Here is a 144,179-nt window from a genome sequence, read left to right on the forward strand (position 1 = left end):
ATCCATAATATTGCAGCAGGCTGATTCTGAAGTCCCGGATGGGAGGCAAACCGAGTGTGCACCTCTAAGCTTGTGGGCGTTTTTGTGGAATCATTTACACTCGGCAGCCCTGCCGAGAGAGGAGGCACCATCTCGAGAACTAAGGAGAGGCTGTAATCGGGAACTTTTCCTAGTTATTTCAGCACGGCGAGCCACCGTTTTAACCTGCTCAAGGACATTAAACTAAAATGTGCAACCAGAAACTAAGGCGCTTGGGACCCACTAAGGGGAAGAACGAAATGCTCGAGGACTAGAAGTCCCAGAATGCTGTTGGTATGTTAATCAGCTGGAATCACCAATGGACCAGCCACCAATAAAAGCAAGGAAACGAAGAGAGCAATCTTTGCGCCTTTTTCTTTCACATGAAGCAGCCTCTGAAAGAGAGACATATAAAAAGCAGCCTTTGAAAAAGAGGTTTTCCTCGAAACGCGTCAGGCTTTATAATCCATAATATTGCAGCAGGCTGATTCTGAAGTCCCGGATGGGAGGCAAACCGAGTGTGCTCCTCTAAGCTTGTGGGCGTTTTTGTGGAATCATTTACACTCGGCAGCCCTGCCGAGAGAGGAGGCACCATCTCGTGAACTAAAGAGAGGCTGTAATGGGGAACTTTTCCTAGTTATTTCAGCACGGCGAGCCACCGTTTTAACCTGCTCAAGGACATTAAACTAAAATGTGCCACCAGAAACTAAGGCGCTTGGGACCCACTAAGGGGAAGAACGAAATGCTCGAGGACTAGAAGTCCCAGAATGCTGTTGGTATGTTAATCAGCTAGAATCACCAATGGACCAGCCACCAATAAAAGCAAGGAAACGAAGAGAGCAATCTTTGCGCCTTTTTCTTTCACATGAAGCAGCCTCTGAAAGAGAGACATATAAAAAGCAGCCTTTGAAAAAGAGGTTTTCCTCGATACGCGTCAGGCTTTATAATCCATAATATTGCAGCAGGCTGATTCTGAAGTCCCGGATGGGAGGCAAACCGAGTGTGCTCCTCTAAGCTTGTGGGCGTTTTTGTGGAATCATTTACACTCGGCAGCCCTGCCGAGAGAGGAGGCACCATCTCGTGAACTAAGGAGAGGCTGTAATCGGGAACTTTTCCTAGTTATTTCAGCACGGCGAGCCACCGTTCTAACCTGCTCAAGGACATTAAACTAAAATGTGCAACCAGAAACTAAGGCGCTTGGGACCCACTAAGGGGAAGAACGAAATGCTCGAGGACTAGAAGTCCCAGAATGCTGTTGGTATGTTAATCAGCTGGAATCACCAATGGACCAGCCACCAATAAAAGCAAGGAAACGAAGAGAGCAATCTTTGCGCCTTTTTCTTTCACATGAAGCAGCCTCTTAAAGAGAGACATATAAAAAGCAGCCTTTGAAAAAGAGGTTTTCCTCGAAACGCGTCAGGCTTTATAATCCATAATATTGCAGCAGGCTGATTCTGAAGTCCCGGATGGGAGGCAAACCGAGTGTGCTCCTCTAAGCTTGTGGGCGTTTTTGTGGAATCATTTACACTCGGCAGCCCTGCCGAGAGAGGAGGCACCATCTCGTGAACTAAGGAGAGGCTGTAATCGGGAACTTTTCCTAGTTATTTCAGCACGGCGAGCCACCGTTCTAACCTGCTCAAGGACATTAAACTAAAATGTGCAACCAGAAACTAAGGCGCTTGGGACCCACTAAGGGGAAGAACGAAATGCTCGAGGACTAGAAGTCCCAGAATGCTGTTGGTATGTTAATCAGCTGGAATCACCAATGGACCAGCCACCAATAAAAGCAAGGAAACGAAGAGAGCAATCTTTGCGCCTTTTTCTTTCACATGAAGCAGCCTCTGAAAGAGAGACATATAAAAAGCAGCCTTTGAAAAAGAGGTTTTCCTCGAAACGCGTCAGGCTTTATAATCCATAATATTGCAGCAGGCTGATTCTGAAGTCCCGGATGGGAGGCAAACCGAGTGTGCTCCTCTAAGCTTGTGGGCGTTTTTGTGGAATCATATATATATATATATATATACATTAAAAGAAGAGTCCTGACCGCCAAACGTAGCGGTTTTCAGCAGGCGTAGACCTCCACTCCAGAATTCGATGTTTAGTACAATATCAAACACCAAAGAAGCCACATCACTAGTTCCAGTGCCAGCAATCCATATTTATTTCGACAAAGTGCAAGAGCGAGTGCCCTCCCTACATATACACCAATCTTCTGCATTGTATACTCAACACTTGGAGACTACTACTTGACACTGGTTTAGAATTTCCTTTATGACACAAAGGAAAGTTTCAATTCTATTAAGAAAGCGGAGGCGAGGATCATGCTCTACTCTCTTTATTTCCAATCACCAGCAGTATACAAATTTAACAGAAAAAACTTGCTTTCCCATGGAACACCGCGAAAGGTCAATCATAGAGGTCAATCAATAGGCAGCTGCACACGTCCTGAAGGGTCTGGGGCTGCTGGGATACCTCCTCTTTCTTGAATGTGATCATCCGGCCTTCGTCGAAATCAGATAGTCCGTTTTAGCAGGCTCGGATCCTACAAGAAGCCAAAGGATACAGGGATGAATCGTAACTTAACACCAAAGCTTACAGAAGGAACATAGCACATAAGGAAGATTATAATATTAGGAAACAACCACATGCCAAGTTGAAGTGCAAACTACTGTCTGATTAAATACAACACTTTACGAGAGGATAAACACTGACTCATACTTATACCATACGGAGTGCTGATCTATGGCCGAGGGTGGGTGAGGATTGAATCCTCTGGAAACTCTGGGTGGGAATAATCCTTGCCTCCGTGCCCTTCATAGAATTGGAACTTTGAATTGTGTCTACTAGGACATTTTTCATTCTATGGCAGGACCGGAGGTGAGGATTATGCCCATTAAAGCTTGTCCACCACCAGGGAAACAATGTTCTCGACTGGTATGAAATAGAAGCTTTTAAACATGGAGTCTGAGGACCAATCTGTGGCATTGATAATATCTTCAAGGCGTGCCCCAAGAAAAAAGGCCTTGAAGTCCATTGCTCCTCTGACCAAGTGAGCACTGAAGTGCGAAATGCCAATGCCTGCTTCCTGCATAACCCATCTGATCCATCTTACTATGGTGGGAGAAGAGACAGTCTTGAAAAGGTTTCCTAAGAGATATCAGTAACTGGTTCTCTCCAATGGGGCGATGTTCGTCCGTCATACTCTCATGAGCCTTCAGGCAATGCACAACACACAGTTTAGGGTGCCTATCAAAAGCTGGGCATGTGATCACCCTGGAGTCCGACTTCGTGCGCCGGGAAATATGGAAGGTGACCCCTGGAGGAGTAAAAACACGACCGGGAAGGTCCAGGGCTCTCACATCAGTGACTCTCCGACAAGAGACCAGGCATAGAAGCATGGCCAACTTCACCGATAGCTCCTTGCGGGATAGGTACTTATACGGTTGCCAGGACTTAAAAAGAGATAACACTTTGTTGACATCCCACAACTTAGAATATTTAGTCAGAGGAGGCAGGGATAAGCAAATGCCTCTCATCAGTTTGCAGACAAACGGATGTTTGCCTATCGTGTTACCCTTACCGGGTCATGGCCCGCTGAGATTGACTATAAGAATTAATCATGCAGTATGCCAAACCCTCTGAAGCCAGAGAGGCTAGGAAGTTCAAAATGTGGACCACCTCGCACCCCACGGGATCCTCATTCCCCCCAAGGCACCAACCCACCCATCTGGACCAAGCTGATCTGTATCGATTGTTTGTGCCATCTGCCCATGCTGCTGCCAGGATGTTTGAGTTTCTCCTGATATGCCCCAGAGTCTGCAACGTTTCTGGAAATCTGCCGGGCCATCTGACTCTGCAGGATCAGGGGATGAGGCTCCCCCTGGGGATCGTGGAGAATCATCCGATCTCGGGGTAGAAGAATCGGAGAATCCCAGGAAAGGTCCGGAAGAACTGGAAACCATACTTGCGATCTCCAATAAGGCGTGATCAACTCCACCTTAACTTGCTGCCTGCGGACCTGAGCTGGGAGGTGCACCATCATGGCGAATGGAGGAAAGGCGTAACCCACCTTCGTCAACCAGTCCTGAAGGAAGGCGTCCGTGGCGGCCGCCAGAGGGTCCGGCTTCCAACTGAAAAACATGGGAAGCTGGTGATCCATGCAAGAGGTGAAAAGATCCACTGGGAGGGGCCCAAAAGGGTGTGCAACCTCTGGAAAATCCAGGTTCCAGTTGCCAGGGTGCCAAAAAGTCGACGGGAGTCCTGTTGTTTCCAAGGGAGATCTCTGAGTCGAAAGAAATGCTGCAGGCTCAGTCAAGGCGGTTTCCTGAGGGTGACCACCGGCAAGAGAGGTAAGTTGGTTTGCTGGGGGATCCCTGGACACCATTGGTTGGGCCACCCATGCCATGGGGTGTCGGGGGGTCTTTGGGCATCGGGTTTCCTTACCAGCTCCAGTCGCGGAGTGGGGGGCCCCTCAGGTTGAGGCTGCAGACGTCGGGTAGAAGGTCGAGGCAGGCCGAGATCACCTGATCCCAGGTCAGGCTCGCTGGGGAGACCTCCTTATGGTGTTGGGCCACTCGAACTCGGGCCGTGGGCGTCGGGTGCAGAGTGGTGCAGAACAATAGATTCGGCCGAATCCGCTGTCTGTGTTGGAGTTTTTGGTTGGACCAAATCCACTGCTCATAGGAGACAGAGTCTGTTTGGTGAAGACAGGGCAGGTCCTCCGGGTTCTGGATGGCTGTTGGCTGCTGGACACCCCAGGGATTCGCTTGTAGCAGGTCAAAGTTGGGACAGGCCAGTAGGGCAGGGGCCAAAGCAGTTGTCGTCCTCTTCTTTCTCTTTCATCACAGCTCTTCGGTCCTTTATAGGTCTCGCCTACATAGCGTGCATGCGCTGCATAGGAGACCTTTAGCCGTTGTTTGCTCTTTTTGGAAGCACATACTCGTGCTTGTGGCGGCATACACCTTGCGGGAGCGCGCAGGAGCGCGCCACAAGCACAAGTATGTGCTTCCAAAAAGAGCAAACACAGCTGCTGCTTCGCGTGCGCATAACGCCGATTTTTTTCTACAACTGGCTGTCTTTTAGTTTGGGAAAGATATAGGCTTCCGACAATGCCTGCGTAGGTATCCCTTAATAACGAATTGAGGATATAAATGGAAGACAGTATAGTTATTGAGCCTTTTAATCAACGTCTGTTTTCATGCACATTTTCTTTCATTATTGAATACATTTCCTTTTAAAGCTATTGGATGTGATTGTGTTGCGATTTTTTGTTTCTCCTTTTCCTTCATATGTACTTCAAAATATTTAACTTTCTCAGTTGAGTTCTTTGTTGTTCAATTCGAAAAACCTCGAAATAAAACAAAGTATGTGGTCACGTAAACCACACTACACTTCAGTCAACTGTCATATTCATTATTGTGTTGACTGCTGATCTCCTACTGTGGTCCCGCGTAACACCTACATTTTTCTCCTATGTACAGTTTAATTCAAATCGAACTTTTTGGTACCTTTGCAGCGGTTGAGTTTGAGGGGAAAACAAAAACAGTTTTCACAAAGCCAGTGTTCACAAGCGCGAATGGGTACATCCAGGCTACGCCACAACATGCCCGGACCTTCTTTTTTTAAAGAGACTCACCTTTTGCTGTGATTGGCTGATGCTTTTGGTTACATTGCAAGAAAGTCGGAGGAACAAAGACAACATCTACTTTGAAGTCGGAGAAAGAAGAGTAAACACCAAGCTCCCTAGAAGACAGAGCTTTACATTTGACGTCCCCACGGAATGCATAGCAAGTGTGACAAGATAAGAACACAATTTAAAGGCCTGTTTACAGAAATCATGTACTGGTTGAAAAATACAGTAAATAGAGTTTGGGCAACGATAGGGCCAAACTCAAGCTGGACAGCCTAAAACAAATCGAGCCAGCAAATAGAAACCAAGCAAACGCGAGTTACAAACCACAAAGCCAATGGTAAGCAATGGTCGGAATGCATAACCAGGAAAGCTTTCTGAATGTCCCCAAGATGTTGTTAGCGCAACTGTCTAGTAAGCTTTGACCTAAAAGGGAGGCAAAATAAGCAGCCAAGAACAAGAGATCAAGAATATGTCTTAAAAGCAAAAGAAATAAGCATCTAAATATCAACCGATCTCAACTTGTAGACTATTCAACATGCCAATGATTTTTGCTGATGCTGTGCAGCATCAGCAAAACAAATGCACAATGACCTGGCTGCTGCTGCCAGTCATTTCATCCTGTTGGAGCATGCATGCGTTATGGCCTTTGTGGGCATGTGCCACCAGTCATGCATGTCACACAATTGTCAACATCCCATATGGAGAATATCGACGAGCTAGAACCAACTGTAGCTCAGAAGCAGAATATACCAAAAATTCGGGGGAAATAACTGAGAGATTACTGCAGAGAGGAAATAAACCACAACAACTCCGGAAAGCACAGAACCGACTAGCACAAACAGACCGCAAAACTGTGCTTCAGTCTAACCGTCTAACAAACCAGAAACCAATCATTCGGTTCCTAACTGAATACAATAAAGGACAACAATATGTATGTAAAATACTCAAAAAACACTGGAATCTCCTAACAGAAAACCCAACCGTAAAAGATGCACTGCAAGAATACCCTCAAATTAGTTTCTCCAGGAGCAAGAATCTCAAGGAGACCCTTTGCCCATCTTTATTTGAACCAAGACAACAACCCTCGACTTTTCTGCAAAAACCACTTGGGTTCTACACATGTTCCCATTGCTCCATACAATCAATGGTCATTTCCTCAAAATACGAGACTTCATCAATTGTGAAAGCTCTAACGTGATCTACCTTATCACCTGTCCTTCTGATAAACACTATATAGGCAGCACAACCAGGCCACTCAAGGTTCGCATTCAAGAACACTACCGTAATATTCACAAAACGGACATCATGATAAGACAACCCCTGGTTGAACACTTTGAAACTCATCATCAACACCAACGAAGATTCACTTTCATCGGCCTCAGAAAATTGAAACAACACAAAAGAGGTGGAAATCCGGACACAGACTACGTATGGAAGAAAGTGCCCTCATCTTTCGTCTCAAAACCGAGGCGAAGGGACTTAACAAAGAACATGAGGCATCACTGGCTTTGAGACTTTAAAATGCTGTGAATTAATGAATGTCCTTAATATATCAATCATGATAATGAAGGATAGGTCTTATACCTATACAAACTAACATATCACTCAATTTATAGGTTAGGTAACATTATTGGCCCATAAATATAAAGTTATCTTCTGTCCTTCTCTGATACTCTTAAAAATATTCTATGCAGGTGGACGATTCAGACTAGGGAATTCAAGCTGACATATATCATCAGGGCTTGATTATATAAGCATTATCTCTTAATTCCCCTCTTCTGAGTTAATCGGACGATTTCTTTACTTAACAGTCTACTCACCAACCGAGTTATCTCTCTTGGCTTGGGTAAACAATTACCCTCTGAATAGCCATACACCGATTGTCTGGGAGTACTTCCAAGTCAGGTTATCTCTCCTGCATCAGGAGCATTACATACCGTGCACCCTGTAGATCCGGGTCTCTTGTCTCTGCCGTAATAGACAAACTCTTGTCTTTTAATCAAACTCATAGGGATCACAAACAATGCCAGGCTGAGCCCTAGCTGTTCTCTATTTTGCAACAAAGGTTGAATATCTCTGTAGATAATGAAATCCCTAATCACAATATCTGCATGACATTTTTCCCTGACTACGATCGGCGAATGTTAGTATATAAAGTCTTCTGCATATATATGCAATTATACCCGTTCAAAAATGGCGGCTGCCTAGTTCGCTATTGCTTGTGTACTACACCTCCAACATAGATAGTCAGGACAGATAGATGATCCCCTGGGCCAGAAGTGGCCTGGGAGGCAGGCCATGCTGCCCCCCTCCCATGTGAAAAATATATATATATTTAAAGTAAAGGCCGCCCCAGGGGGTGGGGTCCCAGGGGCCAGAAGTGGCCTGAGGAGGGGGGCCCTGCGGCCCCCCTTCAAAGAAATACTTTTTTTTAAAGAAGAAACGACTGGTCCCCGGGGCGAAATTAGGCTCGGGAGGGTGGCCACTCGGCCCCCTTCCCAATTTTTTTGAAAAATAATTAAACAAGCATTGGCATAGCCAATAGGTTTGGCTTTTTGGGCCCTTATAAGTGTTTAGCCATGCAACAGTTGATGTTGTTGCACCGAAGGTATGCGGCAGCCCGAGGCCTCGCAGGGGCCATCAAGAGGGCGGCACCCTAGACACAGAGGGCGTACCCCGCCCCTCGCTGGTATCTTTTCCTCCCCCGGGCAGGAGGTGTCCCGAGGGGAGTGAGGAGGAGCTAAGTGGGCACGTCCGGTGCGGCAGGCAGGGCGAGGGGTACTTAAGCCCCCCTCGCCATCTTTTCTGCCTCTTTGCCGCACCGGACTCCTCGTGGTGACTTTGTCGTGGGTACACACATTTTGCTCCACGGGTCTCCTTTGTGGTGCCGCGTCGCGCCGTTTGTCGAGCTGTGTCGGTGTTTGTACGGTGAGTCCAGGTTACTGGGGCGCTCCCAGCGTCAATTGGTGGCTCACGGGTTACGGTGGTGCACAGCGAGGTAAGGTGTTGAGCCTTGGATACTTGCCCCGCCGGACACGCCTCGTGTCCTGGGTCTGGCGTCGGTGTTTTAATGAGTCCCGGGGCATGGCTGTGGGGGCATAGTAACCTTTGTTGCAGACTTGTGTATCCCTGTGGGTTATGGAATTTGCCTTGTGGTAGGTCAGCAAAGCGTCTGAGCATGATCGTCCTCGTTGCTCTCCTTGTGTGCTTCGAAGGTGGAGGACAAAGCACGTATTGCCGTCGCGCCTTCAGATTTAGGGCATTGTGTTTTAGGGCTGACATGATTCCTTTTGTATCCGTCTGTTCCAGAAGATAAGTCGTTAATTTGTTCTTGCCGGGCTACCTGTGGATTTGTCGTGGGTAGGAGCTTTGGTAGTAGTTGTGTCCCGGCAGGAGTTACATTGGGGCTTATCAGTCATGTTGAGGTTTAAGCTAGGAGCGAAGTTTTCACCACCCCTGAGTTAAGTGGACCGGTTCATTTAGGGCCGGGACCAAGAGAGATTTTGATGACGCCCGAGTTTATGGAATCCGGGCCGTGTTCGAAGCAGCATTTATCGCATTTATAGGCTGAGGTGCCCACTAATGCATAGCATTAATTAGTAGTTTAGGTGGGGCGCTCGTACCTGGCGGTCGCTGGTTTCCCTTGCCCAACCCCCTCTGTAGGCCTCCTTCCGTGGCCGGCCGCTCGTGTCATGGACCTGGTCTATTCCAGTTGCTCAAATACCGGCAGAGGCACGATGCCGGTGTCACTGGGCATACACCTTTTGTCCGTGTTCGACAGTATAGTGAATTGCGCGGGTCTGTCGGTTCTACAATGGTCACCTTATAGGTACTCCAAGATCAGCGTCCAAATCCATTGGTCAAGTTACGCCTTTTAGTCTAACCGCCGTGACCCTAGCTCGCCCTGGCAGTAGGGGTTAGGCAAGTTTCAGGGGGCTTTATTCGCAGCCTTCTTGTGTGCAGCTTTTCGGGGTCCCCGCTCAACCGCCGTGACCCTAGCTCGCCCTGGCAGTAGGGGTTAGGCAAGTTTCAGGGGGCTTTATTCGCAGCCTGCCTGTGTGCAGCTTTTCGGGGTCCCCGCTCCCCCCCCTTCCTGGGGTCTGAGACGGTGCCGTCGGGTCGGGACAGCTTCCCCCCCCCTCTCAGCCGGGTCTCGTGGGCAGGCCTTGGGTCCCTGGCACCCCCCTTGCTGGGACCGGTTTTGCGGAGAGCTGGGGGCGGGGTTTTGCGGAGGGGTGGCATCTCGCCTGCGCTGATGTCTCCCGGAGCCAGGGAGCAACTCGGATGTCCCCGGCGCTTTCCTCGGTGCGCCTTCTGCCCCTGCACTTTGTCCCGGGCCGTCGAGCAGGCCTGGCAGTGTGGCCCAGCGAGGGGTGGAGGCCGGAGGAAGGGTCTCCCTGAGCGGTGTGGTCATCCGTGCGGCAAGGTTTTTCGATTAGGCTCTCCGCTTTTCGCTACGGCTTGGTGCTCCCTCGGCTGGAAGCACAGACATTGCATTCTATTGTGGTGCCTCCGGTTAACATCACTAGCTACCCCTCAGCCGTTTATTTATAGTTTTATGTATGCCTTTATATAGCGCGGACTTTACCTGAAGGCGTCAGAGCGCTTTACAATAGGAACAGTAACGTCACAGGAGGAGAAATTTACAATGGAATAAATTGCAAAGCTGTGTCACAAGTGAAGAGTGGCGTGTGTATGTTACACAAGAGTACCAAGCACAGGCGGGTGTTAGAGCGCTGCATAGGAGAACCAGTTCATTTAATACAAGCCATGTTTACTGCTTCCCTCTTGCTGCCGGGCAGGAGCTGCAGCCACGTTTATTTAATTGTGTTTTATATAGCGCAAACATTGCCCGTAGGTGTCAAAGCGCATCACATAGAACCAGTTGCATTCAGTGACTTTGGTCTACATAATTCGAGAATAGATAGAAACAGCCAGACTTGCTTAGGAACAGGAGGCGAGTGGAAGCGTTTCTACTTACACAAACTATGCCCTGCTATTGTGGTTTGTGTACACCTTACATAGCTAACCTAGTTGCAGGTAGATAAGTGACATACGTGGGCAAATGTTTCAGGGTATAGCTAACTTGCCATTACAAGTGGATATGTGACTTATGGGCAAGTTACATATGCTTCTTTGTACATGTAGAGGTATAAGTGCATTACATGTCAGAAAGTTTCCACTAGAACTAATTTCGTAAGCTGTGGTGGACGCAAGCACTATGTGTTTCAAAATAGCAGTTGAAAAGTCGTCGTAGTTGCATGACACGTTCCACACTATTGACCATGGCGCTGGAGGTAGGCATGTGTTTGCCTCACCCTACCCTTACGAGTAGGTACTTTGCACATTCTAGTTTTCGTACCTGACAAGCAGTTTTGGCCTTGGTGGCGTGGGGGGCATTGCTGGCCCCACCGCATTGCTGAGAATTTGTATTGGCATCAAGGGGGGCAGGGCGCTGGGGTACCTCCCGAACTCACCATTCAATATTTGCGCAGCGCATGGTTGCGGCTGAGTGATCTTTTATCAGCACACTGCCACTCATTAAGCCATTAGTCGGGACTTATAGGTATGACACTTGTGCAGCAATTCTGGCGGGGTGTCCTCTGGGCGTCTATGCTAGCGTTTTCAATATTACCAGCCCATGTTTGCGGCTGTAATGTCAGAGATTCCACAAGCATGCGGCACGCTAGGCTAGCCCCCAGTTTTGTCATTATTGTCGCTGCATCTTCTTGTATTTTAGTCGTTGCCGCAGCAGTTAACGACAGGCGTCAGGCGCGTTCTTTGAACAGAACGGTTATTTGGGAGCACCATTGAACACCTTCTTATAGCATACGCTACGTTACATGGAACATAGTGACATGCACGACCAAATATTACAAGCAGGAGGTAAAGTGCTTTTCAGAAGGAGATAGTGACATGTGGGCAGGTTCTAGAGTCAAAGTACAAATAGAGGTACGAGGCTGCATTACAGGCAGACTGTCTTTCACAGCACTAGCAGTGGTCGCATTTGTGCAAGTCCGGGAAGCATACAGTGTAAGAGACAGCAAACTGGTTCCCAAGTTTAGCAGGCTCCTTGCTATACTATCTCAGGCATGTGTATGTAGGGCATGGTATAGCATAAGCACTGCAAATTCATGCCTGCCAGTCTTCACCAGATTCAGGCATGCCCATGCCACACTCGCTGGCGGAGGGCTAGCTATTTTGCGGCTGCAAGCGATCCGGGGAATAGTTGGTTTCACACCTAGGGTCACTTGGGCAGCAGGTCCTGGGAGCCTCTAACTAGGGCAAGATAAGAGATGACCGCCCGGCAGTTCTTGGGGCATGTCCTTTTGACAGGTACTAGAGGGTAGTACGTGTATACAGTTGGCTATTTTCCTTAGCATAGGTACTAGCGGGCTATGGGTTGCAGCCCTGTTAGGGCTTGTAGGAGTGCTATGCCACGATGTACTGCCTGTCTATTTGTGTTCAAGCTTTGCATGGCTAGGCTCTGCTATTGTCTTCCCCGTCATGTTGCTGGGGTTTAATGCCGGGGCACAATAAATTGCACAAGTACACCATTCATGAATAGAAGCCCACCTGTGCCATTTAGGGGGAGGGGGCCCTTCCTTTTCCCCGCCTAGCGTTGCGGGGTACCCACTTGTCTCTTGATAACTTTTAACCTCACTGGGTGAGAAAGCCTGCCCGAACTTACTTATGTGCGGCAGGGCCCGTCACTGCTATTCCAGCAGTAAGTGCACCGGCACTCTAGTTTCAGGTTGGTGGCTCCTGGTGCGTGGAACAGTCTTTCAATTTCAGGCATAACACTGTCTGGCTTGTAGGACAGGGGGTCCCCCTTGCCAGCCGTTGGCTTTATTTGGCTAGATATGTCTGTGCAGTCTTGTTGCCACCCTCTGAGCGCATGGGAGCGTTCGAGGAACTTTTTAGGTATGGAGTACTGACCGGTAATCGAGCCTCTGTCGTGTGGGGGGCAGTGATGGCCCTGCCTGTTGCCCTTCATGAATAGTAGTCAGGGTGGCCCGTACTCAGCTGCACCCTTTCCTGGGCTTTGAGATCTCCTCCCTGACCGAATTTGTCAGCTGGTCTACATAGGCTTGCACAGCGTAGGAGCCCTTGAATCCACGGCATCTTTGAGGCAGCTAAATTACAAAGAGACTAACGAGATAAGCGGCATCCCTGTACTCCAGGTATCACGCTCTGCATTGTTTTAACATGTCTTTCTCTCTGTTATGTTAGTTGGAGAGGCCGGCTAACGGCAGCTAACATGCTGGTGTGGGCTTCCGCTGCCGGGTCCCCCTGGGGATCGACAAGGCTCCCTAGGGTAATTCCCATGTAAATACTACCTAGGGCGGACAGGCTCCCTAGAAATTTAGAAGTTGCGTTCATTCTTAAGCTGATTGTGATGGGCACAATTCGGTCCTCTAAGCTGTGGTATGGCGGAGGCTAGAATTGCGAGGTGAATAGTGTGCAATTTTAAGCCTAATTTTCCTATAGACTACGAAGTAAGAAAGCAATGGCATCCGAACGACAAAGACCAGCATCAGCCTGTCAACTGCCATTCTGTAATGTGCTGCAAAATATGAAAAATCTTTCATATAGTTATGTAATTTCCTTCGTTTTCCAACCATAACTTATTTAGTTATCAGAGAGATGGACAGGTCTGGGTGGAGGCTCGTTCCTGATGATGGTGATCTGACAGTTAATCCATGGAGTAGCTGGGACAGCGAGCCCTGTAGCTTACCCCACAGCTTTTCCTTCTTTCATTTCGTTCTGAAGTGCTCTGACAGTTGTGTTTATGTGTATTCAGGACATAAATAGCACTAGGATGATGATGCTTTGGGAGAGGTGTCTCTGTACCTGCCGGAAATGTCATATTTTGGCAGAGTTGTGCGCGTGTGGCGGATGTCCCGTCTAGGGCGCATGGGCAGAGCTCAGTTTATGGGCGCCTCAACTGAGGTTCAGTCAGCGGTTAGCAATCCGTGTAGTGCCCGTACTGTACAAGTAGCCTGACCTCTGGCGTGTGGGGAGCGTACGAGCTCTTGAAACCACGGCACATTATGCAATAAGGTACAAAGAGTTTAATGTGGAAAGCGGCACTCAGTACTCCAGGATACACGCTCTGCATTGTCTTCATATTTCAGAAGATGTGTTCATTCTTAAACTTTAGTGATGGGCACAATTCGGTTCGCCATGCAGTGGTAAGGCTGAAGGCCAGAAGTGCGAGGTGAACAGTGTGCAAGTGAGCCTATTATCTCATGGACTAAGGAGTATGAAAGCAATGTCATCCTAACGATAAAGACCAGCTCCAGTCTGTCAACTTGCCTTTTTGAATGTGCTGCAGAAATAAGAATATTTTCTTTCTGAAAGTCAGGTTATTTACCTCTTTTTCCATCTTTATACTTATGAGAGATGGAGTGTCATGTATTCCTATAGGTTCTGAACCGATCCCCCTATTCCTGACCCTATTCTGGTTAAACTAACCAACAAGTTAACTAGCAGTCAGCCCATGAGGCAAGGAAAACCCCCATGATGCAGATACCGTTATCTGACGCAGTCACACTACGGCACAGGAACGTGTTATCTGATTAGGTCATAACGCTTGCGATCTAATTAGACAAGCGATATTCCTCCAGCCCCTGATAAGGCATACGGAGTTCTCATAACAAATCAAACCTATGACAACCTGCAAAACCGTGCGGCCATTGTTTTGATTTCACCGAGAACTTCAGCAAAAGAATGTGCTAACGAGCAAGTCGTATGACATCTTTATTGACGTATCTATGTCCATCCTTACGTCAATCTCGGCACCTTAAAGGTATAAATATTACCGATCTTGCCCTATGCAAACACACGCGTGGTGACGAGACGGAGCAGCCATACTTGCCGAAGCCCAGAGCAGAGCAGAGCAGACCCCGCTGGCAACAGCCCCGCCTTTCTGACGCGCTGAGAACGAGACGCGCTGCTTTCTCCTGCCGAGAATCCAGCACCGGCGCTTCCGGGTAGCCCTCGCAGGCAGCCTGGAATATCGAGAGCAGAGAAAGAGATACCATTCCTCATTCATCCTAACTTCCAGGTACAGAACTGAATAACCCCTCACAGAGAATTCTTTAGTTATTCACTTGGCAAAAACAAACTTAACTTAAACTGTAACTTTCTATTCCCGCCCACGTATTAGGCTTAGGTCAGGTACACGGGGTAGGCGTATTTAGAAACACCAGTTGAGTACGTTTAGTCAAATGTATATATGTATGTAAATCTATTTTAATCATTTTAAACATCATATGGCTTAGAAACCATATCAATGTTTTTACAGTATTATTTTATACTATTGCTTTTAATGTATGCACTTTACTTAACTATAAGTATTGCAATAATATCGATCCATTTCTCTTGTATGAGAAAAGAGACTGATCAATAAATAACACCTTTTTATTGAACACGCCCGTCTCTTCCTTTTCTCTACATTCTGATGAGACTAAGAATGCACGTATTGACTGAGTAAAATAAATTGCCTTTTGTTCACACGACTCTCGAGATTTACTCTTGATTAGGGGAGAGCAAAGTTGTCATGTTCTATGGTTGTCAGAAACTAAATCCCTTCTTGTCTAATCAGGGAAGTTAAGTCCTACCTGAACATTCGAGAAAGTTTCTAGTGAACTCTGAGCTAAGCTGGCAAACCCAAAACTTTAAGTCTAGTATCGACAGTAGTAGACCTAGTTAACGTCTGGTCTAGGCCATTACTGCTGTAGGTATTATTCCAATGCGCAGAGCCTATTGGGATGATAGGAACTACACTACATGGCGCCCAACGCGTTTGGAAAGGGCGATAAAACTAACGTAAGACATTTAGAGTAACTCAGTCGTGCTTTCTCACTCAGACCCCTTTTCCCATAATACTCCAAAGACGTCTGGAGTGGGTGAAAGGTAATATCCGCCAGACCTCGCAGGAGGGAACTCCTATGTATGGTTCTCGGTATAGTCAACGTTGAAGGATACACTGTTCCAAAATATTGTGCATCTAATCTTTGTTTCCATACGAAACCTGATCTGCAAACAAACATAATAACCTTCAGGACAGTAAAATGTCAGACAATGAAGAAGAAAGAGAGGCAGTTAGATTAGCAGCTGAACTCGCAGCAGCTGATGCTGCAGCACTAGATGCAGACCAGGATATAATACTCATCCCGGTCATCAAAAGGAGATATATAACCCTAAAACTTATAGAAAATGGACTGACACCAAGAGGTGGCACAGTCATATTCGTAATTGAGGCACACGAATATCGGCAGACAGAGGTATACTATTCATGGATAAACTTTCCAGCAGCAAATGCTGTAACAAAGTACTTCCACTATTACAAAATAGAGGAACCTCCTAATGAGTACACTCCTTTCGAGGAGGTGGAAGTACCACTCAAATTTCAAGAGCATTTGCTCTTATTTGATGGCGCCCTAAAACATAATAATCACATCACCAGGCTCGGTCCTTTAGGAAGACCAGGAGCAACGTGGCCGGTCCTAGCCGGATACACACCACATCCAGACATCAATGGGATGTCACAATGTCACAACCTGCTGCACAAAGGCAGTACCCAATTAAGCAAGAAGCTAAAAAATAGGTAAACGAAATACTAGATCAGCTAGAATACCAGGGGGTGATTGAAACTTGCACCTCACAAATGAACAACCCTTTGTTTCCGGTCTCCAAACCAGACAATTCATATCGTCTAGTTTTGGATTACCGACACCTTAACACATGTTGCAAAACTTTTGCAGTGCAAAACTCACATAGTGCTGCACTAATGAATAACATAGTGCGCAAAAGATACAAAACAACCTTAGACATCTCTAATGGATTATTTTGTCAAAACCTAGCACCAGAGAGCAGATATTTAACTGCATTCTCAATAAATGGCACTCAAAAACAATTCTGTCGGTTAGCCCAGGGGTACAAGAACAGCCCGGGGGTATTCTCAGCAAGAGTAACAGAATTACTACAACTATATGATGATGAAGCATTATCTTATGTCGATGACATTTACTTAACAGATGATGACTTGGAGACTCACTTGAAGAGAGTGAACACCATAATACTTGGGTTCGCTGCAGAGGGTTACAAATTCAACTTTAAAAAATCCAGAATTGCCCATCTGACAGTCCTGTTCCTAGGATATGAATTATCAAGTGAAGGCAAAAGCCTGGCAGACAATTTCCTAGAGAAATGTGCCGTACTCCAAGCGCCTAGAACACTAAAAAACCTACAGTCAATTCTAGGCTTCCTAAATTTCGGAAGAACATACATTGCAAATTACGCAGAAAGGGTTAAACCCCTTTATGATCTGATAAAACCAGATTTTAAAAAATCCAATTGGACTCAAATACACACAGAAATTTTGAGATCCTTACAAACAGACATGCTAATTAAAACAAAATTAGAAACACGTGACAATACACGCAATCTTGTGATTCGAGTTATCCCAGGAAGATGCGGATTCACATACCTGACCTCTAATGAGGGAGAAAAGGTACCAATTGCATTCAAATCACACTTGTACACAGAAGCTGAACAGAAATTCAGCAACAAAGAAAAAATTGTTCATGCAGTTCAAACCGCGATAGCTAGAGAAAAAGATCAAGCTGACGGTAGACATATCATAGTCAGAACAGCAGAACCAGCATTTGAGGCATTAATAACACCATGTAATTTGCCAACAACACCATTGAATCCAAAGTGGATACAATGGGTGAATTCAATCACAACGGACAAAGTAGACTACTACTTTGATCCAGAACTAGAGGAATTAAAAAATCTAGATTATGAAAAGACATATCCTCTGCCAATCGACATTCTGCCTCTACGACATTACGCCTGTGTAATTTATACAGACGGACATGCTCAACCCCCCGTTTGGGGAGAACAAGCATACAACCCCACATGTGGGATTACAAAAGAAGTGTGGCGCGGAGGTAAACTAAGACCTCTATTAACAAAAACACACTCAGTTGAAACTAATTCAGAACAACAGACTGAAATAATGGCATTGAAAATGGCGCTAGATAATGCGGATCGCGAATTCCCGACACTTATAGTGTCAGATTCATATTACTGCGTCAAATCATATAACAAGGATTTGCAGACATGGATTCAAAACGGTTACAAAGATGACACATTTGCACCAATAAAGCAGAAACTGCTATGGGAACAAATAGCTCTTTTACAAAAAGAACTACCAAAGACTCACGTGACACACTCACTGAGTCATCAGCGTGATGGCGTTCACGTTGCAGGGAATTCATTGGCTGAGACAGCCACAGCGGCAGCCACTAAATCGGCTCCCGTAGTTCGAAAAAAGCGTACATTAAAATACATTGACGGTGAAACAGTGCTGGCGGTGAAAACGTCATCAAAAGGCGACTGCTCAGCGTTACCGATCAACTATCCACTCAATTATACATACATAATCGATGCAAACTCCGTCCCTTTTGCTCGAATCCCTGGAGTGGGGGATAGAGTGATTCCAAACATGGACAGGAGAAACCTGTTAATCGCAGACGCACATATGGGCGAGGGTCTCAGACACCTCAAACTGAAAGATTCTCTGGAAGAATTACAATCACGGTACTGGTGGCCAGGCATGAGCCTGCGTCACACCATGTTTGTAAAAAACTGCCCAAACTGCAACAGAGATCGCAGTGGGGAGAGAAACAGTTTAATACCTCGTCGTTTTACTCCAGAAAAAATCAAGAATAAAAAGGAAGGCTTGCGATTAACATATACAGGCTAGTTTCCACTTATAATGTAGATTACCAGCACTCGGCTGACGTCCGGACTGTTATACAGAGATTTGCGAGTCTAAATGGCATATACGCTAAGAGCATGCTACGTTTGACCATTGTTTTCACTCTAGCCCTCCAGCCTGAGGGGAAACATGGCCAAATGAGCATAGCCCAGCGGGAATCTTCTCACTTCCTTCCTGAGGGATACGGGATGGTGTAAAGAAAAAACCAAGGCATAAAGCAATCTATAATGGAAAGGATATTAGGTTCGGGAGCTGGGTGGGTCAAACATCTAATAAGTGTCCAACGTAGTCTCAATAACTTGCCAAGAAATTCTCTGAAGGGATTCAGTCCATACGAATTATTATTCGGAACTAGGATGATTATCTCTGACCTTGACAGTCAGACTTCAGTGGTAAAAGAAAAAAGCTTTGATATCAAAGACCGTTTGGCAATTTTGCAGGACTTAAACAAAACAAGAAAAGACCTGAGCAACATAAAGTTGAAACAACAGCCAACAACCACTGAAGAACCACCACCTGTCCCAGCAAGATCTGTCTGGATTCCAAAAGTCGGGGATCTAGTCAGAGAAAAGATCGTGGTAAAGAAGGAATTTGGGCCTTCTTACAGAAAAGCAGTTCCTGTCTTGTCTGTCAACGGGACAAGATCAGTTGTACTACCGCCACTTGCTGGTAAAAAGGAGAACCGAGTTGTATCCATCGACCTGGTAAAACCACAATCATGTGGCCAATAACAAACAGTAGGCCAAGTGGACTCCCAACAAGTAGCAGAACACCAAGGTTTGCTACCAGTACAGAGGTCCTAACAAAGAGGCTCTTCACATTCGAAACGCCTACAGAAGAACAACAAGGACTATACAACAATGCAATAGAACTTAGACCTCTGAAAACCCAAATAAAAACATTTAGCAGAGACACACCAATCTACAATGAAGTACCAATTGAAAATGCAAGAAACAAAAATCCTGAACCAATTGGGACAATTGATAGAACTGCATCAGGCTACTTCATAAACTTCGACGATTCCTCTGAAAGCCTCAGTGAATCAAAGACACAGCCATCATCAAAAACCTTTCAAGATAAAGCTAAAGAACTTTTGAAACAACTAAAAGAAACATATCTGATTTCTCCATGGATTGAATTTTGGGTGGGTTTTGGTGCATTTATCCTCATACTTTGGCTCATCATGATACTAACTTTGGGACGCTTCATTGAGGGAAAATATGCTAAAATGGACACAGCAAGTCAGAAAATCAACTTGATCCTCAAACCACACACATCTTCACACGTCGAGAAAAGAGAACTTTCTTCAGCCAATTTCACAGCCAATCCTATACCTGGTGGGGTAGCATGGGACAACACTGACTATGAAATTTATGGTCCGGTCGAGATCCTGAAATATCCACACCAAATTAAGATCTCCTTGAGTGACTTTGCAAAACCAAACTCATTTGCTGATGATTGGGACTTCGAAAGCATTAATAATATGATGTCTGACTTAGTAATGTCTGCTAAATTTACCAAACATGATTATTTGCAGGGTTCTACAAATTATGATAGTATGTATTGCTATAACCACTATGGTAACCATTTTCTACATAGATCGGCACAGCCTAGAAATGTTTTTAATTATAATCAATGGGAACATTGTGCAACACCTCCAAAAGGGAGCTCAAGAACCGTTTATGACAAATATTCATACTTTTCAGGTTTTAACATAAGCAATGCTGAAACATTTTATTTTAAATTGTCAAACAAGACAGGGATGAAAACCATGATAACCAACACAAAATTGATATATTCAGATTCCTTTTTCGAACAAATGAATACTTTTGGATTTGATTATTGGGACAAAAATGTTGAATTGAAAAGTGTTTGGGGTACAAAAGATTGGCAAGTACAGGGTATAGAAGCTTTGTTTAGAGCCTGCATGATCCCAGAACAAATGATATTTTTAAATGACACTGTTCAACAAACCACCTGTCTTGGCCTAGCCAAAATCAAAGATTTAAATAAACCGTCTATTCCAAAGCCAGCAATGTTTAGCAACACTTCTACAGATGAAGAGATAGACGTAAACCATATATTAAACCAAAACCGAACACATCCTGATTGGAAACAGTGGTTGATCTGGCCCACAGATACTAATAACTGTCAAGACAGATTCCTGAATAGAACACAGGGGTTAAAAATGACCAGGCCAGACCCTAGATATCCTCAAAGACATCACCCAGGCATAATAACAACCTACAGTGTGGGCAAATTATGCCTTCAATGGCTACAAACTTCCACACTGCCTGAAATTAAGCAACACCTTACTTTACTTACTGATGGTGCTGACTTGCGTGATTTCATTATGGGACCACGCAAACAGCGTCAAAAGCGTTTCATAGCAGCCTCTGTATATGCAGCATACAATGAGGCCTGGAAGGTTACTCAAATTGAAACAGCAGAGAGAATACGGGAAATTGACCGTATTAATTTGGAAAAATCACTTTCTGTAGTGGACAATGGGTTAATGACTCTGTCCTCCAGAATTTTTTCTTTGGACAGCATTGTGTCTTCAGCAATCGACATATTATCGCAGGACTTACTGTTATTACAACACGGTCAGTCTCAATTGCGTTCTATTGTACAGCTTGGCTGGACGTTACAAAATCTGCGTTCAGGCTATGTGCCTTGGCGTTTAATCAACACAACGTCACTATTCCAAATCTTTAACCTTACTGATAGACAAATCAGTATGGCACAAAAGGGTGCTGATTATACAATCTTGAGCATTGAAAAACTAGAAAGATTACCAGTGACAATGTCAGAACGACCTGTCAGTGAATGGATAATACATGGGATAATTAATATTCCAATCTCAACCTTCAGGTTTCAATACTGCCAAAAATATATACAGGCTGACATGTACGAGAAATTGGGAAAGGGGTACCTTAAAACAACATGGAACCTGCCCTATTCACATGCATGTGTCAGTAATAAAGGACAGAAAGTGTTTCTTAGTGGCAATAATTGTGCGATGTCACTAAGCGGCACACTTCTGTGTAACGGAATTAGTTTGCATGGAGCCTGTGAAGGGAATTCATACAACCTTTCATGTCACCAGCAAGGCGCACCTGCAACTGAGATAGAACCATTCTTTCAAAGACTCTATAATGGAGTTACATTCTAATTGTAGATCGCAGATGTTGTAGTCTTATGCCCGGGACTCCTTATCTAGTAACTACGACTGCGAAGGTCAAGTGCTGTGGACGCTCATTGTTCCCCAGCTCCTTTCCAGACAGGGAGGCAAGGGCATGGCCCGATTTGAAAATTACTTCTATTCGAATAGATACTTTAAGCAGAATGAAAACAGTGCTTCTTCAGACGCCTACAAGGCTCACGTCATCAAAAGAAACGTATGATCTACAAGTCGCAAGGACGACTGCAGAGATACATACATTATTATCAACTAATTCCCCCGTACATTTCGCGGAAATCCTGAACGAAATCTTAAATATTTCTGATACCAATGGGATCTCAGGGGTATTTAAGACAGTATTTTCAAAGGCATTAACACCATTCAAAGCCATACTGGGTATTTTTCCAGATTTCGTCCATTCGATTTTTGGCGGACTTCCCCTGATCTTGGGACTAATTGCAGGAATCCTATTCTTAGTCCTTATTTTTCGTTTATGGCAACCCATGTCACAGACCAAACTCTCGCGACAATGGAAGAAACAATCCTAGCCATTGGATACCGGGACCGGATATCAAAAATCCTGGGACTCTCCCGGCTTAGAGACCTGAACATGACTTGGTTTCTATCATTTCGACCAATGTGGCAAAGATGTGTTTTACCTGTACTAAGGTGTCTGCTATGCGGAGAAGAATGCGTGTTAGACACCTGTCTGACGCTACAATCAGATGCGCCAATGGATGCAGAAACATTGTTGAGCCCGATAAAGGTTCATGCTTTGTGCTGCCCTCAAAGGCTACCAATCCTGATGACGGCATTCGTGGAAGCTTCACCACTACGACTGAGGGGTAGTGAAGTTCAAGATGAAAGCAGCATCGATCAGGTACGACCTTCTGTCAGCAATGCGAATCAGAATGTCAAAGGAGACAATCATGCGCACGAATGCATGGTTACACCTATTTCCGAGTTAGTGGAACTTTCCCATGAAGCTGTTGACAGTTTTTTCGAAAGCCTAAATGATATGATGTTCTCACCAGAGCAGAAATAGAAACTTTTGAACAAACTCGCACACGGCGTTCCCTGAATTCGGCCTTCAACTTTAAAAATAAAATCACATGAACAATTTCCTCCAGTTCACGGACAGCAATTTTCTAGCAGCCCCAAATTGATTTTTGCATATTTTTCGGGACACTATCTTCTGCTTAAAGTAAGAAACTATTCCTAGAGAACTAATATTTCTATTTTTAGATACTTTATAGACCTTAGCTGCCCGCTGGTATGTTCACATATATTTTATTCTGTGATGAAATGGTCTCGAAACTTTTTTCTGTATTTAAGAAGCCATTTCATGTGTAATTTCTCATATACCAAATAAGCAATAATGTATACAAATGCGTGATTACTTTGGCATTATTATACAGCTTGAGTGCATACAATTTATGTGACTGCAATTTTTCCGTATATTTGAAAATTTCAAAATGCATTTATGTATTTTGGGGTGGTAAGGTATACACACTACTCTATAGTATGTTGTACTATGTTATACTATGCCTAGATTAGTAAATATGTCCATACTTAGCGTGGAGTGGGTGTCATGTATTCCTATAGGTTCTGAACCGATCCCCCTATTCCTGACCCTATTCTGGTTAAACTAACCCAAAAGTTAACTAGCAGTCAGCCCATGAGGCAAGGAAAACCCCCATGATGCAGATACCGTTATCTGACGCAGTCACACTACGGCACAGGAACGTGTTATCTGATTAGGTCATAACGCTTGCGATCTAATTAGACAAGCGATATTCCTCCAGCCCCTGATAAGGCATACGGAGTTCTCATAACAAATCAAACCTATGACAACCTGCAAAACCGTGCGGCCATTGTTTTGATTTCACCGAGAACTTCAGCAAAAGAATGTGCTAAGGAGCAAGTCGTATGACATCTTTATTGACGTATCTATGTCCATCCTTACGTCAATCTCGGCACCTTAAAGGTATAAATATTACCGATCTTGCCCTATGCAAACACACGCGTGGTGACGAGACGGAGCAGCCATACTTGCCGAAGCCCAGAGCAGAGCAGACCCCGCTGGCAACAGCCCCGCCTTTCTGACGCGCTGAGAACGAGACGCGCTGCTTTCTCCTGCCGAGAATCCAGCACCGGCGCTTCCGGGTAGCCCTCGCAGGCAGCCTGGAATATCGAGAGCAGAGAAAGAGATACCATTCCTCATTCATCCTAACTTCCAGGTACAGAACTGAATAACCCCTCACAGAGAATTCTTTAGTTATTCACTTGGCAAAAACAAACTTAACTTAAACTGTAACTTTCTATTCCCGCCCACGTATTAGGCTTAGGTCAGGTACACGGGGTAGGCGTATTTAGAAACACCAGTTGAGTACGTTTAGTCAAATGTATATATGTATGTAAATCTATTTTAATCATTTTAAACATCACATGGCTTAGAAACCATATCAATGTTTTTACAGTATTATTTTATACTATTGCTTTTAATGTATGCACTTTACTTAACTATAAGTATTGCAATAATATCGATCCATTTCTCTTGTATGAGAAAAGAGACTGATCAATAAATAACACCTTTTTATTGAACACGCCCGTCTCTTCCTTTTCTCTACATTCTGATGAGACTAAGAATGCACGTACTGACTGAGTAAAATAAATTGCCTTTTGTTCACACGACTCTCGAGATTTACTCTTGATTAGGGGAGAGCAAAGTTGTCATGTTCTATGGTTGTCAGAAACTAAATCCCTTCTTGTCTAATCAGGGAAGTTAAGTCCTACCTGAACATTCGAGAAAGTTTCTAGTGAACTCTGAGCTAAGCTGGCAAACCCAAAACTTTAAGTCTAGTATCGACAGTAGTAGACCTAGTTAACGTCTGGTCTAGGCCATTACTGCTGTAGGTATTATTCCAATGCGCAGAGCCTATTGGGATGATAGGAACTACACTACAGGAGCAGCTGGGACAGCGGGTCTTTAGCTTACCCTACATGTTTTCTTTCAGTAATATCAAAGTGCTTTCTCTGATAATAGAACTTCCAACAGTATCCCCCTTTTATTGGATGCTCACAATGCACTAATAATCAGTTAGACTTTAAAGTCAAGTACTGGTCTAAGGCTGTACCTCTTGGTTGCTATTGGGATGGCTGTGCGTAAGCAAGTTTTAGCTACAATAGTATAAAAACGTGTTAGTATCCCGTATTAGGGACACTGCTAACTGAGAAAAAGTTAATTGCAAGACTTAAGGACAAAGGTTGCAGGTAGGAAGGAAGCTAAGAAGTGGGGGGCCCGGGCGGCGACGGTTGCCGCCGGCCGGGCTGTGGCGGAGTTACAGGGCGATCCGGAAGCAGAGAGGTGCAGCACGGTACCTCAGCGGGCACATAGGGGTGCCAGAGCCTAAGACCTGGGGCCTCATGGGAGGTTCCGGGAACACGTGTCGGCACCCCAGTAGTCCTTCGGGCGGTTGTGGGCCTGTGCAACCGGGGGTTTGCCTAGCTACGCCCAGCAGGGGGCGTGAGTATAATGTTTACCATAAGGGGCAGCACATGGTGGTTCGCCACGGTGCTGCCTGGCTCATCAGGCGGGCAGGTGGCGAGAATGCGGCCTGCCCTTGGATCGCCCGTAAGATAACCCACTATGATTACATAACGTTGTATGTAATAAACCTGCAGCAGTTTCTTCCCAAATCTAACACTGGTGTCTAGTGTGTTATTTGCGGGATGCATGCGATGTTGTGGGGTGGGGGGTCCTGTCGCCATGATGTGTCTATGCGGCTGCCCGAGGCCACGCAGGGGCCATCAAGAGGGCGGCACCCTAGACACAGAGGGCATCCCCCGCCCTTCGCTGGTATCTTTTCCTCCCCCGGGCAGGAGGTGTCCCGAGGGGAGTGAGGAGGAGCTAAGTGGGCACGTCCGGTGCGGCAGGCAGGGCGAGGGGTACTTAAGCCCCCCTCGCCATCTTTTCTGCCTCTTTGCCGCACCGGACGTGTCGTGGTGACCTCGTCGCGGGGACACACATTTTCCCTCCCGACCTCTCACCCTGTGTGTCAGCTTGAGGGCGACAGTTTGAACGTTTTAACGTTTTCATTTTCGTTGCAGGCGGAGTTACAGGGCGATCCGGAAGCAGAGAGGTGCAGCACGGTACCTCAGCGGGCACATAGGGGTGCCAGAGCCTAAGACCTGGGGCCTCATGGGAGGTTCCGGGAACACGTGTCGGCGCCCCAGTAGTCCTTCGGGCGGTTGTGGGCTTGTGCAACCGGGGGTTTGCCTAGCTACGCCCAGCAAGGGGCGTGAGTATAATGTTTACCATAAGGGGCAGCACATGGTGGTTCGCCACGGTGCTGCCTGGCTCATCAGGCGGGCAGGTGGCGAGAATGCAGCCTGCCCTTGGATCGCCCGTAAGATAACCCACTATGATTACATAACGTTGTATGTAATTAACCTGCAGCAGTTTCTTCCCAAATCTAACACTGGTGTCTAGTGTGTTATTTGCGGGATGCATGCAATGTTGTGGGGTGGGGGGTCCTGTCGCCATGATGTGTCTATTATGCTGGATAACTAAACACTTATAAGGTCCCAAATGCGAGACATATTGGCTATGCCAATGCTTTTTTTTAATGAAAAGGCAACCGCCTGGGGCGGTTAATTCCACGAGTTGAACTGCTTCAGCTGCAGTCTAAGGCATGGAGGGGGTCTCCTGTGGGAGGCGCAGACAGAGCCTTCTTGCCTGGGTGCCGCTGCCTGATCAAACTGTGAACGTGCGCAACTGGTTAATCTGCAAACGTAAAGGGCCCTTGGAAGCCCTATTGGCTTTAATTGATGGCGTCCCTTGAAGCTTTCTGATGACGCATTTATTTTTTGAGAGGTATTATAAGGGAACCACCGGCTAAGCTGTGAAGCATGTGCTTTTAAAATACAATAATTAAAAAGATGCACTATTTACAGTCTAGGTATTACTTAAATCTGCATTTTCGAACCACTTTATCTTAAACCTTTTTGCCCATTTTGTGCTTGCCTATCTTATACTGTGTGTCTGTGCGTGAGGCAAGTTTAAAATAATGATGTACATGTTCACTGTGCTTTCTGTCACAGTCTGCGACCTCTTAGCACAAACAACTGGCACGGGCAATATTTATTTTGATGCCTGATGCATATTAATGTGTAAAATAGCGGAACAGATGTGTGAAACAAGGACAGCTTTCAGAAGGTACAACACTCCTTCCCAAACGTTTCAGAAACACAACCAATTTTTTTGAACGACGAACATTCACAGCCCACCTAGCTTTAATAGATATGAGGTGGGCATTTTTAATTTTTTTATGTAACTAAAGCATCGTGCGGCAGTGCAATGTTATTTAGAGACAGTGTCTTTTCCGATGGAACGACCATTACATTTGCACAGACATACCGTTTTGCAGACAACATTCCCACCGGACACCTTCTACTGGGAGAAGTTCTGTGTGCTTGAAGCCTTTGAGTGAGCCCTGAAGAAGCTCCTGGTCTATCAGTGAGTGAGACACGGCCCGACCAATGGCCACCTTCACACGAGTTCTTTCATCGGCTTTGTTTCAACAAACGTACTACTATGACCAATAACCAAGAGAAGAAATGGACGCTGCACTTTAGGTATTATACTCCGTGGGCCAGGATCTGAATATCTCTCCAGCACAACCCTATATCTACATGTCTCATTTATTCAGCATATCCCAGGTATGAGACACTTCTGGATTACCTGTCTGTACGCACTCCAGGCCCCCGGAAACACCACTTTCCATTAAGAAACTTCTCTGCAGTGTGGAACCTTACACATTTAATGTCAATATGTCTCAATAGGAGGTACTCGGGGAGTTAAAAAGGAACCCCTAAAGGGGCGCAACACATTTGAGAAGTTTCTAAAGTCTGTGTGCCCTCTTGAAATAATGCAGCATTTTGTTTAGTGAGAGGTCCGTGAGCAGCTCTGTCGGTGAGCCAATGAACCACAATTCAAAAACGCCTGAGCCCCCAGTTTGGAACCCACATGTGCATTTATGGTAGTCTTCCGTTGGGGGAAGCTGTGGGCCAATGGAGGTGTCTGTAATTAAGAGAAATCCGCAGCATGAAGGGAGGCGGGCCCCGCGGGGTAAAGGCACCGGAACAGAGATGGAAAAGGCAGCTTTAAAAGCCGAGTTGTTTTCGCCCTCGAGGGGCCAATTGTCACATGCAGCGTTTCAAGCCCACAAGTACAAACTTATGCACTTCAAGACCATGGCGAGGGGGAAGGAAGTCAAGAAAACAAGGTGCAAACAAGCCAGGGAGTGGTGCGTGCGCAATCCCGGGAGTGCTGCTCGCACGCGCTTTTGCCCGCCGCTGCATGCGAAAAACAGATGGCACACTGGCACCGCTGCTCGTATGCCGGGAGCCGTGGGCGGAGTCAAGAGTGATTCCGAGAGGTTGTTTTCCTAGAGCAGCGCATGCGCTCTGTGCTAGGCTCGACCTAAAAGGGATGTTAACGTTTGAGCAACATTGAACGTTTTTAAAGAAAGCAGAATTGAGATTTCAAAGCTCCTTAAATATATTATTATAACGGGGAATGAGGAGTTACTACTCAAAACAAAGTTTACTAGTAAGAGATGGTAAAGACCCTTTTAGATGTGCTATGGTTCTGAATCTATAAAATGGTTTTCCCTTGAGGGCTGCTTACCCAGGCAATTAGCATGGTATTTACGTCTCTAAGGGGCATATTAGCAAGGGCACTATCGCCGCTTTAGCAGGACTTTTATCGCCCTATTAGCAAGCTGTCGCTAACTACTGTTAGCGACAGTTTTCCGGGGATAGCGACCATGTGAACTATCGCCATGCATGGAAGCGATAAATATCGCTAATGATATGCAAAGTAGGCGTACCCTCGCTAAATCTCACAAAAAAGTTGCTAAAACACTATTGCACTATTAGCAATGATCGCCTGGACCTGCTTAGTGATAAATAAAAGTTGCGCTAAGGCCCCTTAGCTGGAGATAAATAAGAACTGTTAAAACCAGTTCTAAAACGGAAAAACTGGTGATAAAAGGAGTCAAATAAGGGAGACCAGCCCAGACACAAAGCTGAAGACTTGCAGATGCCATTGAGGCACTCATCATTCAGCTCGGAGACCCACAAAGGCAACAACCACCACTGCCACAGCCACCACTTCCTGGACCACCACCAAGGCTGTGTCGAAGAGGACAGTGGCCCCTGCGCAGATGACTCATCCTTGGTGACCTACAACCAGAGGATGTCATAGCCCACTACAGGTTCAAACGGACGTCAATTGACTATATCCTGAACCAGATAGCCCACAGGCTGACACCACCAACCCAGCGGATAACTAATATCCCCCCGCAAACAAAGCTGCTGGCCGTGCTGCATTTCTGGGCCTCAGGGACTTTTTAACCTACAACATCCAGACTTGGAGGAGTCTCACAGGCATCCTTCTCAATATTCCTCCCAACTGTGTTGGATGGCATAATCAGTCTGATACCCCAGCAACTCTACTTCCCCAACACCGTGCAGGAACAACTCCCGGTCAAGCAAGGATTCCATGCCATAGCAGGATTCCCACAAGTTCTGGGCACAATAGACTGCACACATGTCCGATTTGTGCCCTCTGTGGACAGGGCACACATATATCGCAACAGAAAGCACACTCACTTCATGAATGTGCATGCGATAGTGGACCACCGTGGACTGTTCACAAATGTCACAGCCAAGTTCCCAGGGAGTGTGCATGATTCGTACATCTTCCAACAGTCCATCATAAATCAGCGCTTCCAGGATGGGACATATGGAAATTCAGTCCTAGTTGGTAAGTACCAATCCAACATACCACTTGCATCAACATTACACACATGCAAAACAGAAATGTGCAAATGTCCATGTCACAATATCCCATACAACAGGTCAAACAACATCACCCCACACCAGACACACTAACACCATGAACTGTGGGAACTGCAGCTAGATACGTTGATCAACCTCACTCAAAGGGGTAGACCCTTGACCCCACCCCAAGCAAATGTGGTGAGAGGTGGGAAACATGCATGTGGAATGGAGAAACATCACTCACAAAGAAAGTTGAAACACAAATCCCTCTGTGCATGTCTTGTGCTGGACAGGCAGGATAAATCCCACAGCAGATGTGGACATGTTGCCATATAGTGTGGAAATGTAGCCCAGCTTGTCGTCACTTACTGTGTGTGACCCAGTAGCACACAACAATGTGGGAAAACTTGTGAAGGCTGCATGGAGGATGCAGAGGCAGGCGAGGCAGATGCAGGCCACTGGGTACACCAGTAAATACATGGAGATGGAGGTTTCAAATATGATGCACATGTACCTAGCTTAGTGGTGTGTACATCTGAAGGCAATGGCCAACCAGGTGATCACACATGCTGAAGGTTACATCACCAGGAGGATGGCCCATATATTCCTTGTGTAGATGATGTATGATGTACCAGCTGCAGATCGTCAATTTTGCAAATCGCAAAAAACCCACTTGGAAGAGCTTTTGTGTGTGTGTGTGTGTTGTTGATGGTGAATAGGAGCCTCATGTCAATGTTGGTGGTGCTGTCCCATAATATCCCAAAGCCTGCACCAGCTCCACCACATGTATACACAGATGCATCAACCAAGTTAGATGTTGGTGCTGACTGAGTTGTCCTCCAGTGCCTGCCGTGTGTAGCAGTTGCACAATGGGACAAGGCTGCATGGCCAGTTGTAGATACATGTATACAAATATGTAGTCTTGTGCCATTGCTGACAACTGCAGTGTTGTGGCCGTTGCTGTTGAAGGTGGTGTGTACCATACCACAGGGGGGCGGTGCATCACCAACTCAGTGGTGGCCTACATGTACTCAATGGTGGCTTGGGGTACAACAGCAAGGTTGTGTGTGCGTAAACGGACAACACACATGCGTTCAGTGTGCCTGATGAACTAGATGTAGTCCACACATGCAATAAAATTAGTCTCACATTCATCCTTTGTAAAGTGTACGCTCACCCCGCTGTTGTGTCCCTGTGACAATAGCAGATACACAGATGGTGGAGCAAGATAGAGGAAACAGCATGCATGTCTGCCAGTTTTTGATGCCTTTTGCGAAGAGCCATGCCATTAGCCTTTTACAGAAGATGGCTTCCCATGGCTCAGTGCCCAGCACCACTGGCAACGAGCCCCAATGTCTGGCAGCCAATAGACTGATGGGCATATCATCAAGACCAGTGTCAAAAATTTCGCTGGTTTAGTGGCAGTGTTCAACGATGAATATAATGCCCTACCAGATAATATGCCCCAATCCATGGTTGGACATACACAATGCGAGCTGCTGCATATTCAATAGGTAGTACTGTTTCTCAGGTTAAATCATTGATACACCAAGGTGCAAGAGATTCCACAAAGCAATATGAGATGTGACCACTGCATTTACTACGGTTTGCTGACCCTGATGGGAAGTAGATTCCGGACCTGACTCAGGACTTACAGTGTTCATAAACATGTCCCTGCTACTTTACTAATTTGGCTCCCATACGGAATTTGGAGTCATGCCATATAAGACAGTAATTCCCATCTGTTTTGTGATTTGGGAGTTGACCAAGCGTATGAGGCCACCAGGCAGATGTCCATACGAATGACGCTCCTCCTACGAACATCACCTCTGTTGAACTGCCATTACGTTTCAGGCATTGATTAGCTATCCATGCAGTAAACGCCTCCATACACGGGGAAAATTGTTAGGTGATGAGGTCTGGCTTTTGAAACAGTGTGAAGATAAGCAGAGTATCATCAGCGTTTGATACAATTGAGACCCAGTGCACCTATACCATGCTGGAAAGTGGTTACAAATATAGATCAAACTGTTTGGTGTTCTATATCGAGCCCTCAGGGCCTCCATGTAGGAGGGGAGTACTTTCAGAAGAGAATCTCGCTTGTAACACATGAACGCCCGTTGATGTAATGAAGTAACTCATCCATCTGAGGGCTAGGGTCTTGATTCCAGATGACTCCAGTCACAGGAGAATTAGCCCATGAGAGGCAGTGTCAAATGCTGCATAGAAAAGCTACAGGATCTGTGCATCAGTCTGACCCATGGCTGCTCGTTGTCCCAGGGTTTCACTAGGCAAGAGCAACGCAGTTTCAGTGGAGTGTGCAGCTTGGAAACAAGATTGCTACATGTGTAGTAGGGCATTCTCAGTGCAATGGTTGGTGAGCTGTAGATTAACTACTTTTACAGCAACTATTCACCAGGAAAGGCAGCATTGAAATGGGCCACAAAAAACAATGCACTTCATGGTCTATGTGAGGTTTTAACTCAATGGACGACCATGTCTTGTTGACATTCAAAGGGGACTGTACATGATTGGAATGAGTGGGCGAACAGTAATGACATTAATGGCATGATGCAGTGACCTACCTGCATCTGAATTTTTGTGTGTGCAGGTTCCTGCAGTGAGCCTGTTATGACAACAGTTGCTAGCTTCCTAATCACATCTGTTGCTAGCACTCCAAACTCGTCTAAGGTTACTCTTTTGACTGCTATATACATAGTGGTTATGGTGCCTATGTCCTGGTGAGCCTCCAGAGGAAAGTTGACAGAAATCTCTGTAACCTCATCTGACAATAAATAGAATAATCCATTACAGGACTCCTCAATAGTATGAGGGGGCTGAGTCAATCTCACATCTCATTGTAAGACTATCAGTAAGCTAAACATGTTTGCAGATGAGTATTCAGACATATTAATTTCCGTGTCATAAAAGTTGCGTTGACTGCCCCCATCAGTTTGGAACATTATGATTGTACTTGCTTGTAAGCCCCCTTAACTATGATACAATAGTTCTTATGCCATTGGCGTGTCAGCTGTTTGCATCTTTGCTTTTGCCTATCGTAAGTTTTGTTGAACCTGAGTGCAGAGGCTATAGCTCTCCTGGCATTGTCATTGGACCATGGTGCTAACTCATTGAGTGCCTCTGTGAAGCAGGTTTCTACTTGTCTGTTGGCTATGTCAATGTCCTTACTCAATGTGGGTTCATTTTCATGTAAAGCCAGTGCAAATGTCTTTGTTATAAATCATCCCACTGCCTGTGGGTCACTGTTTCATTGTGTTGGCATGTTGTTACAACTTGACGTGAGATGTGAAAAGGGATACTATGGTGGTAGTACCATGGAAATGGCCACGGGCATTTAAAATTCCATGGCTGTCATGTCATTAAAGAAGGTATCCAGGAAGCACCATGCTTGGTTTGTGGGAGCAATGTCTCATTTGTGTCAGGTGGAGCACCATGAGCCCATCACAGACTAGTGGTACCTCTGATTTCCCAACATCATTAAAGTATATGTTGAGGTACCCTAAGATGATGAATACATTGTATTGTATTGCTCAATGTATCACTGAATACCTACGGCTACTGAAGAAAAGTGAGATCCTGGGCCAGTGGTGCGTGAAATCAGGAAGCATGCTATGTTGTTATCGTCAATGATGGTGAGTGTGGATAAATATCCTTCACATTTGGACATGTCTGCCTCTCCCATTTGGCATGTGAAAGATAATTTGTAACTTATTGCTAGACCATCCCTTCTTTGTCCCACCTGATCCTTTCTTGTGATCCCATAGCCATCGGGTACAGCATCAAGGCTGTCAGGGGTGGAATTATCAACAAGCAACGTCTCGGCAATGAGCATCTCATTTGGGCTTTTGTCCCTTGAGTATGTTGTGGTCTACATATTTATGTTAGGTTATGGACTGACAATTCAGCTCGAGGAAAGACAGGCCTCTACCCAGTTGTGTGACCGTAATCAAGTGTGAGATGTCCTTGTTGCAGTGTCTACGATTTAAAGTTTCGTTGTCAACCAGGATACATTGCTGACTTACATTTCCAAATGTTGGAGTCCTGCTCCGCAGTTAATTTGCCATGTACTCAATGCTTTGATGGGGTGTACGACTGGCAGGAATTAGGGGCCTGGTCCTGGCTGGGTGCGGACAGGTGCCAACGTGCTGGCCCTAGGTGGGCATAATGAGAAGTCTAAGGTGTGCCCTGCATTGTGGCTCAGTGTGGTGACAACCCTGGTCAGCCTAATGTCAGACAACATGTCATATGTAAATGGACAATGTATGTTGAGCAGTCATGGCATGTGAGTTGGAGTCTAAGCCAGGAAGGAGCACGTAGTACAGGGAGTGGATGGTGTTGTGTCTGCTGAAGTCGATGGTGTTGGTGAAGCAAACAAGCCCACAATGGTCCATACATGTAAGGGGTAGCTAACTGTTGTTTTGGATCAGCTCATGACAGGAAACATCATGTGTTATGCATTGCTGCCGGCTGGCCAGCTGCAGCAGCACAGAATGTCAACTGTGTGTTGTGTGTTCTACAGCATCCTACATTGCAAATGGTAATGACAGTGCGTTTGGTGGATTAGTGTCAGTGGCAGACGGGAGAAGAGCCACTCATGCAACTGAGCTGCGCACCAAATAGATGTTGGGTGGTGGAGGGAGTAACAGCAGAGAGCCAAGATTATTTGCAAACATGCACTAAAGCATTCAGAAGCAACACATGGCCAACCTGAGAAACAACATAACATAAATGTCAACACACAAATCCATCCACATCAACAACACATCCAGCACAACCAATGACATATTCCTCTTTACCTTACATGACATAGGGGACCAAGGATATGCACTCGGACCATGGATGATGACACCCCTACGAAACCCCAACACCCAAGGCCAGAGGCAGTATAATGCTGCACACAGATGCACAAGGTCCATTGTGGAGCGCACATTTGGTGTGTTAAAGTCACGTTTTGTTGCTTGGACATCAGAGGTGGCAGCCTGCTGTACAGCCCTGAAATGGTGAACAAAATCATCATGGCATGTTGTGTGTTGCACAACATATGTGTGCGTACAAAAGCCCAATGGATACAAGTGCCAGAACCACCAGATGAAGACGAGGACAAAGAAGAGGCTGGTGCTGTACACCCCACAGCAAATGCAGCTGGACTTGCATGAAGGAACAGAGTAATAAACAATTTCTTTGACTGAGTCATTCACATTGTGACGGTCCCCCTCCGATGTATGTCATAGCAAAATGACCACACACGTGGCGTGTGACAAATAAAATGTCAGAAACACATACCATGTCTACGTGTCACTGTCTGCCATGGACACTGTACTCATAAAACATGTACGTGGCTCAACATGGGGTAAGAAAAAACACTACTCCATTGATGTTGGGAATGTGTCTACAGTACAGATACGCTTTACAGTGTGTCAAATGTATGACACTGGAGTCTTCATGGTGCTACGTAGGCTAGCCAATGTAAAAAGGTTGTGTCCCCTGAGTTTGATACAAGCAAAATAGGGTGTTGTTAGTGACGAGGATGAGATTTAGAATCTGTTGACATTGCCCAAATCAAGGTATATTGGAGGGTGTACGTAGTGTGAAATTTCTAATTAAGGAGGGTGTGAAATGGTGTAAAGGATGCTAATAGTGCATGCAACCTTCCAATATACAATTGGGCATATTATCCAGACCCTTGTAACAAATATGTCTGTCTTAGCGGCAGGAAACTGTCCCTAAAAATACGATAATGGCTTGCTAATCTGCGTGTTACAATTCCTATAGAAGCCTGCGTTAGATGTGCAGGATATCTAACCTGGGCTTGTATTGGAAATATATCCCATTGTCGCTGTATTATTGGCAATTAACAACTGCACAGATGGCCATAATGTTAATGAGGTTCTCGAACATATGCCCCGAAGATGTATGTGTGGAATCGGGTAAGAGCTGCAAAGAGGGCATGTAATGTCTGGAAATATGGTAATATGGCGTGAAATGTGACACAATATGAAATTTGGGCATCAAGTTGGGGTGCAAATATGGAAATGGGGCATGAAATGTGGCACAATATGAAATTTGGGGGTCAAGTTGGGGTGTAAATATGGAAATGGGGAGTGAAATGTGGCACAATATGAAATTTGGGCGTCAAGTTGGGGTGCAAAAATGAAAATGGGGTGTGCAAGGTGGCACAATATGAAATGTGGGCGTCAAGTTGGGGTGCAAATATGGAAATGGGGCGTGAAATGTGGCACAATATGAAATTTGGGCGTCAAGTTGGGGTGCAAATATGGAAATGGGGCGTGAAATGTGGCACAATATGAAATTTGGGCGTCAAGTTGGGGGCAAATATGGAAATGGGGCGTGCAATGTGGGGCATTATGAAATATAGGAGACATATTGGAGAAAAAAGGGAAATGGGGCGTCTAATGGGGTCACAACATTTATCTGTCTGTCAGAAACATTAGCCTGGAAGCCATTACCACATACAGATCAATAAGGTCTACCATAAGTATGTTGACCAGCTACTTGCCAAAGATGATGGACCACCACAGACACACGAAAAACACCAACATCTCCAAAAGGGCACCATGCATGGGTGAAGACACCTCCTACCGCTGGACAGCCAACTATATGAGGATACACACAGACACCTGGCTCATTCATAGCTACCAGTGAGACACATCTCCAATTGCATATGAACCACTATGTAACATCAACATCTGACAATACACATGCAGGTACAAACACACCTAGAAGTGTACAGAAAGTGATGGTCGTATGTCATGTGTCCCCCATGGGGGAGTACTACATGTAAAAAGAAAAAAATCATTACTGATGGCCCACTTGTGAGCAATGCCAACATGGCATGACGTGTGGTGGCTAAGCCAGCAAATAGTGCAGTCGTGCTTGGGTACAGCGCTGCCGGGAGCTTCCTTTCCACGGGCACATTCATTCGTTGTATGCTGACCTGCTGCACATCTTGGTGAGTGGTGGCACAACTACACAACTGCTGCAGCCCTGAGGCAAATTTAAAGGAAAATCAAGGCCTGTCCATTGCACCGCTGAGCCAGGGACTCCTGAACAGCAGAGTGCGCTCATAACATATCTGAGTCGCTGGCTATGTGAGGCCACGGATGAGCTCCGCCCCCCAGGCTGTGCCAACTGGTGCAGTTACCATTACGGTGCCACTGGGAGGAGGACTCGGGCCACAATGCACAGGGGAGTGCAATCTGTGCACTGGACATCTGCTCCACCGGACTGGACCATTGTAGCAACTTGGACCCTGACGCCAACCCTCGGTGCGCCTGCGTGGTCCTGCGCTCTGACGCCTGATCCCGGGAGGATGACCCGGAGGGTCACACCCTACATCCTGTGACAATCCACTACGCTCCCAGATTCGTGAAAGAGAGCCCTAGATGGACTACGGCGTCCTCCCAGAGTCCTGCTGCTAAACAGGTGTTTGGTGAAAGTGGGGACACAGACTTAGCACAAACTGGTGGCGAGTCACGATGAGTCGCAGTGCATCTGGACATCCCTGAGGGCCTTCCCCGCACTCACCCCCTGACCTCTCCTGACATTAGACTGTCTGATCCTGGGCACTGTGGATCTGGTGGTCAGCGCAGAGAGATGACCGAAGCTTTGTAGTGATCCTGCGTGCTAGGGTGGTGTGGTGGTGCCTCTGCTGGCACAGCCACAAAACACAGTCTACGCATAGCTCCACTTCCACCCGCACTGCTACCCTCTGCTGTGTGGACTAGCTATGACTGCGGCCATGTCCCAGCACTCACCAACTGCTGTGCCTTTGGCGTTGGTGCACAAGTGTGACGGGGAGGACTCTATGCCTGAGAAACACTGATAGGTGCGGCAACAGACGCTCAGTACCCGTGCCATACTGCGACCACACAACGAGTGACTTGTAATGGACACTTTGCCAGCTAACCCTACTCGTATTGCAGATTTGGAGCAGTGTTACGCCCACAGATGGGAGCTGTTGCATGTTCATCCTGACATTGTAGTGCAGGCAAGGCCTCCACCCCTGTGATACTGAGCCAAGCGGCTAGGATAAATCTCTCAAACGCACCACACATTGCTGTGCTTTAGCAAACAACACCTCACTCTCCAGGTGGACACTGTCCACCAACCCGCCAAAATGTTGTCCCACCTGTAATGTAGATCACCAGGAGCCCTACACTTCGGCCGGCGCTCCCTGCTGAATGGTGCTGCCCTGGTGTGGCTGCTTCACCTGCGACGGGTGGACATTCTGAAGCCCCACCTAGTCCACACCAGGAGGCAACATGTGGCTGAGACCCCAGCCACATGTCACACAGCACTCGTGCCAGGGTGGGTGCCGGAGGTGCACTGACCTCCCCTCTGTCCTTCAGGAGCAAATCAAGTAAGATGGCAATGCAAACCACAATGGATTATGGCTCTGGCAAGCAGGATGCAGTTTTAGTAGCAGTTGAAAAGCTGGGTGAGCCACTAGAGCAAGTATGCTCTTCCTCAATAAACAAAATTATGAAGGTGGCTATAGACCTCACACATCGATGTGCAGATCATCACTAACTGGTAGATCGCACCATACCCGCAGAAGCTGACATTGCTGAAATTGCCCTGCATGTTGCAGCTGCAGACCTACATATACTAAACTTACTCAACCATGTTGAGTTGCTGGAAGACAGAGTCGAGGATGCGGAAGGACGGACACAACGCAACAATGTACGCATGGTGGGCCTGCTGGGAGGCCAGGAGGGGAAAGATCCGGATGTGTACACTGAGACTTGGCCCTACTCTATGGTACCTGAAGGCACTCTCTCATCTTGCGTCGTAGTGGAACGGGGGGCACAGGGTACCTACAAGACCATTGCCAACGGGTTTGAAGCCACCCATGTTCTAGATCCACATCCTCAACTACAGGGACAGGGATGCCAAACTGCAAGAAACTATAAAACAACAAGACATTCAGGTTGTCAATCATTCTAAATGTTCATCCAGGACTACACGTTACAGGTCACAAAACACGGAAATACATTCATGGCAGTCAAGAAACGTCTTAGGCAATACAAGCTTCTGTACTCCATCCTGTTCCCAGCACGTCTACGTGTAGTAGCAAAGGGAAATACTCACTTCGTTCTAAATTCAGAACACAATGCATCCTCCGCCGCCCCAATGCAGGTAAAAGGCAGAGGCAATCTCACACCTCACAATCTGCAGGACCGGATTTGAGCCAAGCGCAGATTGAATGTTGCAAGGTACTCAAGGCCACAGCGGACATCACAAAATCTCAAATGGTCCACCTGGCTCTACCATGAGCCAACAGGACCAGATCAGCCACAATCACTCCTCCAAAGACCCACAGGCATCTCAATACTCTCATGAACTGCCCAATGTCACTCCACAAATGTCCTGCTACATTGCCTAACAAGCTGCACTTGTGCGCCACTTGGGTGACACACCCTTGCTAACTACTGGGGCCAGCAGTCATGGCATGCCTATCCTGAACTGTCTTGTATCACAATCCCTGTGAACTCCAATATACTTGCATTTTGGCTGTGTCACGATTACTGACTCTATGATGACCCTGAGGGCCCTCTCATTCCCAAGCAGCACTCCCACACGTTTTCCATATGTCGGTATGGATCATCGGGCTGGGATGTTGCACTGTGCGGCGCATGCCCACTTGCAATTGTCTGGCAGCTGGGGACCTCAAATGAACCAATCAAGACACTTGCATATCCTTGGTCCATCACGCAGTGCGTAGCACACACCCCTCTGTCATTGTGTGAATGTTGCCTTGGTACAAGGTTTGGATGATTGACTGTTGCAAATTCGCCCTTTTGTAATCACTTATGCTTTTGTAACTGTTTGCATTGCCATCTTACATCTTTCAAACATTTAGTGCCAGGGTAGCCAACACTGCGACCACATTTACGTGTTGCAACGTCAACATGCACATGTGCTCTCTTTTTGTTTACACTCTTCACCTACTATGACCTCCCTCAAAATGGGCACATGGAATGGGCGGGGCATACACACTCCGTCATGTTGTTAGGAAATTTACTCCTATCTCAAACAACACCATATACAGCTAGTGCAGCTACAGGAAAATCATTTGTCAAAAACCTGAACTGCCTCATTTACATCGTCGTTGGCTGTGACAGTTGGATGCCACAGGATACTCAGTGTATGCAGGAGTGGAACAAATATGGGTCAGACTGGGGGTCCCCTTTCAATTCACGGACATCAAAATAGAGATCAAAGACAGGTATGTAGCAGTGCATGGCATACTAGATAGCAGGCCAGTACTAATTGCCTCGATGTCTGCAAACAACATGGAACAAGGGGCGTTCTTCTAGCATATTTTGCTAATACTAGCTCAACGGCACAGTGTCACTAGGCCGTTGGGAGGTAATTAATATTATGTATTGGATGCAGGGCTCTACTTCCTTGATGCTGGCAATGTGGTGGGGTATGTCTTGATGTCTCCATCAATGGGGATGTGGTGTCCTGACTATTGGAATGTGATGTGCAATTTGCTCAATGCCAACAGGGTCAGTCCTCCACCTCATGTGTGAGTGGATGTGACAAGTCATATTAATTTACTAGTGTTACTGATGACACAAGCCGTGGGCAGGAACTGACTTTGACATGTACGGATACATGACTTTACCTGATGGGCTATTGAGATTGCGACATTGGTATACCGTTCCATTGGTGCAATGTGGCACCACCTGTTTACACATATCGACCCAATTTTCAGCATTTCCGTATCTGTTTAGACACGTACACTGCTAGTATTTCCATTGGTGTACCTTCTGGCTGGATCAGCCTCCAGACCCTATTCGCCAACTTTGTACCTTCATATCATTGTACAAATGCAAATATGTGTGAATTAATTACTTTTTATTTACAATATTTACAAAATTGGTAGGCATATTGGACAAGTGCAGGGCCTTACAGTGCAGAGGGTGCCCGTTGGAGGGTCAGACAGAGACAATTGATGTTAACAGGGCCAAGGGAAGAGGCATTGTTCAGTCCACAGGCTGGTTGAAGTGGAAAGGAATGGGGTGATATGGCAGTCCATGGGGGTGTCTGAGGTGGTTCCAGGAGACAGTGGAAGAAAGTGCAAGAAGTGTATGTGTGGAACGATACTGAGCACAGCACCACAGAAGAAACTGGGCCTTTGGCACAGAGGGATGCTACCGCTTCCTCCTCAGCAGAAATGCTCTGTCACCCTCATCTCCATCATCTGGTGTGTCATGTGCCTCACAGGTTTCTGTTGGTGTTGTGGGTGCAGCACTGTGAGGCACTGACACACCAGGTGGTGGGGCTGAGGATGTTGAGGCAGCAGCAGCATCCATCTGCACCAAACCTTGTGGCAGCAAGGAGGCAACGAGCAGGTGCAGGGCATGATAGATCCCAGCAACCTCGCACATGTGGGCAGCCCTGGCAGCCAAGTCTTGGGCCTGCATCCGCTCCATGCTCTCCATGATCCAGCGGATGTTGGCCAGATCCTGGCTGACACTGCTCTAGCCACCCAGAGCAGATAGCGACTGGTGTCTCTGTATCATGACTGCAGCAATGTCAGCCATGGACTGCTGTAGAGCATTGAAGGGGCTGTGGGTGTCTGTGAACTTTTGCATGTGGTCTCTAATGGGACTGAGACACCCACGTAGGCCATCAAGTTGGTTTACCAGTTGCTGAAACCCCACCTGCACCTTTTCCCCCAACTGCTCCTGGAGCTCTACAACCCGCCTTTGGAAGGCCCGGGTGGTGGGATCGGGCTCCTGGGAGCTAGCTGGGAGCCCATGTCGATGTCATCATACACCTCCACATCATCAGCGGGTGCTGGGCCAGGCTGCTGTTCAGGAAGTGGTGTCTTGCCCTCTGAAATGTGATATGGGAGATAAAATGTATCAGTGTTTGTCAGCTACAATCATGCATTGGATTATTTCACTTTGAGAGAGCAGGACAATGTCAATTCATACTGATTTGGAGGGGAAGACATTGTTTTGCCAAATGGTGACAAATTTGATGAGGTTGCTAATGTGAAGTTGTAGTGGTACATGGTGGTCTCACAGTGCCATATTAGCAAGAAGACCAATTTAAATGGCTCTGCTTTTGCACAAGGAAACTGCCACTTGAGCGGAGATGATGTGCTTCATGATATGCGCCATTGATGTCCTGTAGAAGGCCAGGTTACATGTGCAGGACATCTACCATGGGCATGTATTGGAATCAAATGGTGCATCTCATGATGCCCCTTATCACTGCTTTGGCAGCATTTTCCTGCAGCTGAAGTGGTGCACATTAGATTGAGCTTCTTGCTAATATATAGCACATTTTCTTAATATGACTGAAGTGATGGTACAATCTCTAAACACAGGCTTCCCAATTTGAATACCCTGTTCATTTGTGTGAGCAATGCACTTATCAACACCCTCTCATGGATCCACTCCTTCCCTACGCAAACACCCAAAATCTCACACAAACCCACTCCATCTCCAAACCCACAGACACCAACTGTGGAGTACCCCAGGGACTGTCACTAAGCCCCACGCTTCTCAACATGTACATGGCCACCCTCACCGCTATTGCCAGCCACATGGGCATAGCATATCGTCACACACAGAGGACACACAGCACATCCCCTCCCTCACAAACAAAGCCAAAGACACATAATGCTGGGCACAGAAAAGAATGTCGGAACGGGCTGAATGGATGGAAACTATCTACATGAGCTCAAATCAGAGGAGAATGACCTCCTCATCCTTGAACCATCCACATGCGCATGTGTAAAACCCTGGTGGATCTTGGGCCTTGTGAGGCTGCCCCTAGTGACAAACCACGCACGCAACCTCTGCATCATCCACAACTCCTCCATCACATGTTGCATGCAATTTAGGCTGTCAACTGCCATGAAATATGACAAGTAGGCAGTCCTCATTGTGCAAATCTGTCTTTACATTGTACCATTGTGCCTTGATGTTAAATTTGCTCAGAGTGTCCAACTGTGTATTACATTTGTCTTAGCAATCTTGTGTTTGATGCCCCGAAGGGAAATACCACGGAGACCAGGGGCTTGGCGAAACATAATGGCAAGGGCCTCCAGTACAAGGGCAAACAGTAGATGCGGCATTTCTCTTGGGTGCATCAAACACAAGATTGCTCTCTTCGCTGACTACCTACTTCTCACTTCATCTGATCCTTTGCTCTCACTTTCAATGGTACACTCGCTGCTCCCGATCTAATAGCCAATCTCAGGGCTCAGAATCTGCCATACAAATTCATAGGCCCATATTCCCACTGTCCTGGACGAGGAGTTTGAGACCCTTCAGACTCATAATCATTATCAATGGGCGGCTAGATCTGTAAGGTGTCCTGGTCTTAGCCTAATGCCAGACTTAGCCACCTGGTCCAATGCTCATTGGCAGGAATATGAAAAAGAAGTCCTCGCTGACCTGCGCACATGGAAATCCCTGCCACTTTCTTGGTTAGGACACCACAACACAAAGAAAATGCCCATATTGCCAAAGATTCTATCCGCCTGATTCATCAAGCGAAATGCGCTCGCAAAAGGGTCAGATTCTGAGAATCTGGCCCTTTGCGAGTGCAATTTTTGCATTTGGGATTAATCATCCCAAATGCAAAAATCGCTATTTAAGAATTCGCACATTTGCGAAGAATTGAATTTAAGGAATCTCTATTTGAGATTCCTTAAATGCAATTCATGAAGCATTTTAAAATTGCGAAAATGCAATTTTGGGCCGCTATTTACCGAGAGGTCAGACCTCTCGGTAAATAGCAAAAACTTAGAAAAATGCTTTTAAAAGCATTTTTCTAAGTTGCATGTTGCACACACACATGTCCTTTGGACATGTGTGTGTGCAACACCTGTTTCAATTTGCATTTAAGGGGTGCTACAGGGTGTCCTTTGGACACCCCTGGCACCCTTTAAATCGCTATTTTATTTGCGAATAGCTAATTGCTAATCGCAAATAAGGAATACTCCCCATTCATTCCTATGGGCCTTTTGGCCCATAGGAATGAATGGGGAGTTATTCCTTATTTGCGATTAGCAATTTGCTACTCGCAAATAAGGAATGTGTAGGAATCGCTATTTATTTAGCAATTCCTACATGAATACCGTTTTGCGATTCCTTAATAGCGATTCGCTATGAATCGCTATTAGGGGCTCGCAAAACGGCCCGTTGATGAATAAGGCTGTATATTCCATTCAGACTTTGCCAATGCCCATCACAGATCAAAGAAAATCAGGGTGTCACAATGTGACTTGACAGCTCACATATGGGGCAGTAAGTAACTGCGCATTCTGAGCAAAATTGTAATGCTCCAACGGGACCGGGCGGACAAGCCTGCCATAATCTGACAGGATACTATTGGTCATAACATCTTTGCTTTAGTTTGGAATGGGGTGCGGGGGAGCGACAAGGTGTGCTTACACATGGATTGGGTAGTTTCCTGTTGCCCATTCTAGGTTCACGCGTGGGTGCCTCGGGAGGTGCTTCATCGTAGCACATACATGGCAGTTCCGACTGCAGGGGCCTCCCCTCTTTACCATCTCCCCACACTCACATTGCTCACAAGCCGCAGTTCACCCCCCCCTGTGTCGACCAACCGATTTTGCTAATTAGACGGATAGAGACTGTAGAATCAGGCCCGGACTGGCCTTTGCAGGCACCGGGCAATCCCACGGTCGGCCGCGAGGGTGGGGGCCGGTTTTGGGCCCCAGGGGGCCGGTTTTGTTACAGGGTCGTTTTTTGCAGCATAGCTGCAAAAACGTCACTGTAACAAAATCGGCCGAAAACCGGCCCTAGCAAAGAGCGCGGTCGCACCCCCCCAACCCCCGGGAGGGGGGGGGCGGCCGAGCACTTTGCCAGGGCCGGCTTCGGTTCCCAGTCCGGCCCTGTGTAGAATGACAAAACACCTTTTTATGGGAGACAACCTCAAAACCTTTAATCAATGTAAACAGGAATTCTGTTTAGCAGAGTAGGACAGATTGAAATATAGCCAGCTCCAACATTGGTTACAGGGCTCCTCTATAGTTCAGACGGTCACGCAATCCTTCATGCCAATTGAGCGTTTGGCAGGTCATTCCGGCACCACAAAGGGACTAATCTCTCGCATATACCAAGTGCTCCAGCATTGGCAGAGTTTTGACAGCCATCACTATCAGCGTCGGCGGCTGTCCCTTTCAGGTGTAGATATTACCCCTTGTCAGTGGGCGCGTCTCAGGTGTGAAATTCCTAAATATTTCAATGGCATCCCCCAACAGGAATCTGCCTACAAGGTAATGACTCAGTGGTACTATACCCCTACTAGACTTCAGAAAATGTTCCCCAATGCGTCCCCCTTGTGTTGGTGTTGTACTCATGCGCTAGGAGATAGAATACATATTTGTTGGACGTACCCTCTCCTGACTGCTCATTGGAAAGAAAGTCCTCAGTCATATTAAACAGGTACATGGATATCCATTGCCTGAAGATACGCTCATGATTATTCTGGGCCTCAAGCCGGTGAACCTGAGAGCCATGACTCATCATGATTGGTATCTTAGCCTTCGTATGCTGGCAAAATAATCGGTTGCCCTCTTTTTGAAGAAAGCAGAAACACCTTTTATAAACGTGTGGTTAGCCGCTTATGGCACACAGTGGCAATAGAGCTGCTCACGGCGCGTCTTCAGCTACGGTATCATAAATTATAGGAATATTGGAAAGCCTTGATGTACCCTTTGGGGCGACTGGAAAACGTTAGAGTACAACCACCGTGACTCCGAGCCTTACAGTTGCTTGATAATGCAGTACACCCCACTGACCAGAGTGTTCCTGGAATCCTATGGACTGACTACAGTGCATATAACCCCATACACTCTTCACGACCTAGACACCCTGTCTTCCAACACTTAGATCACTGTTTGCGTCCTATGTTCAGTGTTGCATGCTGCCAAGGATAGGTGTAGCGAGAGCAACACTCATTAGTAACGTAGGGGCACATTACCAAGCACGATGTTAACATTATCGCTGCGTACGCGGCAGTAAACTAAAGCTAAAGTAGCAATGATGGGCTTGACAATACGCAGAAGTGAATTCCCATTGAAGCCCATGTTCTGGTGTGAACATGGGCTTCTATGGTCAGTCTCCAAGGCGTATTAACAAGCCCATCATTGCCACTTCAGCTGCAGTTTTCTGCCGCTAAAGCGGCAATTATGTTAACGCCGTGCTTCTTGATATGCCCTGTGATGTTAATTGACACTGGCAATAGGGCGTAATTTTTGACCCATTGTCGCATATGCTCATCCTTCCCCACTATCCTCTTCCTATCCTCCCCTCCCCCTTAGTGATTGTATCTTCTTTGTTCCTGTTTTGATTCATGATGTATAGCTAATGGACTAAAGATTGCCATATCAACGCACCACCGACTTGCTTAATAGGGACAGAGTCATGAAACGCTGATGCGTGTCCTGGTGTCATAGGGCCTTTCTGCCAGCCTATACACCATTGGATGCCAGTATGGGAGTTTCTTTGCGTCCAACTAGCCGCTGTGCTTATGATATGGTTGCTTGCATTACGTCATGGTGTCCTACACGTCTTCTTAGGCCCACAGTGTTAGACATTAAGGGGCAGAATTACAATAACTGGCGCATCCCTGCATATCAGCAGGGATGCCCCAGTTATTGTGCACCACGCCTCAGCCAGCATGGATGTGCCGCATATACAATGCGGCGCACCATGGGCCACAAACGGAACCGATGTGTGACGCATCTGTGCTGAAAATGTGGCTCATTGTTGGAGTGGGTTTGCAAGTGCTACGCAGCCCCTGCAATGATCTGGGGTGCCCTATTTTTACAATGCTGTGTCAATCCTTACGCATGCTACAAGCAAGCGCAGGGTTCTGATGCAGCATGGGCCCAAAAGTGAGTGAATGAAATCTTGCACATTTCCCTCAGCCACTTGTATAAGGCTTTCCAGCGCCGGAACGCCACCCCCTGCGCAGGAACGCCTCCTTCTGGTGCAGGGCTTTGGAACTTGACATATCTCCCAGATGCTTCACGTTGTGGATACCGCGCTGCATGGCGCATCTTTTGCGCCGCCACTGCATCAAAAAAAGGGACGCAATGGCGGCATAAAAGAGGCACAAGAGGCGTGTAATTCATCATCACCATGAAAATACACCACTGTATCATACAGTATCACCATTGGCCCCTTTGCGGGTTATTAGCGAGCATAATTTCATCGCATTTGAACAAAGAAAATGCCGCATACACCTTACAGTATGAGTATAGACCTTTGCGGCCTATCAGCGTGCATATTTTTATTGCATTTCCAAAAACGGGCCGCATTCACATATCAGTCTAACACTGAAGACCTTTGCGGCCTATTTGAGTCCAGAATTTTCGTCGCAATTGCTAAATTTTTGCCGCCGCTAACACACATGAAGTGATGTATTACTGCTTCCTGTCACAAGGGTGTGGTATTCACTTTTACTTTCACTTTTCAGCACATTGCTAGTGAATGTGCTGAGAAAAGGAGGTGTATGGTGGATTTAAGTGTTGGTTTGAGATTTTGAGAGTGGTGCTGTGTGCTGTGTCCTGTGAAAAGTGTCTGTTTAGTCTGTTTTAATTGTTTTAAATTGTTTGTGTGTCTTCTGTCCTCAGTCTTGTTGTATTTGTGTGGAGTTAGTTAGAGTTTGATAAGTGGGTTATCTTCCATTGATGTTGGAGGCGTGTGCGGGTCCAGATGCTACCGTACTTTGGCGTCACCCGGAGCGTGCGCCAGTGGAAGCACCGCTGGCAGGACATGTTGGCGCGTGAGGCAGACCTACTAGACTTAACTGGAGTGATGCCTGGCCTATAGGGTGGTAAGTACAAAGCCCATTTTGTTCCATTACAAAAGTTAGGTACAAAAGTGAGTGACGTGTGTGACAAGTAGGTATGACATCTACATGCTGTCTCAAAATTGTGATACTGTGACAACGTGGTCCAGATAATGTTATTAGCCAAAAACACTTGCGCATGATTCACGTAACTTAGGATTGGAATGACTAACTCTTCCAAACACAGTGTGTGCAACAGTAGAGTAGGTGTGTGAGTAGTCAATCCAAATATCCCTTATTGTATAGCACCATCAAGTGCCAGTTGGAGTGAGTAGTCACGTTGTAATTGACGTGTCAACACATATTTGCGCTGTGAAGACCACATATGGTACAGAGGTCTCCCATGTGACACTTGCCAAAAACTAACAATGATATTGTGAGTGGCCACTCAGCAGTAAGGGTCGCAAAGGCGTGGGGGTTCTTTGCATGTATAAGTCCATCAAGGGTGTAGTCAGTCGAAGAGATGTGTCCAGCTTTTATCATCCTTGATGGTGAGCACTTTTGTCTGGCAGAGGTGGGGAGGAATCTAATCAGGGGCTATGTCTGCAAGGTAGGAAAAGGAGCAGACTCACAATCTTGTCTCTCTTGTGCCGATGAACACATTGTAGGACAGATGGCCTGATCATAGGGTCTTTTCATGAGTGTAAAGTAAGTTGTATGCTGAGGTAAGCTGGCCCTGTGTTGAGGAGGGCTGTGTGAGGGGGATGAACATCTTGGAGGAGGACTCAAGCTACAATGTAGAGACAGTGGACTGTGCGCAGATGGGGGGAGATGTGTCAGTATCCTGGCAGTGTGAGGATCAGTACTGCGGTGGCATATGGGATGCCCTGTAGCTTGCAGATGTGGTTTGTCTTCATTCCAGCTGTCAGACTGGGGCTGTATTTGGTTGAGCTGTTGACCAGGCCATGAGTGACTGTCCATGTGTGTTTGAGTGGTGATCATGTAATGCCCTAACATAGGGGGCAGAGGGTATGGAAGCAGGAGCAGGAGATGGGGTAGATCTTGGGGTTCATTTACATATTACAGTTAATCAAGAATCACAGGTTGCGTGCATTGTCCGGGGGGGTGTTTACAAGTGCATGGTATGCCCATGTGAAAAACCATGCATTTCTGTCTTGGAGCATGATGAGAACTGCCAATTTGTTGTTGTTCATTTGTAGGCTGCTGTTTGTCATCCATATGGCAAGGCCTTCCATGCCTTAGCAAAAGTTGTTTATGGCGGAGATGAGTCATTTGGATGTGAAGAGGCTGAGTTGTTGCTCGTTGTTGTATGGTACAATGTAGATTCCATAGCTTTGGAAGATAGTTGCAGGCAGAGCCATGTAGACGTTGCCAAGCGTCGGGCTGAGGGTGCTTCCCTGGTGGACTCCACAGGTTGCTATAGTAGGGTCTGAGAGGAAAGGGGGACTTTGTCCCACAGCATTTGTATGTAGATAAAGGAGCAGATCCAGGTGAGGGCCTTCTCTAGGATCCTTGCATAATGGATTTTGCACATTAGTGTGTGTTGAGAGACAGTGTTGAACGCCACAGAGAGGTAAAGTATGATGAGGACAGCACTGTTACCTTTGTCCATTTGGGTGCAGTTGTCATCCCTTGCGTTGAGGATGGGGGTTCTTAGACTGTGGTATGAATTGATGCAGTATTGGGATGAGTCGATGATGTTGTACTGTCTGTTGAAAGTTGAAAGTGGGCTGTCAATGGATTTCTCAATGAGTTTGACTGGTATAGGTAGCAGGGAGTTGGCCATGTAGTGTTTGATGTTTGTGGGGTTGGCCTTGTAGTTGGTGAACAATACATGTGCCTGAGAACGTTTGATGTTGTGGCCGAGTTTGGCTGAAATGTATCTTGCAGACAAGTAGAAAATGTTGCGGCGGCAGGGCTCCGAGCAGCAACCGGAGTGGTTTGACTTCATTCACAACAGTGTGTCAGCGTTGGTGATGTGTGCCCAGTTGTTGATTGCTAGTTTGTGGTTGGTGTTTGTGTCGCTGTTGGAGATGCATCTGTACATGTCTTGTGATGCAATGGCGTTTGTCTATTCCTCCTCAATGTTTGTGATGGAGTTCCTGAGTGATGAGTGTGGATGTTGAGCACCGATTCAGGTGCTGTCTGTTTGTGGGAGTAGGAGCATGTTCCTGTGGATGGTGACTGGCTTGAAGGTCGAGTGGACACATCAACAGTCATTCAGTTCCATTTTGGGGATGTGGCAGAAGCTCATTGACTCTCCTGTTGTGAAGGGTGGAGCAACTGTGGGTCCCGATAAGTGCTGGTGCTCAGTCGCAATCTGGCAGAGTACAATGTTATGTATGTTGTGCTGGATTAAATTTGTGCTGGGGTACAGTTGTTTACCAACGTGGAAGTTGCAGTTCACAAATGGTGTGTAGTTGATGGTTGCAATGGCATGCAGGGAGAAGATGTCGGTGATGGAGATGGCAAGAGGCACGCGGGGGCAGCATCGGTGGCCAAGACACGTGTGTGGATGGTAGAAAAGAAGGCTAAATGGTCATAAAGAATGAGTAGCAGACAACCAGGGAAGAAAGAGCATCAGTAAATGGATGAGGGTGAAAAGATTGGATGTTAACAGATTTCAATGATTACAATATGGAGCGGTAAGCAGGTGACAGAGATCGATTAGAACACCATGGATGAGGCACAGGTGAACCGGTGGATTGAGGAGGCCATCAGACACTCACACTAGATAGTGCACAGGCTTGTGTGAGCCCCCATGCAATGTTGGATCTGTAAGCGGGTAGAGCAATTTCACAGACAAATAGTCAGTGGTCCTGCTCCTCTGTCCCCACAGCGGACGTCATTGAGTAGTGGTGCAATTGTTACAAATTTGCAAAGTGAGGTGGGAGGTGCAATCTATCTACCCATGATGTGGTCACATCTGACACACAATGCTGCATCATTTTGACAAGCATAGGGGGCTATTATGTGTGCCCCGCTGTGCAGGATCAACGCTTGGCACTGTAGGGCCAATGTTTTAACAGTTGGGCAAAGACTGTGTGCAGGATGCCGTATGTGTGTGTCCCGTAAGGGTAACTGTACATGTATAAGCAGAGCCATTGTGTGTGTGTGACCTATGTGCAGGACAGAACACAGTGTGACAAACGCAGAGCTACATGAGAAGCGGAACTGTACCTACACTGCCCCTGTACATGGTTTATGTGCGGTAATGTCCTTGTCAGCTCAAAAGACACTAAGGAAATTTGACTGCTCTAGAGTGTCATACATCCCAAAGCACGGCGTAACTGCCTCGTACAAACTGAGGGATGCCATCATACGCAGAACTATTTAGACATCATGCCTGTGTACAAATGGTGCCTTGAGATTGCGTGACACAACTCATAGTTTGCATGCCTTACAGCACTGATGTTTTGTGTGGCCCACCACTGCATTCACAGGTCATGTGTGCATGGCAGTCAAAGTCAATACTGTCATGTGGACAACATGTCATTCACCTCCACAGTGATGTTGCTTTTTCTGTGACTGTATGGTATTTACTCATGTTTATGTCACATTTGTTGATGCCTGGTAATAACACATATTTACATGTATTCACTCACAGATGGTCGTCAACCCATCACACAGGGTAACATCGATAGATTCTGGGACCCACACACCACTGGTGAGTATTGACATAAAATATTTGCCATGTTGTGGTGCCATGAAAGTTAGTACCAAATGCTACACGTTGTTGTTTGCCATTATGGGTGTGTATCGCATGTCACTCTGCCACAATGTGAAGATGTATTTTGTGAATCAGATTTGTCTGAGAATTGGTAGTCGGATGTGGGGCAATGCATATCATTCACAGTTGTGACTTTGCTCATCAACAGACAGTGATACAGCGTTCAATTCCTGTGCATGATATCTAGCACCGAATCAAGCAAACTAGTCATTGTTCAGAAAATGCTGCAGGCAATAAGCTCATTGATTTTAGCACATGTTGAGTAGCACTGCCTAGTCAATAAGGCACACTTCCATGCTGTGTATATCGTCCAATGTGCGTGCAGTGGATGTTGCATTATGCACCAGGAAGCAGTGCTGTTCACGCCATGTAAGCGCAGACATGTTGGCACAGTGAAATCTAAGATATGCTGTATTGCAGCTTCACAGAAGTGGCAGTGTGTAGCTCATAGGGAAAATTTGAAAAGGAAATTTACACACACATTAAATAGATGTGTATATCAATTGCAATTGCATATTTGTGCACTGCAGTGGTGTGGTCAGGCTATGTCTGTGGTGACATACCATGCTTGACTCTGGATCATGTGTGCAAACTCCTCTGTCACAATTGGTGACATCACACAACAGGTATTTAGTAAGCATGCTTTCCCTCTGCATCATCTGATTTCACATTGATTTTGCAATGCGGGGCTCTCCAACACTCTGTGAATAGGCATTTGGCATTGGCAATACCATAACCTCATGACCCCAGGGTGCCATTGCTATATGTAATCGATTTTAACAGTTTGCGTTGTGAATGCATGTGTTTTCTCATCTACGACACAGTGAGATTAGTGGTTACAAGACACCCATGAGTGGCCTAATTGGTTAAATGATGTCTGCCCCTCGCAGTGTCAAATAGGCAGACATTGGATAGTGATTGTTGAGCGAGTAATTGCACTTCGTGGTAAAGTCAGCGTTCATACAACAAGCATGTTTTATGAGTGATGCTTGATGCAGCTAATTGTTATTAGGGGTGTTCCAGTCTTGTTCCTGTGCATGTAGGCTGAGCTTACAAAAGGGTGACATTCACACCTGCACACAGCCACATTAGCACTCATGTGCAAGAGTGCCAGTCTTGACACTGAGTCAATGAACTGTACCCATTTGCTGGTAGACACACATGGCTGCACATGTGCATTGTACAGAAGTAGCAGCAGTGTGTCACAGGTTCGGATGAGGGTGGTGCTGGCCACGGAGGGCTAATGCCTCCCTACTTGAGTAAATTGTACATGTTGCACACACTCAGGGTGCACAATGGTGCCATGTTGTGACCGTGTCATTAGCATTTAGATTTGTCTGTAGATGTCCCCTGCCGTGCACTGTCATGTCACTATCCATAGCCTGTAGTAAACGAATCATGCCTTAACATTTCTTTGGACAGGTCACTTTGTGACTTCACAGAGTTAGGCTTGTGTGTTGGCTTCCATGTTGTATTGGAGTTGGAACATTGATTTCATGTTGGACCATGACATAGTGTGATTGGCTTGAAATTGACATTGATCTGCTCTGGGTGGAGAAGCACACCTGTGTTTAACTCTTTTTTGCTAGTTTAATTAAATTTTTTCAAAGCGTGCTACAGAGGTGGCACGTTTGTCCTCAACCGTGCCTATCTGTTTATGCACCTATCTTGATTGGAGATTCCCCTCGACCTCTGTGCACTGTAGCTGGTGTGGTTCTAAACTAGAACAACACTATTTTTACAACTCAATTTATCTCTATATTCTCATATTTTTCTGGCTATTATCACCAACACTTTTGAACACAAAACTAAATCATACCACTACACATTAATTTTCCTGGTTTCATAACCAATCTTTTAAACAAATATATTCATTCAATAAACATTTTTATATTGTTCAGTTTCAGGCCCCTGAGGAAGAGCCCAACAGGGCTCAAAATGCATCGGGCATCATCTGGGAATCATTTGTGAAATTATGAAAATGTTTGCAGAACATTGCATCATTATGTTAAAAATCTTTATTGAATGAATACATTTGTGTTCAAAAGTGTTGGTGATAATAACCAGAAAAATCTGAGAATATAGAGATAAATTGAGTTGTAAAAATAGTGTTGTTCTAGTTTATAACCACACCAGCTACAGTGCACAGAGGTCGAGGGGAATCCCCACTTGAAATTGACATTTACCATATTTTACAGACAACATGACTCCTGCGCAGGTCCATGCCTTCCAGGTCTCAAAGGAACGGTCCACCATGTCTGGCGTGTAAACAAGGGGTACCGTGATATGGCAAGGAAACACCAGGCCGAAAAGAAGGCTGGAAGATGGAAGGCACTGCCGGAAATTATAGAGGTCACCCCGCAGCCCATCACCTCCACCGCTGGTTCCAGTGTGGGACAGCATCCTGATGTGCAACCACAGCCCACAGCCGCCAAGATGCCAGTTCCCCCCACACCAGCCCAGGTGCCAGTTGTCCCCCCCCACCCACCCAGGTGCCAGTTCCCCCCACACCCAGCCAGGTGCCAGTTCCCGCCACACCCAGCTAGCAACCAGATGACGGAGGCAATTATGGGAATGTTAGAGTCGGTGAACCATAATGACAAGTTGTTGGAGGAAGTTCGTGGCAAACTGCTATACCTTAACCGGCAGATACATGAGATACGGCAACACCTGGGACTTCCATAAATCCTCCCCATTTTATCCCCCACTCCCCTCTCCTCCCTTCCCACAATGTTATAATGTTTTTAGATGTGTAGTTAGTGTTGTTTGTATTTAGAGTAGTTTTGGAATAGTTATAGGTAGTTTTTTTTATTGTGATATATTTATAGGATAGGTTAATATAGTGTTGGGGTTAAGTTTCTTTTATCTTTGGGTGGGCGTTAATGTCCTTTTTTAGTAGGTGTATTAGTGGATAGTTAGTGTAACATGTGTAGCTGAGTTTAATATATGTTTAGGTATTTTAGATTTAGTGATAGTGGTAGGGATTAGTGTTAGTGTAGGTTGTTATAAGTTTCATTTTATATAATAAATACTGTTGGATTGGATTACTGCTTGCACTGATGTCAGGGAGGATGCAGAGTGTGGAGCCTGCTACATTGTATGCTACTCAAGCCATCTGTGGAATAATCCCTGTATGTGTGACTATGGATGAGACCTGTTACTCAGCAGCATGTTTAGTGTCCAGAAACCTTAGATGTGAGCACAGTTAACTAGCATGTCTGACAGATTAGCAAGGATTGCTCACGGCCTAGTCTAGTGACATTTAATTAGTGACGCACAACATCTAAAGTGTGATGCACAGAGTTAAACTGCACATTGTTGCACATTTGAAAATCAACGTAGGCACATAGCATTGTGAGTCTGTCAGAGTTGCTACAGATATCCATCATGGAGATGTATGTATTCCCCAGATACCACATATGGCCTGGGAGAACTGCACATCTGATGCTCCAGGCTCGGAGTCCATCTCCATTGCACAGCACACTTGATGCGTGATGCCAGTGCATCAGTTTGGTCAGCCTTCCATGTTCCTGTGCATGGATGACCAATCTCGTCTACATGCTTGATGTAGGTCAAATGTGTGTCTATTGTTAACGTCACAGGTCACAACAGTGTTTGTGAATCACATGAGTAATGTGATACAGGCTCATGCATTTGGAATTGGGGTCATTCACAGATGCCATTTTTGATGAGCACTGTTAGGTAGACTGACAAAACTTGTACAATCTTCCTTTTGTGACACCCTTAATCAGGTAAGTGATGCCTTAGTCACTAATTATGTTTTCTTGCAGGCACACTGTTCTGCATCACCAAGGTGGTGACATGTTGCATTGCTCCTTGTACCAACAGTGTCATAGCCACTCATCCAGGCTGTTCTTTTTGCCATTGGCTCATAGTGATGACACACTTCAATTGTTGCAACAGATACACACTAGATGTTAAATGCAGTACTACAGCCATCCATGGTCACATTGGCCAATATGCAGACATTATGCACAGCATGAGAGGGCTCTGTATTTATTTGGCATTGTTTGTGCACAGGTATGGACAGTATGACAGTTAGCAAATGTGCTACTGTCACTATTGTGGAGTCAAATGTAGTGTTGCAGACTTTGTAGTACCATATATGTATGTTACACATGTGACCTTAGCTCACCTCATCAATGTGAATCTGCTGTGCAACATCTAGGGATGTGATATGTAATGCACAACGTCACAAATAGCTTCGTCCACCACGTCCAGTGTATAGAGATATGGCAGTCGAATATGGTTTCCAATCCTTCTGGGGGACGCTACTTGTGTACTGCGACTGACTTGTACATGTTGTCACACGTGCATTTATCAACAATGGGCGTGGGTCAGAGTTGGTACATATCTAGATTGCTATATCTGATAAATGTGGGCACAGCATCTTAACCTGTGTACTGTTGTGTTAACCCCTGTGCACCTTCTCCACTGTCGGCTTCTAAAGTTTCTTTGGCACCTTTTTACAGATGTATATTCATTTTGAGCACTGTGCCCCCGTCACCTTGAAATGGTAGTATACCTCAGGATCTATATTTAGCCATGTATTGTTTATTTCTTTCTTCCGCTCATCTCCACCCTCACTTCCCCCTGCTGCATCCCCTGCGTGCACGCCTCCACACAAGGCAATTTGACCCACTACCCCTTCACAGATGGTCCTACCTCAAACGTCCCCTTCAATGGCAGACACTGTGTATCCACATTGCAAGGACACCAAAAACGCTCATGATGCAGGCCCGTATGTGCCCATCTCCACCTGGAGTGCGCACAGCGCAAGCCCGCCTGCCACACACAGATTCCACATAATACTATGCCACTACGATGCCAGCAGCCTCCACCCACTCAACAGGGAAAATCACACACCTGCTTCTGAATGCCCCCGGAACACACACAAGGATCCTCCTCACATTTGATCTGCAGCTCATTCTGCTTCCGATCCACTGATCCACCAACCGTGATGTGAACCCACCTTCCTCAGATCCATTCTTCTCAACACACACTCTGCCCACAAACACGCCCTTGTACTCTGGGACCAACTTTTGACAACATCCCCAGATGTTGCCTTCCAGCCGGAGACCTGCCTGAACCCCTCCACAGCACACAACATCATCATTGACATCCTGGATGTCGACAAGTGGATCCGCAGGGACCACACCAACGGAGTAGGAGTACGAAATGCCATCCTCCACAGGAGCACTCTCAGAATCTCAAAGAACAGCAGCAACATCCTCAGCAATGCAGAAGACCTGCACTTCATGATCCACACCAATCACAACTGACCCCTCAGAGTGACAATCGTGGACAGACCACCGACCCCGATTACAGTTCAGCTACTACATTGCCTACTTCATCAGTACACATGCCCTTGCCTCCACAGACTACATCCTTCTCTGGGACCTGAAGTTCCACCTCGGGAAGGACACCGCCACCACCTCCGCCGCCCAGATTGACAGCCTCGCAAGACTCCGACTCAGGATACTACTCAGAACACCCACCCACTCTGTCTGCAAAAGGCTTGAGCACATCTTATCCGCTTTGTCACACGTCTCCTTCAAACACACCACCCAACTCCACTGGACTGCCCATGTATGCATCCACTTCACCACCCGGCACTCCACCTCACACCACCACACACAACAGATCCCCCACCAATGCTGGGGCTCAGTCACTGTAGACCAGCTAACCACCACCCTCGCCCGTAGCCCAAACAGCTACCACGCCGAACCCCACCCCACCGCCCACGACCTCAGACATTGGCTCAATGACTGTACCAACCAACTGTCCACAAACACAAAAGCCTCACACAGACACATCAGCAAGTGAGTTATCATGTTCATTGAGGAACTCCAGGACTCCAAGCAAACGTGCCAATTGCCAGAGGAGGAATGTCACCGTGTACAGACAATGAACAGCTACGCAGCACCCAAGAACGACACCGGCAGACACCATCACCTCGTCTGATCCTCAAGAGGGCCTCATTCGAAGAACACCTAGGCAACTACAGCAACAAATGTGCCATCATCACCACCAACAATGACATCAGGGCCCTGCAGGTCAACATAGAATCGCATCCCTGATCCTCCTGGACCTGTCACCTAGCTGCGACACTGTCTGCCACCGGACACAACGCACACGCCTCCACAACGCAGAGTTGCAAAACAGAACTCTGGAGCGGAACACCTCCTTCCACTCCGGCATGACCCAGTGCTTCCGCCTCCCCCTTTCAGCTCTGGATCCACCACAATCATGTGTGGAGTACACATGGCTCATCCCTCAGCACAACATTGTTCAACATGTACATGTCACTGCTTGCCCACGTTGCCCGACAACACGACCTCTACATCATCTCCTACAACAACGACAGCCAGCTGATCCTCTCCCTCACCAAGGACCCCCTCACTGCCACAACAAACCTCCATGTAGGAATGGGAGGCGTCACTGAGTGGATGTAGTACAGGCAACTGGAGCAGAACTTTGACAAGACGGAAGTCCTCTTCCTGCGCTCCTCAGCTAGTGACGACTCCTGGTAAACCACTGCACTGGTAACAGCTCCAACAACACCCATCCACACATATTACCTGTGCTTCTTCATCAAATCTACTATCTCCATGACAATGCATGTAAAAGGCCATCTGCTCCTCCAGCTTCAACAACCTCCACATGCTCTGCAGGATGTACAGGTGGATCCCCACCGTAACAAGGAGAAAGGTCTCCCAGGTCCCGCAGCAGCAGCAGGTTAGCAAAAGATAAGGCCCTCTCTGCAGTCTCCTCAACCAAACTCCTGAACCAACTTCTACACATTTGAAAGGCCTCTGCACGCATGATCAACAACATTCCTCGCAGCAGCCACATCACACCCCACCTGTGAGGCCAGCACTGGCTCACCGTCAACAAGAAGATCACAATCAAGCTCATCACACCCGCACACATGGCACTCCACAACACAGGCCCAGCATGGCTCAAACAACTACTCAGCTTCTACCCCACAAACATACCAGCTCTGCTACGCCAACCTCACCCTCGTAACACTTCCCCGCATCCAGTGAGTGACCTCCAGGGCTGGAAATTCTCCCTCCTCACCACCCAGACCTGGAGTACTCTCCCCATCCTCCTATGGCACACCCAGGACACGCAAACCTTCAGCTGACTCTGCAAGACGTGGCTTTTCATGCTGTAGCAGCCCCCCCTCAGCGCCTTGAGACACTCACAGCTGAGTGGTGTGCTTTACGTATGTGCTGCTTGATAACTTGAGAAATATATTTGGCTCATACGCAGTCATCTCACTGCCTATCCGTGTCAGATTACACATGTAGATTGGTTTTATTTCCCTTGGTGGACCTTCTAGTGGATTCACAGCCCCTTACTTATTGCCTCAGTTGAATACTTGCTTGGTCATGTAAACACGCATCTGTGTGAATTAAGTGAATTTATTTACAATACAAGGGGGACACTGCACCAGTGCTGCCCCATAGAACACATGATTTGATGGATGTTGGAGTGGCAGGCATAGTCCATTGTGAGTGTCAGAGCCAAGGGAAGAGGCGGAGTTTGCTGTGCCATTGTCAATGAAAAGTAGATTTGCTGCAAGTCCATGCATGGTTCCCAGGTGAGTGTTTGTGGACGTTGCAAGACATTGGAAGAAGGAGGTCAGTAGAATGAGGTTAAGAAAAATACTAAGGTGAGACAGGCCTTTGTACGTCACTGTCTGCAATTTGTTGTTGATATGCCCCCAAATGAGCCTAGGGTCACACCAGACGCTGGATTTTGGATGCAATTCCATGGGGGATTTCATCACGCCTCTTGCCACCACTTTACCTGCTTTTTTCTACTGAAAGGCAGTGATGGTTTTGTCACCAATCTGGGTAATGTGGCCCCACATCTTATGGATAGGCCAGGAGACACATTACATGAGATTGCAGGTGTTGTCTGAATTTTTGATTTTGCTCATCATCACACACATTCGATTTGTGTGCACACAGACACATGCAACTCTGACACCACATTGTGGATGCACTGTGTATGTTGATGTTCATGTGCACAATGAGGCATGCCGCCTCGGACATTAGCACACAGGTGACATTAGGCACATGTGCTTGAGTAATCTGCAGGCAAGTGCGTATGTGCCAGGCTGGCAAGGCATGCACAAGCTTGGACACAACTCAGACACATGTGGGCAATGCTGCAGGTGTGGTGACGTTGGTGGAGGCATGCCTGATTGTGCGCAGGGGCATAGACATTTCCTGCACATCCATAATGTGGTATCCGAGTGACATGTGTAGTTGTGCAGTCAATTTGTATGTGCACGGTGATGTGGCAAGGGGGCCATTTGGATACTTTTCCACATGTCACGTTGTTGTGCCACTGTGTGTTTTGCAGATGCACAAGTGGGGTGCTCTGACATTGTAATTGGACTATGTTTGCCTAGCTTTTCTGTGCACATTTTATGGTCAGTCTGGCCGCCACAATGGGCCATAATATGAAAGGTGTCGCCAACATTTTAGTAGCTTTTTCAGGGGGGTAATGCTGCTTAAGCGACACAACGGTGCTTGCTGATATGCACTATTGGATTCAAATGGTAAACGAGCTTCTGGGGTGCACCTGGCCTACTATTTATTTTCAATTAATCATATTAACATGCCCCACATCAGTGCTTTGGCGGCAGGTTCCTGCCACTAATGCATCATTTACGCTGGTGTCATTCCTGTTACTATGGCCCTGTGTGTTGTGTGATGTGCTTTTTGTGAATGGTGATACGTCCCTATGCCAGCATGCACAGGGGTATCCAGGACTTGCTGGACAGTACATGAGGGTATGCAATACAATTACTTTCATAGTACATGGGTGCCACTGTGCCCATATACACCCTTCCCCCGTCCCTGGCTGATGCTCACCCTGGTGTTGTTGTGGGCGTTCACATTCAGCACTATCCTGGCCTGCGACTCCAACAACAGTCTTCTCGCTGATGACACGGGACACCTGCTCCTCCAGATCATCCAGCTCCTGCTGTGGAGCTGGTCTGTCGCCTCCAGTCTCCCTCGCTGCCTTAAGGTTGGCTCCCAGTTTCTTCTTGGTCTTGCTCTTGGTATCATGCCACCGCTTCTTGCACTCATCCACTGTCCTCCTCCTCTCTCCCACAGCATTGACTTTGGACACGATGTCCTGCCATATCTCCTTTTTCCTTGCCAAAGTTACGGTGGAACTCACAAAGAGTTCCTGTTGGTGTTGCGTCACCTCTTCAACCAGGACCTGGTTCTCCATAGGACTGAACTTGGGGTTCCTCTTACTCTTGACCTTTCCTTGTGTCTCTGCCTGGCTTTCCTGGGTGTTGTTGGTGTTGTTTCTGGCCTCTGCACTTGTCCCAGGTTGTTCACCATCTTCTACAGGGTTCTGCATTGTAATTTCGAATATTTCCAGTTTATCAGGCGTTTTTGGGTGCTTTTTTTGTCGCTGAACGCGCTAAATGAAAGCCTGGGACCTATTGGCTTGCTTTATTTATCGCTGATTGGCCCACCGTCATTTTTTTCACGCTAGTGCGCATTTCTTTAGCAATGGCACGCTAAATCTATCGCTGCCTCTTTTCATCTGGGAGGGAAAATATCGCCGGCTAGCGACATATTGCTAATATGTCGCTAAGGCGGCATCGATTCTGGCGATACGAGGCGATAAAAAAAGTCGCGCTAAACTAAGTTTGCGATAAATATCGCCTCTTGGTGATAATATCCCCCTAAGTGAACTATGCTTATCTGGTGTATATCAAAGAAGTTGGATGGGTCCCTGGGTCCTGCCCTAGAAGCGGAGGTCTGAAGGAGGCATTACTGTAGTATGTGGAGCACTGGGTATAATGTAGAATTCGTGTAGGTAAGTGTGCAAAGCACTACAGGGCAGAGAGGCCTGAAAGCGGACACTGGCTCGGTGTGCTGGGCCCCTCTCTAGTTCTAGTACGCTACACTTCACTTTCTCTCTCGTGCATTCTGCTGGATCTCGTAAATTCCATCTTTGCTACATATTCTTTCCACTTTTTCTCTAGTTATTGGCATTATTTAAGCAGCACTGTAGACAGATATGAGATTATTTAAGAGAAGCCGACACCAGTTTTACACCAAGGGAGCCTTACTACCCAAGCTTTGGAAGAAAACGAACACCTTGCTGAACAAAATGGCTCTACATGTCCGAGATAGCTGCTTGTATCACAATGAAGATGGGGCAGAGATTGTACAATAACAGAGCAAGCGTTATGCCTCATTCTTCTCTCGTCTAGCTCAAAGCCTTAAAAGATTCAATTTAAAACTTGTTTAAAAAAACTGAAAGTTGCTTCACCCAAAAACATACCACCCACATAGGAATGCAACCCAAGTTACATTAATGAAGAAAGCGTAAGGTGTCACGAGACTCCCTGTTTAGTTCCAGAGGTCAGATCAAACTGAAATAGTCAAGGTGTATAAGTATAATGGCACAAAAGCAAAACAAACAGGAGGTCACTTTTACGAAGGGGAAATGTCGATACACCAAGGAAGGATTTTCAATGAGGTAGGGGGAATACCACTTTCAACAAAGAAAAAGTGAAAGCCTAACCTGTACTCACACAAAGGACAAGTTTCAAGTAGAGGGCAATGAACATAGATAAAAAAAGGCTGCCAAATGTACATGAAGTCTGCAAGGAGACTACCAAACGTGTGCAAGCATGCACGTATCCAAAATATAACCGTTAAGAACGCATGCACACAAAAAATCACCCACCCACATACTCACCTGTATCTACACAGACAGACAATTATCTATTATGATAGGGAAGGGGCCCAGAATGGTAACAGCCTTTAACAGGGCAGAGCTGCGGGCAATTTCCACAGCTGGGGTGAAGGTAAAGAGCCCCATTATCTGAAATGTATCCTACTCCACCAAACTCAATTACCATCAGTGGTGGTAGCAATTAGTCACCTTCACTGAGTTTGATGGACACTTTGGGTGTAGCCCAAGAAGAAAGTCTAGTTCTGCTGACGAATGCAACGTTAAACTTTGCAGCCCCATCAGTAGACTTGTAGATGGTTTCTTTCCAGTACACTGTGTTTTACTCTTGTAAACTCATGAAACCGGGCAGGGGAGCTCTCTTTCCCAAGCGCTGCACAATACTTTGTTCCAGCCATTTCCATATAATACACAGTCATAAATAATGGGTCAATATCTGAGCAACAATTCCAATAGAGGGAAGGCAACTCCAATGTGAGGGTGCGCACCTCAATAGTTTAAACAACCAGTATGACCTTGCATTCCATTAGCTCCCGAGAAGCAGAATGCCCTACAACATAAGAGCAATAGCTCTCCACAAAACAGCCTGAAGGGTTGGCCGGAGTGCCCGCACAGCCTTACGGTGTGAATTTTACTTTTGCATTTATTTTCAGTAGAACAACACATTCTGGTACGAAATGCTGTACAAAGGACATATTACTATGTAAGGGCACGTCCAATTTAGTAACTTATAAAGACCAAAAATTATAAATGCCGTAGAATGTAGTTAACAGAGTGGGCAAACAAGACAATGCAAACTAAAGCACATATTTGATGTGCACTCTAGGATAGTGGTTAAATGTGCCTACAAATATTATGGAGGTTAGTGCCCTCAGAGACGGTTAACCTTGACCGCTATCTTTTAGCAACACGAAAGAGACTGGCAGAATGGGTTCACTTCCAACACAAATGCAAGACATGTAGGGGGGTACTTGTCACAAAGGACAGCTCTAAGAAGTAGATATTCACCGCACACACACAAGTGAATGTGGGTGCATCTTCAAGAGACAATTAAAGAAAACCTTGGATACTTAGCATAAAGCAGCGGATGCTGCTCTCCTAAAGTCATAGCCCAAAGAATGTGTAATCCTCTAACACAAGCGCCATCAAAGAGAAGCTGCATAAGAGCCAGAGAGTGTACATGGCCCAAAAGATAATACGATCTATACATTTTTACCCTTAGAAGAGAGGGCCCCCAAAGCAATGGAAGCCACCCATGGCATGAACTGAAGCAGTACTTGACAATGAAGTAGGACTGCCGACTCCAACAAGACAAAGTAGAACAAAACAGGGTTCTCTTTGTAAATGAGAATTTATGTTAGGAAGGGTTTAGCGGAGCAACTTCGGGATTATGCATTTTCTGCTAGTCCTCAGTTGAGAATAAGTATCGCTTCTGGATCAGCAGCCATTTTTGTTACAGAATGTTATGATAGAGTAGGCCCGGAGAACATTTCTATTATACCAGCGTAATCTTGCATAATTTGTTAATTTTAGATTGAGATTGTTAGGTACAATTCCTTGTTATGCCACACATGTGGCAATGGAATGCGAATGACCAGAACACAGATGGCTGTTGCTCACAGCACTTGTGTGTTTTGTGCTTTTTAAGCAACAAATGTGTACTCGTGTTTATTTTTGCATTCCATGCTTAAATATAATGCTTAAAGCTGGTTTTGCATAATTTTGTGCAATCTTTGCATAACTTAACAAAAGCAGATTACACAAATTTCATACATCGCACATTTATTTAGGGGCTCCTTGCAATGTTCACCATTTTAATTCTCTTCAAGTAACACTACCCCTAAACCAGCATTGGGCTACCTGCATCAAAGCACTAGAATTCCACGTACACTATGTTGAGCTGAATACACATCTGTCCTCAAGTGAAATTCACTCACCCATTTCACATATCCTTTAAAAACTCCCCGGACACTCCAGTAGAACAGATTGGTGGTTTATTAATCCGCAGCATAAATATGCAGCGTGAGGGGCACAAGTCTGAATTCGGACACAAATGGCACAGGCTATTATCATGCCATGTTTAGATAAAATGAAGACAGCCAAGCCTCGTAATCATGCATGTTATTTAGGGCACATGACTGTGCCAGCAGGGCTCAAAGAGAAAACAATTCAATACGATTTCACCATTGAGGCTAATGTGAGGGTAGATGAAACTTTATGCATGAAAAAAATATATAAATATTGAAATCACCCTGCAATCATTCAACCTTTTGAGTAAGAAGGACAGACACTTTAAAGCTTCCAGAAAATCAGTGTATGTTTTTGTTCTTCCTCAAAAACACTCCTGCTGCCCCTATGGACACCGCTCTGTACAGCGGTTACGGCACCTGTACATAAGGACCTATTAACTATAGGCAGCAAAGCTGGGCCTGGGAGCCTCGGCAGGTACGTGTGAAAAGTCCAGAGCGATTCCAAAAGGACGTGTTCCTAGAGCAGCGCATGTGCGCTGCGCTAGGCTCGACCTAAAAAAGGGGTCAGGCCCTGGGGGATGGGGTCCCCAGGGCTCAAGAAATGTAAAAGAAGGACGGCCACACAGCCCCCCCTTCCCCCTTGTAAAAAAAAATATATTTTTTTAAACGGCTTCTAGCTGGAGGCCACGCCCCCTTTTACCATAACACTACAAACGTGCCCCCTGGCACGTTGTAGCTGGGGAATTCATTCCCCTTGAATACTGAGGGTCCCTGGGGCCAATTAGCTCACCAGGTACCTCCAGTTTGCACCACAGAGCTGCGTTGTAGAGAGGTGGTCCAAGGCCACGCCCCTTTTTACACCTCTCTACAACGCAGCTCTGCGGTGCTTACTGGAGGTACTTGGTGGGCTACCTTAGGGTTGAAGGGGACTTAATCCCCCAACTTACAACGCAACAGGGGGTGGGTTTGCACAGTGGTGCAGTGAGGGGGCGGGGCCTGAAACAACAAGTGTGCAAACGCGCCCCCTGGCAGTTTATCCTAAGGAGGAAAATAGTGTTATTGGTTTAGAGGTAAGTATTTGGTAGTGGGAGTTGAGGTTCTGGGGGTAGACTCAGGGGTCCCACAGGGTCAAGGATGCACTCTAGTTACACCCTCAGCGGAACTAGGGCGGCTGGGTGCAGAGTGCTGAGGCACAATGTTATCCAACAGGGGATAGGGGGCCTCCGGTTGGTGGCTGCTGACTAGCAGGCCACTTGGTTGTGGGAGCAAAGCTTCTGGACTTTAGCTCAGTGCAAATGGGGAAACAAATTAGCACCAAAGGTTCACCCTCAGCGGCACTAGGACGTCCGGGTGCGGGGTGCTGTTTCGACTGTTGTTTCTAATGGAAAACCTCTGGTTTCTAAAGACACTGCAGGCTTGGGGACGTAGGTCTTCTGGGTGTGACCATCACTTTGAGAGGTAAGTTGGGAAGTTAGTGGTTGGTTAGGCACAGTCGGTTTGGGCACACAAGGCTGTGGGGCGTCGGGTGCAGGGGTCCTTTTGGGGTCGGATCTTCTTACCAGCTCCTAGTCGTGGTTAGGGGAGCCTTCTGGATTTAGACTGCAGGTGTCGGCTGGAGGCTTGAGGCAGGCCAGGGGTCGTCAGATCTCAGGTCAGGATCGCCGGGGTCATGTCCTAGTGGTGTTTGCCCACTGGTACTCGGGCCAGGGACGGCGGGTACAGAGTTGTGCAGATTTGTGGTTTCCAGCCAAGGCCAGAGGTTGCAGATGAACAAATCCGGTGTTCAAGGGAGACAAAGTCTTTGTGGATGAAGGCAGGCAGATCCTATTGGGTTTTCGAGGTTGCTGACTGCAGGACACACCAGGATTTTGCAGGAGCAGGTTGGAGGGAGAGACAGGGCGGTAGGGCTGGGGCCAAGTCAGTGGGCGTCTTCCTCTTGTTAGCTGCTGCATGGCTGTTTGGGCCTTCTTCTTCTTCTTCTTCTTGTAGTTTCTTCTAGTCTGAGGAAGCAAGGTCCAGGGGTGCCCCTAAATACTAGTTTAGGGGCGTTACACTTCACCGCGCCTCCCCCACCTGTGGTTCTGAAAATCTGGACCCTATTGTTATCCCAATATCGAGGTCCAATACCCGTGTCACAAAATATCAACGTAACCTGACGAATTTAGTGTCCAAGAACCGATAATGATTAGGACATCAGTCCTATGTATTTTCGTGACAATCGAGGGTAGCCAACACCCCTAAATCGTAGTTTCCGTCCCAATCCCTTAGACTCCATTTTGTGAACGGCATCCATCTTACGTCTTGCCCTCATGTTAAGTCAATTAAAGGTCGAGCTTGATCCAAAAGGACACGTCCACCTTCCCTGACTTCCCCCTGACCTGTCCGAACTGACTCCATTGCCTTAAGCCAAACCTGTTTGGGCGGCTCCCCGCCCAGTGGCCGAATACGATACTATCGACACATAAACATTCCACAAACCATTCACCCCATACAGAACATGCTTTCTACAAACATGCACCTGTCCATACTCCTTCTTTATGGCCAGTTTTATGACTGGGTGGTACCTGCCTTTATTGGTGTTTCATCGATATCTGATGGGAGTCCCGGATCTTGCTGGGTAATCTGTCACGAACTGGACATCTAAAATATGGGTTTGCTTACGTGACGCCGTACTTTGTATTATTACAGAAATATGTTTACAGCCATATCATAAACTCAAGAATTCTTGCTTGAAGCCATTATTTCTGTATAAAAGGAGAAGACTGGTTCTGTAAAAACGAACACGTACAGTCTCCTGAGAATACATGACCCGTGTTTGTCATGCTTCTAGGACACGTGTTACTTGGTAGCTATCAATAAAACTTGATCTCTGACTGTCACTGGAAGACTCGTGGTTTCTGTGGTCCGGAGCAAGGGAGAACTCAGAGGTCATCGGGTGTTATCCCCTGGCACCACCGGGTTCCTAAAAACCCGGCACCTCAATTGGCGCCCAACTCGGGGCGATATCAAGAGGCGACGGTCCAAGCCAGATGTTCGTGAGGAGCTTCGTGTGAAAATTCCAGAGGACGGCCAGCCACTTCAGCGACCCCTGTATGTCGATGTGGTTCCAAAGGTCTTTGCTGCGAGGTTCCCCGCGTCCCGACGGCTACGAAGGACTGCTGCCCTGACTATCGCCTTGTTTTGGACCCAGTGATCCTTGGTAGAGCGAAACGATAGACGAGTCTTCTAGCGACGTCACCGATCTTCAAATACTTCAGTTAAGTATAAGTGGAGCGTCTCCCAGTCCTTAGTTTGTCCTTAGTTTTTGGTATCCTGGAGATACAACTTGATTTAGCACTTGCAAGCCCCAAAGCCGAAGGACTTGTGTTTTCACGAGAAATATCATAATAGATAAACCTTTGAAGTTTGAAGCTAGACTAGTGAGCGAAGATGCCTGGTTTTAGCAGACTTGGAAACTTGTTTTGTCTTGGTTATAATAGGGACTCCCGATTAGAGGATTCGTGTCCGGTTCCTCCAATTGGAACTCCAACGTATGAGCTCTATGTAAAGCACGGCGTAGGTCCTATCACATATAATGAAGTGTGGATAAAATACACCCGTAAAGATGGTGTTTTAAAATGGCCCCAATATGGTAGTTTCGACTCAGAAATTCTAGATAACCTAGAGGTCAAACTGTTCAAAAAGAAAGCCCGACCGGCGATGTTTGACTCTTTCCGCTTATGGCGTAAAGAGGCCAAACAAAAGGCAATTAAACTAGAAAAGAAGAATAAGAGGGAAAGGGGTATTTCAGTAATACAAGCCGCGATAAAATTTAAAGACAACGAAGAGGATCGAATAAGTGAGCAGTTGCACAGGCAACGTAAAATGGCAATAGATAAATGCTATCCTGTTTTACCATCTCTTCAGCAAGAGACAGTAAAAGAGCGTGAGAAAGATCCATTAATGGCGCATTTGCTGAGTTCGCCACCACCCTATGCGCAAAATGCCACAGCACCTCCGCAACCTTTAGTTGCACCTCTGGTAGCTGTTATACCAGCTCCTCTACAGCACTCACCAGCTACTCTTCAGCTGGCTTCTATTTCTCTAGTGCAGCCTCCTCAAGGCTCACCAGTCACATCTACTTCTCCTACTGTTCCTTCTACAACTTCGCCTAGCGCACCTTCTATTTCTTCCGATACTAGTTCTGCGAACGCTTCTGTTTCTGCTTTGCGTGACTCTGTTCTGACACCAGTTATTCCTCCACTTTCACCTTCCGTCTGGCATAAAACGGCCAGCATTATTACTAACATTCCTTCGCCACTTTTTCGGTCGCCTAAAACGACCCCTAATACGGGACTAAGACAGTTACGAAGCCAAATGCCTGATTATCGAGAGAGGGAATGCCTGAATAAGTTAGCACGGAATTGGGCTCTGGATACAGCCAGATATGATGTAGAGTCCGTCATGAACGTTTTCCGTCAATGGGATGAACCGACGCAAAGATATGTTTTTGAACAGATGTGTGTTTTTCTGTGTGAGGATTTGGAAGATGATGGTCAAGAGAGCAACTCTCGAGAGTTGTGTAGAATACGATTTGAATTCGGGGAAGGCATGATTGTAGGTCCCGATGTCGACAAAGCAGTTGAGGTATTATTATCATATCGAAGCACAGGTGGTAACTCTGGGTCATCGTCTGAATGTGGTACGTCTAGTAGGAAGAGAGCGAGACAGTACCCCATGAGAGAGGTTCCTCCTGTTTGGAGGGAAGGTGATGCGAATGCTAATCCACCAATTCTGCCCCATTTCCAGCGTGTATGGGCACATGTCCCATGGAAAAGATCGGAAGTATTAGCACTCAAACAGTCACTACCTGACCCTCGTAAGAACCCAACTGGGTATTATAAGGAGTTATCGCAAACTGCAAGCTCATGTATAATGAATTTAGCAGATGTAGACATGTTATTTGGGAACGTTGTTCCACATCCTTTATGGAGCAAGATACGTCATACGGATCACGATCAGGAACTAGGTGACTCATGGGCGAACATTGCGACTACAGATGCTAGACAAGTCGGTGGTTTTAAACCTGAGCCGTTAATAGCTGAACTTCCCGGTAGAATTATAGCGTACATGAAGACAATAATGCCTGAAGTACGCGTAAATTGGGACAAGCTATCAGCATGTAAACAAAAGAAAGATGAGAATGTGTCTGACTTTTTCACAAGATTTGAGGAAACATTCACCGACCACAGTGGTCAAGATATGGCTACAGAGGGTGGCCAAAGATTGTTTGTGGACAAGTTCGTACATAATTTGCTCCCTGAACTATGTAATAAACTAAAAGACTCTGAGAGTGCTTGGGCTGTCTCTACGTCAGCACAGATTTTAGCTACAGCCCAGTACTATGAGAATAGGCGTAAAGACGAGCTAGACAAGGCAGATAAAAAGACGAAAGATTTGAAAACTAAGGTTCTCCTCCAGCAGGCCTATCCGCCTCGCACGGCTAGTCAGCCCGACTATCAACCGCGACAGCAGTATTCGAGGAACGCGCAAGGTAACGAGTTTTCCCACCAGCGTCCTACATATGGCACGAATCAATGTGCGTATTGCAAAGAACAGGGTCATTTTAGGGATAATTGTCCGGCTCTTGCGCGACGTTTAAACGGTGGTCAAGGTGTAAGGGGGAGAGGTGTTCAACATGCCCCTAGAGGTAGAGGCCGTGGAAATGTCACTCAGAATCCAACTTCTTTTCCGCCTCAGAAGTCCATGAATAGCTTTGACCAACAGAATAATTCATCGTCTAAATCAGCTCAGTACTATGCTGACGACTATTACGCTGAACACGAAAATGAGGGTAACGATTGCTAGGACAGCCATGGACAAAGAGAGGGAGTTGTCTCAGTTCCGGTAGATCAGAATGGACCTTATGTCGAGGTAATAGCCTCAGGAGTGTCAGAGCTATTTCTGCTGGATGCTGGTGCTACAAAAAGTTCTATCGTGCACTCGAAACTTCCTGGCGCACCTTTGTCTGGCGAAATGAATGTCTCGGTAGGTTTCTCTGGCGCCCCTGTTAGAAACCCGATCTCTAGTCCTATGTCTCTTTCTGTTGGCCCATGCGAATTAGAAGCACCCCTCATTTTGACAACAGGTTGTGGTGAAAATTTGCTAGGTTTGGACTTACTAAAAAGGTTATATGCGACCTTGTACTGTTCTCCCTCGGGAGTACAACTTACTTTAGGCAAGAAGGTCATTTCTCCGATGTATTTATCAAAGGAAAATATTCCAACTGAATTATTGTCACTTCCTGATATACTCTGGGCTAATGGTTCTAATGATGTAGGTCGTTTGGAGATAACACCATATGTCATAACGTTGAAAGCCGACGTTAGGTTGCCACGTATTCCCCAATACAAAATATCTAGCGAATGCGAAAAAGCGTTGTTGAACATTGTTCATGATTTAATTGATAAAGACGTCATCGAAGAAACGACAGGAAATGTCTGTAACAGTCCGGTTTTGCCCGTCTTAAAACGTACTGATCCTTCACAAAATCCTGTGTATAGGTTCGTGATCGACCTCAGAGAAGTAAACAAGATAGTTATCCCACAATGTCCAGTCGTCCCCGACATTACTGCTTTATTGACAATGGTTCCAGCTTCTGCAAATTGGTTCTCGGTGATTGACCTGAAGAACGCTTTCTTCAGTATCCCGATTGCCGAGGAGAGTAGAGATATTTTCGGATTTAATTTAGGAGGATGAAGCTTCCGCTTCAAGTGCGCTCCTCAAGGCTACTGCGAGAGCCCATCCATATTCAGTCAGGCCCTGAAAAAACAACTAGACACGATTGCTCTGCAAAGTGGTTCCACTCTGATTCAGTACATAGACGATCTGCTGATCGCTGCGGACACTGAAGAAATTTGCAAGAAAGCTACGCTATCATTATTGCATCACTTATGTGACATGAAGCACAAAGTCTCCCTTTCCAAACTACAATTTTGCCGACAAGAAGTAACCTACTTAGGTCACGTCTTGTCGAAGGAGGGAAGGAGACTGACACCAGAAAGAATACAGGCAATTGCAGGACTAAGTGCCCCAAGGACACAGAGAGAAGTTCGAGCTTTTTTGGGCATTACATCGTACTGTAGACAATGGATACCGAATTTCTCACTGCTAGCTAAACCCTTGCTGGCACTACTCCGTAAAGATACGCCAAATCCTATGCCCTGGTCTGAAGATTGTCAGATGAGCTTCCACAAGTTGCGTGATGCATTGTGTTCAGCCCCTGTGTTGGGAAACCCCAACTACAGTAAGCCTTTCACATTATATGTGCATGAGAAGGAAGGCTGTGCATTATCAGTCTTAACACAACATTTTGGGAACAGACAGCGCCCATGCGCGTATTTTTCGGCAACTTTGGATCCTGTGGCTAAGGCACTACCAAGTTGTCTGAGGGCTACCGCCGCAGCAGCTGTCTGCATTCGACAATCCGCTGGATTAGTCATGAATAATACTCTGATCGTTATGGTTCCGCACGCAGTAGACATTTTACTAAACAGGACGAAGACACAACACCTTACTAGCGCTCGACTATCCAGTTACGAACTGACGTTGCTAGCAAGCCACATCCACATAAAGAGGTGTGATACACTGAATCCCGCAACGTTATTACCCATTCCGACGGGAACAGACAAGAGTGATAAACATGACTGCTGCTTTAGGACAGAAGAAGAGACAAAAGGGAGAGTAGACTTACAGGACACTCCCCTTCCTGAATGCAATGATACTTTATGGGTTGACGGTTCATGTTTCAAGTTACCGAATGGTGATACGACTGCCGCATATGCTGTAACAACATTACACACCATTATAGAGACCGCACGTATTTCCCACAACTCTGCACAAGCTGCGGAAATTATTGCACTTACCAGAGCATGCGTGTTAGCAAAAGGAAAGCGAGTGAATGTGTACACGGACAGCCAATACGCCTTTGGCGTGGCTCACAGTTTTGGGAGATTATGGCGTGAACGTGGTTTCCTTACCTCACATGGTGTAAAGATACAACATGGTCAGCTAGTTAATGAGCTCCTTGAGTCACTAACCATGCCACTACAAGTTGCCATTATGAAATGCAGTGCACACAAGAAAATTCAAGACGATATTGGCCGCGGGAATGCATTTGCAGATGAGGTTGCGAAAGAGACCGCAAGGGACACGATGAGTCGAATGTATGTTGCGGGTCCCGCTAGATGTACTGCTGATGTGGGAATGTGTGAAGACACCATTGAAAGCATAAAATGCATACAAGCTGAGGCAACTGAGAACGAGTTGAATGAATGGAGAGAAAGTAAGGGTAGATTGGATGCGAATGGTTGTTGGGTCGAATTATCGGAACACCAGCGATGGCTACTACCTAATGCATACGTACTTGCAGTAGTAACAATGGCTCACGGCATGGCACACATCAGTTCGAAAGGAATATGTAAACTATTGGCCCCAGTATGGCAGAATAGCAATATCCCAAAATATGCAGAAAATGTGGTCAGAAACTGTATGATATGCCTAAAACACAATCCCGGTAAAGGAACTCCAACTCCAGCTGGTCACTTTGCGCCTCCTACGTATCCGTTCGAGGTTTTGCAGCTGGATTTCATTCACATGGAAAGGTGCAACAATCTAAAGTATGTGCTCGTTGTTGTTTGCGCTTTTTCAAGGTGGGTGGAAGCGTACCCCCTTAAAGACAATACTGCTATGACAACTGCCAAAGCCCTTATCAAAGAGTTCTTCCCGAGATTCGGTATGCCTAGAATTGTCTGGAGTGATAATGGAAGTGAATTCATAGGACGAGTGATGAAGAGAGTGTGTGAGTGTCTAGGTATACACCAGAAATTCCACGCTGCAAATCACCCCCAATCAGCTGGATTAGTAGAGTGCTACAATGGCACTTTGAAACTCAAGCTAGCCAAGATCCAAGCCAGTACAGGTCTTAAATGGCCTGACGCCTTACCCCTAGCACTCTTGTCAACTAGGATGACCGTCCATTCCAGATTAGGTCTTAGCCCCCACGAGATCGTGTTTGGCCGCCCAGCCAACGTCTGGGGCGTGCCAAGACCGAAGAAACTCCACGAAATAGAACACCCCGTACTGCTTGATTATTTGTGCGAATTGACAGCTAAATTGCGTGTTTTACACCAACAGGTTCACAGTTCCTCTCCGCCAGCCTCTGACGATCCAGGTCATACCATCGAACCCGGCTCGTGGGTCCTGGTGCGGAATTTCCAGCGCACCAGCAACGGACAGCCGAGGTGGACCGGACCATACCTGGTACTTCTTTCCACGAGATCAGCGGTTCGGGTGGACGGCAAAAAGAACTGGGTGCATGGGACCCATTGCAAACGGGTCCCTCTGCCCCTTCCATACGACCGGTGGGTCGATAAAGAACTTGCCGACTCTAAGACTGAATCCGTACCTCGTTTCATCCCTTTCAGCGATGCACGTTTAAAAGAGACTGGTACCGAAAAGGAGAGTGATCGTATTTTGCAAGGACGTGTGTCACCATCTATGCAATTGGACACTACCGAACCTGAGACATTGTTTAAAGACCACACCGTACCTGAGAAGCGACGATATGACCTGAGATCCAGCCCCAGAGACTAATAAAACCTTGATCTAATGTGATTTCCCTTTTCCCCCAAGAACTATTTTTTATCTTCCAGCTCTCTCGTCCCAGGGAACTAGCTCATTTTTTGATTTTCGAACCGCCATCCGGTTCCGCTGCTAGGGTCGCGGTTGAAGTGTAGGGAGTGCAACCAAGGAAGTTTTAGGTCCACGGTTCTGGTTGGTCCGAGGGAGTCACCCCGGACCGAACGGAGCGCGCTCCCTAGCAAAATCAACCTACCACCGCGGGCAGAAAGTAGAGGATGGAGTTTCCAAGGGTAGAGAGACCTGTCAAGCTTATGAACTTTGAAAGATAATTGTGTACTATACTGTCCAAGAAAAGATTTTTAATAATATGTGTTCTAATGCTGTGTAGCACTGTGATGCTTTTGATTGGTTATGCTCTATTCGTATTTCAAGTCTCCCTACTCTCAAATGACACTCTGCCAACGTCTTCTCCCACTCTCTCCCCACATTCTTTTCACCCTCTACCTGAACACGAGTCTGCCAGAAGGCTCGAATTTGTAAATAACTCTTTCATCCAACTCCTACACCAACACCAGTCTATAATGAACACATCAAACTGTTGGATATGCGGACTCATGCCGCACACGACGGATAAGGGTATCCCATACTTCATCCTGCCATTTAGTTATTATGGTTCTCTGTGGGCTTTTCAGACCATGTTCCTATTCGCCCTAGAACCATACCCGACCCGTTCCACTGAAAGCGATTCCAGTAACAAGGCACTAATAGCAGGGATAAGGAATATGACTAGAGAGTTCGACACATATCTGACTATCCCCAAAGATGAACTGACTCCATACACTCGTTGGAACGTAACCAAACATGGCGTTTACCTGGTCAAGAGCCAGGCAGCAAAGAAATCCCGCCCAGTTTGGATAGTGCCCCACCGAGGTCACCTATGTTTACAAGGTATTGGTAGAGATCCCACTGCACAGTTGGGAAAGAGCATTTGCACAGAAACATATGTGCTCGCCTCCCGAACTTCCCCTATACTCTTAGCAGCCAAAGGCACGTACTTCGTCTGCCACGACCAAGCCTATACATTGTTACCCCCTGACTTCTCAGGCACGTGCTTCATCTCATTTCTGCTGCCTCCTACCTATACGGCCCGAGCAGATTACCATCGGACAAGGACAGCTAGAGGTGTCGTGAGTAAAGACGACACCGCGGGTCAGGAATTTGCTGACTTCACAAAAGGTTTTCTGCCATTTTGGGGACCTATGGTGAACAGCAGGAATATTCGCCAGTTAGCAAGGATAGTTGAATCCGCCGTGACTACAACGGCCGGAGCACTTGGCAATTTGACAACCGAGCTTCAGTCGGATCGACTTATGACCCTTCAGAACCGAATTGCCCTTGATATCATACTCGCCGATCGTGGTGGTGTGTGTAGAGTCATCCAATCCAGTTGTTGCATATTCATCCCTGATAATGCACCGACAGTATTCCAGGCCATCTCTAAACTACATGAAATATCTGGTTCCCTTCACGTTGAGAAAGGGGATTGGTCCTTGCTCGGGTGGTTCTGGGGACTGATCACTGCCTGGGGATGGAAAATGCTAATCTTCATTGGGATGATCTTAACACTTCTGTTTATGTTCTGCCTATGTGTCCAGTGCGCTCCTGCACACTGTGGCCTCTGTGCTACTTCATGTGTACGGAAGCCTGCGTCAAGGGACGAACTAAGCAACAGGATGATGTTACAGCAGCATCTCCACGAATTCCTTCATACAGAGTTGGACTCGGATTAACATGAGTTATTGCCTTACATAAGGGCAAAAGGAGGGTCTGTGGTTCTGAAAATCTGGACCCTATTGTTATCCCAATATTGAGGTCCAATACCCGTGTCACAAAATATCAACGTAACCTGACGAATTTAGTGTCCAAGAACCGATAATGATTAGGACATCAGTCCTATGTATTTTCGTGACAATCGAGGGTAGCCAACACCCCTAAATCGTAGTTTCCGTCCCAATCCCTTAGACTCCATTTTGTGAACGGCATCCATCTTACGTCTTGCCCTCATGTTAAGTCAATTAAAGGTCGAGCTTGATCCAAAAGGACACGTCCACCTTCCCTGACTTCCCCCTGACCTGTCCGAACTGACTCCATTGCCTTAAGCCAAACCTGTTTGGGCGGCTCCCCGCCCAGTGGCCGAATACGATACTATCGACACATAAACATTCCACAAACCATTCACCCCATACAGAACATGCTTTCTACAAACATGCACCTGTCCATACTCCTTCTTTATGGCCAGTTTTATGACTGGGTGGTACCTGCCTTTATTGGTGTTTCATCGATATCTGATGGGACTCCCGGATCTTGCTGGGTAATCTGTCACGAACTGGACATCTAAAATATGGGTTTGCTTACGTGACGCCGTACTTTGTATTATTACAGAAATATGTTTACAGCCATATCATAAACTCAAGAATTCTTGCTTGAAGCCATTATTTCTGTATAAAAGGAGAAGACTGGTTCTGTAAAAACGAACACGTACAGTCTCCTGAGAATACATGACCCGTGTTTGTCATGCTTCTAGGACACGTGTTACTTGGTAGCTATCAATAAAACTTGATCTCTGACTGTCACTGGAAGACTCGTGGTTTCTGTGGTCCGGAGCAAGGGAGAACTCAGAGGTCATCGGGTGTTATCCCCTGGCACCACCGGGTTCCTAAAAACCCGGCACCTCACACCTGAGGGGTGGAGTTGGCAGGAGTGGGCACACCTCTCTTCCTCACTTGTTTTTGCTGCCAGTTCTCCTGACCAAAGTGGGGGTCATAATCAGTGGGGACCAGTTGCTGAGAGCAGCAAGTGACCTGGTGAAGCTCACAAAGGCGGCAAGCCTTTGAAGGTTCCCCTTCATGAACCCTGCCCATCCTGGGGGAAGAGGCTTGGCACCTCATCCCAGGATGCATTGTTTCAGGCCCCAGAGAGCAGCATGCTCTCGACCCAGGGTCCAGAAACATGTCTGGTGGTGGCAGCTGAAAGCAATCACTCAGCCTGGACACTAGTGGTAGGTTAGTTTTCAGGGGGCATCTCTAAGATGCCCTCTGTGTGCATTTTTCATTTAATCCCATACTGGCATCAGAGTGAGTTTAATGTGTTGAGAAGTTTGATACCACACTTCTCAGTTCTCAGTGTAGCCATTATGGTGCTGTGGCGTTCGAATGACAAACTCCCAGCACCATATACTCTTAATGGTAGCACTGCACTTACAATGTCTAAGAATGGACTTAGACACTGTAGGGGCACAGGGCTCATGCACCTGTACCCTTGCCACTGGTATCGTGCACCCAGCTAGGGGATGACTGACCTATGCCAGGGCAGTGGGTTGTAGGCATGGCACACATAAATGTGTGCCATATCGACTCTTCACTTTGTTCTGCACCAAAACATGCAGCTTGCAAGGCAGTGTGTGAGTGTAGTCGTACAGGACTTCTAAGGGTGGCACAATAAGTGCTGCAGCCCTTAGAGGCCTTCTATGGCCACAGTGCCCTGGGTACCTGTGGTACCATTTACCATTTACCAGGGGCTAACCTGTGGCCAGAGATGCCAATTGGGTTTAGGCTTCAATGCAGTTTTAGGGAAAGAACATAGGCCCTGGGTACCTGCTTGGCAGGAGTCCAGGCACACTCAGTCAAAGCACATCAGCAATTCAGCAAAAAGTAGAGGCAACCATGCAGAAAGAGGGCACTTTCTCACACACGTTTATATATTGAGGTGAAGAGAGAAAGGGCACAATGATGCCCAGTAACACATGTATACATTTACAGAGAGAACTCATGAGTTGTGACCACTTCCCAGTCACTTAAAAGGTAAAACATTTTTTTACTTTGGTAAGTGCGCCAGATGCCACTCCACAGAGGAGAGGAAGTGGGCTCAGTGGGGGAGTTGTTATTTGGTCAAAAATCTGAGGCAATTAACCACTTGGCTGCTAAGGGGTGTGCATGTAGGTCCATTGACTTTCCATTGAAATCAATGGGCCCTACATGACGAGTTACCCTTGTCATTAGCACTGAAGGGGTTAAGAGGCATAAGGTACACTGTGATAAGCACGCTGAGCAGGGGGGTGGCTTAGTCTGTGAGATTCGAGGGGCGTGAATCTCAAATTTTCCACCTAAAAAAGAAGTGAGCCGCAGGGTAAATGAGGGAGTTGGCCAATGTTGGAGCAGGGTCAGTACTGATTTGCATTAGGTCCGCCCCTTTGGGTTGATTTAGAGTTTGGCGGACAGGATACTCTGTCGCAATGGCTACCGAGTACCCTCCACCAAATTCAAGGTCCGCCCCCCTGATTTTGAGTCAGGTGGACCTCAAGTTTAGTACAAGAGAGTAAAATGTATTTACTCTGTCAGTGTAAAACTTCCTCCTACCAAGTAGGAGCCATCAGAGGTAAGCCATCCAACTGTCTGCCCTATTTAGAGAGGATAGTCAGATAGCTTTTTTTTAAACTGTCCATTCCTGCCAGGTATACCCTTGCAGTGAGGGACAGTAAGTAAAAAAACAGAAGAAGAAAAGAAAAATGAACCCCACCCACCCCACCGCACGGGCGTTAAGTTCCATGGTGTGATGTCCATTCGTTTTTAATTGTTCAAAAACAAACTCCTGTGTTAGTAGTTTGGTTTTGAAAAATAGAAAACTTTGGAAAAGGTTGATGGCTAGCCTTCATGTTTGACGTAGTCGTCCAACAAACGTTTCCTACGTAGACAGGAACTGCCATGACGGCGGTTCCTGACAATGTAAGAAGACATCTGTGGACCTGGCGTCCATCTCTAAATTTTGTGGGCAGAGTAAAGGCAGGGTGATTGACATAAAATCCTTCCCCACCCTGTCTGCCTTTACTCTGTCCACCAAACTTCAAATGAGGCCCTCTGTCTAGAGTGTCAAGGTGTCCCCTGAGATTGGCACAACATTCCAAGCCTACAACGGCCAATCTTTGTGACTTCCAAAAAGTATTACATTTGCATCCATTCAGGGGATCTTTTGTGGGTGCAGATTTACTACTTTTTAGTTAGACCAGTCACTCTACAATGAAAAAAACAACACAGATCCAGCTGCCAAGACAAGAATGCATTTATTACGGGGGTGTCACACCCCAAACACCCCTATAAAGCAACGCCCCTGACGCTGAGGCCCAAAGAAGTGATTTCCATCTCTTGATAAGTACCACGTCGAAAAACATTAATTGAAGGCACGGGTGAGGAACGTGTGCCCAGAGCAGCTACATTACTTTCACTCATTAACAGATAAGGCAGGAAACGGGTTCTTAAACTATATGGTAGAACATTCTCTGTCTGAAAAGTAGATCTCTTCATCTGCATGATTCATCCTCTGTTGGTAAGTAAAGCCTGGAGACTAGAATGAAATCCCTGGTTTTGGTCAATTCCACATGATGGGGAAAAGTCAATAGACTTAAAATCGTTAGTCATTCATTTAGAAGTTCTGGATTGTATTTAGGTAATATGAACAGAAGTGTTTTTTAGATGTATATTTAAGTGCCATTTGTGACATAGGAGATTGTATCTCTGATAGAGTTGCCTACTAAAGTTCATGTATCATAAATCATGTTTTGGTGTGAAACGTGTGCATCAGTGCAAGATTATAATCGCAAAGGATAATAAAGTTCAAATGTTTCATATCTCCTACTCCATGAAACCCAATGATGCTTTGTACACAGGACACAATTATTAGTAGAGGAAATATATAGACATCAGACAGACCATGGTGCAGAAGCACAGGTATTTTGGGACAGTTAGGGGTGCATATTTGAGATTTGTTGGTCAAATAATTGACAATAAACTCACTCACTTGCGTTGACGCATACTTGTGTGCAGACAAGGAAATAGCCAGTACTGGAAATTCTCCGGGCGAAAACCCATGTCCCACAACCTGGTGCCAAAAATGCCCTGATCCACTTCCAGGGTTCCAGAATCTTCAATGTAATGCTCAAGTGCTTTGAAGCCTCTATGGGCCAGATGTAGGTGGCCAATTACCAGTCGGTAACGGCCGAATTCGGCCGTTACCGACCGGTAATTGGATTTTGAGATGTAGGGCCAGTCATTTTACAGAATCGGTAAATTTACCGATCGGTAAATTTACCGATTCTGTAAAATACCGAATCGGTATTTTTACCGAATCAGTAAATTTGATATGTAGGTGGGACTCTTCTGAGTCCCACAAGCCTTACAAAATCGGTATTTTACCATCAAATTCAATTTGATGGTAAAATACCGATTCCGGTGTGCATGCACATGTGTGCATGCACACCTGTGCCATATGACAGGCAGGCCTGCCCTTAGGGCATGTATGCCTGCCACATGGCACCCGACCCTGTTTTGGGGGTGCTAGAGGGTGTCAAAGTGACACCCCCTGCACCCATGTGAAATTCGGTATGCCCATTCATTCCTATGGGCTTCAAAGCCCATAGGAATGAATGGGCATTACCGGTCGGTATTTACCGAATCGGTAAATACCGAATATTACCGATTCGGTAAATGCACATCTGGATTTACCTACATCTCCCTCATTCTATTTTACCGATTCATAAATACCGAATCGGTAAAATTCGGTATTTATGAGTCGGTAAAATAGATTTACCTACATCTGGCCCTAAGTTCTTTAAAATCCCTTCTTCTTTAGAGGGGACGTCTCAGCAGAAATAAGATCCCCTTGCATGTTTGGTGTGGGCAGTAACAGGTAAGACCAAGCTCAGGTGAAAGCACACTTGAGCAGTATTTAGTCAGGGCTGGGTCTGTTACCAGGGACACCAGAGAACATCACACTGAGAGGAGGTATGCAGGGGAGGGATCAGTAAGGACTAAAACATGTCTGGAGCCTGTGACTATATAACAGATGTCAGCTATGTTCTGTTAACAACAGTGAGCTTGAGTTAATATCTTGTAACATCACTTACAGTATCTGTTGTGATATTGAGGTCCTCTTTTTAGGTTTTGCCTAGACAGTGCATGTGCTGTCTCTTTCAGACATGCTTTGTACATGCAGTGGGGTTACAGTCCGCCCATAGCTTACCTTTGTTAGCTTCAGCTTGGCTCTCATTTGCTTTGTCCCCGTTTGTCATGGCATGCAGGCGTCCTGTCCTCCTCTTGTGTTTGGCCTCCCCCTGGTGCATTGACCAAGTACTTGTGTCCATCCACTGCTACTGTTTTTGGAGCTGTTTTCTTTATGTTTAAGCACTCCATGCGAGTGCATGTTTTTTTTCAGTCCGTCTTCCATATCCCCGTCCATGCAGCTTCTATTCCCTCTCACCCATCCCACTTTCTTGAAATGAAATGAAAATGAAATGAAAAGGGGATTTATAAAGCGCGGCTGCTGCCCACGGGCGTCCAAGCGCTGAGTAGAGGGAATAGTACTCTGAGGGGTTGGGGATGAGTTAGTTTCTGAAGACGAAGGTTTTTAGTTCTTTACTGAAGGACGAAAGGCTCTGGTTGGATCTAAGGGAGAGGGGGAGGGAGTTCCAGAGTTTGGCGGCATTGAGCTCGAAAGACCTGCCTCCAGCCCTGGACCTCTTGATTTGGGGGATTGTGGCAAGACAGGCATTCACTGATTGAAGTTGTTTTCCGGGGCAGTAGGGGGTAAGAAGAGAGTGGTTGATTTCGGGCCTGGCTCTATAGAAGGCCTGATGGGAAATACAAAGGGCCCTAAATTTTATTCTGTCCCTGACAGGGAGCCAGTGGAGAGATCGGATCCCTGCTTTGGCTGATTCTCTGCGGGGTATCTGGAGTAGGGTGCGGGCCGCGCAATTCTGGGTCCGTTGGAGCTTTTCCAGTACGTATTCTGGAGCACCCAAGTAGAGGACGTTATTAAAGTCAAGCCGCGACTGAATGAGGCCTTGAATGACAACTTGTCTGGCTTCAAAGGGTAAGATTGGGAGAATTTTTCTTAGCAACCGGATTAACCCAAAGCAGGTTGCTGATGTTTTTGTTGCCTGAGTGTTAAGAGTAAGGGTTTTATCTAGCCAGACTCCTAGGCTCTTGATGTCCTCTTTCGGGGATGGGAGTGTACCCAGACTGGGGGGCCATAACAGGTTGATGGTGATAGGAGAGGGGGGACCGAGAAGCATAATCTCGGTTTTGTCACCGTTCAGTTTTAAGGAGGATGCCGTCATCCATCTTCCTACCTCCTCCAAACAGGCGGCCAGGTTGACCTGTGGGTGCCCGCTGTTCTTTTGTGCCAAGGAGACAACGAGCTGGGTGTCGTCCGCATATGATATGATCTTGATACCATATTGACGGACGACCCCAGCCAGCGGTCTCATGTACACGTTGAACAGCGTGGGGCTTAAGGAGGAGCCCTGCGGCACCCCACAGCTCAGAGGTTTACTGGTGGAGCAGGAGTCGCCATCAAAGACCTGGAAAGTCCTTCCGCTCAAAAAGGATCTCATTCAGGTAAGGACATCTCCGGAGACTCCCAGATCGTACAGTCGTCGCACCGGAGTATTGTGGCATACTGTGTCAAACGCAGAGCTGAGATCGAGGAGGACCACTGCCACTGATCCCCCTCGATCTACGATCCTCCTGGATTCTTCCACCACGGCTAGAAGGGCCATTTCGGTTCCGTGTTTTGGGCGGAATCCTGTTTGGGTGGAATCCAGTAGAAGGTTTTCTTCCAGATGTTTTGTTAGATGGAGGTTTACGTGTTTCTCTAGTATTTTACTTGCCCAGGGTAACAGGGAGATGGGACGATAGTTGTTGGGGTCGTTCAAATCGAGATTAGGCTATTTCACTAGCGCTTTCACCATCGCCTGTTTCCAGATGGGAGGTACAACTCCTTTTTGTAATGAGCTGTTCAGTAGCTCTGTAAGGGTAGGGAAGATGGCTTGGCTGGCCAAGGTTATCGTGAGGGGGGTTGCTGGGTCGGAAGGGGAACCTGATTTTATTTGTTGTGCGAGAAGTTGAAGTGATTCTAGATCTAATGGTGGGAAGTTACTCAACGTTACTTGGCAGGGAAGAATTGTATCTGTTGAGAGCTGAGGCTCGCTGACACTTGGCTGGGGAGCTGAAGTCGTGAAGGAAGAGTACATTTTATTGACTTTTTGGAAGAAGAAGTCGGCTAGATCGTTACAGCGAGCTGTGGGGTTATCTGCTGGAATTGCGGGGGGGGGAGATTTTGGAAAGGCTTTTGACGATTTGATACATTTCTTTGGGTTTAGATCTGGCAGACATAATTTTTCCCCTATAGTACGTGGATTGGGCTGTGGTGATCCCAAGTTTGTACGCCCTAATGGCTTCCCTGTATCTGGTTTTGTCAGTGATGGTATAATGATGACGCCATTTTCTTTCCCACCTTCTGCACTGGCGTTTTAATTCCCTAAGCTCCTCTGAGTACCACGGGGCGATTTCTCGTGCTCTTTTTGATACTGTTTTCCTGATGGGGAGAGTAGAGTCGAGCGAATCCTCGATCCACTTGTTGAATATCCCACTATCTAGTAAGGGGTCCTGGGAGAGCAAGGGTTTAGTTGCAGTTAGTAGGTTTTCCCACTGCTCTAGGGGGAGTTTTGACCATTTTCTCTTTTTCCGTGGGATGGGGGTACTTAGGGTGGTTTTGTGAATGGACCAGGTAAGGGGAATGAGGAAGTGGTCCGTCCAGGGGAGGTGTGTGATGGAGCCAACTGAAAGGTTAGGACAGTTGCTGAACACAGGGTCAAGCAAATGGCCTTTACTATGAGTGGGGGTTTTAATTAATTGCTCCAGTTGAATGGAGGCTAGGCTGGAGACTAGCTCGTTAGTAGTGTTGTTGGAGCAGTCGTCAAAGTGCATGTTGAAGTCGCCGAGTACCGTGAAGTTGGAAGGGGACATAGCAAGATCAGCTGCTTGCGAAGGTAATGAGGAATGAAAGTGGTTCAGGGGGCCTGGGGGGGCGATACAGAAGTATCCCAGTTAAGCTGTCGCTTGGGGTGATTTTAAGGCAGAAGGACATGCTTTCACAGTCTGGGATAGGATCCAATGTAGAGTGACACTGATATGCTTATTGCTTCTTTTCCCTCCCATCCCTATGCTTGTACTCTGCACCACTGCACTCTACTTTGCACCACTCTACGCCCCTGCATTCTACACTACTGCACTCTATTCTGCACCACTGTACCCAATACTACTCTAATCGCTGCAACGCACCACTCTACTCTATGCCACTGCATCCTACTCTACTCTGCACTACTTTACTCTATGCCACTGCACTCTACGCCACTGCACCATTCTATGCCACTGCACTCTACTCTGTACCACTCTATGCCACTGTACTATACACCTCTGTACTCTGCGCCACTCCACTCTATGCCACTTTACTTTTTGCCACTGAACTCCACACCACTGCATTCTACTCTTCACCACTACACTTTACGCCACTCTACTCTACACCACTCTACTCTATGCCACTGCACTCTACACCACTCTACTCTACTATGGCCCACTCTACGCCACTATTCTCTATGCCGCAGCACTCTGCACCACTTAACTCTATGCCACTTCGCTCTATGCCACTGTACTGTACTCCATTCCACTCTACGCCACTCTACTCTGCACCACCCTTACTCCACTGCACGCTATACCATTATACTCTATGCTATTCTACTCTGCACCACTCTACTTTACACCACTGCACTCTACGCCAGTCCACTCTACTCTATGACACTCTACACTGTGCTCCTCTACACTATGCCACTCCATTCCTATCTATTGCATTCTACTCTACGCCACTCTACTGTACACCACTCTCCTGCAGCCCATTCCCCTCTATGCCACTTTACTCTACACCAGTGTTTCCCAAACTGTGGTCCGCTGACCCCCAGGGGTCCGTGACACATTCCCAGGGGGTCCGCAGGCAGCAGTTTTAACAGTACATGAAAGTATCTTGTATAATTAGCAGTTTTTAAACAACAATAAAAGTGTCAAGATAACACCAGTGATTAATGTACCTGCTGGAGAGAGATGAGAGTTTTGCCCAGTGGCAGCTTTGAATTATCTAATGTAGCGCCGAGGTTTAATATGCCTACTGCAAAGAACATGTATAATGCATTTAAAAAAACAGAGATTATTTTGGCACTGTGCAGTTCATAAGTGACAATTGTAATCTAGCACAGTGACCTATAAACTGTCATTAAAGAGCTGCTTGCAAACTGCAAGGTACAAGTTAGTGACCTGTTTTTCTCAGTCTTTCATTATCCTGATTCTGCTAAAAAGGTTTATTTGGGTGGAAATACATTTTTATTGTTAAAGTCAATGCTAACCAGTGTGTTATGTTCTGAATCCTGAGTTTATGCTTTTCCAGACCAAGCACTATTTAAAAATGCCTACCAGTATGAATGATGTGAATTCTACACCTTGTAGTCCCCTTTGCCTTATGTGACATTTTCTATACACTGATTTACTTGTATGATTTACTGTCTCTATATAAATGCTCTCTCTCATACAATGGTATGAGAAATGCTACAAAAAAATGTAATACATGTGACAGAGGGGCTATGGAGAGATGAGAGGTACTGTTGGAGGGTGATAGCAGGGGAATTATTGAAGAACCCCAAAAAAGATTGTCGTATTCTGGTGCATAGTAAGGACTTAATTTACTCTTCTTTAAAAGCTAATACAATTCAATATGTAATGATAACTGTGTTGTAGACTGCACCATTGTTTCCTAAATGTTTTTTGGGGGGGGTATCCCAAAGCCCCCTTTGTAGTGGTCAGGCTCACTCACTGCACTTGGTGTGCATCGTATGGGGACTGGTCTGAAAACATTTGCCAGGGCTGCTTTGGGTTTCCAGTTTGGCCCTAGTAGGAGCCTCGTACTGCGAAATAAACCCAACCATTTAAAAGTTAGTCACGGAGATGCAGCAGCAACCTTCCCATTAATTTTCTTAGTTTTTCCAAATTCTTTCAATATAAAATACAACAGAAGTGGCAGAGAGAGTTGTTGGCCTCCTTAGCTTAACAACACACTTTGCCACTTCAGAAACGCAGGGCTGCACCTATATTTATAAGAATATGATGCAGCCCTGTGTTTCCCCTCCGCTTGCTCTAATCTTAACTTTGTGGCACCAACGCAGGCACCCTTGCACCATAGTGCAAGGGTGTCTGCATACAGGGGAAGATTGTTTATGTACAGTAAGGTCCCCCTTCCTGCACATAAACAATTTGGAAATGCCGTTTTGTCTCTTAATGCAGCACACATGGAAGTTACAAAATGTCATTTTTTTAAAAGTTTGTTTATGCGCAAGGAGAATTAAAGCATTTCTCCTTGTTTCACCCAGTTAAGACCAGGTTTTTTCCCTTGTCTTAATTTTGGCGCTACCTCCCAATTACGCTGGCCTTGTTAAAAGGGGGCTGTGTCAAAATCAATGGGTGTTGCGGTGGAACGCCCACCGCAACACCCACTTTCACGCTAAGCATTGGGGGTGTTATTTACAAGCCAGCGTTAAGCCATGTTAAGTGGCTTAACGCTGCCTTGTAAATAAAAACGAAGCCCCTATCGCCACGGGAACGTCACAAAAAGTGACGTTCTCATGGTGATAGGGGCTTGTAAATATGCCCCTAAAATACTTACTAATTCAAGTTTTTTTTTGTGTGCACACGTATGTTTATTTTTTTTAATTACTGTTTTAATGTTTGAATTTTAAATCCTACAAATTGCTTGGGGGTCCCCAGCTTCCAGTGGTGGCTCAATGGGGGTCCTCAGGAGTCAAACGTTTGGGAACCACTGCTCTACACTACTCTACTCTACATCACTCCAAGCACTTTACTCTGCACCATGCCATGCCACTCTCCTCTGCCCCACTCTCCTCTACCCCACTCTTCTCTACACCACTCTACTCTACTCCACTCTACTCTACTTCACTGCTAGCCATTCTACTCTGCACTATGCCGTGCCACTCTGCTCCACTTTACTCCTTGCCACTCTACTCCATGCCACTCTAATCCATGCCACTCTACTCCATGCCACTCCACTATGTGCCACTCCACTGTATACAGCTCTAGCCTATCACACTCCACTCTAGGCCACTCCCCTCTGTACCACTCCACTGTATGCCGCTCTAGTCTATCAGAATCCACTCTATGCCAATCCACTCTACACCACTACACTCTACACCACTCTACTCTATGCCAGTCGACTCCACTTTCCTCTACGCCACTCCACTCTACTCTATGAAGCTCCACTCTATGCCACTCCACTCTACATCACTCTACTCTATGCCACTCTAATCCACACTACTTGACTCCCCACCCCTTTACGCTATTCCACTTGGCTCTACTCTACTCTACTCTGAGCTGCTTCACAACATGACTAAAAGACGTTGGCAAAGCCAATAGCCCTCATGTAGGCAAAACCTATTGGCTTTGCAAATGCTTGGTACAGGTGGTAGAACATCTTTAAATTGATTAGATCCAGTTTGTTGCAGTGGTGTCCTTAGCAACCTAGAGAAATATGTTTCTAAGCTGATGGAGTGCAAATATATTGCCTTTCCCCTACGGATCAATGCACACAGCAGTCAAAGGGCACCCTTAAAAAGAACAAAAAATAACCTTTCTTTCGGCTCTGTGAACAAAGGTAGGCACAGTTTTGGTATCAAGGTTGCGGTAAACAAAGGGCAGTTGTCTGCCTGCTCCGCAGTACATCACTCATGTCACAACATACTTCCTGTTATGACCTCAGGCTAGCATGCTCATCTTGCAAATTTCCCGACTTACCTGGAGCCATAGGGCATTTCAGGGTAGATTAGGAAAATGTTTTTTTCTTTTCTTTTGGTGAAATATCTCTAAATGTCTGGTTGTACACCATCTTGACTGTACAGTTCTTTGCGCCGCGTGTTTGTTGCCTGGGGTGTGTTGTTTCAGATCTCGATTTCAACGAACCTGGCCTGGGTTCTTACTTTCCTGTGACCCTGTAACTAAGCCACATCTGCACCCTGTTTCCATTGTACTCAAATCTTTTGTTATTAAACTCTTGTATCTAATATTTCAGGCCCGATGTTACGCCCTGTGATAGACCCCTCTGTCCCATATCACCTGTACCTGTCGTTTTGTTTAACTAAGTTGTCCTACCTGAAATGGTACTATCTCTGAGATTCTTTCTATCCAGGGCTCCCTGCAACTAAAGAGTCCTTGTTATGAATCAACACTGCAGTCAGAATTAGGGGTGAACTGCACTAGGCTTTCAAACATCACTCTGATGTGCCCAGTACATTCAGTCTGCTTGAATAATAATTTCCCAATGGTTGGTGTTCTTTTACGGTGTGTTTTTCCCTGCAAGTTCTGTACTACTTTCACAGTGCCCTTCTCCCAGAGTCCACTTTTTCTCCTCCACGACAGATGTTAATCATCACTCACTCACTCCTGCTCCTAAGAGCTATTAACAGGAGAACAATCCTACACGGTCTTCCTCCTGTAACTTTCTGCTCCTTTACAGACCTCCACCTAGCAAGGCAACATTCCCAGACGCACTTCTGGACACAATTTCAAACCTGATAACAATACACTCCAACCTATGCGTTCTGGGTGACCGTAACATTTTGTTTGATAAACCCAATATGACCCATCCAAAAACTATAATCACCGGCCTAGATGCATTGAACCTGCATTAGATTGTCCACAATTCGACACACAGCGCTGGACATATCCTAGATGTCATTTTTGCTAATACAGACCTAGTTACCGTTCAAACTATAACTCCAGTCACATGGTCAGACCGCCACTTGCTTGCCTTCCAACATAATAAAACGCCAAGCAACTCACCTAAAACTACCTTACACCCATCCACCTATCGGCCGTGGAACAAACTCAATTTGGAACACTTGGAAACACAACTAACATCCAATACAAATCTGGAAAGCATAAATACTATTCAAAATCTACATTAGTGGCTACAGGAAGCTTTTGACATCCTGATCCAAATCAAAACCACACAACAGAACAAAAGAAAAAAAGTGCCTTGGAGAAACAGAAATAAAAGACATAAAACAACAAATTAGAAAGCTGCAATGTACCTGGCTCAAAACAAACGCCAAACAAGACAAACATCACCTACAGAAAATTAACAGATTATACAATTCGGCTATCAAAAAAGCTAAGAAAAGGTACTATTCAGACAGAATTCAAAACGCTACATGTGCAAATAAAGAATTCTATAAAATACTCAATGAATTTCGCAAACTAAATTGCCTAGAAGGAACTCATCCGGTTACTCAAGATTTCACAGACAAATTGGCAATTCATTACACGGACAAAGCAGACACATTTGAATCGTACTAAAAACAGAAACAAAGCACCAGCACTAACCCTTGTACAAAACAACAATCCAAGAATGCTCTAATCAAGCCTCTCTGTTCCTTCCAACACATCTCACACGATGAATTGATGGACCTGGTCAAAGCAAGCAGGCCTGATGGCAGCCCTTCTGACCCCTGTCTGCCACAAACTTTCAAGACAATTCTTTAAACAACCTCTGCTGCCACTCCAGTAAGAAGAATCATCAATGATTCCTTAACTACTGGAATATTTCCAGAAGAACTCAGAAAGTCATACATACGACCTTTACTGAAGAAAACAAACTTGGACCCGCTGAACCCTGACAACTACAGACCCATTACAAATGGACCGTTCCTGGGCACACGGATAGAAAGAACAGGTTTGCCCAGATGTCACAATTCATTGAAGAGAATGACGTACTTTCAGACTTCCAAACAGGGTTCCGTTTGGGAAGATGCACTGAATCTGCCCTCCTTGCCATCTGGGATGACCTGAAGAATACAGTTGACCACAACGGGGATGCTGCGCTACTCCTCTTGGACCTCTGAAACAAAGACTCTATGAAACCGGCATAGAGGGAACTGCTTTAGACTGGATAGCGTCCTACCTTCGAAATAGAACTAAGGTCATCCATACCCCACCTTTCTCGTCCAAACCATACTCCACAAAAGCAGGGGTCCCTCAAGGTTCTATCATCTCGCCCCTGCTTTTCAACATCTATATGAAGTCATTACCAATATTGATCAATACATTTCACCTCACTTGCTATAACTATGCAGATGACACGCAAATACTGCTTCAACTGGAATGCCCCAAAGACATTGGAAAATCACCAATTTTCAGCTGTCTCAGAGCCATGGATCAGTGGATTACCTGGAGCCATCTCAAATTGAATGCTTCAAAAACAGAAATACTCACGTGTGGCGATTGGAAATGATTCGATTCGAAATATCTTTATTTCGGTAAAACTTTACCATAAAAGACGTTTGTCATACACATTAAAAACTAGTTCATTTAAAATGATTTGTACAGCAAAATATAAAATTTATAAAAGGATTTCTTAGCAAAGTCCCAATATTCTGAAAATCAAGTCAGAGCCTTGAGGCATTTCCTTCTAATAGACCAAAGAGCGCCCAAGTACTTGGCCATAGCAAACACAATATGGCCCGAGAGATCAGTTTTTAAGACACTGAAGGCGACCAGCCACTTCGCAAGTCCCAGATTCCTGCATAGGGGAGCGATCCAGTACCTTCGGATCTCTCGGTAGGCAGGACAGACAAAAAGGATGTGGAGTTCAGTTTCATCCATAGTACTGCAAGCTGGACAAGTACTGCTTGCATCATCACTCCATTTGGATGTAAGAGTTCTAATGGGGAGAGACCCATGTCTCCACTGCAGGTATAGTTTCCTCAATATGGAGGGGTAAATTTTATCCAAAGTTGGTTCCATATTATAGTTGGCCTTGTAGGACAAAAAGGAAACTGTCAGAGTCCCGTGTTTTTGATGATTGAGTAACAAGGACAGTTTGCTGTCACGGTAAGACTTGACTAGTTCCTTTTTAGAGAGGAAATGGCACGTATTCAAAGGATCAGACCACATTGTTGAAAGGCACAAGGCCTCCAATTCAAGTTTGATGGAATTAAGCCATTTAATTTTCCCAGCACCTGGGATAGCAAGGACCTCCTGAAGTCCTTCTCGGTAACTGGCCAGTTCCGGAGTTGTCCATAGTCTACGCCAGAAGGCCAGTGGGCGTAGGGCCAAATCCTCATCGAGCGGACATAGGCCTAGGTCCATCCTGAGGGGGACGAGGGGAGTGCTCGGTGGTAACCCAACAAGATTACGGATGAATTTATTTTCCACCTTCAAGAGCATTGATGTATTGGTGTGACCCCAAAGTTCAGATCCATAAATAACGGCCCCCTTAGCCTGAGATTTGTATATCTGTATTGGAGGGCCAATGGGCCTTATTGAGGATTTGTTGTTTGCCAAAAGTTTCATAATGCCCCCGAGTGTTGGGTCAATTTGAGTACTGCCTTCTCCAAGTGTGTGTTCCAAGTAAGTTTATCATTTAGCACAATGCCCAGATATTCGAAGGTTTTCACTCTTTCGAGCCTTATGTGTGCAATGCTTGGGCTAAAATGAAATTTCTGTGGGGGGTTGAGGACCATGAATTTCGTTTTGATAGCGTTGATTTCTAATCCATGGGCCTCGCAGAAGTCCACAAAGCCGTTGAGGATGCGCTGAATGCCCGTTGCCGACTTAGATAGTAACAGTGTGTCGTCGGCAAACATAATGGCTGGCACCCTTTCAGCGGCTAGTTTTGGGGCATCAGAGTTGGATACCCCCGCTAAATGGGAGATTACCCCGTTGACATAGAGGCAGAACAGGGTTGGTGCAAGCACACAACCCTGCCTTACCCCCCTGCCAACGGGGAACCTCTCGGACATTGCACCCATCCTACCACATCTGACCTGGGCAAAGTTGGTGCTATGAAGGCGAATTATCATTTTCAGCAGGCCTTCCGGAACCCCCAATTTAGCAAGGACCTCCCACAGCTTGTTCCTGGGGACCAGGTCGAACGCTGCCCTCAGGTCCACGAATACAGTGTAGAGGCTGCCACCCTCCAACTGCACCGTTTTCCAATGTATGAGGACAAGGCGAAAGACCTGGTCAATGGTGGAGACCTTTTCCCTAAAGCCTGCTTGGAAGGGGCTCAGGATGTTAAAATCCCTGATCCACTCATGTAAGCGGTTTAGCAGTAGCTTAGAAAAGAGTTTTTGGGATACATCGATCAAGCTTATAGGCCTGTAATTGGCCGGGAGGAGAGGGGACCCCTTTTTAAAGATTGGTACTATTTCAGCCCCCGGCCAGGTCGGAGGAATTGGCATGCCTTTCAGAATGGAATTGAATAGCACCCCGAGATAGGGAGCCCAGATTTTGGGTTCATGTTTATAGAGGTCGCCTGGAAGCCTGTCCAGGCCCGGCGCCTTGCCTACAGGCAGGGACGTGATTGCCATAGTAATTTCCTCTATGCTAAAACCATCCATGCCAATTACACTAGTGATAGTAGAGTGGTGCACTTCTGCAGGTTCGTTCGTCACCTGGTCACTGCTATATGGTTCATATAAATTTTTGAAATGATCCTCCCATACAGATGATGCTATATTGCCCTCAACTGCTGCAAGCGGTTCAGCCGAGCCGTGCCTAACGATCTGCCAGAAGGTTCGTGAGTCTCGGCTTGCAAGGGCAGCTGTTATTTTAGACCAGTTCCCCTCGTCCCAGTCTATTTTTGCAGCATGGAGGGCTGATTTATAAGCTAGACGTCTCTCCCTGATTAGGTTTGAATTGTCTCGTGCTTTAAGTGATTTCAATAATGTGGATTTTGCTTCCCTACAGGAGGCATTGAACCAGGTGGCTCTTCTCTGCTTGGGCTTGTGAGGCCTGGCCACTGGGTTCAGCACCTCTGCAACATTAATGCATAGTTCAGAGTGAATATTACCGAGTTCAGAGAATTGTGCCGGCTTGCATGGAGGGGGAGTGGATACCCCTAAACTACCTGTAAGATTAATTTCAGATTCACTGACTGAGTGGTGCATACAACGCTCTACTTTTTCCAGGGCGGGGACGACTAGTGCATAGAGTCTCTCAATGTTACTATGGTTCTCCAGCAATTAGGCCCATTTAATTTTGCGCCTATTGCTGGATAACACAAGATCAGCCTGTGATGCAGGATTGTTGTCGACCTTGTCTATTTGCCGGCCATCGATCTCAAATTTTAGTGAGAGCAAGTTGTGGTCACTGTCAAGTCTGGGGATAACTCGAAAGTCTTTGACTTTCCTCCAGTCCCTAGTTGAAACCATTACGTAGTCAATCCGTGACTCATAGCCCAGCCTATTAAAGGTGTTTTTAGGCGGGATGTCGCCTTTAGTCCGGCCATTGCAAGCCCTCAGCGAGTGACTAAGCGTGAGGGACATTATTTGAGTTGCGAGTGGGGAACATACCCTGGTCACTGGATCTGTCAGGGTGGGGATGTTCCACAACTCGTCCTCTTCACTAGATATGCCCGCCAGGTAGTCAGGAAGGGGTTCATATTGGTGATTAAAATCTCCACCTACAATTAGAGGGGAGCAGAAATTATGTGTGTCAAGGAACTGAGCTAGGTCCTCCACTGGTCCCGAGGTCGCTGCAACCCCCACTGGTCTTGAATATATGTTAATCAAAGTGACCTTCCCTCCGCATGGCCAGTCAAGGGAGACACACTGGAAGTCACAAGAGTTGGTTTCCAGATGTGTGGCCCTACATCCCAAGTGGGACCCAACCCAGATCGAGAACCCTCCTGAAGGTCGCCCCTTTCCTCCCCATTTTGCTTCAGTATCAAAGATAGCAAAACCCTGCCGAGAGTATTTTTCTCTTGCCCATGTCTCTTGTACGAGACATACATCGTAGCCCTCAATGAGATCCCCCCAATCAGGCGTATCTACTTTATTGGATAGCCCCGCCACATTCCAGGAGAGAATGGAAATTACACCCGGAGCCTCTAGTATATTATTGGTGTCTGATATCTGCGAACTGACAAGTGCTGAGAATTTGCCATATTGATTAGGTGGAAGGACAACCACTGGGGCACTATTTAGTTTGGAGCTGTGTAATATTGGGGGGCAATCCTTAATCCTCCTGTGGGGATCAGTGTTTAATGGCTTTGGTGTGCAGGTGTCTTGCCAACCTGGCCCTGCTCTAAATTTGTGAGCCTTTGGATGATTTGATGTTGGTAGAAGAGTTTTGCCACCCGTGTGTGCGTTTGATACAATGTGGATTGATAGATCAGCCATTGAATTAGAATGAGAGCTCTTTGGGGTGGGTGGTGAAGGTGCGATGGTTGGCAGATGTGGAAGTCAATCCACTTCCTCAAGACACCCGTATCTGTTAGAGATCAGTGCCCCATTCCAGCCACCAAATGCATTTGGCCAAAAGTTACTTTGCCCTCCCCATGTGTGATTCCTCTCCGGAACCCTTCTCCAATTCCCCCCCTCGGATGAATGGAGACGGGGTGGATAGAAAAAGGTGAGGGGTCTGGCTATTATTGTTGAAGTTATGCTATGGTTGGTCCAGGAATAAATGGCGTGTGCAGTGTTTGGATCCTCGAAGGATACAATCACACAGTCGCCACTAGTGGACTTTTGTGTGGTGCCTACCCAGGGTACCCTCCGGACCATAAGGATTTTACTCCTTAGGTGGTTGGGTATTGGTTTGTTGAAGTAGAACCAGTTCTTTAAGGAGGCAAAGTTTTCCTGCTGGTTGTGTGTCAATTCAGTTACCCCAGTGAGCACTACAACATAGGAACTGACCTCAGGGGGGAGATCTACATATCCCCTTGAGCGTATGTAGCTAGTACTACTAGCTCTCTGTGATGTTGAATGGTTAACATTCTGGCCATTTTGCCTCGAATTGGGCTGATCTATCGAGGGTGGTGCCCTTTGGCCGGATATGACTGATAGGGGTGGCGGAAGAGTTTCAGCCGCCGGTTGGGTAGTGGTCGTCATTGCCCTATTCGGAGGATTATAAGTATTTGCCTTGGTTCGAGGTTTAGGAATTGGTTTGGCCTTGGGGGTAACAATAGGACTGGCAGAAAAAGTAACAGCAGGGGGGGGAGGGAGAGTATCATTAGTTATTCCCAGGGACTTAGCCTTCATAGGCACCTGCGGGTTCACAGAAACTTGGGTCACAGGGATAGGTGGTATTATGGAAGGCGGAGTTCCGTGTGGACATGTTGGTTTAGCATTCTGCATAGTGATAGTGGCTAGATTTAAAATGCTTTTTTCTATTTCCAGAAGCTGTGTTTCTATAAATGTAAATCTCACTTCTAGAGGGGAAAGAAGTTTTTTGAGGGTTTCCCAGACAACAGTCAGAAACTCAACGTCCTTTCCTTTAATAGTACAGAGCGGAGTTCCAGCAGTGTCACTTTCTATGGTGAGATCATTATTTTCTTGGGTGACTACTGTATGTGGGGGAGTGTTTACTAGGCACGTTTCCAGGGGAAAGGTCTTGGTTTTTGGCAGCGAAGCAGGGGGAGGTGCCTTAGTTAGTAGCTGGGCCTTAGCTATTTTGGCCTTTTTTCTTGCATATGTCGAGGTGTGGTTACGCTTCCTTTGGTTGTATGGGCCATTTTGTGGTATTGAAAAGTTGCCACCTTTTGGTAGCGTAGCGTAGTTGATCGTAGCTTTAGGGGGTGAGCCCAGCTCGATTTCCTTCTTTTGCTCGGCAGTTACATCCGGGTGGAATTGTGGGGAAAGAGTGGGTTTTGGGGGAGATCCCCCCTGTAGCATGGGTATACTGTCCACTTGCGGTTGATGAATATCGGCATTTGTGACGATCAGAGTGGGAGCAGTACCAAGCGAGCGCTCTGGTGTTTTGGCCCATGCAATAGTCCCAAGGGAGGATTTTTTAGCAGCGGTTAGCTCAACTGACAATCTTCTAGCAGCTTCAAGTTCTAAAGAGACCCTGTGTTGCATCTTAGTTATTTCATGATCAATTGCAGTGTGGGTCCTAGTAATGAAATCATCCATGCTACCATTTTTCAATTTGGATTTGGCCGCTCTGTCTCTAAACTCGCGGGTTGCCATGGTAGGCACAAGATAAAATGCCTGGGAGGAGAACGTAAAAAGGTGGGTGGTAAAATCAAATGGGGTGGCCCAGTCCAGTCTCTACCTGCCTCTAACGGCCTAAAACGGCCCGCTCTTTGCCCGGTCTTCGCCCCGTTCTCCGCCCCGCGATGCGCGGGACCTGGAGCTCTTATAAATGGCAGGGGGGCGTGGCACTGGGAGGGGGCGCGGCGCGGGCGGGAAGAGGAACCAGCTGGCGGTGTTCTGCAGGAATGCTGGTCCTCGCAGTCCCGCTCGCCGCGCCTCTCACCTCCTCTGCGGCCAACCTCCAAGGAAGCAGTCACTCCACCCAAGGGTCCAGGGTCCAGGCAAAACAGAACTGGTGAGCTACTCCTGTAGCGTGCTGCTGACTATCTGGCAAGTGTCTCTCTCGAGCGGCGACCGCGAAGCGGGAGCCGTGAGAGGTAAAGAGCGTTCAGGCGGGGGGCGTGGCACTGGGAGGGGGCGCGGCGCGGGCGGGAAGAGGAACCAGCTGGCGGTGTTCTGCAGGAATGCTGGTCCTCGCAGTCCCGCTCGCCGTGCCTCTCACCTCCTCTGCGGCCAACCTCCAAGGAAGCAGTCACTCCACCCAAGGGTCCAGGGTCCAGGCAAAACAGAACTGGTGAGCTACTCCTGTAGCGTGCTGCTGACTATCTGGCAAGTGTCTCTCTCGAGCGGCGAAACATTACAACCCGCTTGCCGCATGGCCTGATGAACTGGGATCACTGCCTAAAGTATCGAAGGAAGTAAGAAACCTCGGAATGACCATGGACTCCAAGCTGTTGATGAATGCCCAGGTGGAAAAACTAGCAAGATCAAGCTTTGCTACTATAAAAAAACGCTGCAACGAATTTTCCTTCATTTGGGATTCCCACACTAGGTCCAAGTTAACATCTCCCTTGTTCTGTCCAAACTCGATTACGCCAATAGCCTCTACCACGGATCACCTTTAACGACCATGAAAAGACTACAACTGATTCAGAACTCGGCTGCCAGACTACTCTTTCCCTGCCTTGAAAGCCCTGCATTGGTTACCGGTTGCCAGAAGATCCACGTTCAAGCTGCTTTGTATCACCCCCAAAGCAATACATGGAATGGAACCACTCTTCATCAGGAATAGAATCACCAAACACATTCAACAAAGGAACCTCCGCTCTAAAGGAGCATCTCGCCTCAAAATCCCACCATACAAGAAAAAAACCATGGTTGGCACATCCTTCTCTGTTCAAGCAGCCAAACTATGGAACTCTTTACCCCCCAACATAAGGTCCACCGACAACCACCTTATCTTCAGGAAACTACTCAAGATTGGCTCATCCCCACATAAGCACCATACGCAAACAGAAATTTACAGCATATCCCTCTGTATACAAGCATTGTTTTTTCCACTATAGATATGTACCTATCTTTGTGTATCACTTTGTTAAAACATGTAAAATAATTATGTTGTTGAGAGAAAAAATAATAATAATAAATAAATAAAAATCATCTTTGGTCTATATGTGCATACTTCCATTGTGCATCTATGTACCTTCCATGGACTTGGATCTGTGTGTCTGTTACTTTTCTCCTGAAAAAGCATATCCAATGCACTACCCTATTTCTCATCCTGTGCCTCTATCAATATCTTTAATCTACATATACTTACCTCCTTAACGTATCTATATACTTTCAATGTAATTATAGATCTATATATTTATCACTTTCTTCTAATTTAACATTTCCAATGCACTACCCTCTTTCTCAGCCTATACTTCGCTCAATATATCTTCTACATCCACTCTCTCATTTATCCCAAACCCCATACCACAACCATGATTGCCAAAATAACCCTTTCTAGACTCACTCCTACTCTACCCCTCCTTGCATCATCTGACACCTCTTTTACTATACCGATCCCCTAAAACAAGCCTTTCTAAACTCTTTCCTCTGAGTCCTCCCCTTTAAAACTCCTTTTTACTCATCCAAAAGCCTCCTCCTATTGCTAAGACCTAAAAAAAATATAAAAAATCTTTCACTCTTTTATCACTCCACTATCCTTTTCAATCGAAATTAACAGACTAACATGTTCACTTCTCAAATCCCATATTAAACTATACTAATATACTACCCAAATAACTGAATAACATATCCACTACTAAAATTACTTCATTTTTTTTTACTATACTAATTTTCAACAGTAATCCTTTATGGGTTCCGGAGTGGCGTGCTACTTGCCAAAAAAGCGATTCAACATCCATCAGGGGTAACAAGTGCTATATGAATGCAAATCTTTCTTCCCCTTTTATCCCTCTGCTATCCTTCTCACTCCAAGTAACTGACTAATATCCACACTGAAATTACTTCATATTTCACCACATTAATTCACCACTAATCCTTTGTAGGCTTCCTGAATACCGTGCGTACAAAAGGTTTGTATATAAATACAAACCTTTGTCCTCCTCTATCCTTCTGCTATCATTCCAAATCTAAATAACTGATTAACCTATCCACCACTTAAAATGTACTTGCATGTTTCACTATACTAATTCAACACTAATCCTCTATGGGTCCCGGAGTAGCGTGCTGCTCGCCGAAAAAGCGCTGCGACGCCTCGTCAGGGGTAGTAAGCATTATATAAATGCAATTACAATACAATGCAATTTAAAAAAGAGGTTTAGGTAAGCGGAAAAGCCCCTGGGTAGCTTGGGGTTTACGCTGCTGTCCCCTTTTAATGATACCAAGTAACAGCAGCGAAATTAAGGGACTCAAATAGGGTTGTCCTATGCCATCATGTCCATAAGATGATTACTCTCGGCTGAGAAGATCGCCTACAGTCACAGCAGTGCAGCTGTTCCCTCGGTGGTCACCAGCAGGAGCCTAAAGCTTCCAGCAGGCCTCATGGTCAGGGCTTTGTGCTCAATGGTGTAACAGACGGAGGCCGCACTCTTATAGGAGTTAGTATGTATGTATGTATCAGAGGCACAACTAGACCCGAACTTTGGGGGGTGGGTGGGGGGCATTAAGACTCCCAGCCTGGGCTGGTCCTAGCACCGGTTGGGCACGGTGCAACAATCCATTTTGGTGCCCCTCCCCCATTTCCTACTTTTCCATTAATTCCCTTACTACCACTCGCAAACAATGCACCTCATCTCTCTATTGGCCCTCTCTGAAAAACATTAAAACATTTTTAAAGTTCTTACCATTGTTTACTGATCTGCATGGTACATGTTCTTTATAGCAGGCACATTAACCGTCTGTGCTCTGTGAGTGACAGGGGTGCCATGTGATTGCACAGTGAGCGATGCAACAGTGTGAGAGTAGGGTGAGAGGAGTGACTGCAGGGTGAGTGAGATGACCATATGAATTTGGGTGTGCATGTAGGTGCAGAGTGGGACGAATGAATGTATGGTTAGTGATGGGCTTGTTTGAGTGAGATTGCAGAGTGAGCAGTGTGACCTGGGACAGGTGAGTGAAGTTTCCCATGAGTGCAGGGTGAGTAGTGTGCTCATGTTACTGCAGAGTGAGTTACAGGGTGAACAGCGCAAGTGCGTTGTGAGTGCAGAGTGGTCACTGTGAGTACAGAGTGAGCGGTGTTCTCATGTGACCCCAGGGTAAGTGGAGGGAGAACGGTGTGAGTTCATGGTGATTGGCATGAGTGCTGTGTGGTCATTGTGAGTACATTGTGATCGATGTGAGTGCAGGGTGAGTTTGAAAGTGAAGGGCGAGAATGAGTTGTCTGAATGTAAGGTGCATTCCCAGACCCTTGAAGTATCTCAGCATGTTATTGATTGCTGGCATAGGGTTTCAGATATCAGTTAAACTATTGCTATTATGGCATTATTCAGGGACAGGGCTGTACTGGCCGTAGCGGGCACCAGGCATTCTCGGTGAGCCAGAAGGGTGGGTGCCGTTTTTGGTACAGGGGCCAGTTTTGCTGCAGTGCTGCAATATCGATCCCCTTTACCAAAAGCAGCTGCAGTGTTTTCCACGCGCACCCCTACCAGCCCCCAACACCTCTGCCGCGGCCGTTCTGACTCCACTGGGAAGGGTGGGTTGCGTTCCCAGTCCGGGCCTGTTCAGGGCTCACGGGTGGAGGAAATAAATATTGTGCTTATCCTGTAACAAACTTCTAGTTTTATGATTAGGGTTGCCAGCTCATTACATCGATGTCCCATACATTACAAAAATAAGCAGTCACCTAAAGCCTATTTTCAGCACTTATCTGTGCATACTTCGAACAGCAAATATAAATAGAAAGCATTTTTAATTGTGTTCGCGGGCTGCCTGAATGATCCATGACTGATAATTAAATGGATCAAAGACAGAAAAGTCACATTACAAATGAATACAAATGATTTTATTTATAATCCTATTTAGTGTAAAAACGAGGCCTTTGCAGGCGGGAAACATCCTTTACAACGCAACTTTTACCACGCAGTGCCTTTACGACGCAACTTTTACAACGCAAACCATTACAACACATTGCGCTGGGGGCGCTCTAGGATAGGGAATAAGTTTAATTTACTATCCAACACCTTCCCTAGTGTCCACGGGGACTGGAGTTGGAATAGTAAATTAAACTATTCACTATCCAGCACCCCAAGCGCTATGCATTGTAAAGGTTTGCGTTGTAAAAACCGCGTTGTAAAGGCATGCGATGTAAAAGCATGCGCTGTAATGTCATACATCCTTGCAGGCTCTTTAAACAACGACTAGCTAGTATTTTTCTTTTGACAACCCTACTTTATATTTCTTTTCATGAAATGCATTCTCACACTAGGGCAGTAGAAGGAAAATCCAAATGTAAGGAATAGAACCAGGGGGTACTGGAACAAGAAAAAACAAAGCCTTGTTAAACAGTTTACACAGGTATGTAAATATGCAAATGGTCTTTCACAGACCTGTGAAAAACTCAGGTGTGTCGGAGATAAGACTCCGGACACTGCCCAGCCGAGCACACAGCAGCTCGAGTTGCAGCAGCCCATGCTGGGACACATGACGGGGTGGAGTCTGAAGACCTTTCATCCCTAAGGGCGCTGCACGCCTGGTATGTATGTGGTTTTTGTATACTATAGATCAAACCACCAAAGGCAGTGGAGTGCTGTACGGGGTCAAAGGTGAGGATAGAATCAGCAAGGTATTAAAAAGGTAGCTGGTTTGTGGACAGTTACAACATCATGATGTAGGGTTCAGGGGCGTAACACAGGCCCCCGCAGCCCATGCGGTGCAGGGGGGCCCCTAGCTCCAAGGGGCCCCCTCGGCACTGAACTCTGGCCGGGAGAGCTCCTGATTGAGCCCGGAGGGGGCCCCCCTTAGTACCGTGCAGGGAGGCCCCCTCACATTTCGTTAGGCCAGTGGTAGGGTTGTTTGAACAGATGCGTCTTCAACTCTTTCCTGAATTGGAGCTTGGGTGGGGCGGTCCTGAGGGAGATAGGTGGAGTGCCTCTAATCGCTTTCAGCAGACTAAGAAGTGGGGGTGTATGCAACCCCTTGCAGAGCATGGCCAAAGCACCAGCACAGCTTCTCTTTCACTTGCCAGAGCTGATGGTGCAGTACTTTGGAAGAAAAGCTGTGACATCACTTCCGTCTTCCTATTGCAAGTAGGACAGTGCCAATCAATTCAACCCGTATTCCCTCCGACATAATGCATGTCGGTCGGGCTAGTGCCATGAATGGACATTTAGTGTTCAGCAAAACAGCAACAATGAAACATTGGGGAGCACTTATGGCTAACAGTTGGTCTGGTATATTCTTCAAATGCAGACATTGGGAAACAAACCACATTTTCCTCGCGGCGGATGTGAATATAACTCTGGGCCAACTGCTCGTAATTAGGAAATATGGTTGCAAAAGCAACTTTGAAACAAAAAAGTGAACATATAGAAAAGGTCACAGAAAACGGAAACATCTGGCAAATAAATATTTTGTTTCACTTCCTCAAAGTAAGGCTTTCCTATTTGTGAGTGTAGTTTAATCTGCAAAAATGTGGCTGTCTATAGTTTAAACATCGTAGGCTGATTCACAAACTGCATTTTGTAGTATGTAAAGTAGTACTGCTTTAGTACTACTTACATACTACAAAATGCAGTACACAAACCTACAACTGGAAATCTCCACCTTCACCTCTTCTGTCTTTTCTATGGGGTTTAGGGAAAAGTAAGGAGAGGTGTAGGGAGGAAAAAACACACACAAACACCCACTTACAAAAGAGTAAGCACATTGCTATTCAAAATACAACTCTTCTAAAGTTACGGCAACCCTAAAGGTGACAAAACAGTAGTAGATGTCCAGCCCTAGATTTTGGGGAGGGTGTTCATTTTCATGTTTTTTCTACTGGGCGCAGGCGCAGTAAGCAAAAACTATTGTTACAAAAAAAGCTTTGAAACGGGGTTAGAGTCTGCCCATAACTTACCAATACTTACCATTGGTTGGCGTACACTTCACTCTCGTTTTCTTGCTTCTTACTGGTCATGCCTCCTGCTGGCTGCTCACCTGCTCTGGGCTTCTGTCCATGCCATGGAGCATGAAATGAAATGAAATGGACCTAGCACAGCTTCCTGTTTGCGGCTAGTGTTTTTCCACTGACAGCTCTCTTCTGAAAGTACTTCTTTTTTTTAGTTTTGGCCAAGCACTCTATAAAAGTGCTTGGCACTGTACGGTCTCCCCATCCATGCCGTTTGTTTTACCCCCACTTCCTCCTGTCCATTTTCCCCACCCACCCACCATTATTTTTCATCCCATCCCTGTCTGTTTTTACCCCTACCCGTTTTGTTCCCCCATCCCGCACTCGTGTTGCTTAACCATTTCACCGCAGCATGCTCTGCTAGGCACATTTTTAAAATAAAAAAAAGAGCTATGACACGGCCAACGCTCACGGTGTTGTGCAACATGTCTATAAAAAAAAAGCCTAAAAAACTCTAAAAAATATTAACAAAGCAAATGGATTTTGTAGCACCGGAACCTATTGGCTTTGCCAATGCTTGTTAGGATTGCAGTTCTTCCCAACCAAGACAGTTTATATTGTGACCCAAGGGAAAGATCTTGTCTTATTTGTCAAGGGCAGCAATGGTTGTTAATGGTAGCTGTTGTTGAGAGGGCACTCCCTACAAGTAGCCCTAGATATGAAACAGAATGATTCGCCCATACTATCGGAAACTGGCAGTGGAATATGTTTTGTTGTTCCTGTGTTTCCTACAGATTAAATATTTGTGATTTCTGCAGGTTTGAGTCTAAACCCTAAATGTTGTATCTCCTCCACTAGATCGGGCAGAGAATGAAAGGGGTCCGTAAGTGTGATCATCACATCATATGTATATAAGCTGTTATGTGTGTCTCCCTTTCGATCTTCACCCCTGTAATAGATGCATTAGTTCTCACTTTCAGGGGCAATGGCTCCATGTATAGGGCAAACAGCATAGACAGCCTTCTCGTGTCTGTGCTCGGATCAGAAACAGGAGGGAGAGAGCACAATTTACCCTTATTCTAGATACGGGGGAGTTATTTTCACATAAGATTCATGGGCAAAAAATGATCTCCAAAACCAAAGTCCTCTAGTCTCCTTCGAGCGGAGCAGGTCAGGGACTGGCCATCACAGCAGCTGGAATCCATAAGTGGGTATGAAGCCAAGGTAAGAAAAGGTTACGTCTTAGGGATGATGCAGTACATAGCAGCGGTGGAAGGGGTGCGATTCATTGCCTCATTGCAGTTCAAATAGAACGAAAATGAGACTAGGCACCACCTGGGGTGTCTGTCCATGTCCCATTTCTGCATTTAATCCAGATTTCTCCCCCCTACTTTCTGACCTCTGTCCCACTGTTTTGCTGTTCCACTCCTATTATCTTTCTCTGTCTAGTTCGCTCTTCCTTCCATTGTCTCACTATCACTTTGTTCCTGCGCTTGTGTTCTATATTTTCTCTGACGGACCCTTATGTGCGTGCCCTTAATTCACTTCCTTTCACTCACTCACCTCTACTGTTTCTGACACTGTCACTTCCCCCTCTTCCTTTCTGATTCACTAATTCTTCCACCTTGTACAATCTCTTTCTAACCCTTTCTTTTCCTACTCTAAATGCTCTCCCTTGTCAGGATCCAAGAATATAAGAAAGTAGACAACCCCATCAGCAAAGAGCTCACCACCATCCTCCACGCCTCCATCCCCTACGCATGCTTCCCACCAGCCTGGAAGCATGAGAAGGTCACACTTCTCCTGAAAAAAAAACCCTCCAGACCCAGAAGACCTAAAAAACTACAGACCCATCTCCCTACTCCCCTTCCTACCAAAGTATCGGAAGAAGCAATTAACACCCAACTTACCATCCATCTGGAAACCATCAATCTGCTTGACCCCTCTCAGTCAGGATTCCGCACCAACCACAGCACTGAAACAGACCTTCTAGCAGCCACAGATGACATCACAGCTCTCATGGACAAGGGAGAGACTGCGGCCCTTATCCTCCTTGACCTTTGCAGCCTTCGACCCGTGTCTCACCACACCCTCCGACACAGTCTCCCCCAGATGGGTATCCAAGGGAAAGCCCTCAAGTGGATTGCTTCCTTTCTCACAGGAAGAGCTCAGAGCATCCACTTCTCACCATACTCCTCGGCCCCTGAGGACATCGTATGCAGACTCCCACAAGGATCTTCTCTAAGCCCAACGGTTTTCAACACCTACATGGCCCCACCAGCCGCCCTGGTCAGATCACGCAACATGAACATCATATCCTACGCAGAGGACACCCAGCTCATCATGTCCCTATCTTCAGACCACACCGATACCAAAGCTAACTTCCACAAATGCATGACCAACATCGCCTGTTGGATGATGAGCAAATAACTTAAGCTCAACACTGGCAAAACTGAGGTTCTCATCTTCGGAAGCATCCTCTCCCCCTGGACACCTGGTGGCCAACCTAACTCTGCCCCCTCCCATACCCACAGAACACAGTAAAAACCTAAGCATCATACTCAACAGCAAGTTCTCAATGAGGAAACAGGTAAATGCTGTCTTTTCCGCATGTTTCCACATCTTCCGCATGCTGAAAAAAATCTTCAAATACCCCAACAATACAAGAAGCACCATCCCCCTAGCCCTCATCACCAGCCGCCTGGATTATGGCAACACCCTCTATGTAGGGACCACCACCCAGCTGCTAAATCGGCTCCAGATCAAAAAAATTGCAGTAGCAAGGCCCTTCCTGGACCTCCTGAGGTGAACCAACAAAATACCAGATCTCAAAGCGCTGCACTTGCTCCCCTGTTAACAAGCAATGCCAGTACAAGCTCTTCACTCACTCCTACAAATCCCTCCGCAACACCGGTCCAGCATAACTCAACCACAGAATACATTTCTACCAGCCCACCAGACAACTACACTCTTCTTCCCATTACCTTGCCCAAACTCCTCACATCATCAGAAGCAGAAACAGCAGCCGTGATTTTTCCCACGTGGCTATAAAACACGGGAACAACCTCCCTCTCCAAATCTAATTTCTTTGATGGGGCATGCACAGCACCCAATTGGTGCTATAGACTCAAAACTCAAGTCTGTTTGTGTATTGCCTCAAGTTTCCTTAATTTCTTTCCCTAATTTGTTTGCTTTTCTGTTTATTTTTTCATTGGCCGAAAGAGCTATCAGTCCTCCACGAATGACTGCTTTAGTGCATCCCATGAAGTGCTTGTAGTGATCTCCCCCGTGTTGTTATCTGCCAGGTATTGATTGAATGTGGCCTGTATGCCTGTCCTGTGTATGTCCCACTGTCTTCTGCTATCTAGGAACCACTATGGCCCAGGTGGGCCCCTGCCACCTGTGAATTGCAGACTAATGGATAGTGGGGCATGGTCGGACAACGACCTAGCCTCTATTATGTCTACCTTACTAATGATATACTGTTTAAGTGTCATGCATAAAATATAATCTATGAGGGCACATATTCTATGGGAATCCAAGAAGTAAGTATAATCTTACTTCGTTCTGCCGGCCAAAATTTGGCACTTGTCCCCCGTTTCCAAAAATGTAGATTGGGTGGCAGATCATTTACGGTCTTAGCCTCTAAATTATGGAACGCACTCCCTGCCTACATTCGCTCTCTGGATGACCTTTTTGCTTTTAGAAAAGCTGTTAAAACTCATCTCTTTCCTTTGTCCTATTAATCACTCCCTACTTTTTCTGTGTTATTAGTTATGTTACCTGTTCTAGATATAGCGCCGGGACGCCCCTTGGCTGGGGCAGCTGCGTGCTTAAAAAATCCAAATAACATAACATAACATAACATCTATTTTTGAGGGGTGCTCCTTTTTCCAAATGCCCTCTAGTCCAGCCTTAATAAGCCATGCTATCCCTTTCTTGGTAAAGGCTGCAGCCTTTCCGAATCTTAGGCCTGATCTGTCTTGTTCATTATCCATGACGAAGGTGAAGTCTCCTCCAGTCAGGACTGCTCTATAAGGGGTCCGCAGAATGTCTGCAAGTGCTAGCTTTATTGATTAATAGTGGCACTTGGTAGGTGCATAGATGTTGGCTAAAGTAAACATTCGGTCTCTAATCGCACACAGTAAAGCAAGCACCTTGCCTCTCATCTTGCTCACCTTCTCCCCATCCCCCTGTGGAATTTACATCAGAGTAGTATGTCCACCCCTTTTTTTGGTTGGTTAAGGAAAACGGCCTGCATTAAAAAAAAAATGCTTTATTTAAAAGCAATCACAGACATGGCTGTCTACTGACCACAGCAGTCCACCATCCCTGTGATGATAGTGAATTGTAGTGGGCCACAAATTGCAACCTACCTCATTAATATTCATAAGGCAGGGTATTTTGCGACACACTACAAATCAGTATTTCAAGAATAGAGGCCAAATAACCCCTTTGTACATTAATAATATTGATGACCAAATAGAGATTGACAAAAAATCGCTATTTGGCAATTGCTATTACTATTCTTCGTACATCTAGCCCTACGTCCGAAGCTGTGATGGCACTTCTTGTCTGTAGACACAATGTCCCAGACTGTGAGGGCACTTCTTGTCTGTAGGCAAATGAAGGAGTGTCTTGTTTGTAGACACAGAGTGCCAGACTGTGAGGGCACTTCAGTCTGTAGACAAACTCGGAGCAAATGCAGTCGCATCTTGTCTATAGACACAAAGCCCAGACAGTGAAGACTTTTCATGTCTGTTGACATAGTCTTAGCATGTGAGAGCCCTTCATGTCTGTTGACAAATGAAGGCATTTTTTGTCTGTAGACACAATGCCCCAAACTGAGGGCAATGTTTGTAGAAAAAGTGGCATTCTTTGACTCGCTTCATTGCTGTAGTCAAAAGTAACAGACTGTGAAGGCGCATCTTGCTTGTAGACACAATGTGGCTCACTGTGAGGTGACTTCTGTCTGTTGACAGATGAGGACACTACTGTCTATAGGCTCAAAGTCCCAGATTGAGATGTAACTTTTTAGCTGTAGACATATAAGGGCCCATGTTGTCTATAGACACAAAGTCCCAGACTGCGAGGGCTCTTTTTGGCTCTAGACATATAGTTTCAGGCTGTTGCGGCACTTCATGTCAGTAGACAAAGTCTCGCCTATGAGGGCACTTCTTGTCTGCAGTCAAATTAGGACTATTCTTTTCTGTAGACACATAGGTCTAGAATGTGCAGGTACGTTTGATCTGAAGACAAAGTCTCAGCCTGTGAGGACATTTTTTGTCCGTAGACAGTCTCAGCCCGTGAGATCACTTCTTGACTGTAGACAAACGAGGGCACTTGTTGTCTGTAGACACAAAGTCCCAGACTGTGATGGAACTTCTTGACTGTAGACAAACGAGGGCACTTCTTGTCTGTAGACACAAAGTCCCAGACTGTGATGGAACTTCTTGTCTGTAGACAAACGAGGGCACTTGTTGTCTGTAGACACAAAGTCCCAGACTGTGATGGAACTTCTTGTCTGTAGACAAACGAGGGCACTTCTTGTCTGTAGACACAAAGTCCCAGACTGTGATGGAACTTCTTGACTGTAGACAAACTAGGGCACTTCTTGTCTGTAGACACAAAGTCCCAGACTGTGATGGAACTTCTTGTCTGTAGACAAAGGAGGGCACTTGTTGTCTGTAGACACAAAGTCCCAGACTGTGATGGAACTTCTTGTCTGTAGACAAACGAGGGCACTTCTCGTCTGTAGACACAAAGTCCCAGACTGTGATGGAACTTCTTTTCTGTAGACAAACGAGGGCACTTTTTGTCTTTAGACACAAAGTCCCAGATTGTGATGGAACTTCTTGTCTGTAGACAAACGAGGGCACTTCTTGTCTGTAGACACAAAGTCCCAGACTGTGATGGAACTTCTTGTCTGTAGACAAACGAGGGCACTTCTTGTCTGTAGACACAAAGTCCCAGACTGTGATGGAACTTCTTGTCTGTAGACAAACGAGGGCACTTGCTGTCTGTAGACACAAAGTCCCAGACTGTGATGGAACTTTTTGTCTGTGGAGAAAGCCTCTACTTATGAGGCACTTTTGTCTGCAGACGCAAAAGTCTCCGACTGTGAGGGCACTTTTCTTCAGTAAGCACCAAGTTCCAAGGTATGCGGCCACTGGTTATAAGAAGAAAGACTTTGGCAGTGAGGACACATCATATCTGTAGACACAAGGCCCAGTCTTTGAAGGCGCATCGTATTTTCAGATAATGTCTCAGCCTGTAATTACACTTCTTTTCTGTAAACACAAAATCCCAGCCACCAAGGGTGCTTTTTGTATTTACACACACTTGCAGCCTGTTGCAGCACTTTAACTCAGTAGATACAGCCCCATTCTGTGAAGCACCCCTCACCTACAGATATAAGGTCCCAGCCTGCGTGGGAACTTCTGGTGTACAGTCATAAATTACCAACCCGAGAGGGCTTGCCTTGTTGTCGATTCCAGAGTGCCAGCCTGCATGGGAACATCTTGCTGTAGTCCTAGCCTGAAAAGGTTCTGCTTGTCTGTATAGAGTCCCCCAGCTTGTGATGGCTCTTCTCATCTTTAGTCCTATCTGTGAGGGCATTCTTATCTGCTGCCCCAGCTTGTGAGGACACTTTTCAGCTCTAGACTAAGCTCCCAGCCTGTGACAGTATTGTTTATCTGTAGACTTTGAATACATTTCTGAGGGCAACATTTGATTGCAGATATGGTCTAAATCTTTGAGGGCATATCTTGTCTACAGACATCGTCTAGGTCTATGATGTCACAATTGTGCGCAGACATAGTCTAGGTCTTTGAGGGTACACCTTGTTCGACATATTCTAATTCTTTGAGGATGCTGCTTGTCAGTTAGTAAGGTTAAGCCTTACTTGGCATTTATTGCCTGTAGGGACATTCTAAGTCTTCGAGTGAACCTCATCCATAGATACCTTCTAAGCTGTTGAAAACACTTTTTGTCTGTAGACTAAGAATTCAAAACCCTTAAAGGATAGAGAGGCAAGGCTTCTGTTGTTGCTTCAAAAATCGAGTGAGGAAAATCTAGTGGACTGGAATATGCGTATTGCACATGCTGGATGTGGCTACAGGTGGCAAAAACTCTCCCTATATATATGAGACATCTCTACTTGTCAAACAGAGGCAATGTGGCGCAGTTGTTCGTCTTTTTGTTACCATTTTTCTTCGCAATTTATTCTTTGTAGGACCGCTATCATGCCATTGTTGAAAATGTTGATATCCATATATGTCATCTTCTTTGCGTACTTTGGGTGCCCTGTGAGGCATTCTCTCTGTTTTGGCTGTCAACAATAAAACCATGTGGTAAAAAAAAAAATCAAGTGAGGAAGGTGTCTCAGAAGAAGAATGAAGATTATCTTCAAAGACATTAAAACAACCCATACGACGTCTTGCTCTAAATAAAAATGCTGGCTCTGAAACAGTTCCAAGAGATGAAGATCCATCTACTTCAAAGCAAGCTATGAAGGATTCCAAGCAGCTCATTGAATATTCTTAGGTAACTCAGAAGTACAAGAAGCATAAGCTTCAATTAGAGTCATCTTCACCAAGAGAGCCACATATTCGCTCAAATGCTTCATCTGCAGAGCCTAGACATACAGTTTTTATCTTCATCTTATCTCTCACCTTCATTGAAAAACTTAGCACTGATGAAGGACAAATATCGATGACAATGACAACTATGCTGTCGACAATCAGAAAACACCTGGTGTTGACAACCCTTTTGCTGTCTCTGTCTTCGGCAGTGATGTTAAGGAAGCAACATAAATGCTCGACCAAAGAAAAATCTGTGTTGACGACACCTACTGTCAAGAACCCATAGTTAGGACATCAGTCAACGACACCTTCCCTGACAAGTCCATTGCCTTCTCCGTTGATAAGACACCAATCAATTATATCGTCCTCGACAATACACGTGTCAACCACACTTCTATCTACAACACTGACATCAACAATGTGTTTGCGGGCAAGTCACCCTTCGACAACACCTCTGTTGACAAAGATTCTCTCAACTACTGAACAACCTCTGACTTCGCATGTGGCTGAAGAACCTTTTACAGCCCCAAAAACATTTATTTCAGAGACTGGCATTCCAACAAAAGTAGTACTACATCATACATCTAGTTTCAAGATATCAGAACATCCACCCTCCAGGCTTCTGGATTTTGATTGGTCTGAAGATGAGTGGTGTTTTTATCTAACATATTGCCCTGGTCAATTAAGGGGTAAATTCCAAGACTAAGCTGATGATCAGGAGTATCATGAATCCCGCATGATGAATCACATGATGAGCCATACCAGCCAAAGCTTTTTGTACCCTTTAGTGAAGAGTCACCGCCACCTCATTGGTAATCACACTGAGTACAAACCCTACAATGTGACCGGTTTATCCTAGTCAAAATATATTTCAAGCCCCAGTAGTGTTGGTGAGACACTTAAGATTGATGATGGCAGACCATTACAGGGGATTTCCTGATAAAAATATATAGCAAGGCACTAAAAGTAAATCTACATAAAGGGTGACTGCTAGTCCTCAACAGACAAAACCAGTCGCACAAGTCGTATCTCCTGCTGCTTTGCTGTTGCACATACCCACATAGATTTCACAACTACTGATGACCAGGATGACACAAGGTACTTATCACAAAGAACCCTCAATGGAAGATTACATGGGTCTGCCACTGGATTCTCCGGCCCCAGTGCCATGTGATTCTCCACCTGATGAGATAGCACAACGGTCTTCAAACCATGAGGCATGCACACCTTGTAGGCCAATCCACTACAAGAAGAGGGGCACCACATCCAGTGGGGGCACATGAGTACCACAACAAAGGAACAATAGCTCGCCTTTTCCTTTACTAATGATATGGATTGCAGGCAGTATATTCACGTGTTTCTGCTGGAGTTATTTCATCAAGATTTGTGTGCTATGTGAGAAATCATGCACTGATCCTTTCTCACACAGAATAATTGATATTAAATATTGACCACCAGGCTCATCATTTGTTTTTCAAAATATCCCCAAAACGTATTGTACTATTAATTCAAAAAATCTTTCGAATAACAATGCAGCAAATTCCAAACAGGATGTGTTAGTGTGACTGTAACAAGTAACATGCTTGTGCAGTTCAAAGAAAAGTGTTGAGGGTAAAATCAAAGAGCCTTAATTAATGTGAATTTACAAAGTTTTCCCCAAACATTGGCTCTGATCCACCTGTTAGTACCCTAAGCTTGTCGGGGCTCTCCCATTCACTTTCTTTCAAAAGGGTGAGAATAGGCCAAGTTGTATTCAGTAAAGCGTTGACATATCAGCCCCCTATTCAATCTATGTGACTTGCACCATCTGCTGGGGTCTCCATAAGGACAAAACAAAACTGACAGCCCGTCCAGTATCTTTGAGTTCCAAGTCCCCAAACCGTGGCATTGCATATGTCTCTTACTCAAGCAATCTGAATATTTTTTTTAACAACAAATTTTATTGAATTTTCAGGGTACCAGATAGACAAGGTCCAACAAGAAAATACAAAGGAAGTGCATTAGATAATGTCTCTGGGTACATTGGAGAGACCCCCAATAGTCTGCAGAACATGAGGCAAAAAAGATGAAACCCCCAAAACGCACCATACATACTTGAAAAACATTACATATAGAGTCAAGAAAGGTCCCAGCCACGTTTCATTACCATCAATGCACTAGACAGGTAATTTGTTCCTCCACCAATTGTTCAATGGGATCACGATCAGAAGACTGCGAAACTGGAGGTAACTCTATACCCCTGTAATCGGCCCACGGAGACCAGTTCTTCCCGTGCTTCTGTGGGCACCCCCTCGCCTGAAACACTACAACCTCTGCAGACATGCATCTGTCCAGTGGCTTTTTCCAGTTAGTGACACTGGGAGGGGACGACTCTTTCCAGTGCTGCGCTATATCGCGCTTAGCTAAGATGAGGCCCAAAAATAAAAGGTGTCTCTTGTATCGGTTCCCCCCAATGTCCTCCGTGCTATGTAAGAGCGCCAATCTGGGGTCCAACTGGATATCCCACGCCAGGACACGACCTAGACAAGACAACACACAGGACCAGAACGGCTGAATTGCCACGCAACCCCACACCGTGTGTAAAAACGACCCATCATCCCCGCGGCAGAGGAGATAGATCGGGGACTGGATTGCACTAATTTTCCAAAGCATATGGTGAGTGTAATACACCCTGTGAAGGTATTTTAACTGGATTAGTCTATATCTGGTAGACACGGCGGCATACCGAGGGCTAGCCAAAGCCTCGGCCCAATCGTCATCCGTGAGAGCCGGCAGATAAGCAGCCCAGGCTTCCCAGGTTTTGTGGATGGTGGTCTTAGTATGAGTATTGAATGTCTGAAAAATTTGCCGAATTTTGTGGGCCCCGATATCTCCCATCAGTAAGCAGCCCTCCAGTGGGTGGAACTCCGGTAAAGACTCCAACCGCCGAACCAAGGGGGTCAAGGCATGTCGGAGCTGCAAATAACGATGGAACTGCGATTTGTGTAGAGCAAACTCCATTTGCAGCCTTTGAAAGGATTTAAGAGTGGTCCCCTGCATAATGTCCCCGAGGGTGGAAATACCGATGAGGTTCCACTTGCTAAATCCCTCGAGTGCCGAAACCGGACGTAAATTGGTGCCCTGCCAGAGGGGAGTGAGCCCGTCAACCTGCCCCACCAATCCGTGGACCGAACCACCCTCCTCCATGTCTGGATGACTATCGGACAATCCGGAGGGAGCGCACCCAATTAAGCACTACTATAAAGAAGATGAAGCAGAGGGGTGCCCGCCATGGCAATCCATTCTACTGCGTAGACCGGGTCCATCTGGGATCCGTACCACCATTCGATGATCACCAGGAGGTGTGAGGCGGAGTAGTACCCACGAACATCCCCAGCCGTGGTACCCCCGCAATACGTTGACTCTGTACATGTTGAGAGCACCACGCGAATCGCGCCCCCCTGCCAGAGGAATCCATTCAAAAGTGCGTTGAGCTGGGTGAACTACGAAGGGGCGATAGGGTGTGGATTGTTCTAGAGCCTATAGAGTAAGCGCGGTAAGGGCACCATCTTAAAAATCACAGACCTACCATAAAATGATAGGGGTAGTTGAAACCAAATCATTGTTTCGTTACAAACAGCCAGAACTACTGGAGCAATGTTGTGCATCCAGGTGACGGTGGGACACTGAAATATAGACCCCCAGGTACTTAAAGCCCGTTTATGCGATGATCTGCTCCGAAGCCCAGGCCAGGCTCCTTTGGTCCCCATGAATAGGAAAAGGTGTGGATTTAGACGGATTGGCGTAGAGACCAGAGGTCTCGCTGAAGATGTGAAGGATTTGGAGGACTCGGGCCCCGAGGACCACGGTCAGACTTGGAGAACAGCGCGTCATTCACGTAGAGCACAATTCTATCGGAGTGCTCTTGTGACCAGTCCAGTCCCCTAATTAGGGGGGCCCGGCGCACCCACGCGGTCAAAGGCTCTATCGCCAAGGCTAATAAAAGCGGGGACAAGGGGCCTCCCTGCCGCGTGCCCCTACGGATGGGAAAGGGGGCCGACTAACCGAGGCGGTGAGGTCCGTGTACAGCAGCTCCGCTTACGCTATAAACCGCGAACCCAGATTTACGGCCTCCAGGAGCTTTAAAAGTAAGTCCAACTCAACGAGTCGAACGTCTTGTCAATGTCAGCTAGTGGAACCGCCGCAGGACGACCTAAACTGGAGGCTCCCGCGATGGCATTATGGGCTCGCCGGGTATTATGTCTGGTGGAGCGCTGTGGCATAAAGCCTGACTGGTCTGGATGTACAAGGTCTTAAATACAGGTAAAAGGTGGTCGGCCAGAACTTTCCCCAGGAGCTTGGGCTCGAAATTCAACAGTGAAATGGGGCGGTAGGAGCCTGTGTCCTCCAGGGGGCAACCGGGTTCAGGGAAAACAACAATTTCAGCGTGCCGCTAATCTATTGGCACAACGCCCTGTTCCAGGGCTTCATGCAGTGCCTGAAGTAAGTGGGAACCCAAGGTCACCATATGTGGGCGCAGAAAGTCGCTGGGGAACCCATTCGGACCCGGAGCCCGGCACAGGTGGATATTAGCCAGCGCCGCCTGCAGGTCGTCTGTCTTGATAGGGTCATCCAGCAAATCATGCACTTTATCAGACAGCCGGCGGGGGGGAATGTCAGAGACGAATTTATCTATAAGGGGCTCAGCTATTACCTCTTGCTCCTCGTACAGAGTGACGTAGAAGGAAGCAAAGGCTTGGACCACTTACTCGGGGTGGTACAAGTAGTGCCGTCCGGGGCCTTCAGGAGGAAAACCTGTGCCTGGGTTGATATTACCTGGGATAGCCTGTGAAGCATTTGGCTGGACTTATCACCCCATTGATAAATCCTGTGCTGAGTCGCCAGCCACGCCTCTTGGGCACTGTCAGTATGGAGCTAGTGGAGCTGCCGTTGGACGTGTAAAAGATTCTGGTGAAAACTGAGATCAGTTCCCTCCATCATTTGGGACTGTAGTCAGCCCTGGCAGACCTCCAGCTTTCTGACCTATGCCAAACGCCACAGTTTCTTTCCCGTGCGAAAACTAATGTCCACCCCCCTAATCGTTGGTTGAAGAGCCTCCCAAATGATGATACGCGACAGAGAGGTGCCCGCGTTGAACCTAAGGTAGTCAGCGATAGCAAGATGCAAGGTCTCTTGATAGTTGGTGTCTCGGAGGAGCCATGAAGACATGCGCCACCTATACGGGGTCCGGTGGATCTGCAGGCGCAACTTGAGATGGACAGGCGAGTGATCTGAAAGACCTCTTGGCAGAATGGAGGTGTGCGCTATTCTATGTATGTAGCTATGTGAGAGGAAAATATAATCGAGACGTGAAAGTGTAGGGTGGGCAGCCAATGTGTAAGAGAACCCCTACGCAGTGGGATAAAATTCACCCCAAGAATCATCCCAACCCAGTGTGTGTGCGAGTACATTCAGTTTGGAAACAGGGCGGGGTGCGTCGAGCAGTATCGCAAGCAATCTGAATATTGACCTCTAATCATTCAGTCATGCCATGTTATAAAGGGTCCTTCAAAGATCAACCAAAGTGGAGCTAGGAGTCCTCAATTGAAACACTCACGATTGCAAGTCAGTCGGCCAGCGTGCTGCCTTTCTGACACGTCGAATCACAAATTGTGCTTGCTGCCTGTAAACAGTATCCAAAATGAGGTTATCGTACACAATAACAGCGATATGATTACCACCATCTTTGTATGGGGTAATCTTGTTTCAGACCTCTTTTTTAGGGCAATTGCGCTAACTCTTGGGGAACATCTCTCCTGCTCTCTGGAGAGCACACAAAGTGGAATTCAAATACAAGGTTGAGGTGATATGGGACACAGATGAGCAGCGGGAAGACCACTCAACATGAAGGTTCAGTAAATGTATTTAGTTTAAAACAGAGACTCCTAAGGGAGCAATCAGTTCTCTTGAATTGTTGTAATGCTAAGGAGGAGTTAGTTACATGCCAGGCCACTCCTTACCTAAGTAGTACCAACAATGCAAAGTAACTAGCTGGTGGGTAGTGATTAGGGAGAGTACTGTAAAAGGGGAAAGGAAGTGACAGGTATGGTGGGCAGCAATAAAAGTGGGGCACTTGCAGGTCAGAAGGGCAGTGGTAGTTAGGTGGGCACTGGGAGGCAAGCTGGGCCGTCGCAGTAAGGTGGGTAATGACAGGAGACAGGGAAGAGGTTGGGTTGGTGCACAGTAAGTGACAGGCAAGAGAAAGTGGAGTAATGGGGAAAAGACAGAATATGGAGGGTGTGATAGGAGAGTTGAGCTTTGATAGGAGAAGCTAGCGATGGTAGAGCATTAACAGAAGAGGTGGACATTGACGAGAGATGAGGCAGTGATGGAGGTAGTGGGTCACGATGGAGATGGTTGGAAGTGAGAGGAGAGGCGGACACTGTTCAGTCAGTGGAGTAGTGATAGGAGTAGTGGGCAGTGAGATTTGAGATATTAACTGACAGGAGAAGTGAATATTGATTGGATTAAGGGAAAGTAACTGAGATGCACAGTGACAGAAAAGGAGAATACTGATGTATGAGACGGTAACAGTACCGGGAGAGAGGGGCCGTGTGGTATATCCATATGGTGAGGTAGGCAGTGACAAGGGGGGTATGCAATGATTCATAATGGGGCTGTGATTGGAGATGGGACTGTGACCAGAGAGGCGTCCAAGACCGCCATAAATCAGAATGGCGGGGATCATTGAGAAGAGATGAGGGGAAGGACTCGGTGCTGTATCCACAGTGCCCAAGTAAAAGCTCCACTGGGCCAGTGTTTAAAAGCACTTTCGTCATAGCATCACTATCTGTGCTTCCTATCTACTAAAGCTTGAGGGGACCTAAAACAAACATATTTTATGCAGGGGGGCCTGGCCTTACAAAGTTTGAAGACCATTGATATAGTAGATTTTCATGCTATTATCGAAAAAGCCTATGAAGGGTTTGACTTGTCTCTTCCAGTTGAGGACATAGACTGGTTTCTATACGACTTCAAAGGTACTCCTATGAAGTCAATCAGATCAGCTCTGATTAACAATCACATGGAACAAAGGCATTAAAGTTACGCAAAATCAAGCGACAGTATTGACAGTGATCTGGACCAGAAGTGCAAAGCAGAATTTAGGACATGCTATCAGATGGTGAATCTCTTTTTGAGAAACATATAGCTAAGGCACTCAAAGGAATAAAAACCAATGTGGAAACTGCTAGATTGCTGGGAGTTCTCCAGCAACTTAGATAACAGCCCTTTCGGCTCTTTAGAGGGAAAGGACAGCCATCTTATAGAGGTGGATATCAACAGTACAGATTTCAACCATAGGATTTACAGTATCAGCCATACCATACCTAATACCAGCCTCAAAACAGGCTGTTAACAACAACATATATGAGAGCTACATTGAGACGAAGAACCTCTGTTGAATCCACATGGCAGGATATTGCATTATGACACTGATGTAGCACAGACACCTGTCATGAAGAATCACTATCCAGTTGTTGGGAACATTTTCTCAAAAGCTTGGTGCCTGATCACAATGGACAGATGGGTCCTAAAACTTGGAAAAGGGTCATGCTTTCGAGTTTATCGAAAGGCCTCCAATTCGCCACCAACCATAATGCAACATCTATTTCTAAAATGTTGCCAGAGGAGATTCTGTCACTAATACAAAAGGGGGCATTAGAAAGGGTGCCCAAATCCCCCAAAACATTAGGAATTAATATACGTTATTTTAAGCAGTATTGCCTATAAGGAAAGAAACATGGCAAGTAACAGGGTGAAACATTACAGTTTTAAAATCCTCATTACCTGATCGTGGAGGTGAAGAGATTGATACAGTGATATTTAGAAGATAAAGTTGCATAAGTCATAGTACTATACAAAGCGTATACTTGATGGCACTGCTGCGAGTTCGTTATGTATAAAACTTTTTTTTAATCAGAACTTCCCGCCCAAGGGAATGTAGCACTGGTTACATGACTTAAGGTGCTAGAATTGCCTAGTTAGCCAAAAGCAGTAGGGAGTGTGCCACAGGACAGAAACTATGATAAACCAAAAACAGGGCAGCTAGAACCTCATTTAATTAAATGTTCCATTAAGCTAGGGTACAGTGGTGAGCAAGACCAACCTTTTATTCGTTTTTGTTTTTGAAAATGATGCCCCCTTCCACAATTAATCCCTTCTAAATCTCAGACTACAGGACCCTACTAATAGAATCTGAGATCATCCTACCCATCCCAATGTCCCTATATGGTCTACCTCCCACTCTCGACAGGAGCTCCTGCTCCAATAGCTAGGAGCAGAATCTAGTCTTGCAGTTCCGGCCACGAGATACTCCTATGCACTGCAGTCTCAAGGATCACATTTAGGCGTATGTCCTCTGAACAGCCATCACACTCATAGATCCATCCAAAGCTATTGGTGTGGTCCCACTAACCAGGCCCTTATTCCAAACTGCTCTCTGATTTGGTCATTGGCTCCTACTCTAGCCCTCAGACTGGTCACATACCTTGCTTCTGTCACATCCTCCCCTACATATGTTTCACTCTTTCCCTTTCACAGGATTTAAACACAGATAAGCAGCCCAAGGAAAGGGAGCTTGCATACAGGGAAGAACGCAGACAGCAAAAGTCAAAGTGCCAACGGTATGCCTGAAGTGCAGTGCCGCCGCAGCAGCACTGGGTTGGGTGTACCAAGCACTGTTCTCTGCCATCACTTCTGCATCAGTCTAAAAGGCAACAGCTCCGAAGATTAATGTCTGGGCAGTGTATTGACTAGTTGTTTGATTGGAAAGAGCTTCCTTCAACTGGTTATGCTTCTCTGTCATAAGAGTTTTAAATTCTCGAACGGTCGCACCATAGAGGTCCTCAGCGTTCATCTTGGTTACCTTGGAAATGCAACTGTTCTTACTCGAGCACTTCTTATTCCATAGATGGGTCACAGCCTCTCTAAGAGACACTGTCAGAGTCTCTTAACAGCTTGCCCTGGTCTGTCGGTGTTTTTTTCCTTACTGGCACCCTGTATCCTCTTTTTTTCCTTCCTAGTTGGTGCAATTCCACCCCTAAACCCAGCCTGAGATGTTCTTCAGTCTGCCATTAACCGCATTAGTACGATATAGGTACCACAACCAAAGTACTGTTGAGCTGCTTCAGAGTGTTATTTTCTATACTCCAAATGCTCAGCACAATAGACTGTAAAAACCATTTATTTACAATTTTTTAATTTAAATATATTTTTTCTTTTTAGAATAAGATAGCAGTACAGAAACAATTACTACAATCTTTAAAAAATGCACCATTGCCTGTATAAATTTACATTACAGCCTTTTGTAGAAGAAAAAGAGAACGAAGCAAAAAAGGAAATTGGAAACTTAAGAAAAGAGGGAAAGAATTTCGTGAAAAATAAATGAAAAAGAACGATTTACTTTATTAAGATGTAAAAATAAAAGGAGTAGAGACTGATCGCAAAGAGAGAAAAGTTGCAAAAGATAACCAGAAAAAGGCAGATGCATTCCTTTGTTGAAGAGTAAAAGAAGACGCAGTTTGTATTCTGACTATCACATATGCAATTCCACCAAGTACAAACAGGCAGCTCAGACTATTCCTTCCAATGTGACAAAACCACTTTAAAAGCAGTTGCAAAAAAAATAATAATAGGTTAGGTACTTTGGTGGCAATGTCAAAATCAGGTGATAGGGATCGAAAAATGTCATTTGAAAACGTGAGCGGCAAAGTACAATTAAACATTTGTAAACATTTAGATCAATCTTGTATTCTAAATGATAGAGCATTTCAACAAGTAAATACATATAATTTAAAGAACCATTTTCTATGGAACAAGACTGACAAAGTGAGGAGGTATAAGAATCAACCTTATTAATATGAACTGGGGTACGTACAACTCTTTAGTAAATAAAGTAGAGGGATTGCAGATCTTCTTCCAAAAGGAGTTCAGTAGGATCCTTTAGCCTGGTTAGAACAGAAGATAATAGACTTATATATATATAGAGTGCCTTTGGAAGAGAGCCTACAAAACATGTGCAGATTCTATATTTGGTAAAGGAAAAACAGAGTCAAAAGGCACTGGAAACTTGGACACATATAATTGAACCGATTTATAGATTCAATTATATTCATTAAAAACGAAATTGGTAGTTGGTATTTAGCCTGGAAGTAATTTAAAGTGGAAATATCAAACACTTTTCTCCTTCCTAAAGTAAAAAGATTTATTACGTATTTTTATAAACATATTAAACTAAAATAATGAAAACATTGTTGGGAAGAAAATGGACCTAATAACCCTTGAACTAACAATGACTATGTGTTAAAATAGGATATTTATAAAACTACAGTGAGACATAAAAACAGCATCTTTAAAAGAGAAATCATGATGTAAAGAGCATTCAAAGAGAATCCAACAAGGGATATGGGTATCGTAAAAATGATGAATTAAAACACACAACTGTCTAATAATACAGTTTAAAATCAGGGAATTGTAGCACAGCTTCAACCTTTGGTCTTTTAACTTAAAACAGCGATAGGTGGACTTTAATTGTTCCATTTTGAACAGACAGTATCAAATAGTTTAGAATGTTTAAAGAAAACATTGAGATAACATAAGATAAGAGGTACAGTGTCCAGTCAAACCCACCAAGATAAAAAGAAGGCAGACCAAGCAGAATGTAAACTTTGAACTTTACAATTCAAAGATTAAAAATATAGATTTAATTGTTTGTCTAAAATTCAAAGAAAAACAAATACTTAGATATTTGATCGTGGAGGGACCCCAAACAAAGTCTGAGTAGGCCAACATATATTGAAAACATTTTGGGCCTGATTCTGATGCGGGTTGGAAAGCTTTCTCACCTAGGGCCTGATTCTGATGCGGTTAGGAAGGCCTCCTAATGGCATTTGCTCCTTCCAAATCAGATCGGGAACGACCCAGGGCCCAATTATGATGCGGTTAGGAACATATGCTCCCATTGAAGTCAATGGGAGTCCAACCAAATCGTATCAGGAAGCATCCGGATGCATTGTACTCCGTCGGTCGGACTGTCCTGATTCGAGTGGGTTGGAAATCATTTCCAACCCGGTTCAGTCGGGAAGCATTTCCAACCCACATCAGAATCAGCCCCAAATAATTTAGTGAGAGTACCTTAGTTTTTATGACATTCGATTTATAACTTGAAACACTACAGTATAATTATATTTCTTTAATAAAGGGATTCAGTGATGTATCCCCGACTAGCTATCAATCAAAATATCTTCAGCATAAGTAGACAATATCATTTCTACTTAACAATATTGGAAACCAGAATTGACCTACAGCAATCCTTTACAAGAAAGATTCCAAACATACTACAAAAAGCACGGAGTAAAGAGGACAGCCCTGTCTGATATTTCTATGGAGATCAGAATAAGGGAATAAGCATCTATTAACAAGTACACTAGGCCTAGTATTAGAATATAGTAGTTTGACAAAAGAAAGAAACTTAGGACCGACACTGAGCCAATGGAGGGTTTTGAACATATATTTCCTTTTTTTTTTTTTAGAACATATATTTCCAATTATTCGATCAAAAGCTTTCCCAGCATCAAGCGACAATCCTGCTAAAAGAGTTTTTAATCTATTAGCCTGACAAATAATGTTAGAAAACATCTTTGAATTATCAGCAGCAAGTCAACTGTTAATAAAATTAGATTGGTCAGATTTAATTAATAGGGGCATGATAGATTCTAAACTCAATGCTAGTATTTTGGAAAAAAGGCTGCAAACATAATTAATAAGGGAAATGGCCCTATAATATTTTCAAAATTGGTGGTCTTTATCATTTGGGGAATGATAGTAATAAGTGCTTCCAGAAACATACCACTGGCTCTAGATTTGGAAACAAAGGAATTTAAAAAAGTCTAATTGCTTAGGTGCAAAAAAGGAAGATAATGAGGAAATGTATTCTATTGAAAAAAAACAGGACCTGTCACCATGGCTTTTTTTAAAGAACAATGGCTGCTAATATTTCTTGAAGTGTTGTATCTGCTTCAAGAGCTTCAAATTCATCATGTAAGGGTGCAACTTTAGGGATATGATAACAAATAATATAAAAAGTTACAATTATGTACATCCTCAGTATAAAAGAATTTAGAAAACGATTGGAAAGAAATGGAAAGGTCTAGATTTATAATTGCAACAATTTTATAAATGTAATTAATAATGGAATAAATGGTCTTGCATTCTGATTTAGTCTTTGAATAATTAGCAAGCATCTTCTCTGCTTAATTTTGGCCACCAAGAAATTTAGATTTAATTTCCAAAAAACATTACATACATCAAATGTGTCTTTTTTTTCAAATTGAGACTTAGGGGCCAATTATGTCGTCAGGAAAGGCTCCGAATGGCATTCGATTCAGTCAAATTAGTTTCAGAAGCCTTGTTTCTGACTGAATCTGTCACCTTTCCTGACAACCAAGTATGATGCAAGGGAGCCGTCTGGGCTGTCCGACTTGGTTCCTAACGAGATTCAGGCAGCCCAAGACGTTCGGAGCCAAATCATACAGCCCAACGAAGATGGAGCGAGTACAATGACCGATTCGGACAGCCATTCCGAATCTGTTTGGCGGGGATGAAATGGCTGTGGGAATCAGACTTCGGGGGCCTGTAGCAGGACCTCCTTCACCCGGGGCCCTCTGAATCGTGCCATGGGGGTACCCATGTGTCACCCCTTTCGATGTATGCACAGTGTGGCAGGCACCATGGGGTGCACGATTTTCCCCAACTACCCCTTTTGTCAATGGGAGCTTCTGTTTACTTGCGGAACACAGGCTTCCATTGAAGTCAATGGGAGTCCGACCGAATCGTATCGGATGCATCCAAATCGCTCGGTTGAACTCCCCTGATTCGAGTCGTTCGGAAAGCATTTCAGAACTGATTCGGTGGGAATCCTTTCCTTACGACATCGTAATCGGCCCCTTCGTTTTAATTAAAGCATGGAGCATGCATGTGAAGCTAAAAGTAAACTAAGTATGTTCACAGGCTTTAGTTTTTTGCACAAGACTACCATCTTGACTATTTAGTGCTGATAATCGTGGGGGCATTGTTTGTGTGAGGCTGTACTTACCCCCAAAGGACCGACTGGAGAGCTGGGACCTCTGGCTGCTTGTCTCCCCGCCGCCGCCAGCACAACCGGGCGGCCGCCGAGAGGGAGAACCACAACTCCCAGCCTGCCTCAGTGCCACGCCCATTTCCGGCCTTACACGCGCCAGGAGTCGCTTAAAACTGAGCTTCTACTGCAGTGGTGTGGGATGTGCTGATAATCGAGGGGGCATTGTTTGTGTGAGGCTGTACTTACCCCCAAAGGACCGACTTGAGAGCTGGGACCTCTGGCTGCTTGTCTCCCCGCCGCCGCCAGCACAACCGGGCGGCCACCGAGAGGGAGAACCACAACTCCCAGCCTGCCTCAGTGCCACGCCCATTTCCGGCCATACACGTGCCTAACACTGAGCGGGACGCGCGCGGGAGAAGCCCGGGACAAGGGCGGGACCATCTGCAACAATCAGCGGCCAAAAGAGGCTGGGCTGGGCCACCTCCCTTGATCCCACTACAGGTACTTTTGTAGCGAGTGTTGTAACTAAGCACCTCACCACGACATCGAAACAACTAGGAACCGTTCCCAAAGACTGATAACAAAAGCGGACAAAAAATAACAGGGAAATTGCGCTAAGGGGAGGCAAATACATAGCTATGATCCATATGTTACACCTGCTATATACCAAAGAGGTCTTATAAATTTGCCCCACAGAGAGCGAGGGAGTGCTGTTGCGGGTAGTGGATGGCGAAAGTTCTTGTACCCTCTTTAGCACTCTTTCCTTGCCATGCCAAATAAAGTAAAAACGCGATATGCCACTGGCAAGGCACATGTATCACGCACCCCAAATCCACCAGAGCTTGACCCTAATACTGTGTTGCCCCACAAAGCCCCACCCACCGCGATTGACCTGATGTTGAGAAAAGTCGTCGGGGTTGTCTCAGGGGAGATTGAGCGCACGGAGAGGCGCCTCTCCATGTCACCATTACCTATCCCAGTTACGCCTACACAACCTAGGGAAGCAGATACTTCAGTAACCACCCTTATTGATAGCCTGGAAAACTCGCATGAAGGTATCCCCTGGGCGCAGCAGGCAGAAGGGGTAGAAGCAGGAAGAACTAGGGATAGAAACACAGTCACAAGCAAAAGGGCAAAACAAGGGGGCGGTAGGAAGGGTCAGCCTGGGAGAAGGAATCTAAGCAGGGTCAACCATGGACCAAATGACAGGGAAGAGGTGATCACGGAGGTAGTAGTTCCAAGTCACTCAGGTCCCCCTGGTTGGATAGATGAAGTAATAGGAGGCCTACAAAAACGCATGGAAGCCTTTATCATAAGCCAGCTAAAACCCATAGTTAGCAGGCTAGACAAAGTGGCAAATGAACTGAGCAAACTGGGAAAGATGGAGAGCCCAATAAGCAGTAACCTAACAGCGAACACTACCCCGGCACCTACCAGGCCAACAGGACAAATAGCTGGGAATAAAAATAACTGTGTTAGTCATTTGCAATCTACCAATGCACAAATACATGAAACACCCAAATCCGCAGCCCAGGGAGGGAGGGAAAACACCCAGAGGGGGGGAAATAAGGATACAGATAAGGCCCAGCAGCGAAGTAGTGTGCTGATAGGTCAAACAGCGAATTTGACAACACATAGTCTGACCGAAACAGCCCAGCTATGCCCGGAGCCAAATAATAGATTAAACTATTCTCCCCCCCATATAAACCTACCACCCAAGGCATCCCCGTATGTAGTTGTCTTTGCCGGGATTGAGGAAAATCGAATTTTGCCCTGTTATGTGTCCCTACGTGTTCCCCATCATGTAATATATGTGCATGATTAATATGCATATTTCCCCCCATGACCGAATAAAGACGCATTTACAGTTGCGTCCAACGTTAGTATGCCAGTTATCCAGTCCTTCTTAAAGCAACGTGAATTAGGCTTCTAGGCCTATGTTGCCAACGTCTTTACATTATGCACGATAAATCATCGAGTTGCACCCGTTTCTAGGCCTCACAGGGCCCGGACACCAGATTCGAGCCTCAAGTCTCCTGAACCACTCCGAGGAGAGATGCAGCCCCGCCCGCATCCCTGACCCTTCACTTACTCCCTGCCAAGCAGCGCGGTGCCCGGCCTGGCCTGCCTGCCTGTCTACCAAGAATATGTTATGCCTATAGTTATCAGTTCAGCTCCCCGGCTTCACATTCCTAGCTAACGAACCGCATAAACATCTTCATCTATAGTCTAGTCTTCCTGTCTCCAGGCAAGAGAATTACTGAATTAGTATCCATAGAAGATCCATAGCACACGCAATACATGAAGTAATATATGCATGCACTAGCCTTAGTGACAAGTACCCTTTGCCCTGATGACTTTTAGATTCAAGCAACATGTACTCTAAACACAAGATATCAGATATGCTATAGGTACAGGTCGTTCTGACATCCCAGACTTTAGTCTCCTCTTCTAGTGCTAGAAGTCAGAGCCCCCAGCTCTCCCCAGTTACACGTCATGACCCGTTTGCACGCACCAGTAGGTTAAAGGTTCCAGCTGCCCATGAAGCCCCCTCCATGTATCCACCCACTTATGACACTTCTGTGACGTTTACATCACACACCTCCGTGCACGCCCTGTGCACGCCTTCTTTTTACGCCCATATGTTCTTATCTTCCGTTTGTCACTTGTTACGCCTACTGTATTCAATGCAATTGTACTGTTTTACTATATATACTGTATGATGTTAATGAGATATTAGCTGTCCCGCCTGTCCCTCTTTTTCTGAGACTGTCCCTTCCTGAACCTTAGCAGGTGATGGAACCCGATGGTCCATTGGCTCGAGCCACTTAATTAAAGCCCGTATGACTCAGATACCACGGATTCTGCCTCTTATTTATTGAGCTATCCTTTTCAGTTAATGCATAGAAAAATAGTACCGGTAATTATTTATTTATTTACCACAAAAATGGCGCCCGAATAGGGACAAGCCCCTTCCCCACGCGCCGGCGATGTAACGCAGGCCCCCTGACCCTTCTACAGCCGTGACGGACCCCTACTGTGCACCTGCAGATATTTCTGCTTCAAACTCCCTCAGGCCCACGGAGGAGACGGAGACTGCGGTCCGGCATCCAGACGAGGCGGTGAGGAAGGCGGATCGTCCCGACCAGAGCCCAAGCCGAGAGAGCAAGGTCCGAGGTATCCTGAGGCCCACCTGTTTCCGAAGCCCGAGGCGCACGCATAGTGCGTAGTAACCAGACGTCGTAGCAGTCCAGTCCAGTCCGAGGCCTTCAGTTTTGCTTCCCGGTGAGTACCGTTGCTGGGAACGTATCTAGACGGGTTCATTAATTTGTGCCCGGTCCGACGGGTTTGGGTACACAGATCCGGTCCGACGTGTTCACCTAGGTGGATACGGTATGACGTGTCTCTTTAGGAGACCGGTATGTTCTGTACTGTTTTAGCAGTGCATCCAGTAATTCTAGTAAGTCTGTTCTCTGGTATAGTTTCTCGAGAAATTCCAGTATTATGTTCTCGGTGTGTTATGTTTTCAATGTATTAGGTAGTATCTGTTCGAACTGTTTTTTTTGTGTTTTTGATGTCGTGGTATGAGTGATTTGTTTTGCTATTCATTACTGTGTTCATTGTGTATTGTGTTCAAGTTCAAGTACGGTTCAAATATGCCTCTGTTTTCTAAGTTACGTCAGATAAAAACCAGAAAAGCGTTACTCGAAGAATCAGTTCCTGTCCCTCCCAGGGACAGTCCTGGACATTTCATGTATCATAAACATGGCTTAGATGCCATACTGTATCTAGACTTATGGGTGGATTATACCAAAGATCTCGAAGAGAAATATAGATGGCCTGTTTCAGGAACATGGGATGCCGAGTGCATCATGAGAGTAGAGGAAGCATTATGGAAAAAGAAAGCCAGACAATCCCAGAAAGATGCCATAGAATTGTGGCGTAAAGAATCGCATAAAAGAACAGAAAAAGAATTCAGAAAGGCAGAATTAAGTAGGGAATCCTCAGAAAAAGCCCAAGAAAGGGAATTACTAGAAGAAGGTGAACGAGTTAGAGCAGAACAGTCAGACAGACAAAGAAATGCCCTTATTAAAGGTATGTATCCCCTTCTCGCCGAGGGTTTGCCAAAGGCAACCCCGGAAACACCCTGTAATTTACCGCCACCATTGGTCCCGACTAAGCTACGTCATAAACCGACTGCAGCTGAAATTTTCCTTTCTTCCTATTTAGACGACACGGTCCCAGAATATGCTAATACGAACCCTACCCCGCCTGTTCAACTTCAACACCCTGTTAATAACGTAATTACTGTGCCTCCAGCCGTTGGTCCCGGGAATCCTGTTAATGTGCCAGTACCCCAGGACCAACCCACATTACGTACGCCTACTTTACCAGTCACCTTACCAGCAGCCGCACATTCAGTATTAATTGACGATTCTAGTTCAGGAGGAGCAGGGGGAGGTATTCCTATCACCCCACCTCAAACAAAACGACTGACGCTGAGAGACGCAGCATTACAGCGCACGCCAAAAGTGGCTACGTATGAAGCCCTCAAAAAGTACCTTACTGATTGTAGATATGACCCAGTGCCAGGCGAAGATCACATGATATTATATTCCGTACGTTTACGACGAGTTGCAAACTTTTTGATTACCATATCAGATATGAAAGAACATTTAGACAGAATATATCATTTCATCCGAACAGGGGAGAAACCAGAAAGTATTCACGAAGCTATGACACACAGGAAAGTCGAGATTCAAAGCATGATTTTGCAATTTTTAATAAATTGTTTAATAAGAGAACAGGATCATCCTGTTAAAGACAAAGACGAGATGAAGGTCCTGACAAGATGGAGTGACAATATAGCAGAAGGAAAACACAAGACACAAAATTGTATAGAAACCATGTACAGAAAGATTCGTAAAGAAATTATAAGCATACACAAAAGGGAGAAAGCAAGGAGAGTAGCCGAGAAAGAGAATGACTCTTCAGACGAAGATGTAGACACTGAGAATCCCACCAGAATAGCGTATGTAGGTAGGACGAGACCTTTTGACAGACACACACGCTCAGACTACAAGAAAGTACCAGAACAGTGTTCTCTTGAACATTTATTCCAGGCTACCGATAACGTTCTGAAACTACGAATAGGTTACAGTGAGCTTAGTACCATGCATGAACAAGAACTAGCCCGATCAGCAGTTCGATGGACTAGTGATTCTACCACGTTTTCAGACGAAATAGTGGCCCAAATATTTCTGAAGCTTCCCCCAGACGAACAGCGACTGGTGGGTATGTACATGATCCAGCACCTCATTACACTGTACGAGGATCAGCATTCAGATCCAGGTCCTTTATATAATGTACTGGACGAGTTACTCTTAAACCGATGGAAAGGTCTAGGTACCGATTTGATTAATGTCATCTTAGAACAACGCCACAAATACAGAACGTTCCTGACTCCACATTTTGTTCCTGTTCCACCCCCATTCTACATAAATAGACAGAATCCTTTGCGAGAAGTGCATCCTGTTAAGGGAACGGGGGGTGAGCTCGAACGAGTATTTGTTTACACCCCTTTAACGAAAATAGAACTACTAGAAATGAAAAAGTTAGTGCCTAGTCACGATAAAGATCCAGCAGGGTTCCACCGTGAATTAAAAGACATGCTCCGTATGGGAGAATACACGTATCCCGATATCATTAAAATGTTAAAGGTCCTGTTGCCTGCGGGCATATATGAAAAACTTAAAGAAAAAGAATGGGAGGTGGGAGAGAAAAAGATTGACTGGACAGCGTTAGAGAACGAAGATAACACACGAGTTTCAGGTACTGGTCTCGGGGAAAAAGCCAAAGAATTGCCCGAGTTGTTAATACAAGTCTTGCCAAGATTACTAGCCACGAAAAAGGAAGACTGGGATGCCATCTCAGCCTGTAAACAGAAACAAGACGAAGACACTAGTGATTTTTATTCCAGATTTGAGAAATGTTTCATTATTAATAGCGGTTTGAAAACAAGTAGTGAGTCGTATCCACATCTTTTTGTTACCAAACTAGTTGAGAATTCTTTACCACAAGTTAAAAATCGAGTATTGAAAGTCGAGAGTACCTGGCAAGCTAATACCCCGTCCCAAATGCTACAGATGTTACAGTATCACCAGAATCGAATCAGAGAAGAACAAGAACACGAAAGGAGACGTATGAAAGACACGAAAATGAAAGTACTAGTTGCACAGTCTGTTCCAGCAGATAGTCAGAAGAGGGGTACGAATCAGACTACTCATTCTGCAGCTCCCGTTAAAGGGACATGCAATTACTGTAAACAGCCAGGTCATTATATAAACGAATGTGCAGTTCTGAAACACAACATAGCTACAGGTAAGACGAAAGAGAGACCGCGTCCTCCTAGACAGGATAATTCCGCAAAATTCGCAACCACCGCAGAACGCACAACAGACAGTTACAGCACCGCTGCCTATAGCTGCCACACAACACGTTACACAACAGATGTACCAGTACGCACAGTCAGATTATCCAGAATACCAGCAGTATTCATGAAACAGCCTAGAGAGGGAGGTTGGCTTGCCTCTCATCGAGGTTCCTGTAGATCAAGAGGGTCCCTATGTACACAGTCAAGTATTAGGGAAAGACAGAAAATGTCTGATTGATACAGGGGCAAGTAGGACTACCATCAGTCATGACGAGGTTCCAGGGGCTCCACTCTCAGGCTCAAGAAATGTTTCCCTGGGATTTTCAGGAAAGCCTATTGTTAATGAAATATCGAAACCAGTTTCCCTAGAAGTTGGTCCTTTGTCCCGAACTACAGACTTGTTACTTACGAAATCATGTCCTGAAAATGTACTTGGTATTAAAACATTGAAAGAATTAGGTGCTGTGATATGCTGTTCTCCGGAAGGAGTGAGATTGTTTTTACGTGATTTTAAAGGACATTATGTGTTACGAGATTTTGATCCAAGATTACTGAATGTACCACAGCATTTATGGGCGCAAGGTCCAACTGATGTAGGTTGTATGCACATTACACCATATTGTGTTACTCTGAAACAAGGAGTTGTGTTACCACGAATCCGACAGTACAAATTACCCCCCGAGGCTGTATCAGCCTTATCGAAAATCATTGACGAGCTCATTGCTCAAGGAGTAGTTGTAGAAACTGACTCCAATGTCTGTAATTCTCCTATCATTCCGATTCTTAAACGTACTGACCCAAATGCTCCTCCAGTTTATCGATTAGTGATTGACCTTCGAGAACTTAATAAATGTATCATACCCCAGTACCCAGTGGTTCCAGATATCTCTTCCCTATTGACTGCCATTGATTCTGAAGCTACGTTCTTTACTGTTATTGATCTCAAGAACGCTTTCTTTAGTGTCCCCATTCATCCAGACAGCCAGTTCCTTTTCGGATTCTGTTTAAATGGAAGAAGCTATAAATTCACACGTGCACCTCAAGGTTTCACAGAAAGTCCTAGTATTTACAGTCAAGCACTTAAACGGCAACTAGATAGTATTCACATGCCAACTGACACTGCCCTGCTCCAATATGTCGATGATCTTTTGATCACAGCCCGTACAGAACGTGACTGCGAATGTGCATCACTGACAGTCTTGTATTTTCTGGCAGAAATGGGGCACAAGGTGTCCCCTTCGAAACTGCAATTCTGTGTCCAGCAAGTGGTATACCTTGGACACTTGCTGTCCAAGAGGGGTAGACAGTTGACACCTGACCGTATCCAGTTAATTGCACATCTTTCACAGCCCAAGACACAGAAGGAGGTACGAGCTTTTATCGGCCTCACTTCTTACTGCAGACAATGGATTCCTCAGTATGCATATCTAGCCAAGCCACTGATACAGTTGACAACACAGGAGGCAGCGACATCGACTGTCCTCCCTTGGACCCAGGAACATACACTTGTTTTCAATGAGTTAAAGAAAGCTTTATGTAATGCACCTGTTTTAGCGACACCAAACTACAGTAAGCCTTTTACACTTTTTGTCACTGAACGTGATGGTACAGCATTATCCGTTCTCACTCAAGATCAAGCAGGACAACACAAGCCTTGTGCTTATTTTTCTAGCACATTAGATCCAGTAGCCCAGGCTTTGCCTGCGTGCCTCAAATCAGTTGCAGCCACAGCTTTAGCTATTAGACAAAGTGATTCCATAGTGTTAGGACACTCCCTGACAGTACAAGTTCCACACTCCGTGGAAGTTCTGTTAAACCGAACACAGACTCAGCATTTGACAATTGCACGATTAACAGGGTATGAACTGACACTGTTTCAGCCACACATAGAAATCAGACGCTGCAACATATTAAATCCTGCTACACTGTTACCCTTGATTACATCAAACCCTGCCACACATGACTGTGTGGAAGTTATTACCACCATGACAAAGCCAAGACAAGACTTGACGGACATTGCATTACCTGATCCAGACCTGACACTTTACGTGGATGGTTCATGTATGAGAACATGTACAGGAGAGTTAGTAGCTGCATATGCAGTGACTACTGAAACTGAAGTTATAGAAACACATCGTATTGACACCTTGTCTGCTCAAGCAGCAGAGCTCATCGCTCTGACCCAAGCCTGCATACGAGCCAAGAACCTGAAAGTAAACATATATACAGATTCACGTTATGCATTCGGAGTCGTTCACGACTTTGGAGTCCTCTGGCAAGAAAGAGGTTTCATGACCTCTCATGGAGCCAAGATTCAGCATGGCCCCCTCATTCAAGCTCTGTTAGAAGCAATACATTTGCCGACAGCCATTGCCATTATGAAGTGCAAAGCACATACGAAAGCCACTGACACCATTTCCCAGGGTAACGATCTAGCAGATCGAACAGCCAAGCTTACAGCTCAGACTCCAGACATTCCAGTTAACACGACAAAGACAGACGTTCCAGTCCAGACGACTTGTATGACAGTTAAGGACCCTACACAAGATGTACTAGACATACAGACACATGCTACCCCAGACGAAATCAAGAAATGGTCTGAACAAGGAGGGGTCCAGACAGATCAGGGATTGTTGACGAAGGGAAAAGCCACATGGTTTCTCCCCGACTCTATGGTTCAAGTCATTATTAATACAGCACATAGTCCAGCACATCTAGGAGAAAAAGCCATGTTAGACAGCATCCAGAACCTCTGGTTTAACAAGCATTTACGAGCAGCAGCGAAGCAGAAAGTGCGTACCTGCATGATCTGTTGTCAGTTCAATCCAGGTAAAGGTGTTCCGGTGGAACAAGGTGGATTCCATCCTCCTGACCACCCTTTTGAAGTTCTCCAGATGGATTATATTCAGATGGATCGATGCCGAGGTTTCAAGTATGTCCTCGTAGTTGTATGCGCTTTGTCCAGATGGACAGAAGCATATCCAGTTCCAGATTACACTGCCGCGACCACTGCCAGGCAGTTGGTTCGTGAGTTCTTCCCACGCTATGGTTTGCCCAGGGTCGTGTATTCAGACAACGGACAGCCATTCTCATCCGAACTCATGAAACAAGTATCACTTTTGTTAGGGTACCAGTGGAAGTTCCACTGTGTACGACACCCCGAGGCAGCTGGCCTCGTCGAGAGACATAATCAAACTCTGAAAATATGAATAGCGAAGGTCTGTGCAGAGAAAGGTGTAGATTGGATGGTAGCCCTGCCGGTTGCCCTCTTCTACATGAGAATGGTCGCTCACTCCCGATCTGGTCTGTCACCTTTTGAAGTAGTGTTTGGTCGTCCCCCAAACATGTGGGGTACACCTATGCCACGTAAAATCACCGATGTTGACAGTAATATGCTGACAGATTACCTAGCTTCCTTGATGTCTGCACTACTCTCTTGTCGTTCACAGGTCGCGGCTGCCTTTCCAGACAACACCCAGGTGAAACCGCACGAGGTCGTTCCAGGCGATCTTGTTCTCATCCGAAACTTCGATCGTTCAAGCCCGCTGGAGCCCCGCTGGAAGGAGCCGAAACTTGTTCTGATGACCACAAGGACAGCCGTAAAGCTGGAAGGACGCAAGGGTTGGCTTCACTCCAGCCACATCAAGCGTTTCCATGGACTGCGTCCAAAGACTTTTTTCAAGGACTGCCCCGATACTGACTCTAAACTTCCCCTGTTAGAGAAAACTCCGCAGCAGGAGTATAAACTTAAGTTAAGGTCTAGCAAGTCAGACAGCGTTTAATTGTTTAAGTCCCTCTCAGGTGAAGCGGTTAGACAGGTTCCTGACATGTATGAGATAGACCCACATAGTGAGAGAGATAGACGAAACTCCTAGATAACCAGATACTGTAAAAGTCTGCGAAGCAGATGTGTTGTTACATTATTGTTTATGTTATTTCTGAGTCTTACGATCACATGTATAAGTTATATGCTACATGTATTTTTTCCTCCTCTTGATTCGCATGTACATCTTTCCTCTAATGATACAGTAGAGCACACATTTAGTGAACTACCCCCTCATGAGTTATCCTATCGACTTGCAATGCGTAACAATACTTTTATTCGTATGTTACACTATTCACACCAGACCAGCAATGCCACTAATTGTTGAGTGTGTGGTCGACTCCCCCCTTACCAGACACCGAAGGGAGTTCTGCCACTCTTTCCCTATCCATTTTCACACAATGGTTCGTGTGGAGCATGGTTTACGTTAACATCATCCTTAGACGATAAGTCCCTTCTAAATAGAACATGTTTCCCAGACAAGGAAGGTCTTTCCCATAGGACAGGGTTAGATCTAGAAAATGAAGTATATGATCTAGGTAATTTTTCCTCCAACCTCATGGTTTTGAATGTTCAGTCCGAGACTACTCCAGACTTACCTTCTATAACAGTTCTACCAGTGAAAGGCGAATTATGTGTTAGAAAGAATGGTTCAGTACATCTAGGACACAGTGATTGTAATACTGTGGTCGAGTATAGTGACAGTGGGAAATCTACTTTCAAAGCCTCACGTCATTCCTATTTTATATGTGGTCAGACCGCATATGTACGTTTGCCCCTAGATTGGGATGGAACATGTTACATTGCCTTCCTACTGCCACCAGTTTTCCTGGCCCCATCCGATTATCACCGAAATACATATCTAGTACACGTCAGACATAGAAGGGAGATCGAGTCCCCAATTGTCGACCAAACTGAAACCGCATTAGAACAATATACAGATTTCAATAAAGGTTTCTTTTTCTTCATAGGTCCTATCCAGAATAGTAAATTAATACGCAGGTTAACCAGAACCCTTGAAGCAGTAGTGAATGAGACTACTTCCGCCCTAGGTAACTTAACAGAAGAGCAGTCTGCTATGAGATTTGTTGTTCTTCAGAACCGCCTTGTTCTTGACGTCATACTGGCCGATAGGGACGGAGCTTGTAGAGTCATCGGATCTAGTTGTTGCGTTTTCATTCCTAATAACGCACCGTCTGTATATTCAGCAATAACAAGACTTCATAAAATAGCCCATCAGCTACACCAGAATCCAGGCACCTGGACATGGTCCGGTTGGCTCTGGAGTATAATATCTGCCTGGGGATGGAAAGTACTGTCATTCCTAGGAATAGTAGTAATGATCATATTCAGTTGTTGTCTCTGTTTACAATGTGGCCCTGCGATTTGCGGCTTGTGCGCTACCTCTTGTATTCCACGTCCAAAGTCCTATTCCCAAAAGATAAAAGACGAGCAAATGATGCTGTATGAACAGATAGATGCTATCATGAATATTGATGTTTCCTGAAGGAAACGTAGGGAACAAGGAGGGAATGAGGAAAATCGAATTTTGCCCTGTTATGTGTCCCTACGTGTTCCCCATCATGTAATATATGTGCATGATTAATATGCATATTTCCCCCCATGACCGAATAAAGACGCATTTACAGTTGTGTCCAACGTTAGTATGCCAGTTATCCAGTCCTTCTTAAAGCAACGTGAATTAGGCTTCTAGGCCTATGTTGCCAACGTCTTTACATTATGCACGATAAATCATCGAGTTGCACCCGATTCTAGGCCTCACAGGGCCCGGACACCAGATTCGAGCCTCAAGTCTCCTGAACCACTCCGAGGAGAGATACAGCCCCGCCCGCATCCCTGACCCTTCACTTACTCCCTGCCAAGCAGCGCGGTGCCCGGCCTGGCCTGCCTGCCTGTCTGCCAAGAATATGTTATGCCTATAGTTATCAGTTCAGCTCCCCGGCTTCACATTCCTAGCTAACGAACCGCATAAACATCTTCATCTATAGTCTAGTCTTCCTGTCTCCAGGCAAGAGAATTACTGAATTAGTATCCATAGAAGATCCATAGCACACGCAATACATGAAGTAATATATGCATGCACTAGCCTTAGTGACAAGTAGCCTTTGCCCTGATGACTTTTAGATTCAAGCAACATGTACTCTAAACACAAGATATCAGATATGCTATAGGTACAGGTCGTTCTGACATCCCAGACTTTAGTCTCCTCTTCTAGTGCTAGAAGTCAGAGCCCCCAGCTCTCCCCAGTTACACGTCATGACCCGTTTGCACGCACCAGTAGGTTAAAGGTTCCAGCTGCCCATGAAGCCCCCTCCATGTATCCACGCACTTATGACACTTCTGTGACGTTTACATCACACACCTCCATGCACGCCCTGTGCACGCCTTCTTTTTACGCCCATATGTTCTTATCTTCCGTTTGTGACTTGTTACGCCTACTGTATTCAATGCAATTGTACTGTTTTACTATATATACTGTATGATGTTAATGAGATATTAGCTGTCCCGCCTGTCCCTTTTTTTCTGAGACTGTCCCTTCCTGAACCTTAGCAGGTGATGGAACCCGATGGTCCATTGGCTCGAGCCACTTAATTAAAGCCCGTATGACTCAGATACCACGGATTCTGCCTCTTATTTATTGAGCTATCCTTTTCAGTTAATGCATAGAAAAATAGTACCGGTAATTATTTATTTATTTACCACAGGATACCTGAACTGAGGGCAGGGGAGAAAGAACAACACATGGAATTGAAAAATAAAATAATTAAGTGGCTGAATATACACAGGCCCTTGCAAGGGGAGGAACATGGGGAGATTCTTCATGTGAGAAGAGTCATTTGGGTAGGCAGCAGAAGGAAAGATATTACGGGGGACTGTGTTGTGGTGAATTTTAGGAACACCAACCTAGTGGAATATATACTAGGCAACCACAACAGGAATCAGACTAGCACTATTCGATCCCTACCATTAGGATACTTCTACCCTAGGAGACGAGTCACACACACCCCGAGTTATTCCTATGGTAGAACTGGAACCGCACCAACCAGAAATTGGGCAAGGCTGCATGAGCAGACAGGCCCGATTATGCAAAATCAGGGCTACCCCCAGTGGGCAAATAGATTCAGCCCGCTACTTTCCCTTGATGAGAATGACTGACTAACCCATATAGGGGAGTACAAAGTGCAGATGGGCTTAGGGGTGTGTATGGAAATAAGTCCCAATGAAGACCCAGGAAGCCATCAAGGAAAAAGGGGGGAAGAATCCCCAGTAACAGGGGGAGAGGGGCACCAGGGTGCTAGGATGCTCAGGAAAAATTGACCCATATTACACAATCAGGGAGTAAATGACGGCGAAACACTGGGGGAAAGGCTGATTCTACTGTCATGGAACATAGCTGGCCTGGCAGGGAAATTTGACAATGAGGATTGGAGGAAGAACCTATGTGGCTGCCACATATTAGCGTTCTAGGAGACTTGGGCGGTCAACTCCTCTCCCTGCCAAATAGAGGGCTATAAATGTTTTTTGTGCCCGCTCAGGAAAGTAGATCAGGCAGGGCAAAGGGAGGGTTAGCATTGTATGTTGACCTTGATCTAGAAGGCACATGGTCACAACCCTCCTGGACGTCACATACCCTACAGGCAGTAGTATTTCAAGGGCAAGGGCTCAGGCTGCTGATATTTAACATCTATACTTCAGACCCGGCAAATGGGAACAGTGCAGCAATGCAGGAACTAGACTGCAGACTAAATGAGTAGATTGAGCAAAGGAAAGGGGGAGGAAATCCAATTGTCCTGGTGATGGGCGACTTAAATTGTCATTTATGCCCTAATCTGTTCCCTGTAAGTGCGGATTGGTCTTCTTGCCCAATAGAGAATGGGCCACATTTCGAGCACAGTAAGGAAGGGACAACACTAACGAAGCTATTAGATACCCATGCCCTTACACACACGATAGATTTGACAGTCCCGGGGAAAGAGGGCACTCTAACACCAACATTTAAAGGAAGAGGATGCTCCTCCATCATAGATTTCATGATGATATCCACTTTTGCAAAGGATGGGGTCAAAGAATTTAGAACGGACTGGAGCCCTTTTAGTGACCATAATCCCTTAATCTTAGAATTAGCATATAGTGGTCGCCCCAAAAGGAGCAAACCAGTAGGGATTGAGCTGCGACCGATAGACCAGGGGAGGCAACTGAAGTGGTCAAAAATAAATGCTCAGGAATTTTATAAAACTTCTATTAAGAAAGGCCACAAGCAGATTCAAGACTGCCTGGAACCATCATGTGAAGAGAGGTGTGCTGGTCACCGTGTTTGAGTCCCTAACTAAATTGGTTGATGGACTACTGAAGGGAAAAAGCCCCAGAAAGATAACAACACAACCACGCTGGTTTGATGCCAGCTGCTCTAGAGCACCGAGGGATCTAAAATCCTGTTTAAAAACTTATCCCAGGGACAAGCGGAAGGTAGCCATTTGTAGAAGCACATATAAAATCAAGGTAAAACAGAGGAAGATTACGCTCCAAGCAGAAGTCTGGGCGAATCTGAGGGAGGCAGGGGAAAATGGGGACTTTAACGCATTTTGGGGAATAATCAACAGGCCCTGCTTTCAAGATAGTAGTGCGCCTGCTATTGCAACCAATATCCTTCCCGAACAGTGGGAGACTCATTTCAAGGGCCTTTATAATAATATCTGTGATTCAGTCCCAGCAGGGGGATGGGATGGGGCCCACTGAACTAATATTCTCACTCCAGGAGACAGTAAAAGCTATTCAAGGCTTAGCCCGAAACAAAGCACCTGGTCCCGACGGTACGCCACCTGGCCTTTGTTTAAGTAACATTGACCTGTGGGCTCCCATTATGACACGGGTGATAAATGCAGCCATAAAATCTGGGCTCCCGTGATCTTGGTCTACCGCATTAATTGTCCCGATCTTCCAAAAGGGGAGTAGGGACAATCCCCAATGCTATAGGCCGATATCGTTAATAGATGTGTCAGCCAAAATATTTGGCAGGATGGTATTAAATCGCCTTATGGCTTGGACTGAAGGGCACCACACCCTAGTAGACACCCAGTACGGGTTCAGAGCTGGTAAATCGACTAGTGACCAATGTTTAAATTTGTATTTATTAGTTGCAAAATACACAAAGGCAAGCAATGGCACAGTCTACATGGGTTTTATGGATCTGGCTGCAGCCTTCGACAATGTTAATAGAAATAAACTGTGGGCCATGATGAGTGACCTGGGCATTGATCCTGGACTCATATGCATCCTTAAAGAACTACAATGGATCACCACTGCCAGGGTCCGGTACAGTACGGAGGGGGGTGCACTGAGTCTTTTCTGTGTACCAGCGGAGTGAGGCAGGGGTGTATCCTCGCCCCCTTCTTGTTCTCACTATATATAAACGATCTTGAGAGAACACTTGTAGCTCTGAATGTGGATTGCCCTAAAGCAGGAAGGCGTCAGATCCCAGTACTGCTGTACGCGGATGACGAGGTCCTGCTTGCGCAAACTGATGTGAGTCTCCAACACCTCGTTGATGGATTTGTGAAGTTCATGAACAACCTAGATTTGTCCGTGAACCTAAGCAAATCCTTCGTGATGGTGGCGGGTAAGAAACCCTCCCAAAAATTTGTATTTAAAATAGGGTCCCACACATTGGAAACTGTCAACACCTTCTCCTACTTGAGTCTTTTGTTTGATGGGGGGTTAAAGTTTGACTCCCTAATTGAGGAAAGATGTGGAAAGTTGGTTTCCTCAAATGGTGCGATACTAAACTTTGCCCGAAGACTGAGTCGGTGGTCACCAGAGCAAGTAATGAATTTATATGGAGCTGTAAGCATTGCAAAGGCTCTGTATGGGGCAGAGGTCTGGGGTTTTAGGAATGCCAGAGATTTACAATTGGAGGAAGACAAATTCCTACGCAGGATCCTAAAGATACCGCAGAGTACCCCAGCAGAAATTGCACATACTGAGCTTGGGATCCCTTATATCATAGACCAGGTGAAGGTGAGACCCATTATGACATGGCTCAGAATTTGGGTCAACCCTGAGGCTGAACTAAGTAGGGTTATAGCTGGTGATTGTCTACAAAAACATAATAGTCTCCAAATCCCTTGGTTAAACTATGTAATGGATACACTAGGGAGCATAGACCTGCAGCCCCTCTTCAGTAACCCGATTTTAATTGCCTCATCCTGTAGACATCGAATCAAAAAACTGCTTTTAGAAAAATTTGATTTGTGCAGATTAAACTCTGAGTCCTTAAAGAGATCAGTTGTAGCTCATCGGCTAGTAAGCAATGAGGAGGGTATGGAACCTTATTTATTTTTAATGTATAACCAGCAGGAGAGATTTTTAATGTGTCGTTTTAGGCTCAATTTGTTACCTAATATATTAGCTTATCCATCTAGTTTTTCTTTAACAATTGAGCAGAAGGGTGCCTGCGGCTGCGACAATAGGTCTCCGCAGGACACCCTTCATTTTGTACTTTTGTGTTCTTTTTATCAGGTTCCTCGTCGTACATTTCTTGTGGATATTTTAAAAGACGCAAAAATCCGGCAAGCCAAAACTGCACTGTTGTTTTTACAAAGAGCAAATGACACACGCACTTTATGTTCTATTATGCACTTTCTAAAGGTAGCGGTAAGATTAAGAGTCACAAGAGATTGAGCATTACTGTATATAATACCTCTCGTTTCAATCGCACAAAATCCTGTTTTTATGTAATATGGTTCAGAAATGTGATTAATGAAATTTGTAAAATGTATTTTTATGGTGGTTTTTATTCATCGAAATAAAGATTTACTGAACTGAACTGACTATTTAGTGCCTTTTTTCTCTATTTTGCTGAGAAGGCAATAGTACAAGCTCTAAAAGAGGCCTTAAAACATTTCAGTTGTTAAAAATAGATGGGTCTGATGCATTAATAAAATGGAGAAACTCTTTAATAAAAGTATTGGATTGGCTAATGAAACTATTATCAGCTAAACTGTGACTGATATAACACCATCTTCCAGCTTTTGAGTTGATAGCAGTAATATCTAAGGAACTAAGATTGGGGCATGCTCAGATAAAAAATAGAACCTATTTCACTGGAGTGTAGCAAGGTTCTAATGATTTGGTAACCAAAATATAATCAGTTCTTAAAAGTGTATTGTGTACATTAGAAAAATAGGAAGATTCCAATTTGTCAGGATTACAAGTTATCCAAACAACAAATAGGGATCTAGAGAAGATCGCAGATTTGAATGCTTTGTGGCATTTGTCATTGATAACTTTCTATTTGAATTTCCAGAAAGAAAATGGATATAATAGCTGATTAAAATCACCTGCCATGATGCCATTGGCATTTGAAATATTAGCCCATTTAGGTTTGATGGTATTCTACATTTCGGGATCTGATTTTACAGGATCAGGCACATCAAATAAAGAAATATGTTTATTTTCAGGATTAACTTTAACCAAAATCCCTCTACCGGCATTGTCACACTACAAGGATAAAAACTTGCGACAACTTCAACGATTTTTGGCATTAGATAGCTGCCCCACTATTCCGCTAAACTGCAGGAAAAAAGAAAACATGTCCCACCCAATTTGTATTCAATTTTAGAGATTCAATATTATTTCAGGACGTCTCCTGCAAGAAAGGGATTTTAGTATCAAATCTGGAGAAATGAAAAAGTATCTTATGTTTTGTTGGAACCGGAGGTCTCTGGTTGGCACAGGTATGCACTTGTGACAAGCAGGGACCCTCAGCTCCACGTCAGGGCAAGGGAACTACTCCTTCGAATAACCCCTGCTCACCCTCTAGGTAGTGTGGCGCGAGCAGACAAGGCTAATCCTCAGGGCGATAGTAAGTTAAGCATTTATGATCACACACAGTTAACCCACTGACCCACCACAAATGGACACCAGTCGTGTAGTTGTATCAAAAATACGTATACTTTATATAAAAGGTATATTCAAGCAGGATTATCACAAGACCATATCACATGTAAAGATTCGAGGCCAACAGATGGTACTTAGGTAAGCTTTAGTCTTTAAATGTTCGTTGTTCGGCAAGGTACGATGACAGGGAAATAAGAACGTTGCGGACCCTGGATCCGATATGAACTCGGGACGGAGTTCACGTGTACCTTGCTTGTGGAAGTCTGAGGCGTTTCAGGCGCGGCTGGTGAGGGCGGACGCCGAACGAGGCCGACGGTTCTCCAGAGGATCTCTCCGGCTCAGGTCCTCCTCGAGGTGCGAGGTGGAGGAGCAGGACTGTGGAGGGTTGCGGTGAACCGGGGTTGATGCAGCTCACGGGGCGAGGCGCCGTTCAGGCCTGCGGGGCGTACTACTTCTTATCACGCTGGGTCGTACTCGTGGATCTGTGAGGGGCGTCACGTTCTATGGCAGACAGGTGCAACACCAGGCTTCCGGTACCACTGTACGGGGAGGCCTTTCTTGAGGTGCAGCACGGGTCTTGGTATGCAGGAGGGCAAAGCGAGACAGTCGGGTACGTGACGACGTACGGACCGTCCGAGGCTATGCAATGCGCTCCGTGCAGATTCCGGCGGGAGAAGATGAGAGGTGCACAACGCGCTCCGTTAGCGGCGAGGTGACAGGAGAGCGGGCGGCCCGGCACTGAAGCGGAGAGCGACTCAGGGATGAGCGGGCTCTCTGCGGCGGGGCGATCAGGCTCCGCGCTGTCACGACCTGGGAGGGGGCGAAGACACCCGAGTCACAACTCCAGCGAGGGAATAAGAACTAAGGCCCAACAGCAGACGGGCACAAGCAGATAGAACCCAATGGTCCTGGGGTTCCGTTCAGGGGGCAAGCTCTCAATCAAGCCCTTGGAGATCGTTTCAGGCACAAGTCTACAAAGTCCTTTCTGGTCCTTTCCTCTCCGTTCTCAGCAAGGCACCACTGCAGGCCAGTCTTACAGGATTCAGACCGGTTTCCGTCCTTCAGCTTCTCTTGGTCCTTCTAGTCAGGCAGAGGTTCGTCGTGGTCAAAACTGGATCTGATTTGTAAGGAGCGGAGCTCCTATATTTATACTGAGATTCTTTTGTCTTTGCATGCCAGGGGGCCTGAGCCTAGTTCAACCCGGTTCTGGAGTACTCTGTTCACAGGAAGCTGCCGTCTTCTTTCAGAGTCCGGGCAGGGACATCAGACGCTCCGCAGGCGGGTGGAGCCAGCATTGTGGTGGTGGAGCACACCCCTACTCAGAGTCAAGGACTACTCCGCCCACCCATCCTGGTGCAAGCACCCTATTCACCACCTGGGGGTCCCAAATGTCCCCGGGAAACTCCCAGCCCTGTCACTCACACAAACCCAGACAACAGATACACATCCTGGCAGAGGCGGGCTAAATAGTTAGGCGCGCAAAGGCTATCTTTCTAACAGTAGTACAAAAGGGGGTGGTAATGGACGGAGCATCTGAATCAATCAAACACTCACACCCAGTCAAAAGATCTGGGTTTAATCCATCACTGTTCTTTAGCCCACTCTGCCACCCCAGTTCAGACACGGCTATATGCAAATCAGTCTGACCCTGTGCCTCATGGGAACAGTCCAGCCCGAACTGTCAAGCCATGTCTTCCCTGGACCGGAAACAAGCTTCCGAGGACCGGTTTCTGGCATTCCAGCCGTCTTCTGCCCGGCTTGCTTGAATCCAGTGGCAAAGTGAGCAAGGGACTCACGCCTGAGCATACCCTGCCACACTTATGGCGGCCAAAAGCAGTACAAAAGGGGGTGGTAATGGACGGAGCATCTGAATCAATCAAACACTCACACCCAGTCAAAATATCTGGGTTTAATCCATCACCGTTCTTTAGCCCACTCTGCCACCCCACTTCAGACATGGCTATATGCAAATCAGTCTGACCCTGTGCCTCATGGGAACAGTCCAGCCCGAACTGCCAAGCCATGTCTTCCCTGGACCGGAAACAAGCTTCCGAGGACCGGTTTCTGACATTCCAGCCGTCTTCAGCCCGGCTTGCTTGAATCCAGTGGCAAAGTGAGCAAGGGACTCACGTCTGAGCATACCCTGCCACACTTATGGCGGCCAAAAGCAGTACAAAAGGGGGTGGTAATGGACGGAGCATCTGAATCAATCAAACACTCACACCCAGTCAAAAGATCTGGGTTTAATCCATCACCGTTTTTTAGCCCACTCTGCCACCCCAGTTCAGACATGGCTATATGCAAATCAGTCTGACCCTGTGCCTCATGGGACCAGTCCAGCCCGAACTGCCAAGCCATGTCTTCCCTGGACCGGAAACAAGCTTCCGAGGACCGGTTTCTGGCATTCCAGCCGTCTTCAGCCTGGCTTGCTTGAATCCAGTGGCAAAGTGAGCAAGGGACTCACGTCTGAGCATACCCTGCCACACTTATGGCGGCCAAAAGCAGTACAAAAGGGGGTGGTAATGGACGGAGCATCTGAATCAATCAAACACTCACACCCAGTCAAAAGATCTGGGTTTAATCCATCACCGTTCTTTAGCCCACTCTGCCACCCCAGTTCAGACATGGTTATATGCAAATCAGTCTGACCCTGTGCCTCATGGGAACAGTCCAACCCGAACTGCCAAGCCATGTCTTCCCTGGACCGGAAACAAGCTTCCGAGGACCGGTTTCTGGCATTCCAGCCGCCTTCAGCCCGGCTTGCTTGAATCCAGTGGTAAAGTGAGCAAGGGACTCACGTCTGAGCATACCCTGCCACACTTATGGCGGCCAAAAGCAGTACAAAACGGGGTGGTAATAGACGGAGCATCTGAATCAATCAAACACTCACACCCAGTCAAAAGATCTGGGTTTAATCCATCACCGTTCTTTAGCCCACTCTGCCACCCCAGTTCAGACATGGTTATATGCAAATCAGTCTGACCCTGTGCCTCATGGGAACAGTCCAGCCCGAACTGCCAAGCCATGTCTTCCCTGGACCGGAAACAAGCTTCCGAGGACCGGTTTCTGGCATTCCAGCCGTCTTCAGCCCGGCTTGCTTGAATCCAGTGGCAAAGTGAGCAAGGGACTCACGTCTGAGCATACCCTGCCACACTTATGGCGGCCAAAAGCAGTACAAAAGGGGGTGGTAAGGGGCGGAGCATCTGAATCAATCAAACACTCACACCCAGTCAAAAGATCTGGGTTTAATCCATCACCGTTCTTTAGCCCACTGCCACCCCAGTTCAGACATGGCTAAATGCAAATCAGTCTGACCCTGTGCCTCATGGGAACAGTCCAGTCCGAACTGCCAAGCCATGTCTTCCCTGGACCGGAAACAAGCTTCCAAGGACCGGTTTCTGGCATTCCAGCCGTCTTCAGCCCGGCTTGCTTGAATCCAGTGGCAAAGTGAGCAAGGGACTCACGTCTGAGCATACCCTGCCACACTTATGGCGGCCAAAAGCAGTACAAAAGGGGGTGGTAATGGACGGAGCATCTGAATCAATCAAACACTCACACCCAGTCA

At 46.0% G+C, this 144,179-nt stretch overlaps 1 long non-coding RNA gene across 1 annotated transcript; it reads right to left on the reverse strand.

Annotated features, from left to right (window-relative positions):
• Positions 1-2,357: 2,357 nt before the first annotated feature.
• On the reverse strand, positions 2,358-101,840 carry LOC144772969 (uncharacterized). The gene is made up of 3 exons (XR_013599887.1): positions 101,761-101,840; positions 41,196-41,370; positions 2,358-2,560 (listed from the first exon to the last, which is right to left on the reverse strand). It is a non-coding gene; the product is annotated as an uncharacterized LOC144772969 (long non-coding RNA).
• Between the last annotated feature and the right edge of the window lie 42,339 nt (positions 101,841-144,179).

This window comes from Lissotriton helveticus, chromosome 1_1 (genome assembly GCF_964261635.1).
Source record: "Lissotriton helveticus chromosome 1_1, aLisHel1.1, whole genome shotgun sequence".
In the NCBI taxonomy this organism is placed as follows: Eukaryota; Metazoa; Chordata; class Amphibia; order Caudata; family Salamandridae; genus Lissotriton; species Lissotriton helveticus.